At 44.0% G+C, this 144179-nt stretch overlaps 2 protein-coding genes and 1 long non-coding RNA gene across 10 annotated transcripts; 2 read left to right on the plus strand and 1 right to left on the minus strand.

The window, feature by feature from the left end:
• The first annotated feature begins 51283 nt into the window (after positions 1-51283).
• On the plus strand, positions 51284-99511 carry apobec2a (apolipoprotein B mRNA editing enzyme, catalytic polypeptide-like 2a). Of its 5 annotated transcripts, none has more exons than XM_063043712.1 (4): positions 51284-51336; positions 69852-69940; positions 81568-82106; positions 98049-99511. In XM_063043712.1, exons 2-3 carry the CDS (start codon positions 69879-69881, stop codon positions 82100-82102), a joined length of 597 nt encoding a protein of 198 aa, XP_062899782.1. In that variant the 5' UTR covers positions 51284-51336; positions 69852-69878; the 3' UTR covers positions 82103-82106; positions 98049-99511. The 5 variants fall into 5 exon arrangements, 3 of the variants coding, with proteins under 3 accessions (XP_062899782.1, XP_062899780.1, XP_062899781.1); XR_010017400.1 differs by lacking the exons at positions 51284-51336; positions 69852-69940 and adding exons at positions 61993-62233; positions 87753-87807 and having other exon boundaries at positions 98049-99498; XM_063043711.1 differs by lacking the exon at positions 51284-51336 and adding an exon at positions 62081-62233 and having other exon boundaries at positions 98049-99497.
• Positions 99512-102263: 2752 nt separating this feature from the next.
• On the minus strand, positions 102264-115304 carry LOC134344243 (ADP-ribose glycohydrolase OARD1-like). Of its 4 annotated transcripts, none has more exons than XM_063043716.1 (6): positions 114695-114744; positions 112708-112757; positions 111296-111449; positions 106573-106631; positions 103633-103745; positions 102264-103362 (listed from the first exon to the last, which is right to left on the minus strand). In XM_063043716.1, the coding sequence occupies exons 2-6, from the start codon at positions 112738-112740 to the stop codon at positions 103161-103163; spliced, it is 561 nt and encodes a 186-aa protein (XP_062899786.1). In that variant the 5' UTR covers positions 112741-112757; positions 114695-114744; the 3' UTR covers positions 102264-103160. The 4 variants fall into 4 exon arrangements, with proteins under 4 accessions (XP_062899786.1, XP_062899785.1, XP_062899784.1 ...); XM_063043715.1 differs by lacking the exon at positions 114695-114744 and adding an exon at positions 115013-115304 and having other exon boundaries at positions 102265-103362; XM_063043714.1 differs by having other exon boundaries at positions 102267-103362; positions 112708-112760; positions 114695-114832.
• A 4384-nt stretch (positions 115305-119688) lies between these two features.
• On the plus strand, positions 119689-124763 carry LOC134343528 (uncharacterized). Its single transcript, XR_010017250.1, has 3 exons — positions 119689-120011; positions 123255-123392; positions 123557-124763. It is a non-coding gene; the product is annotated as an uncharacterized LOC134343528 (long non-coding RNA).
• Positions 124764-144179: the final 19416 nt, after the last annotated feature.

Consider the following 144179-nt stretch of genomic DNA (forward strand, 5'->3'; position numbering starts at 1 on the left):
CCATTCCTGCCCCTTCACCATCCAGGTCTCTGTAATGGCCACAACATGATAGCTCCAAGTGCTGATCCATGCTTTAAGATCACCCGCTTTGTTCATAATATTTCTTGCATTAAAATAGACACATCTCAAACTATTGGTCTGAGCACATCCCTTCTCTCTCACCTGCTTATCCTCCCTCTCTCACTGTCTTCAAGCTTTCTCTATTTGTGAGCCAACCGCCTCTTCCTCCATACCTTCAGTTTGGTCCCACCCCCCAGCAATCCTAGTTTAAACTCTCCCCAATAGCCTTGGCAAACTTCCCCGCCAGGATATTGGTCCCCTTCTGATTAAAGTGCAACCTATCGTTTTTGTGCAGGTGACGCCTGTCCCAAAAGAGGTCCTAATGATTAAGAAATCTGAATCCCTGCCCCCTGCTTCAATCCCTCAGCCACGCATTTATCCTCCACCTCATTCTATTCCTATACTCACTGTCGTGTGGCACAGACAGTAATCCCGAGATTACTACCTTTGAGGTCCTGTTTCTCAACTTCCTTCCTAACTCCCTGTAGTCTGTTTTCAGGACCTCCTCCCTTTTCCTAGCTTTGTCATTGGTACCAATATGTACCACGACCTCTGGCTGTTCTCCTTCCCACTTCAGGATATCATGGACGCGATCAGAAGCTATCACTGCTGCCATCCTCTTCCTTTTCCTTCCCTTCTGAGTCACAGGGCCAGACTCTGTACCAGAGGTGTGGCCACTGTTGCTTCCCCCAAGTAGGCCGTTCCCCCCCAACAGTACTCAAACAGGGGTACTTATTGTTAAGGGGGACAGCCACAGGGGTACTCTCTACCATCTGACTCTTGCCCTTTGCTCTCCTGACTGTTATCCACTTACCTGTCTCCCAAGGCCCTGGTGTGACTACCTGCCTGTAGCTCCTCACTCTCTCTGACGAGATGAAGGTCATTGAGCTGCATCTCCAGTTCCCTAAGGAGCTGCAGCTCGACGCACCTGACACAGATGTGGCCGTCCGGGAGGCTGGGAGTCTCCCACTCTTCCCACATCCGACACCAAGCTCAGAACACTGACCTCACACACATACTTCCTGTCTGTGTTCTAGACAAGCAACCTACCTTGTCTCGACGTGTTATCGCTGAAGCCCCGTTGAGCCAAAGCCCTCCTACTCTGTCTACCTCTACTCTGTAGCCCACTCTCTAAATCTGTCTCCTTTTAAACTCTTCTCGCTGTTCTATCTGGCTGACATCCACGCACTTGCACAGTCGTGCCCCGATCAAACTGTTGAAGAAGTATATGTGGAGATAAACTGTAATTTGCACAGGACGCTGTGGTTTAGACCATAAGACCATAAGACAAAGGAGCAGAAGTCAGCTATTCAGCCCATCGAGTCTGCTCCACTATTTTATCATGAGCTGATCCATTCTCCCATTTAGTCCCACTCCCCCGCCTTCTCACCATAACCTTTGATGCCCTGGTTATTCAGATACCTATCAATCTCTGCCTTAAATACACCCAATGACTTGGCCTCCACTGCTGCCGTGGCAACAAATTCCACAGATTCACCACCCTCTGGCTGAAAAAATTTCTTCGCATCTCTCTTCTGAATGGGTGCCCTTCAATCCTTAAGTCATGCCCTCTCGTACTAGACTCCCCCACCACGGGAAACAACTTTGCCACATCCACTCCTCTCCACATCCATGCCTCTCAACATTCGAAATGTTTCTATGAGGTCCCCCCTCATTCTTCTAAACTCCAAGGAGTACAGTCCAAGAACGGTCAAATATTCCTCATATGTTAACCCTCTCATTCCCGGAACCATTGTAGTGAATCTTCTCTGAACCCTCTCCAACATCAGCACATCCTTTCTTAAATAAGGAGCCCAAAACTGCACACAGTACTCCAAGTGAGGTCGTACCAGCGCCTTATAGAGCCTCAACATCACATCCTTGCTCCTATACTCTATTCCTCTGGAAATGAATGCCAACATTGCATTCGCCTTCTTCACTACCAACTCAACCTGGAGGTTAACCTTAAGGGTATCCTGCATGAGGACTCCCAAGTCCCATTGCATCTCAGAACTTTGAATTTTCTCCCCATTTAAATAATAGTCTGCCCATTTATTTCTCCTACCAAAGTGCATAACTATACACTTTCCAACATTGTATTTCATTTGCCACTTCTTTGCTCATTCTTCCAATCTATCCAAGTCTCTCTGCAGACTTTCTGTTTCCTCAGCACTACCGGCCCCTCCACCTAGCTTTGTATCATCAGCAAACTCAGCCACAAAGCCATCTATTCCACAATCTAAATCATTGATGTACAAAGTAAAAAGAAGCGGACCCAACACGGACCCCTGTAGAACACCACTGGTAATCGGCAGCCAACCAGAATAGGATCCCTTTATTCCCACTCTCTGTTTCCTGCCAATCAGCCAACGCTCTACCCACATATGTAACTTTCCTGTAATTCCATGGGCTCTTACCTTGTTAAGTAGCCTCATGTGTGGCACCTTGTCAAAGGCCTTCTGAAAATCTAAATACAAAACATCCACTGCATCTCCCTTGTCTAGCCTACTTGTAATTTCCTTAAAAAATTGTAATAGGTTTGTCAGGCAGGATTTTCCTTTAAGGAAACCATGTTGAGTTCTGCCTATCTTGTCATATGCCTCCAGGTACTCTGTAACCTCATCCTTGACAATCGACTCCAACAACTTTCCAACCACCGATCTCAAGCTAACAGGTCTATAATTTCCTTTTTGCTTCCTTGCCCCCTTCTTAAATAGCAGAGTGACATTTGCAATCTTCCAGTCCTCCGGAACCATGCCAGAATCTATTGACCTTTGAAAGATCATTGCTAATGCCTCCGCAATCTCCACAGCTACTTCCTTCAGAACATGCGGGTGCATTCCATCTGCTCTGGGAGATTTATCTACCCTTAGACTATTCAGCTTCCTGAGTATTTTCTCTGTGGTAATTGTGACTGTGTACACTTCTCTTCCTTGACACTCCTGAGTGTCTGGTATACTGCTGATGTCTTCCTCAGTGAAGACTGATGCAAAATATTCATTCAGTTCCTCTGCCATCTCCTTATCTCCCATCACAATTTCTCCAGTATCACTTTCTATCGGTCCTATATCTACTCTCACCTGTCTTTTACTCTTTATATACTTGTAAAAGCTTTTAGTATCCTCTTTGATATTATTTGCTAGCTTCCTTTCATAGTTCATCTTTTCCCTCTTAATGACCTTCTTAGTTTCCTTTTGTAAGGTTTTAAAAACTTCCCGATCCTCTGTCTTCCCACTAACTTTTGCTTCCTTGTATGCCCTCTCCTTTGCTTTAACTTTGGCTTTGACTTCTCTTGTCAGTCATGGTTGCATCCTTTTTCCATTAGAAAATTTCTTCTTTTTTGGAATATATCTGTCTTGTACCTTCCTCACCTCTCGCATAAACTTCAGCCACTGCTGCTCTGCTGTCCTTCCCGCTAGTGTCTCTTTCCAGTCAACTTTGGCCAGCTCCTCTCTTATGCCACTGTAATTTCCGTTACTCCACTGAAATACCGACACATCGGATTTCGGCTTCTCATTTTCAAATTTCACAGTGAACTCAATCATGTTCTGATCACTGTATCCTAAGGGTTCCTTCACCTCAATCTCTCCAATCACCTCTGGTTCATTACACAATACCCAATCCAGTACAGCCGATCCCCTAGTGGGCTCAACAACAAGCTGTTCTAAAAAGCCATCTCGCAGACATTCTACAAATTCTCTCTCTTGAGATCCAGTGCCAGCCTAATTTTCCCAATCCACTCGCATGTTAAAATCTCCCACAATTATCATAAAACTGCCCTTCTGACAAGCCTTTTCTATTTCCTGTTGTAATTTGTAGTCCACATCACAGCAGCTGTTAGGAGGCCTGTATATAACTGCCATCAGGGTCCTTTAACCCCTGCGATTTCTTAGCTCAACCCATAAAGATTCTGCACCTTCCGATCCTATGTCACCTCTTTCTAATGATTTAATATCATTTCTTACCAATAAAGCCACGCCTCCCCCTCTGCCTACCTTCCTATCCTTCCGATACACCGTGTATCCTTGGACGTTCAGCTCCCAGAGACATGCATCCTTTAGTCAGGTCTCAGTGATGGCCACAATGTCATACCTGCCAATCTATAGCTGTACGACAAGGTCATCCACCTTATTCCTTATGCTGCGTGCATTTAAGTATAACACCTTAAGACCAGTATTTGGTACTTTGTGCTTTGATTTCACTGCAACTTTATTGCACTGCAACTCACCCTAGTGGCTACAAATTTGCCTCATCCCCTGCCTGTCCTTCCTGACATCTTTACTGCTCACTATCTGAGATTTTTTTCTGTTTTCCCCCTCCTCTGCCCTATCATTCCGGTTCCCATCCCCCTGCCAAATTAGGTTAAACCCTCCCTAACAGCTCTATTAAACCTTCCCACCAGGATATTGGTCCCCTTCAGGTTCAGGTGTAACCCGTCCTTTTTGAACAGGTCATACTTCCCCCAGAAGAGATCCCAATGATCCAAGAATCTGAAACCCTGCCCCCCCCGCACCCGTCTCTCAGTCACATATTCATCTGCCTGATCCACTATTCTTGCCTTCGCTAGCACGTGGCATAGGTTGCAATCCTGAGATTACTACCCTGGAGGTCCTGTTTCTCAACTTCCTTCCTAACTCCCAGAAATCTCTCTTCAGGACCTCCTCCTTTGTCCTATCTGTATCATTGGTACCAACATGTACCAAGACAGCTGGCTGCTCGCCCTCTCCCTTCAGAATATTCTGGACCTGATCCAAGACATCCCATACCCTGGCACCTGGGAGGCAACACACCATGCAGGTATTTCTCGCAGGCTCACAGAATCTCCTGTCTGTTCCCCTGACTATGGAATCCCCTATGTCTACCGCATTCCCCTTCTCCCTCCTGCGCAACAGCACCAGGCTCAGTGCCAGTGACCCAGTCACAGTGGGCGTCCCCTGTCAGGTCATCCCCCTCAACAGCATCCAAAACGAGATACTTGTTGCTGAGGGGGGCAGCCACAGAGATGCTCCCCACTATGTGGGCATTTTCCTTCCTTCTCCAGTCACCCAGTTTTCTGACCCCTGTAGCCTCGGGATGACTACCTCCCTGTAGCTCCCGTCTATCATCTCTTCACTTTCCCTAATAAGCAGTAGGTCATCAAGCTGCAGCTCCAGATCCCTAACACGGTCTCTGAGGAGCTGCATCTCGGTGCACCTGGCGCAGATGTGGCCATCAGGGAGGCTGGAGGTCTCCCAGGATTCCCACATCTGACACTCTGAACAAAGCACTAACCTGACAGACATGCTACCTAATTCTACAGGAATGAAACAAGGAAAAATAAGTCTACTCACCCAAATACCTCGCCAAACACATGAACTTTTTAAACCGTTAGTTCGTACCATTAGCTGTGCGAGCCCTGATGTTCTTCTGTCTGTCCAGGCCGAATCGCCAAGGGGAAGAAAAAGAGTTGGTGCCTCGCTCTCGCCTCTTCCCGTTACCGCCTAAGTGCATTGAACCAAAGCCCTACACTCTGCTGCCACTCACTCCGCTGCCCGCTGTATAGTTTAAACTGTTTAATCTGTTAATGGTTTATAGCCGGACAATATTTACTGTCAGAACAGGCCCTGTACTCCTGGGAGGTATCTGTGTCTACGAAATGTTTTAATAAATTATAATGGTAATGTATAACTGTTCTCCTCTCCATTGTTTCTGTTTTATACAACAGTGGCTGGCTGTAGTCCACATGATGAACTGGACAGAAAGTCACATAAAATGAAGATCCCAATCAGCTGGTAATATTCAATTCCAGTGTCATAGAACATAGAAATCTACAGCTTATTACAGGCCCTTCGGCCCACAGTGCTGTGCTGACCATATAACCTACTCTAGAAACTGCCTAGAATTACTCTACCACTTGGCCCTCTATTTTTCTAAGCTCCATGGACCTATCTAGGAGTCTCTTAAAAGACCCTATTGTATCCGCTTCTACCACTGTTGCTGGCAGTGCATTCCACGCACCCACCACTCTGAGTGAAAAACTTACCCCTGACATCCCCCTTGTACATATCTCCAAGCACCTTAAAACTGTGGTCCCTCATGTTAGCCATTTCAGCCCTGGGGAGAAAACCTCTGGTTATCCACATGATCGATACACCTCATCATCTTATACATCTCCATCAGGTCACCCCTCATCCTCCGTCGCTCCAAGGAGAAAAAGCCAAGTTCACAGAAGCTATTCTCATAAGGTACACTCTCTAATCCAGGCAATATCCTTGTAAATTTCCTCAGCACTCTCTCCATAGTATCTACATCCTTCCTGTAGTGAGGTGACCAGAACTGAACACAGTACTCCAAGTGGGATCTAACTAAGATCTTGTATAGCTGTAACATTACCTCATGGTTGATGAATGCCAACACACCATACACCTTGTTAAACATGCTGTCAACCTGTGCAGCTGACTTGAGTGTCCTATAGACATGGACCCCAAGATCCCTCTCATCCTCCATACTGCCTTTAATACTACATTCTGTCTTCAAAGTTGACCTGTCAAACTGAACCACTTCACACTTATCTGGGTTGAACTCCATCTGCCACTTCTCAACCCAGTTCTGCATCCTATCACTATAACCACTGACAATCCTGCAGACTATCCACAACACTCCCAACTTTTGTGTCATCAGCAAACTTACCAACCCACCCTTCTACTCCTTTATCCAGGTCATTTATAAAAATCACAAAGAAGAGGGGTCCCAGAACAGATCCCTGAGGCACACCACTGGTCACAGTACACTGTCATTTTTATCTGTGATCCACAAAAAAGGCTAACATCTGGAATACATCCGAGCAGTTATCAAGCTAAATCCAGATGAAAATTGATATGGACTTGTGGGAAGAGATCAAAGACAATAAACACTATTGACTCAGTTTTAAACTGTATTTAATATCTCTTTGCTGATCTCTTGCAAAAACAACTCATTGTTTCATCTTCTGACTCGACACATTACTTCCAGATTCATTAGTTTCTGATAATGCCAGGATGCTGTTTATTGACTGCACCTCAGTGTTTAACACAATCATTCCTACAGTTCTGATCAAAAAGCCAAAGCCAACAGTATTGTGAAGGACCCCACACACCCCTCATACAAACTCTTTTCCCTCCTGCCATCTAGCAAAAGGTACCAAAGCATTCGGGCTCTCACGACCAGACTGTGCAACAGTTTCTTCCCCCAAACCATCAGATTCCTCAATACCCAGAGTCTAGATTGACATCCGCTTGTCCTCTACTGTGCCTATTGTCTTGTTTATTAATTATTGTACTGCCCTGCACTGTTTTGGGCACTTTATGTAGTCCTGTGTAATAATAGGTATCCGTTAGTCTCATGAGACCATGGATTTGTGCCTTGGAAGGTTTTCAGAGTGCAGGCCTGGGCAAGGTTGTATGGAAGACCGGCAGTTGCCCATGCTGCAAGTCTCCCCTCTCCACACCACTGATGTTGTCCAAGGGAAGGGCACTAGGGCCGATCTAGCTTGGCACCAGTGTCATAGCAGAGCAATGTGTGGTTAAGTGCCTTGCTCAAGGACGCAACACGTTGCCTCAGCCAAGGCTCGAATTAGCAACCTTCAGATCACTAGACCAGTGCCTTAACTACTTGGCTACGCGCCAACACATGTCCTGTGTAGGTCTGTAGTCTAGTGTAGTTTTTGTGTTGTCTTACATAGCCTAGTGTAGCCTTGTGTTGTCTCACTTAGTCTAGTGATGTTTTGTGTTGTTTCATGTAGCACCATGGTCCTGGAGGAACGTTGTTTCATTTTTGCTGTCTACTGTACCAGCAGTTTATGGTTGAAATGACAATAAAAAGCGACTTGACTTGACTTGACTTGACTTGAAAAGCTACAGAGCCTGGGCCTGTGTACCTCCCTCTGCAACTGGACCCTCGACTTCCCAACCAGAAGACCACAATCTGTGTGGATTGGAAATAACATCTCCACCTCGCTGACAATCGACACTAGCACACGTCTTAGCCCACTGCTCTACTCTCTCTACACCCTTGACTGTGTGGCTAGGCACAGCTCAAATGCCATCTGTAAACCTGCTGACGATACAATCATCATTGGCAGGATCTCAGATGGAGATGAGAGGGCATACAGGAGCGAGATATACCAGCTAGTGGGGTGGTGTCACAGCAACAACCTTGCACTCAGTGTCAGTAAGACCAAAGAACTGATTGTGGACTTCAGAAAGGGTAAGATGAGAGAGCACATACCAGTCCTCAGAGAGGGATCAGAAGCGGAAAGAGTGAGCACTTTCAGGTTTCTGGGTGTCAACATCTCTGAGGATCTATCTTGCGCCCAACATATTGATGCAGCTACAAAGAAGGCATAACTGTGGCTATATTTCACTAGGAGTTTGAAGAGGTTTGGTGTGTCACCAAAAACACTCACAATTTTCTACAGCTGTGCTGCGGACAGCATTCGAACTGGCTGCATCACAGGTCTGGTATGAGGGGAGGGTGCAGTGCACAAGATCGAAGTAAATTACAGAGTTGTAAACTCAGTCAGCTCCATCATGGGCTCTAGCCTCTGTAGTATCGAACACATCTTCAAGGAGCAGTGCCTCAGGAAAGTGGCATCCATTATTAAGGACCCCATCACCCAAGTCATGCCCCCTTCTCACGTTACCATCAGGAAGGAGGTACAGAAGCCTGAAGACACACACTCAATGATGCAGGAACCTCTTCTTCCCCTTTGGTGTCCATTTTCTGAATGGACATTGAACACACGAACATTATCTCACTTTCTAGTTTTATTTTTGCACAGTGATATTAAACCTGTTTCTGATTCAGATAATGAGTGCCTGCCAACGTGCTTTAGGGATTTCAGAATTAAGCCATTGACCTCCAACCGTCTCTGGAGAATGGGACTAGGACTGCTGTTTGCCACTATTTTATTAATGCTACTGCACATTGTATTTCATGACTGGACAGAAGTGCTGCAGCTTTCCACTAATAGAATTTGAAAAGCATTTCCATCGGTTGTCACAAGGACATGTAAAATTATGTTCAGCAGCATGTCCCTTGTTTTCATTTCTGAATCCACTGACCAGTTCCCTCTCATTTGCTTGCAGTTTCTTGAAGGAGACTTTTGTTTTGCTCCTAATCATTTTAAGTCTAGGCTTCAGTCCGTGGACTGAAAATCTATTTATGGTTGATTATGTGGACTCCGCTGAGGACAGTGTCAAGCAATTGTTGCCACCATAACATTAGTAAGCAACACACACAAAATGCTGGAGGAGCTCGGCAGGTCAGGCAGCACCTCTGGAAATGAATAAACAGTTGACATTTCAGGCCGAGATCCTTCTTCAGGGCTGGAATGGAAGGGGGAAAATGCCAGATGTTCAGAAATGTACAGTCTTACAGAGGAAATATGCAAAGTATTCCTTAAAAGGTATTTGAAAATAGCATTGTAATGAAGTAACCACAACTTTCACCATGTTACTTAAAAGGAACATTTTATCTTTCCTTGTCTTTGTATGGACTGTTTCGGCCTGTGGAATGGATCACACTCAGTCATTTTCAGATGCGAGAACATTGGTGGTGGAGTGAAGTAGGTTTGCTCAGGTTCTGAAACAAAAGCGGAAAGTTGAGTGTATTTTCATTTCTGAGTTTGTTGAATTTTTGTTTCACAGGCAATGGTATTTTGAGAATTTTGATGACACATTTAGCAAGGTTATTTGTGGACTAATCCATGACATGATTGTGTTGTGGTGATGACAATCTCACACAGAGATTCTTGCTTTTCTTGTGGTCATTCTATCCTGTGGAAGCTGCATTGGTCCGAATCTCAGTTTCATGCCTTTCTCTGCATTTGCCTTTGTCCTGCCTCTTTGGCTTGTAGATGTTGATAATTTATCTTTCAGGGTATCTCTGTACACATAAACTGAAGCCGGTAGCTTTCCTATCAATGAATATGGTCTCACTCCATAGTTCTGTAAGATACAGTAAAGTTCTTGTTTCCGTGATTTTCTTTGTCACAAGATCTTTACCATATATACACATGTGAAAACTAAGCGTACTGTAAACTGTTGAAGAACTCACTGTTATCCCTCCTCAGTGCTAGCAAATCATCTAACGGTGCAGCGACATAGTACATTTTGTAGATTCTGACCTGACATTTTCTCCGGTGGGGTTCTTAATATAGTCATCACCTGTTACAAATATACATGATGGAGAGCACTTGGTAAACACACTCCTTACACACGCACACTCACGCGCACACTCAAACCTTGCCTTGTCATTCTGTTGTTGCACTGAGTGGATACACTTCACTGTCTTCCTCGGTATATTCTCATCATGGGGCCTAAACCAAGCTGATGCACTTGGGTTGTCTTTATGGTGCCTTTGCTGCTATACATGATGGAACACTCCATTTCTTTAGCAACGGGGATGTGTAAGCCTGTAAACATTGTTTGTATACTGTATCTAAGGTCGATAGTTCTGTTGATTTTGTAATATGATTCTAACTACACTGTGGGCTACATCAGATTCTTTGTTGGTAATTAAACATGAATTAAAGGGACTCTTAACCCTCAATATGAGAGACAGATAGGGGCTGTCAAGAGTTCACATTGGACAAGAATAGTACAGACTATTATTATGTTTTCTGGCAGATTTTGTAAATATTGGTAGTTTTCTTTTCACTAATTTTTGTAAGTTTGATTTTTGATGCACCTAATAAACACTCTTGCACTGATGTGCTAAGTGACTCCAGCCATTTTTTCCTTTGGTCATTACCCACATACCTAACTATCAACTCTAATGTTAACACATGCACTCTTGGGTGCTTCCACTATCTTGAAGCCTGACATTGTGGTTGCTTGGCATATCAAACACTTGTCCCATTCCTGGGATCCACAGTTTTTCCCTTAACAGATGTTTCTTGATGTTGTTGTGAATATTGTCCATATTGCATTCCTGTAGTGACTCATGACAAAGCAGTTATCTTGGAGCACAAGTTTTATGAATCAGGTTTATTATCACTGGCATATGTCATGAAATTTGATGTTTTGCAACAACAGTACAGTTCAATTCATAAAAAATTACTATAAATTACTATAAGAAATATTAGACCATAAGACATAGGAGCAGAATTAGGCCATTTGGCTCATCATGTCTGCTCTACCATTCCATCATGGCTGATTTATTATCCCTCTCAACCCCATTCTCCTGCTTTCTCCCCTTAACCTTTGATGCCCTGACTAATTAAGAATCTATCTACTGCCAATTTAAATATACCCAATGACTTGGCCACCACAGCCATCCATGGCAATGAATTCCACAGATTCGCCACTCTCTGGCTAAAGAAATTCTCCCTCATCTGCATTCTAAATGGATGTCCCTCTATTCTGAAGCTGTCCCTCTGTTCCTAGACACATATATAGAAGTAAAATGCTGAGGTAGGGTCTGGCATACATTGTCAGAAATCTGATGGTGGAGGGGAAGGAGCTGTTCCTGAAGCATTGAGTGTGTGTCTTCGGGCTCCTGTCCCTCCCCTTCATGGTAGCAATGAGAAGAGGGCATGCTCTGGGTGGTGGAGGTCTGTTAATGATGGATGCCTTAATGATGAATGAACATGGTAAGTTGAATTTGGAGATTGTTGTGAACTGTGCGTTCAAATTCTAGTCTATATAGTGTAAATCACAGGAGGGCGCTGTTTCCATTTCTGTGATTGATGCTGTACCCACGGCAAAGAGTGACATTGTGTTTCATTGCAGCATCATTGATCTAGGCAGGGTATTAATGCTCACAATGTCTCTGCAATGTGGGAGGAAACTGGAACAGCCAATTAGCCTGTTTTTCAAATAGACTGTCTGTAGAGGTACGATTGAGAGCATCCTGACTGGCTGCATCACTGCCTGGTATGGGAACTCTACTTCCCTCAACACTGGACTCTGCAGAGAGTGGTGCGGACAGCCCAGCGCATCTGTAGATGTGAACTTCCCACTTTTCAGGACATTTACAGAGACAGGTGTGTAAAAAGGTCCCAAAGGATCATTGGGGACCCGCGTCAACCCAACCACAAACTGTTCCAACTGTTACCATCTGGGAAACGGTACCGCAGCATAAAAGCCAAGACCAACAGGCTCTGGAACAGCTTCTTCCACCAGGCCATCAGACATATTAATTCATTCTGGCACAACTGTATTTCTATGTTATATTGACTATCCTGTTGTACATACTATTTATTATAAATTACTACAAGTTGCACATTGGACATTTGGATGGAGATGTAATGAAAGGATTTATACTCCTCATGTATATGAAGAATGTAATTAATAAAGTCAATTCAATTCAATTCCCGCCTTCCCCTTTGTATCCCTTCATGCCCTGACTAATCAAGAACCTATCAACCGCTACCTTAAATATATACAAAATCTTGGCCTCCACAGCCGCCTGTGGCAATGAATTCTACAGATTCACAATCCTCCGACTAAAGAAATTCCTCATCTCATTATTCTCAAAGGATCTCTGGTCAACAAATTAAACAGGCAGTTAGCTAAGGTCAGGCTGTGTTAATGGAGAAAATGAGTCAATATGACAGGGATAATTTGAAGCAGAAATGGTCAGTTCTGATGCAAAGTAAGTAAGTTGAAAATTTAACAGGCTTTCTACCTATCAACGTCTGTGCAGTGAAACCAGAGCACCCCGAGGAAACCGACACAGTCACTGGGATGCAAACTCCACCCAGACAGTACCGACAGATCACTGCAACTCCACCAGCTGCACAGCTGCCCTTGCTAAGGAATGTCATTTACAATGAAACGTTCTCCCAACTGTCAAACCCTATATAAAAAACTTTGCCGAGTTAGAGATGGGCAACATTATTACCAGTCACTGTTGAGTTTTGTCCCCCTTCAATAGAGGATCCTTGGTGAGAATTTCTGTTCTTTTTACTTGCCTTACTGCTGGGGATATAACACTGGACCACAAATGTTCAGAAGTGTTACTTCATCAGAATTTTTTTTTTTGTTTATGATAGGCCACTTGAAGCTGAACACACATATAATTTCAGATTACTTCCATTGATGGATTCCAGTTGCCCAGATATTGTTTCTCCATGACCACAATGTCAGTGGCTGACAAGAGAAATTAGGGATAGTATCAATTCCAAAGAAGTAGCATACAAATTAGCCAGAGAAAGTGGCTCACCTGAGGACTGGGAGAAATTCAGAGTTCAGCAGAGGAGGACAAAGAGCTTAATTAGGAAGGGGAAAAAAGATTATGAGAGAAAACTGGCAGAGAACATAAAAACGGACTGTAAAAGCTTTTATAGATATGTAAAAAGGAAAAGACTGATAAAGACAAATGTAGGTCCCCTGCAAACAGAAACAGGTGAATTGATTATGGGGAGCAAGGACATGGCAGACCAATTGAATAATTACTTTGGTTCTGTCTTCACTAAGGAGGACATAAATAATCTTCCAGAAATAGTAAGGGACAGAGGGTCCAGTGAGATGGAGGAACTGAGCGAAATACATGTTAGTAGGGAAGTGGTGTTAGGTAAATTGAAGGGATTGAAGGCAGATAAATCCCCAGGGCCAGATGGTCTGCATCCCAGAGTGCTTAAGGAAGTAGCCCAAGAAATAGTGGATGCATTAGTGATAATTTTTCAAAACTCGTTAGATTCTGGACTAGTTCCTGAGGATTGGAGGATGGCTAATGTAACCCCACTTTTTAAAAAAGGAGGGAGAGAGAAACCGGGGAATTATAGGCCGGTTAGCCTAACGTCGGTGGTGGGGAAACTGCTGGAGTCAGTTATCAAGGATGTGATAACAGCACATTTGGAAAGCGGTGAAATGATCGGACAAAGTCAGCATGGATTTGTGAAAGGAAAATCATGTCTGACGAATCTCATAGAATTTTTTGAGGATGTAACTAGTAGAGTGGATAGAGGAGAACCAGTGGATGTGGTATATTTGGATTTTCAAAAGGCTTTTGACAAGGTCCCACACAGGAGATTAGTGTGCAAACTTAAAGCGCACGGTATTGGGGGTAAGGTATTGGTGTGGGTGGAGAATTGGTTAGCAGACAGGAAGCAAAGAGTGGGAATAAACGGGACCTTTTCAGAATGGCAGGCGGTGACTAATGGGGTACCGCAAGGCTCAGTGCTGGGACCCCAGTTGTTTACAATATATATTAATGACTTGGATGAGGGAATTAAATGCAGCATCTCCAAGTTTGCGGATGACACGAAGCTGGGTGGCAGTGTTAGCAGTGAGGAGGATGCTAAGAGGATGCAGGGTGACTTGGATAGGTTGGGTGAGTGGGCAAACTCATGGCAGATGCAATTTAATGTGGATAAATGTGAAGTTATCCACTTTGGTGGCAAAAATAGGAAAACAGATTATTATCTGAATGGTGGCCGATTAGGAAAAGGGGAGGTGCAACGAGACCTGGGTGTCATTATACACCAGTCATTGAAAGTGGGCATGCAGGTACAGCAGGCGGTGAAAAAGGCGAACGGTATGCTGGCATTTATAGCGAGAGGATTCGAGTACAGGAGCAGGGAGGTACTACTGCAGTTGTACAAGGCCTTGGTGAGACCACACCTGGAGTATTGTGTGCAGTTTTGGTCCCCTAATCTGAGGAAAGACATCTTTGCCATAGAGGGAGTACAAAGAAGGTTCACCAGATTGATTCCTGGGATGGCAGGTCTTTCATATGAAGAAAGACTGGATGAACTGGGCTTGTACTCGTTGGAATTTAGAAGATTGAGGGGGGATCTGATTGAAACGTATAAGATCCTAAAGGGATTGGACAGGCTAGATGCAGAAAGATTGTTCCCGATGTTGGGGAGGTCCAGAACGAGGGGTCACAGTTTGAGGATAGAGGGGAAGCCTTTTAGGACCGAGATTAGGAAAAACTTCTTCACACAGAGAGTGGTGAATCTGTGGAATTCTCTGCCACAGCAAACTGTTGAGGCCAGTTCATTAGCTATGTTTAAAAGGAAGTTAGATATGGCCCTTGTGGCTACAGGGGTCAGGGGGTATGGAGGGAAGGCTGGGTTCTGAGTTGGATGATCAGCCATGATCATAATAAATGGCGGTGCAGGCTCGAAGGGCCGAATGGCCTACTCCTGCACCTATTTTCTATGTTTCTATGTTTCTATGAAACCTTTAACCATGCTCGTCACTGACAGAGCCTAGAATTGTAGGGAAGAAGTCTAAATGGGAATGTAGAAAATGAATCTTTAGAGACATATTGCACTTCATGGTTTTGTATGCTTAAAGCATGTTGTCAACCAGCTGCACATAGTTTGGTGCTCTGTAGTTGCCAAGGAAGTTTTCCACAACATCCATAGAAACCATAGAAACTACAGCACAGAAACAGGCCCTTTGGCCCTTCTTGGCTGTGCCGAACCATTTTTTGCCTAGTCCCGCTGACCTGCACACGGACCATATCCCTCCATACACCTCCCATCCATGTATCTGTCCAATTTATTCTTAAATGTTAAAAAAGAACCCACATTTACCACCTCGTCTGGCAGCTCATTCCATACTCCCACCACTCTCTGTGTGAAGAAGCCCCCGCTAATTTTCCCTTTAAACTTTTCCCCCCTCACCCTTAACCCATGTCCTCTGGTTTTTTTCTCCCCTTGCCTCAGTGGAAAAAGCCTGCTTGCATTCACTCTATCTATACCCATCATAATTTTATATACCTCTATCAAATCATTCTTCTACGCTCCAGGGAATAAAGTCGTAACCTATTCAAACTTTCTCTGTAACTGAGTTTCTCAAGTCCCGGCAACATCCTTGTAAACCTTCTCTGCACTCTTTCAACCTTATTTATATCCTTCCTGTAATTTGGTGACCAAAACTGAACACAATACCCCAGATTCGGCCTCACCAATGCCTTATACAACCTCATCATAACATTCCAACTCTTATACTCAATACTTCGATTAATAAAGACCAATGTACCAAAAGCTCTCTTTACGACCCTATCTACCCGTGATGCCACTTTTAGGGTATTTTGTATCTGTATTCCCAGATCCCTCTGTTCCACTGCACTCCTCAGTGCCTTACCATTAACCCTGTATGTTCTACGTTGGTTTGTCCTTCCAACGTGCAATACCTCACACTTGTCAGCAGTAAATTTCATCTGCCATTTTTCAGCCCATTTTTCCAGCTGGTCCAAGTCCCTCTGCAGGCTCTGAAAACCTTCCTCACTGTCTACTATACCTCCAATCTTTGTATCATCAGCAAACTTGCTGATCCAATTTACCACATTATCATCCAGATCATTGATATAGATGACAAGTAACAATGGACCCAGCACTGATCCCTGTGGCACACCACTAGTCACAGCCCTCCACTCAGAGAAGCAATTCTCTACCACCACTCTCTGGCTTCTTCCATCGAGCCAATGTCTAATCCAATTTACCACCTCTCCATGTATACCTAGCGACTGAATTTTCCTAACTAACCTCCCATGCGGGACCTTGTCAAAGGCCTTACTGAAGTCCATGTAGACAATATCCACTGCCTTCCCTTCATCCACTTTCCTGGTAACCTCCTCGAAAAACTCCAACAGATTGGTCAAACATGACCTACCACGCACAAAGCCATGTTGACTCTCCCTAATAAGCTCCTGTCTATCCAAATGCTTGTAGATTCTGTCTCTTAGTACTCCCTCCAATAACTTACCTACTACTGACGTTAAACTCACCGGCCTATAATTTCCCGGATTACTTTTCGATCCTTTTTTAAACAACGGAACAACATGAGCCACTCTCCAATCCTCCGGCACTTCACCTGTAGATAGCGACATTTTAAATATTTCTGCCAGGGCCCCCGCAACTTCAACACTAGTCTCCTTCAAGGTCCGAGGGAACACTCTGTCAGGTCCCGGGGATTTATCCACTTTAATTTTCCTCAAGACAGCATTCCTTGAGTACCTTCCATGAGATTTTCTACATTCCCACTTGAAATTCTTTGAATTGCCTGTCGTTGGTGACCTGTTTGATTTCAGGACCAACAAAAATTGATTCCTTAATTTTGGCATCAGTTGTTCTGAGAAACATCTGTCTCAAATATCAAAATCCTTCATGGAAACTTATAGTTTTTCTAAAACCTGTCCTGCCAAGTAGCATCTGCTCTGGCTAAGCATGTCCAGGCACGCCAGGACAAGATGGGAAACTTTTCAGGTTGCATTGTGGGCACCAATTTAATTGACTTGAATTATGAATTGAAATTACAAATATAGGCAATTTTTAAAAAATGATGCGTGATTGGGAAATTTCGTGGTGATTTTCATGATCTGCATCCCAAAATCCATAAGATACACCCAGAAGTATTCAGGAAGCAAAATCTTTGTTGTCTCGTGTAATGGATCCTCTACTAGTGAGGAACTTTAAGGGGATAAGCTTATAGATGTAAATAAAAAGAGCAGAGATGGGAGATAAGTCAAATACTTTTCCCATATTAGGGATATCAAAACAAGAGGGCATGGTTTAAAGTGCGAGGAATGAGGTTTAAAAGAGTTTTGAACTCAGGTGGGTGGTGCGGTAGAGATACATTTCTACCAAAGGAGGTGTAAGGTGCTCCCTCCCTCTGCTAGCCTGCAGGTCACCCTTGGGCAAGGCGTAGGATCTGCTAAGCACCCCGATGAGGGTCATGTGAACCCATGGAAGCAGGTGGTGAATGATCGTATGTGTAGCTGGTGCATATCACAAGTCCTGGTTATACAACCACTGACACCAGGTGTATGATCTCTGAAGAGTATTGATAATGACTGGGGTCACCTGTCTTATAAAGACACTGTGAACCAGATCCCCAGCTATGGGTAAATAGCCCCACTGCCTTGTGTTCAGCCTTGGGAGAGATGAAGGCTATGGTTCCACTCAACGTATGATAGCCTTTTTGACTTTATTGGCTAAGAGAGCCATTTTATTGAAGTGGAAGGATTCTAATCCACCTACGGTCTTTTATTGGCTTTCCTCCATTATATCCTGTTTAAGTTTAGAGAAAATAAGAAGACGGATTTTTGATACATCCTTTAAATTTGAGCAAATCTGGTGACCTTTTATTCAATATTTTCATTTAATTTGATTTAGTACTCTTCCAATTTTTTTTCGAAGTTTTAGATTTGATCAGAACGTCTTTCTTTTTTTTGGTCGTATCCTCAGAGTGGATTGCACAGTCTCCTTTTTCTTTGTTTCTTTTTTTCTTGTATAGTGTAATGGGCTTTTTTTCTTCATTTAAAATTCAAAGCTTTTTCTTTCCTCCTTATGAACTGATAAGAGGAGAATTGCTATTTTCTTTTTTTATTATATATTATATGCTAGCTTAACACTATGTATGTTTTTGATAATGTCTATCTCAATCTCGGTTAGTATTGTTATTGATATATATATTTGAGATAATTCTCCTCTTGTTTGCATTTATGTTCCTTTTAAATCAATAAAAAGATTAATTAAGAAAGAGATGAAGGCTACAGGAGTAAACACAGACAGCAAATCCGGAGTGGAGACTCTGAGGCAGCTGGACGTCACTGAACATCCTCCTGGCAGCTCCTGCAGCCGAGCTGGTGCCAAACATATTGTTTCATAAGCTTTCCTTTGGACTATACTGGTGAGTCCAAGAGGGGGTCTTGATGATTGGGCATCTCAGGATCTCCACATCTTCCACCCAGGCTTGTGAAGATCATCATCACTCATTGTCCTTCGAGACAGATAGATGCTAACTAATGGATATAATCCATAAATTTTCTGAATAATAAACATAGCACAACCTTTACTTTGAAAAATTTTAGAGCTTCAACATATTGTGTTTCAAGTTGGTGATACCATTTATTGGAGCGGCAAAGTGAAAGATCTGCTTGCATTTATATGTTCTGATGTTGATACTGTAACTATTAGATTAGATTAGATTGTGAGGACACACAATCCACTTTTATTGTCATTTAGTAATGCATGCATTAAGAAATGATACAATGTTCCTCCAGAATGATATCACAGAAACACAAGACAAGCCAAGTCTAAAAAAACTGACAAAAACCACATAATTAGCGCAAAGCAATACTGTAATTTGATAAAGAGCAGACCATGGGCACGGTGAAAAAAAGTCTCAAAGTCTTTTAAAAGTCCCATCATCTCACACAGGCAGTAGAAGGAAGAAAAACTCTCCCTGCCATGAGCTTCCAGCGCCGCAAACTTGCCGATGCAGCACCCTGGAAGCACCCGGCCACCGCCGACTCTTGAGTCCGTCCGAAAACTTCAAGCCTCTGACCAGCCCTCCAACACCGAACACCAAGCACCATCTCTGCCGAGCGCTTCGACTCCGTCCCAGCAACAGGTAATAGGCAAAGCTGTGGATTTGAGGCCTCTCCCTCTAGAGATTCTCGATCGCACAGTAGCAGCGGCAGCGAAAAGGGCATTTCAGAAGTTTCTCCAGATGTTCCTTCGTGCTTCTCACGTCTGTCTCCATCAAATCAGGATTGTGCATGGTACCTACTTACAAATACGATATAATTTCGGTGCGGCCACATACGCTGCATCATGCCACCATCTTCTCCTCCCCTCCCATTAATCAATTAATCAATCAGTCAAGCAACACACATCAAATTTGCTGGTGAACACAGCAGGCCAGGCAGCATCTCCAGGAAGAGGTACAGTCAACGTTTCGGGCCGAGACCCTTCGTCAGGACTAACTAAAGGAAGAGATAGTAAGAGATTTGAAAGTGGGAGGGGGAGGGGTTGATCCAAAATGATAGGGGAAGACAGGAGGGGGAGGGATGGAGCCAAGAGCTGGACAGGTGATTGGCAAAAGCGATATGAGAGGATCATGGGACAGGAGGCCCAGGCAGAAGGAAAAGGGGGAGGGGGGAAAAACCCAGAGGATGGGCAAGGCAGACAAAGCATAGGTGTTCAGCAAAACGATCTCCCAGTCTGCATCGGGTCTCGCCAATATATAGAAGGCCACATCGGGAGCACCGGACACAGTATAAACACCTACGCTCTGTCCGCCAGAGAAACCAGGATCTCCCAGTGGCCACACATTTTAATTCCACATCCCATTCCCATTCTGATAATGTCTATTCACGGCCTCCTCTACTGTAAAGATGAAGCCACACTCAGGTTGGAGGAGCAACACCTTATATTCTGTCTGGGTAGCCTCCAACCTGATGGCATGAACATCGACTTCTCTAACTTCCGCTAATGCCCCACCTCCCCCTCATACCCCATCCGTTATTTATTTATATACACATATTCTTTCTCTCTCTCTCTTTCCTTTTTCTCCCTCTGTCCCTCTGACTATACCCCTTGCCCATCCTCTGGGTTTCCCCCTCAAACTTTTCCTTCTGCCTGGGCCTCCTGTCCCATGATCCTCTCATATCTCTTTTGCCAATCACCTGTCCTGCTCTTAGCTCCATCCGTCCCCCTCTTGTCTTCTCCTATCATTTTGGATCTCCCCCTCCCCCTCCCACTGTCAAATCTCTTACTAGCTCTTCCTTCAGTTAGTCCTGAAGAAGGGTCTTGGCCCGAAATGTCGACTGTACCTCTTCCTAGAGATGCTGCCTGGCCTGCTGCGTTCACCAGCGACTTTGATGTGTGTTGCTTGAATTTCCAGCATCTGCAGAATTCCTCATGTTTACGTAAATCAATCAGTCAACATGTGTCTAATCTCTTGGATAGTAGTTTTCCTGATGATGAGTTAAGAGAACGGCAAGCTTTTGACACTTGCTATTGCAAACGCAACCTATTTTGACTTCGGAGAAGAGAATGTTGTATGACTGACAAAAAAAAAAATACAATGAAGGTTTGGCCTCAAAAATATCACAGCAATAATGTGATTTCAAATTTTTGTTTCTGAGAAAGATAAGACTGATTCAATTAAGACATTCATTGATATGTTGAACTGTATGCTCAGAAATGAAGAATTTAAAGAACTGTCAACTATTGTTGACATCATTGGAACACTTCAAGCATCGAGTACCCACTGTGAACATGGATTCCATCTTATGAGTTCCACTGACGGCAAATCTGGAAACAGACTAGAAATGGAAAATTTGGATGATCTAATTCGGATGGTCTTTCAGTCAACCCTGCACTCCTTGGGTTGACATCTTCTGGATAGATCATGGAACCATATATTTCACTTCCTTTATGACTCTTATCCTTGTTCTTTGTCTCGGATGTGATTCTGGAACTGTTGAAGCCTATGATTTACTGTATGGAAATCAATTAAGTGTTCCAGCGCTCTGCATTCTCCAAGAGGATTCCAGAGGCTGCGTGCGTGAACCTCAAGTCAGGCAGGCTGCAGGATGGCTGTGGGACATGAGCCGATGTTTGACTCCGTTTTGCTGATTAAAGCTTCCATTGCACCTTAAATGACGAGGGAGTTTGAAGCATTGAGGTGAGTATGGATGGTGAGTGCTGGCTGCCTGCCTGTTGATCATTGACGATCACTCTGCTATGTTTTCTGAGAGAGGAGAGTTGTCCGCTGTGCCTGGAGAATGTTACCCAGGTCTTTTGTGTTTTGGATGTGGACTTGGACTATAGACTTTTTTTTCTAGTCTTACTGTTTTTTGTATTCGGTATTTTCCTCCAGACCTTTCATGTTTTTTTTGTGTGGGATGATTTGAGGGGTCGATGAGCCTATTCCATTTTGTTCATTTTTTGTGCAGGGAGGGGATATTTTGAAGTTGATGATCGTGCTACCTTTCTTTTCTTTCTTGGTTTCATGGCTACCTAGAGAATTGAAGAATTTCAGAGTTATATATTTTGATAATAAAGAGACCTTTGAACAATTTTTAATGAGAATTAAAATGTATCTTTCATCTGGATGCAAAATTAATCTGGATAGTGTTTATAGACAATGGATTTGTAATAAAGACAGATGAGAAAAGGTTTATGAAAGCTTTTCTTTGTTGTACTTTTTTCATTATAACCTTCAATTAATAAATAAAATCAAAAGTATATGATTCTTAAATTTTCATTCTGAAAACACTTAAAGTGCCACACAGTTTTCAGGCCATGTAAAAATTTCCAGCTCAGAGCAATGGTTGGTCTACACAGCTATAAAAAACTTTAGAGGGAATGTTGGATATTGCTCCTACTACTAAGGGTGGGATATATTATTTGCTATTGAGTTAATTAGGGATATTAACCAGGCATAGGGACTCTTGTGAATATGTTGTAAAAATTTTGAAGGATCATTTATCAGGCACTTTCGAAGGAGTTCACGGTATTACGTACCCCATAACTGGGTTACCAAACCAGCAGAAATGGAACACTCGTTGGTGTCTGGATTACTAGGAACTAATAAAGTTTTATTAAAGAACTAAGTAATACAGTACTCTAATTGTAAGGATATAAATTTGACAGGTTAGCAATGATAATACACACATATACACAGAACTAGGGTAATAGGAATCAACCAAGCTCTATCGCAGTCTAGGGGTAAAATGATCAGTCTTTAGTGACACAGAGCTCAGTTCAGTTTAGTACAGTTCGCAGTAATCACTATTGTGGTACCATTGGAGAGGGGGTGGGGGGATGCAATTTGGTTCAGGCAGACCTTTGATGTCTTCTATCCCGCCGTGGTCACCGATTGTGAGCCCTCCGTTCCAGATACGATCGTTCTTCCGCGGTGAACCCGGCACCTAGGCGAGGGCGGACATACACACCAGGTTCCCACCGATCGTACTTTACACGCTGTGAGCCTATGGTCGGTTCCCGCGAACCGGACCTCCAAACTCACACCACTTGTGGGGGCACACCGCTCTTTCCAGGGTCTCGTTGTCTCGTGGTCTCGTGGTGTCCCGTGCCTTAGCAAACCTGCTCTTTTTATCCCCCTGCTGGGGTATCACCTGTCCATCAAACTTCAAACAGTTCAGGTTCAAAGCAACCGGTCTGCCAATATTCTGAATTGTGTTTCTTTTCCGTTAATCCCTCTCTCCTCTCTTATTAGCATTTTGAATGTTTCTCCATTGTCTCTCTTATCTCTCTCATTAGCATCAATCGTCCGATAGCTTGGTTTGGCGTCACACCCCTACCCTTCAAAGGATTTTTACCGGGGTAAAAATCATGGGCATGAATGCACATTATTAGATACACACTAATATACAGGGTCATCAGCTATTCAGCTAATACAGAGAGCTTTAAGTTTCAACACCTTGACAGTCATCAATCATATTGTCCGTTCCTTTTATTTGTTTTATTTTAATATCAAATTCCTGTAAGACCAGGCTCCAACTTAGTAACCTTTTGTTTTCATCCTTCATAGTGGCCAAAAACACTAATGGGTTGTGATCAGTGTAAATTATCAGTGGTTTCCGTGCCGGACAAATATAAACCTCAAAATGTTGCAATGCTAGTACAATTGCCAGTAATTCCTTCTCCACAGTGGAATAATTTCTCTAATGCACATTAAATTTCTTAGAAAAATAAGCGACTGGGTGGTCAAACTCCTCTTTGTCTGTCTGCAACAGCACCGCCCCGGCTGCTTAGTCGCTAGCATCTGTTGCTAGGGAGAAGGGTTTTGAAAAGACAGGTGCATTCAGCATAGGATGGTGACACAGAATCGCCTTCAGACTCTCGAAGGCCTGTTGACAAAGGTCGTTCCACGCAAACTTCGCATTCTTTGGCAAGAGCTTAGTTAGAGGGAGGGTAATATCTGCAAAGTTTTTGCAAAACTTCCTATAGTATCCCACCATCCCCAAGAACCTTCTCAGGGCTCTCTTGTTTGTTGGGATGGGGACTTCAGAGATAGCCTGCACCTTAGCCTGCATCGGTGCCAGCTGCCCCTGTCCTACTACAAATCCCATATAAGTGACCTACGCGTGGCCGAATTCACTTTTTGCGAGGTTCACTGTCAGGTTGGCTTCAGACAGCTGCTTAAACAGTTTCTCTACCGCCACAATGTGCACCTCCCATGTGTCACCCCAGACGACTAAATCATCAATATACGCTTCTGCGTTCTTTAGCCCTTTTGTCACTGAATTAATCATCCTATAGGGATGTTGCTTACTAGGCTGACCTGATGTGAGAACAACATCATGTACCGTCCCTTTGCATCGCCTCGGGACATCCGGACATACGTCTGCTTGCCGGTTAATTAGCTTTATCAACAGCTCGCTCTGTTTGGGGGTTAAGTGAGAGACCTTATCAGCAAAGTTGGCCAAAACAATAGAGTTCTCCCATCTGGCGGCACCATATTTATCGTTTCAAGATGGGTTTTCCCCTTATCAGTTGGCACCCCAGCCTCATTAAATTTCGTGATAACACTGACTAGGTCTGCTTTCTTATCGTGGTAAGCTGTTAACATATTAATAGGCTCTAACTGTGTCGGCTCACATCTACAATACTCAATAATATCCTCCCTCATGCTCGGCCAGTAAAACTCTTTCATAATTCTATCGACTCTCTTCCTCACCCCAAAATGTCCACCGAGGGGGTATCTTGTGGGCCAGGTTAAAAATCTCGTCCTCATAAATTTTCGGCACTACCACCTGGTGTATCACCCCCCACCCCCCACTCCACATCTGCAGGCACGGTACTTGGTCTCCACTTCCTCATCAGTACTCCCTCCTTCACATAAAAGCCCACTGGCTCCCTTTTTATTTCTGCTTTGAGGAGAGCTGTCTCCATCAAAACCATCAGCTCCTCGTCTCGTTCCTGTGCCTGTATAAATTCCTTCCTCGCTAATGATAAATCTACCTCAACTCCCTCACTTCCTTCCGCTCCACTATGCTCCTTCTTCTCACTTCCTAACCCCTCCTGGTACAAGGCTGGTAAAAACGTCTCAGCTAAATCTACATTCGCTTCGGCAGCCTTTCTGAACATGCGCCGAGTCACTGCGCAAACGGGATAAACCTGTGTGTCTATGGGCGGGTCCTCAGTCCTGGCAGGTTTGCTTGTCGGTTTTACTGCTGAGAACACATCTCCGCCTGCAAGGTCATTACCGAGTAAGACCTCCACGTCTTCCATCAGTAATTCGGACCTCACCCCTATCGTGACCGGTCCGGAGACCAAATCGCTTTTTAGGTGTATCTGGTGCAAAGGTACTGCTTCAGTCCCTTTCCCAATGCCTTTTATCACACTGACCTCCCCAGTCTCGGTCTCTGCACTAAAGTCTAACACACTCCTTAAGATCAATGACTGACAAGCCCCAGTTTCTCTCCAGATCCGTGCTGGAACTGGGTTTGACCCCTCCTTCACCGACACCAATCCGGCCGAAATAAACTTCTCGCGCCCTTCCTGAACTCTATCAGACCTCTTCTCCCCTAGCGGTTTGTTTGCTGGCTCAATACAGCCAGTCGGAGTTGTCGTTTTTCCTTTCCCCGTCTCCTTCTTTGGGGCAAAGATCCTGGACGCAAAGTGAACGGCTTTCCCACAATTATAGTATACGAAACCAGGAGACTTCCTACCAAACTGCTCCCGGTCTTCCTTATCCTTCTCACTAGTCCCCGGCTTACTTTCTGGTTTTTCCGGCGGACTCTCTCCGCCCTCTTGACTACCCTTCTGGTAGCTTTTACTCGGGGTAAGCTTCGCTTTGTGTGTTAATGCATACTCATCCGCTAACTTAGCAGTTGCGGCTAAGGTTTCTGCCTCTTTCTCATCTAGATAGGGCCTCATACCTTCAGGGACACGACCTTTAAACTGCTCAATCAGTATTAGCTGTAGCAGTCTGTCATAATCCCCACTGACCCCTTTCGAAGCGCACCAACGCTCACAATACATCTGCATCTCAGGGGCAAACTCTAAATACGTGCGGCTCCACTGCTTCCTCACATTCTGGAACCTCTGCCGGTATGCCTCCAGGACCAACTCATAAATCCTGAGTATGGCCTCTTTCACCACATCATACCTCTGGGCATCTTCTGCTGACAATGCTGAGTAAGCTTGCTGAGCCTTCTCTTTAAGTACGCTCTGAAACAAAACAGCCCACTTATCCCTCGGTCAGTCCTGACTTGCAGCGACTTTTTCAAAATGTAGAAAGTACCGATCAACATCGGCCTCCTCAAATGGGGGAACCAACCTAACCTCCTGGGTCGCCCTGAACCCTCCACCTTGGTTTGGCATGGGCCCCTGCGCTAGTGTCATCCTTAACTTCTCCAGCTCAAATTTCCTGTCCTTCTGCTTCTCTCTCTCTTCTCGTTCCAGCTGCTTTACCCAGAACTCGTGCTCGAGTCTCAATTTTTCCATCTGCCGCTGTACTGCTTCTCCACCAGGCTTGCCCATAGATACCACCTCCAGCTCCCCTTGGGGAAACACACCTTTAGATACATAATGCTCAACGATAGCTCTGTGCATCTCCGCTCTCCTCATTGTCGACTTCCCCTTAAAAAGATTCAACCGTTTGGCAACAGTTGCCAATTCTGATTTCCTGGCATCTTCTAATGCCTCCAAGGTTGGCACTTTTAGAAATTCCTCAGTCTCCATTTCTGCTGTTTGCCCGTTCTTTCTTTCGGGAATTTTAACCCAATCAATTTACCCAGTCCCAAATTTGGCGTTCAAAATCCCGGACGAGATCCCCACTTATGTTAAGTACCTCGTAACTGGGTTGCCAAACCAGCAGAAATGGAACGCTCATTGGAGTCTAGATTACTAGGAACTAATAAAGTTTTATTAAAGAAATAAGTAATACAGTACTCTAATCATAAGGATATAAATGTGACAGGTTAGCAATGATAATACACACATATACACAGAACTAGAGTAATAGGAATCAACCAAGCTCTATCGCAGTCTCAGGGTAAAATGATCAGTCTTAAGTGACGCAGAGTTCAGTTCAGTTTAGTGCAGTTCTCAGTAATCACTGTTGTGGTACTATTGGAGAGAGAGAGAGAGAGAGAGGGGGGGGATACAATTTGGTTCAGGCAGACCTTTGATGTCTTCTATCCCGCTGTGGTCACCGACTGTGACCCCTCCGTTCCGGATACGATCGTTCTTCCGCGGTGAACCCGGCACCCAGGCGAGGGCGGACATACACACCAGGTTCCCACCAATCGTACCTTTACACCCTGTGAGCCTATGGTCGGTTCCCGCGAACTGGACCTGCAAACTCTCACCACATGTGGGGGCACACCACTCTTTCCAGGGTCTCGTTGTCTCGTGGTCTCGTGGTGTCCCGTGCCTTAGCAAACCTGCTCTTTTTATCCCCCTGATCGGGTATCGCCTGTCCATCAAACTTCAAACAGTTCAGGTTCAAAGCAACCGGTCTGTCAATATTCTGAATTGTGTTTTTTTTCTGTTAATCCCTCTCTCTTCTCTTATTAGCATTTTGAATGTTTCTCCATTGTCTCTCTTATCTCCCTCATTAGCATCAATCGTCTGTTAGCTTGGTTTCGCGTCACAATCATTAAGTACTCGGAATGTGCAGCCATGTACCAGAAGAAATGCTTGGTGCCAGCTTAAAGTCCGCAACAAGAAGATTCAGACCTTCTTAGACTGGGATGATTGGTTGTGTTGACCTTAAGGCAAATTGAAGGGAGAGAGCAGAACAGCCATGGCATGGGAAGGCTGACGAAAAGGCCACAGAATCCACAGCCTCCCGCAACTTCCTGTCGTCTATCAAGCAGGGCTTAGACGACGGCAAGCGGGAGAGTCTGGATCAGCCACTGACCCTGGACGAGTTGACAGGCTCCATCCCTTCCTTTGGGTCGGGTAAGACTCCCGGAGGCGACGGCTTACCGGCTGAGTTGTACTCGGCTCTGTGGAACTGGATGGGCCCAGACCTGCTGGAAGTGTACAATGCTATGCTTCTGGCCGGCAGTATGTCAGAGTCCATGAGGAAGGGCATCATCACCCTCATCTACAAGCAGAAAGGCGAAAGGGAGGACATTAGAAATTGGAGGCCCATATCTCTCCTGAACGTGGATTACAAGATCCTGTCCAAGGCTATCGCCAACAGGGTCAAGTCTGCTCTCAGACAGGTGATTCACCCGGACCAAACCTGTGCTGTACCGGGCAGGAAGATCTCAGACAGCCTGGCGCTGCTGAGGGACACCATCGCCTACGTGCAGGACAGCGGAGTGAACGCCTGCCTAGTCAGCTTGGACCAGGAGAAAGCCTTCGACAGGATATCGCACACGTACATGGTGGACGTGCTCTCTAAAATGGGATTTGGGGAGGGAATCCGGAATTGGATCAGACTGCTCTACACAGACATCCGTAGTGCAGTCCAGGTCAACGGGTGGGAAACAGAAAGCTTCCCCATCAGGTCTGGAGTCAGGCAGGGCTGTCCCCTCTCCCCTGTCTTGTTTGTCGGCTGCATGGAACCTTTTGCGGAAGCCATCAGGAGGGATGAGGGCATAAGAGGGGTGACGCTGCCAGGCAGTGGAGGGACCCAAGTGAAAACCTCCCTGTACATGGACGACGTCACCGTCTTCTGCTCTGATCCGAGGTCAGTTCACAGGTTGATTGGCATCTGCGAACAGTTCGAGCTATCGGCGGGGGCCAGGGTCAACCGCACGAAGAGCGAAGCCATGCTCTTCGGCAACTGGCCCGACTGATCCACCGTCCCCTTCACCATCAGGTCTGACCACGTGAAGATGTTGGGGATCTGGTTCGGAGGGGCTGAGGCGTGCAAGAAGAACTGGCGGGAGCGGACTGCCAAGGTGAAACAGAAACTGGGACTGTGAGGAGGGCGCTCCCTGTCGATAACGGGCAAGAACCTGGTCATCAGGTGTGAGGTGCTCTCAGGGCTGCTGTACTTGGCACAGGTGTGGCCCGTCCCCCTCTGCTGCAGCTCGGAAATCACCCGAGCTGTCTTCAGGTTCGTCTGGGAATCCAAGATGGAGTGGGTGAGACGGACCGTCATGCACAAGTCCCTGGACAACGGGGGCAAGAACGTCCCCAATATCGCCCTCACCCTGATGGCCAGCTTCGTATGTGGCTGCATCAGGTTGTGTGTAGAACCCAGGTATGTGGGCACCAAGCACCACTATGTGCCCAGGTTCTACCTGTCGCCCTGGCTACGAAGGATGGGTCTGGACCCACTCCCGCGCAACGCCCCAGTCAGCTGGTCGTTGCCGGCATACCTGTCCGACGTAGCAAAGTTCTTCCAGGAGAACGCCTTTGACCACAGGGCCATCAGGCAGTGGTCGGCACGTAGTGGCCTGCAGGCACTGCAGGTGAAGGACGTGATGGACACAGTGGGGTGGTTCCCTGAGCAGACTGTCCAGTTCATCTGGCAAAATGCCTCATCGCCAGATCTCATCAACAGGCACCGAGACCTCGCCTGGCTGGCAGTGAGAGGGGCCCTCCCAGTCAGAGCCCTCCTGTACGCCCAGAACGTCGTCTCCGCACCCCACTGCCCACGGGAGGACTGCAGTGAGGAGGAGTCTGTGACCCACCTCTTTGCACACTGCCAGTTCGCAAAGAGGGTGTGGAGGAGGATGGACAGGCTAGTGTCACGTTTCATCCCCAGCAGCTGCGTAACAGAGGACTCTCTGATTTACGGACTGTTCCCGGGGACGCACAGGGAGACCAACATCCGGTGCTGCTGGCAGATCATCAACTCGGTGAAAGACGCTCTTTGGTCGGCCCGAAACTTGATGATCTACCAGCACATGGAGATGTCCGTGGGAGAATGCTGCCGACTGGCACATTCTCGGTTGCAGGAGTACGTGCTGAGGGACGCACTGAAACTCGGTGCAGCCACCGCAAGGGCCCGGTAGGGAAGGACCACAGTATAGGTTTCTCCACCCGTGGGAGTGGGAGGGGTCGGAGGGCAGGGAGTATACCCCTCAACAATGGTGTGGTAAGGTGAACAACTGGAGTGCCACATGGGTGGCCATAAGTACGGATATGGACTGACTATAATAGAAACGTATGTAAGAGATGAAAAGTTATTGAATGGTTTATTGTATACATTTATTTTTGAATGAAGTATATTTTGAAATCTTAAAAAATTTGTTTGTTTATGTTTATTTAAAGTTCTTCAGGTTCTTTGAGGCCCACTGCTCATCACTCCCCTGATTTAACCATGGCCTAGTCACAGGACAGTTTACAATGACCAATTAACCTACTAATTGGTAGGTCTTTGGACCGTGAGAGGAAACCGGAGAGCCCAGAGGAAACCCATGCGGTCACAGGGAAAACATCCATACTCCTTGCAGATAGCAGCAGGAAATAAACCCAGGCTGTTGGTACTGTAAAGCGCCGTGCTAACCACGACACTGCCGTGCCACCTCGTGTGCTGGAAACATCAAGGAGGAAGGCACCATTTGAGATAAGAAAAGGTAACAATGAATGTCAAAATCCAGGGATTTGTAGGGCTGACTTATGAGCATCTGACATGTGTTCATGTGTTTACTTGCTACAGGCCAGGACTGGTTCAGATATTTCAAAGCCGAGTGGAGAGATGGGTGACAGGCACTGGTAAATACTCAGAATCAGGTTTCATATCACTGGTATACACCGTGAAATTTGTTGTTATGCAGTGACAATACATTGCAGTACATAATAATAAAAAATGTGAATTACAGTAAGAAGAATATATATAAAAATGTTAAATTAAATAAGTAGTGCAAAAAGAGCAAATAAAAGTAGTGAGGTACTGTTCATGCTTTCAATGTCCATTCACAAATCTGACGGCAGAAGGGAAGAAACTGTTGCTAAATCGCTAAGTGTGGTCTTCAGTACCTCCTCCTTGGTGGTAGCAATGAGAAGAGGGCATGTCCTGGGTGATGGGGGTCGCCTATTTGAGGCATTGCTCCATGAAGGTGTGCTGGATTCTGGAGACACTAGTGCTCGTGATAATGCTGACTGAGTTTACAACTGTCGGCAGCTTATTTCGATCTTCTGCAGTTCTCCCCGCCCCCCCATGCTAGATGGTGATGTGATGCAGCCAGTTAGAGTGCTCTCCACAGCACATCTGTAGAAATTTGCAAGGTCTTTGATGACATACTAAATCTCCTCAAGCTCCTAATGAAATATTGCCACTGTTGTGCTTTCTTTGCAACTGCATTGATATGTTGATCCCATGATAGATGCTCAGAGATGGTGACACCCAGGAACCTGCAATAGCTCACCCTCTCCACTTCTGACCCCTCCATGAGGACAGGTGTGTGTTCCCCCGTCTTACCCTTTCAGGAGTGCACAATCAATTCCTTGGTCTTACTGACAATGAGTGCAAGGTTGTTGCTGTGACAGCACTCAACCAGCTGATCTATCTTGCTCTTGCATGCATTCTTGTCACCACCTGAAATTCTGCCAACTCCTCATCTTTTTTTCTCCAGTCCTGCTGAAGGGTCTCAGCCCGAAACGTCGACTGTACTCTTTTCCATAGATGCTGCCTGTCCTGCTGAGTACCTCCAGAATTTTGTGTGTTCTGCCAACAACAGTTGCGTCCAAGAATACAGAGCAAGCCAGTTCTGATCTTGGGTTTTAATCCATTTTGGTGCCCCATACCTTTTTCACTTTCTCCTATTTCTTTGTATCTGTACCATCTCCTTGTCTAGACGTTAAAAGGCTCAAACATTGACTGATTCCAGTTTTTTCTCCAGAAAAAAAATCCAGTGTGTTTCCAGCTTATATTTGGTTTAGTTGTCACATTTCCAGCTGCATTATTTTCTGGCCCAACATATCACGCCTGCTGGTGAACTCAGATTTCTCCAGACTCTGCTCCCTTGGAGATCCCTGCTGATTCATTCTCAGCTGTTGCATAAAAATTCTTAGACACAGAGCAACTGTAGGCCAATAAAAGCACAACATATCCTGGTGTCTAGCAACCAGCTACAAAGAAACATGGGAGCGACAGAGGAGATGGTTATTTTTAGGAGGGGAGTTTGATGATAAATAGTTCAACATCGTGCACCCCTGCTGCTTGCCATTTCAATGTAAATAGATAACCTGTTCCATTCCATTTAATCGTGTTGAGTCTGAGACAAATTGTAGGATTTGCTCCTTGGTGACAGGATGATTCACCATGCTGAAACTTAGCAAAAGGTCAGAGTAAGGGTGTGTGGAAAAGTGTAGTGGAACATCTTGTCTGCCGTTATAAGCCAATGTGACAGTAATTGACATCAAAGTTGCTGGTGAACGCAGCAGGCCAGGCAGCATCTATAGGAAGAGGCACAGTCGACGTTTCAGGCCGAGACCCTTCCTGACGAAGGGTCTCGGCCTGAAACGTCGACTGCGCCTCTTCCTATAGATGCTGCCTGGCCTGCTGCGTTCACCAGCAACTTTGATGTGTGTTGCTTGAATTTCCAGCATCTGCAGAATTCCTGTTGTTTGTGACAGTAATTGATGCAGGTATCTCGAAAATGCTCTGTCAGTTGGAAGTTACTTGTAACCACAGTGAGGCAAATTGTCTGGTGCACAGTGTGTGGGAAATTGTTTGAATTTAGTTTGAGGTCCAGAGAATCTAATAAATATATTTAATTTACATCTGGCAATTGTTTCCAGCAGATTGGCTGGTGACATTAGAAGTCGCTCTGGAGTTTAGGAGATGGGACGGATGTGAATGGCCAGTATGGCTTTGTGCACAGAATTCCCATTGGTACTTTGTAAATTAACAGGTTCCCCCTTTACTCATTTGGCTGGCTGGTGGGCTGTGTAGATATATCTGTTGGAATTCCATTTGCTTGCTCAAAGATGATTTTTTTCTCAGCAGGTGGCAATCAGAGTGATAGAAAATAGGAAAATAGGTGCAGGAGTAGGCCATTCGGCCCTTCGAGCCTGCACCGCCATTTATTATAATCATGGCTGATCATCCAACTCAGAACCCCGCCCCAGCCTTCCCTCCATACCCCCTGATCCCCGTAGCCACAAGGGCCATATCTAACTCCCTTTTAAATATAGCCAATGAACTGGCCTCAACTGTTTCCTGTGGCAGAGAATTCCACAGATTCACCACTTTCTGTGTGAAGAAGTTTTTCCTAATCTCGGTCCTAAAAGGCTTCCCCTTTATCCTCAAACTGTGACCCCTTGTTCTGGACTTCCCCAACATCGGGAACAATCTTCCTGCATCTAGCCTGTCCAATCCCTTTAGGATTTTATATGTTTCAATCAGATCCCCCCTCAATCTTCTAAATTCCAATGAGTACAAGCCCAGTTCATCCAGTCTTTCTTCATGTGAAAGTCCTGCCATCCCAGGAATCAATCTGGTGAACCTTCTTTGTACTCCCTCTATGGCAAGGATGTCTTTCCTCAGATTAGGGGACCAAAACTGCACACAATACTCCAGGTGTGGTCTCACCAAGGCCTTGTACAACTGCAGTAGTACCTCCCTGCTCCTGTACTCGAATCCTCTCGCTATAAATGCCAGCATACCATTCGTCTTTTTCACCGCCTGCTGTACCTGCATGCCCACTTTCAATGACTGGTGTATAATGACACCCAGGTCTCGTTGCACCTCCCCTTTTCCTAATCGGCCACCATTCAGATAATAATCTGTTTTCCTATTTTTGCCACCAAAGTGGATAACTTCACATTTATCCACATTAAATTGCATCTGCCATGAATTTGCCCACTCACCCAACCTATCCAAGTCACTCTGCATCCTCTTAGCATCCTCCTCACAGCTAACACTGCCACCCAGCTTCGTGTCATCTGCAAACTTGGAGATGCTGCATTTAATTCCCTCATCCAAGTCATTAATATATATTGTAAACAACTGGGGTCCCAGCACTGAGCCTTGCGGTACCCCACTAGTCACTGCCTGCCATTCTGAAAAGGTCCCGTTTATTCCCACTCTTTGCTTTCCTGTCTGCTAACCAATTCTCCATCCACATCAATACCTTACCCCCAATACCGTGTGCTTTAAGTTTGCACACTAATCTCCTGTGTGGGACCTTGTCAAAAGCCTTTTGAAAATCCAAATATACCACATCCACTGGTTCTCCCCTATCCACTCTACTGGTTACATCCTCAAAAAATTCTATGAGATTCGTCAGACATGATTTTCCTTTCACATATCCATGCTGACTTTGTCTGATGGTTTCACCGCTTTCCAAATGTGCTGTTATCACATCTTTGATCACTGACTCCAGCAGTTTCCCCACCACCGACGTTAGGCTAACCGGTCTACAATTCCCCAGTTTCTCTCTCCCTCCTTTTTTAAAAAGTGGGGTTACATTAGCCATCCTCCAATCCTCAGGAACTAGTCCAGAATCTAACGAGTTTTGAAAAATTATCACTAATGCATCTACTATTTCTTGTGCTACTTCCTTAAGCACTCTAGGATGCAGACCATCTGGCCCTAGGGATTCATCTGCCTTCAATCCCTTCAATTTACCTAACACCACTTCCCTACTAACATGTATTTTGCTCAGTTCCTCCATCTCACTGGACCCTCTGTCCCCTACTATTTCTGGAAGATTATTTATGTCCTCCTTAGTGAAGACAGAACCAAAGTAATTATTCAATTGGTCTGCCATGTCCTTGCTCCCCATAATCAATTCACCTGTTTCTGTCTGTAGGGGCCCTACATTTGTCTTTACCAGTCTTTTCCTTTTTACATATCTATAAAAGCTTTTACAGTCAGTTTTTATGTTCCCTGCCAGTTTTCTCTCATAATCTTTTTTCCCCTTCCTAATTAAGCCCTTTGTCCTCCTCTGCTGAACTCTGAATTTCTCCCAGTCCTCAGGTGAGCCACTTTCTCTGGCTAATTTGTATGTTTCTTATGTGTGTGACACATCGGGAGGATTAAAAGGAGTCTGGGTGCTCTTTGGCTTCTTCCTGTGTGGGCAGCAATCAGCACGAGAGGTTGTACATTGCTGACGCAGCATGAGAGATCAGCTGTGAGGTTTAGGAAGAGCTCGGGTGCTCTTTGGCTTTATTTTTGGCAGGTGGCAATCAGTACGAGGGGTCATTTGTCGGCAAAGCAACACAAGGTTTAAAAAGAGCTCAGGTGTTTTTGTTTTTTTTCTTGGTGGGCAGCAATCAGCATTGAGCCAATGAAAAGAAAAGAAGTGTAAGCAGAGTGGCCATTGTTGGAATGGGGCACTGCTAGAGTGGTCCAGCTTTGGCTAAACAGGTTTAGGCAAGAACAGGTGGAGGCTCTAAGCAAGTAAGAACATTTCTAGTAAGTTTTTTTTTCTACTGGTACATAGCTAGTGCAATGAGAATGGGTCTGGGGATAGTGTGATGTGGAAAATTTGGGAGACCTCCAGTCTCCCTGTTAACTACATCTGCACAAAGCTGCTCAGAGATCATGTTAAGAAATTGGAACTTCAACTCAATGACTTTCGATTTGTGTGGGAGAATGAGGAGGAGATGCCCCTGGGAACAGGAATAGCCAGCCAGTGCAGACTAGCCTTGTGCTATTCCCCTCAATAAAAGATATACTGCTTTGGCTACTGTCGAGGGCGGCAGGATGACCTACCAGGGGAAGCCGTAGTGACCAGGTCCCTGGCACTGAATCTGAGTCTGTGACTCAGAAGGGAAAGGGGAAGAAGACAAGTGCAGTAGTGATGGAGGATTCCATAGTCAGAGGAGCAGAAAGCTGATTCTGTGGATGTGAAAGAGATACCCGGATGGTATGTTGCCTCCCAGGTGCCAGGGTCAGGGTAGCTCAGATTGAGTCCACTGTATTCTAAAAGAAGAGGGTGAACTGCCGAAGTTGTGGTACTGTGAGGCTGAGGAACTGGTGCAGGAGGCAGGGGTTCAGACTTATGGACCATTGGGATCTCTTCAGGGGATGGTATGACCTCCACCAAAAGGACAGGTTATACCTGAACCTGAACGAGACCAATATCCTTGCAGGCAGGTTTGCTAGAGCTGTTGGAGAGGATTTAAATGAGTTTGGCAGGGGAATAGGAACTGGAGTGATGGGGCTTAGAATGGGGCAGTTTGTATGCAAGTGGAAGCACTGTGGAGTGAGACTGTGAGGAAGGACAGGCAGACCTTAGGTGATGAATACAGAAATGAAGGCTTATATTTGAATGCACACTGTTTATGATCGAGTGGTCGGTGGCTAAACCGGCTCCCCCACCAGACTCAGTCTGGTGAGGAGGGTGTGAGGACACCCAGCGGGACTGAAAAACAAGACCTGACAAAGGGCAGATGAGCTCCTTGTGAGCCAACGGCCATCTTCCGTGGAAGAGATTAAAGCCTCACCACGTATCTCCCTCTTATGAATCGTATGCTATGCACTTAGTTAGAAGAGATATGCGTTGTGCAGATGAACCTAGGCCCCTTGCGAGCAATTCTGCTGTACATAGCCACAAGGAAAAAGATAACGACCTTGGGAATTGTAGGCCTGTTGGGAATGAAGGCGGCACACCAAATCCAAAAGGACGTGTGGCATTGGCTAATGACAGACTGAAAACTAGGGAAGTATCTTACAGATAGGGACATGGAATGTTTGAACAATGTATCAAGCGGGGAAGCTAGATAATGCAATTCTTGAGATATCTCAAATGAAGCTGGATATTATGGGAGTAAGCGAAGTCCATTGGACAGAGGCTGGAACAGTTGACAAGAATGATTTTGCGATGATATACTCTGGAGGAGAGAGCCATGCCAATGGTGTTGGAATTATTGTGAAGAAGAAAATCTACAATGCAATGGATGGGTTTTGGCCCATATCTGATAGAGTCATAATGGTAAAATTAAAAGAAAAACCTTTCGATGTTAGGATAGTCCAAGTGTATGCACCAACAGGTGAGCATGAGGATGAAGAGGCGGAACGGTTTTATGAGGATGTAGAATCTGCTTTAAAAAATGCAAAGAGCTCTGATGTACTTTTCATTATGGGAGACCTGAATGCTAGAGTAGGCAACGTAAGATACAAGGGTATCTTTGGTCAGTATGGCTTTGATGAGAGAAATGAAAGAGGGGAAAGATTTATACAATTTTGTGAACAGTATGAGCTGATGGTAGCAAACACATGGTTCAAATTACCCAAACGAGAATTATACACCTGTAAGAAGCCTGGGGATACTGGAAGGAGACAAATTGACTATATTGCAGTGAGGAAATGCTTCAGGAGAAGTATTAGGATGGCCAAGACCTATCCAGGTGCCGATATAGGTTCAGATCACAACCCGGTGGTTGTTATGGTGAAGATTGCACTAAAGACAAAGATTAAGGCTGCAACCAAGAAAACCAGGCTGGATATGGACCTACTGAAGAAGAGCGAGTATAGTGAAAGATTTTATGCAGCAGTACAAAATAGGTTTAAAGGACTGAGAGTAGAAGACATGGAGCAGACACCAGATAACATGGGGTCAAACCTGAAGGACTGTATGCAAATGGCAGCTGAAGAATGTCTCCCCAAAAGAAGGAGTGTAGCTAAACAAGCCTGGATGACGGATCACGTTCTGAAGCTCATGGAAGAGAGAAGGAAGCACAAGAAGGACACATCTAGGTACAAGGAATTGGACCAACAAATAAGAGCAGAATGTGCAAAAGCTAAAAAACAATGGTGTATCAAACGGTGTGAAAAGGTAGAGACCATGGACATGTTGCATCATTCAAGGGATATGCACAGGGAGATTGCAGAGATGACCAACAGGAACAAGAGACAACCAAGGACTGGCATTATTCAAGACAAGGACGGGAACATACGCTTTGAGAAAGACAAGGTGGAAAGTAGATGGATGGAATACATTAGGGAATTGTACTACGATGTGAGAAATGATCCAGTGAGTGAGAAGAACACGGAAGGTCCGGAAATTTTGGTAGTGGAAGTAAGAGCAGCCGTTGGAAAGTTAAAAACTGGTAAAGCTTATGGTGTAGATGGTATTACAGCCGAAATGTTGAAATGTCTTGACGACTCGGAGGTTGAGGAGATCATGAGGCTTTGCAATACAATCTACTCAACAGGAAAGTGGCCAACAGATTTTGTGCTGTTGGAGTTTGTCATGATCCCAAAGAAAAGTAAGAGCTCGAAATACTCAGACTTTAGAACTATAAGTCTTATAAGTCATGCCTCCAAGATATTGTTATTAATACTTCTAAGCAGAATAAAAAAGACAGTTCTTAATGAAATTAATGAATGCCAGAGCGAATTTATACTGGGTAAGGGTACCCGTGAAAGGATTTTCAATTAGCGAATGATTGTCGAACGAGGTCTAGAAAAAAAAAGACATTTACATGTGCTTCCTGGATTACGAAAAAGCTTTTGACAGAGTCAATCATGAACAGCTGGTCAATTGCCTGAACTCATTGGGGCTGGATGGGAAAGATGTTCGACTGATTGCGAGTCTGTAATGGCATCAGAAGGCAGTAATAAGAACTAGCGGTGGGAATTCACCTGATGTTGAGACCAAAAAGGGATTCACCAGGGCTGCATTATCTCCCCTTTATTATTTAACATTTACTCAGAGGTAATATTCAGGGTGTTGAACGATGAAGCTGGTGTCCAAATTGGTGGAGTGACGGTGAACAACTTGAGGTATGCAGATGATTCAGTGTTGTTAGCCGAGACTGAGGACGAGTTACTCAGAATAGTAGATAAGATAAATGCTGAAGGAGAACGATTTGGAATGAAAATAAATGCTGCAAAACGAAGATGGTGGTAGTATCACGGAGGAAAGAAGTCCCCCAAAATCAGTAACAAAATTAACGGTGTTCACATAGATCAAGTCAAGAAGTTTGTGTACTTAGGACAGATGGTCACAGAGGATGGGGAATGTTATACAGAAGTTAGACGAAGAATTGAGATTGCAAGATCAACGTTCTGGAGCCTGAGTGACATGCTGTGTGGCAAGAGGTTGGACTTTGGGCTGCGTTGTAGAATTTGGAAATGCTACGTCTCGAGCAGTCTGTTGTATGGAGTCAAATCGTGGACCTTGTGCGAGGAAGCGCATCAACAACAATGCGGTGTTTAAGGAGAATGCAGAAAATTAGATGGGTGAGGAAGGTCAGTAATATGGAAGTGTTGAAGAGAGTGAGGAGAGAAAAGGAGTTGCTGAAGAATATGTAGAAAAGGAAGCTGGAATATGCCGGGCACTTGTTCAGAGGTGGTGGACTGCAGAAATTGTTATTGGAAGGGATGATAGAAGGAAAGAGGGAAAGAGGAAGGCAGCGAACCACTTGGTACGATAATGTGAGGCAATGGACTGGGTTGAGTAATGCTGAGGCCAGAAAAAGAGCGCAAGATCGAAGAAGATGGAGGTGCATAGCCACCAACCCCGGATTCGGGACGGCACCCACTGACTGACTGACTGACACAGTATACGGAATAAGGTAGATGATCTTGTAGTGCAGTTAGACATCGGCAGGTATAAAGTTGTGAGCATCTGTTTATAGCTGAGAGGTCATCGTCCAAAGATAGGCAATGTATTGTATCGAGAGGGCAGACAGGTAGGCAGAGGGGGTGGCATGGTGCCATTGGTAAAAAATAAACCAAATCCTCGGTAAGAGGAGACATAGGATCAGAAGGTGTAGAATCCTTGTAAGTAGAGTTAAGAAACTGCAAGGATAAAAGATTCCTGATGGGAGTTATATACAGACCTCCAAACAGTAGCCAGGATGTGGGATAGAAATTACAATAGGAAATAAAAGAAAAGCATGTAAGGCTGGGCGGTGAGTCCACTAGAAGAATGGGAATTCTAGATTGGATGTTATTAATAACCGAATTAGATTAGAAAGCTTAAGGTAAAGGAACCCTTAGGAGTTAGTGATGATAATATGATAGAATTCTCCCTGCAGTTTGAAAAGGCAAGACTAAAATCAAATGTATTGGTATTACGATGGAATAAAAGGAATTAAAGAGGCATAAAAGAAGAGCTGGCCAAAGTTGACTGGAAGGGACGCTAACAGTGATTTCAGCAGAACAGCAATGCTGGTGTTTCTGGGGGGTGATTTGGAAGGTGTAGGAAAGATACATCCCAAAGATGAAGAAGTACTCCAAGGAGAGGATGAAGGAACTGAAGCTGACAAGAGAAGTCAAAGACAGCATAAAACAGGGGTTCCCAAACTTTTTAATGTCATGAATCCTTACCATTAACCGGGGGGTCTGTAGACTCCAGGTTTGGAACCTCTGGCATAAAAGCAAAAGAGAGGACATAAAATATTGCAAAAAATAATGAAAGGGAGGGGACTGGTGAGCTTTTAAAAGCCAACAGAAGACAACTAAAGACAATAAAGAGAGAAGAGAGGAAATATGAAGGTAGGCTAGCCAATTATATAAAAGAGAATACAAAAAATATATTCAGATGTATAAGCAGTAAAAGAGGAGAGACTGGATATCGGATCAGTGAAATATGATACTGGAGAGATAGTAATGGGGGGACAAAGAAATGGGGGAGGAGCTTACTAGCGATTTTGCATCGGTCTTCACTGTGGAAGACACTAGCAGAATGCTAGAATTGCAAGAGTGTCAGGGGGCAGAAGTGAGCGTCATTGCTATTACAAAGGAGAAGGTACTTGAGAAGCTGAAAAGTCTGAAGGTAGATACATCACTTGGATACATCCCAGAGTTCTGAAAGAAGTATCTGAAGAGATTCTGGAATGGTTCGTGAGGACTGGAAAACTGCAAATATCACTCCACTCTTTAAAAAGGGAGGGAGGCAGAAAAAATGAAATTATAGGCCAGTTAGTTTGACTTAAGAAGTTGGGAAGATGTTGGAGTCAATGGTTAAGGATGAGGCTTTGGGGTACTTGGAGGCACATAACAAATCAGGCCAAAGTCAGCATGGTTTTCTAAAGGGGAAATCTTAGCTGACAAATCTGCTGGAATTCTTTGAGGAAATAACAAGCAGGCTAGACAATAGAGAGTCTGTGGATGTTGTTTGTTTGGATTTTTGGAAGATGCCAAGTGTGAGGCTGCTTAACAAAGTAAGAGCCCATGGCATTACAGGAAAGATACCTGGATGGATAGAAGATTGGTTGATTGGCAGGAGGCAAAGAGTGGGAATAAAGGGGGCCTTTTCTGGTTGGCTGCCAATGACTCGTAGTGTGCGGCAGGGGTCAGTTTCGGGACCGCTTATTTTCATGTTCTATGTCACTGATTTGGATGAAGGAATTGTTGGCTTTATGGCCAAATTTGCAGAAGATACATGGATTGATAGAAGGGCAGGTAGTGTTGAGGAAGCAGGGCGTCTGCAGAAGAACTTAGACAGAGTGGGAGAACGGGCAAAGAAGTGGCAGGTGGAACATGATGTAGGGGAGTGCATGGTCATACACTTGGGTAGAAGGAATAATGGTGTGGATTATTTTGTAACTACAGAGAAATTTTAAAAATCAGAGGTGCCGAGGGATTTTGTAGTCCTCATGCAGAATTCCCTAAAGGTTAATTTGCAAGTTCATTCATTACAAAAGGAGTAGAATGTTAGCATTCATTACAAGAGGAGTAGAATACTAAAGCAAAGGTGTAATGCTAAAGCTTTATAAGGCACTGGTGAGGCCTCATTTGGAGTATTGTGAATAGTTTTGGGCCCCTTATCAAAGAAAGGACGTGCTGGCATTGGAAAGGATCCCAGAGGATGTTCATGAGGATGATCCTGGGAATGAAGGGGTTAACATATGAAGAGTGTTTGACAGCTCAGGGCCTGTACATGCTGGAGTTTATCTATCAACTATTGAAAGGACTGGATAGAATGGATGTGCAGAGGATTTTTCCGATAGTGGGGGAGTTTTGGGCCAAAGGGCACAGCCTCAGAATGGAGGAACATCCATTCAGAACAGAGATGAGGGAAAATGTCTTCAGAGGCTGGTGAATCTGCAGAATTCTTTGCCACAGCCAGCTGTGCAGGCCAAGTCATTGAGTATATTTAAAGCAGTGGTTGATAGTTCCTTGAATAGTTAGGGTGTCAGGAGTTACAGGGAGAAAGCAGGGGAATGGGGTTGAGAGTGATAATAATGAAATGACAGAGCAGATTCGATGGTCTGAATGGCCTAATTCTGCTCCTAGGTCTTATTATTGTTTTGGACTATTGGAAGAATTGTGATGCCCAGCTAAAGAAAAGATTGAACCTGAGGTGGACCTGGCCTGTTTGGTACAGTCTCGACTACCTGAAGTCTCGACTGGTAGGGAAGTATTAAGTATTATACTACATGCCCCGATGGTATGGTTAGCATTGTTGATGAATCCACAAAATTACTGGGACACACCTGTCCTTCCACCTTCCCTATCCTGACAGCCACCTCTCTGTGAATGCAGATCTTGATGGTGAAGTCTGTCTCTGCTTTTTAGGTGTCAATTGAGTGCAAAGTTATTTAAAGGTCAAGGTTATGGACATGGCTTAATCTCATGCTCCATGAAGAAGCAATGATCCCTGCGGTTCTACGTGTGTTACAATGGGGCGTTGAGGGCGGACCCAAGTGCAGGACACAGACAAGGAGGTAACATTAACAGAAGTGTGTTGTTTAATAGTTGCCAGGAAAGCCAGGGAGCGAGGATAGAATGCCTACGCAGACGAGGATGCGGGACAACAAACAGGAGGAGCTCAGACATGGAGCCTGGACTTGGATTTGGACTCGGATACAGAGCCTGAACTTGGACTAGGACTTGGACCCAGAGCCTGGACTTGGACTTGGACTTGTACCTGGAGCCTGGACTTGGTCTCGGACTTGGACCCGGAGCCTGGACTTGGACATGGACTTGGACACGGAGCCTGGACTTGAACTTGGACTCGGACACAGAGAGACAGAATACCCAACTCAGAGTAGCAGCAAACGGCCGGACCTACTCAGCTGGAAACGAGATGACTAAACCAAACAAACAACAGATAGTTCGAATCTTGACACAGAGTAGCTCCAGAAGCGCAAATGGCTGGCAATCACTCAGCTTGACACGAAGAGACAGAATTCCCAACCCGGAGCAGTGGCGAATGGCCGGACCCACTCAGCTGGAAACAAGACGACTAAACCAAAGAACGACTGACAATACGAACCTTGACATGGAGTAGCTCATGAAGCGGCAAACGGCTGGCAATCCCTTAGCTGGACACGAAGGGACAGAATTCTCAACTCAGAGTAGCGGCAACTGGCCGGACCTACTCAGCTTGAAACGAGACAACAAAAACCAAACAATAACAGTCCATTTGTATCTTGGCTCGGAGTAGCGGCAATCAGCAAGCAAATCTCAGCTGTACATGAAAACAACAGAATTCACATCTTGACTCGGAGTAGCGGCAAAGCGGTCGGCAACTCAGCTGGACACGAAAACGACGAATTCATTAAGCAGCCACAGGCATCGAGGCAACTAAAGTCCACAATTCTCAGTGGGTCCAGGAGGAGCATAGCCGCACTGGCTACGGTGACAGACCAGCAGCGAGTAGACGTAGGCTGGAGTCTTTACGCTGCCGGTTCAAATGAGGATCAGGTGCCCTACCTAATCAAGGAGCCCAGTGGAACACGGGTAAAAGGAAAAGAACTGAAATGAGGAGTCAACAGACCAGACCGTGACAATGTGCTTCTTAGGCCTCCAAGACTCTGAAAGGTTACCTCCAATTGTGTCTCTATAAAATCCTCCAAATTCACCGGAAGGATAAATGAACCAATGTCAGGATCATTTCCCAGTCCAACATCTCCAGGCCAGCCTCGTTCAGTATTTCCACTTCCCTCCCCCATCTGCCTGTCACCTCTCTTCACCTGGATCCACCAGCTTGGCAGCTGCTGCACCACCTCTTTCCCTCACCTCTTTACAAAGGCTATCTCTCTTCTGCCTTTCAGTCCTGATGAAGAATATCCCCTGAACCTTCAGCTGACCCTTCCTCTCCACAGATGCTGCAGGAACCACTGAGTTCCTCCTGTTGCTTCCTTTAGCTCCAAACTCTTTTTGCACCAGATTTCCAAAGCCGACATTTCATATCAACAGGTTTCAATAGGTACATTTAATGTCAGAGAAATGCATAAAATATACATCCTGAAATTCTTTTTCTTCGTAAACATCCACAAAAACAGAGCCCCAAAGAATGAATGACAGTTAAAATGTTAGAACCCCAAAGCTCTCCTCCCCAGATTCCCTGTCCCATGCACAACCAGTAGCAAGGCAATGACCACCCCCACCCTCACCAGCAAAAAAGCACCACCACCCTCCACCGAGCACTCAATCATGCAGAAAAGCATCAATAAAGACACAGACTTGCAGTACCCCAAAAACTACTCAATCTCTCGTCATTCGACATACCATAGGCTCTCTCTCTCTCTCTCTCTCCCTAATAAGGGAAAAGAGGCATCCCTGTTTCACAGTGAGAGGGGAGACATAACAGACAACTCGCTGATCAAACTTTGCTTTGGAAGAAATTACCAGGGAGACAGGAAAAGATGTAAGGATATATTTTAAAAATCTTCACTGACTTCTGGGAATCCCTGGACCAAAACCATGCGAAGTGGAAGAGCAGCGTTCAGGATGGTGTTGAGAACTGGGAGCACACAGAAGCCCTCTGTTAATTGGCTGAAGGAGTGCGTCAGTCTCACAAACCACCCACCTGTCCTCTCAGGTTCCTGTTGTCCCATCTGTGGAGAGTTTCCAGTTTCCACATTGACCTCATATCAGCCTCCTCAGAACCCACAGAACTGGAGTGGAAGCAAGTCACCCTCAGCTCTGAGTATCTCCCGAGATGATAGTGCGGCCATGCTCTCTTTCACCTATCCAGACTTTGCGTTGCATTTCAACCATTAAAGTTTCCCAACCTAGGGTCCACTGGCTCCTTGGTTAATGGTGTTGTCCCATGGCATAGAAAAGGTTGGGAACCCATTGCTTCTTCTCCATCTCAGCTGCAATAAAATGATCTGTGCCCTTGTGAAAACTTCTATGGCAAACTACAAAGACCATCCTTGATAAACTATAAAAATGGCTGACTTTCAACAAAATGCACAACTGTTAACACCCCACAGTTCCCTTGTCAACTTAATGGCATTGAGGAAAGTGTATAAAAAGTGAATCCTGTTACAGAGGAAGTTTTATTTAAGGACAGTTGATAACATATACATGTAAAGTTTGAGGTGATCTGTGGGTCAACTGGAAACTGGCTGAGGTGAAGAGGATGTTAGAATACCGGCGGCAGTGAGCTGATGCGGCATCGATGTCACCACCTCACGGGCTGCTGACATTTTTGTTAAGTGGTTTATCCTTGGGCTTCAACAGAGTGTGCCCAGCCTAATAAACTGTGTAGTGAACCATCAGTAACCAGCGACTTAGTGCACATATGTGAAATTCCTCCGAACATTAGTCACTGTCCCTGAAGTCTCTGCTGCCACAGACAAGGTTCCTCTCAGGGAGTCTGATTTTCATGTTGGAACCCGATGAACTTCCTTGCTTGTTGAAGGGCCTCTAAAAAAGGATTTCTTCTGCAAATTTGCCCTTCTAACTCTTTGTGGGCTTCAATGGAATGGATAGCAGTGGAAGGTCTCTGTCGGATCGCCATTTATTTTCTGATCCATAGGGTTATCCCAGCGGTCAAAAATAGCCAGTGGTCTTAATTCCAAGATTACATTTTATTTTAGAGTACAAACAAACAAACAAACACTAAACAAAGTAAACAAAGAGCTGAGAAACATAGAAACATAGAAACATAGAAAATAGGTGCAGGAGTAGGCCATTCAGCACTTCGAGCCTGCACCGCCATTTATTACGATCATGGCTGATCATCCAACTCAGAACCCCGCCCCAGCCTTCCCTCCATACCCCCTGACCCCTGTAGCCACAAGGGCCATAGCTAACTCCCTCTTAAACATAGCCAATGAACTGGCCTCAACAGTTTGCTGTGGCAGAGAATTCCACAGATTCACCACTCTCTGTGTGAAGAAGTTTTTCCTAATCTCGGTCCTAAAAGGCTTCCCCCCTATCCTCAAACTGTGGCCCCTCGTTTTGGACTTCCCCAACATCGGGAACAATCTTCCTGCATCTAGCCTGTCCAATCCCTTTAGGATCTTATACGTTTCAATCAGATCCCCCCTCAATCTTCTAAATTCCAATGAGTACAAGCCCAGTTCATCCAGTCTTTCTTCATATGAAAGTCCTGCCATCCCAGGAATCAATCTGGTGAACCTTCTTTGTACTCCCTCTATGGCATTTTCTAGGACATCAGTGATCATGATCTTTCCACGACCATGATTGTTCTTGGTAAAGTTTTCTACAGAAGTGGTTTGCCATTGCTGCCTTCTGGGCAGTGTCTTTACAAGATGGGTGACCCCAGCCATTATCAATACTCTTCAGAGACTGTCTGCCTGATATCAGTGGTCACATAACCAGGACTTGTGACCTGCACCAGCTGCTCATACGACCATCCACTATCAGCTTCCATGGCTTCATGTGACCCTGATCAGGGGGCTAAGCAGGTGCTACACCTCACCCAAGAATGACCTGCAGGCTAGCAGAGGGAAGGAGCACTTTACACCTCCTTTGGTAGAAACATATCCCCACTCCACCTCTCATGTCTGACAAGTATATCATTTGAGGTTTGCTGTTATATGGCAGCATTGCAGTGGAAAGCATGCAATTTCTATACATTAATAGGGCAAAAGAAGAAATTATTTATTGAGATACAGTGCAGAATAGGCTCTTCTGGCCCTTTGAGTCACACCATCCAGCAATCCCCCGACTTAACCCTGGCATAACCATGCAACAATTTGCAATGACCAATTAACCTACCAACAGGTACATCTTTGGACTGTGGGAGGAAACCGGGGCACCCGGAGGAAACCCACGTAGTCACAGGGTGAATGTACACAATCCGTACAGGCAGCAGTGGGAGTTGAATCCGGGTTGCCTGTACTGTAAAGCGTTGGGCTAACCACTACACTACAATCAGGTATTATTGTTCATGAGTTTATAGACTGTTCAAACATCTCCTGATTATTTTTTGGTTTGGGTAGATGTTCTCCAAGAAACGCTGTTGCATAATGCAATATTTATTAGTGATATGCAAAAAGGGTCATTGGGAAAATGATCTGCCTGCTTAAACTTTGAACCACCATTCTCCTCTGGCAAATGGTGAGGACTCCATCTTTACTGTGAAGCTAAACCTCCTTCAGGATCCTGACTGTGGCTTCTTGGCAACTGAAACAGGCAAAGAAACGGGGTGTATTTAAGTTCAAAGCTATGTCTCAGCAAAGCTTTCTGACCGGCCCAACTCTGAACTTTGTGACAACAACCCTCCTGCACTGAGTCTTCAACTTTATTCTCGCACTTAATCACGACCATGAACATCTGATTGAAACCTCCAAACCCACCCTACCCTTTTGCCACACTTTCATAAGCAAGCACTTTACAAAAGAGGTTAACAGATCACAGGTCAGTTTTCTTCCTTTCTGACCCCAGAGTCTTTCACGATCTTTGAGCTAATTTGATCCTTCATCAGCTAGAGTCAGTGTTAAAAATGAGACCGTGTGTTAGCAAAGGTTCAGTGGTCTTTGCACGGGACTGGTCAAATCTTTGCCCTAGTTGGAATGCTTGGTTAAACTTGCCAAAGTGAACTCACATTTCAGTGATTAAGCAGATCAAACATGATCCTTGATTAAGTTTCACTGGCAATGAAGTTTACTGTCCAAGTCTGTCTCTGCTCTGCCAGCTGTGGTACAGGGTTTCTAAAATTGGAATTGGGTCATTAGCTTAAAATAGGAAAGGAAATACTGGGGGAACTCAATAGGTCAGACAGCATCATTTCAGCTGAAACAGTTAGCAGGCCTTTTGCACGGATTTCTCAAGATTTCTAGCATCTGCAGAATCTTTTGTGTCTATGATATTTTGTCAGATGGTAAAGAAGGAAGTTCAGCGATGGAGCAGGTCACCATTATCAAAGGTAATGGGCAGTCTGCTGATATCTCCTTTACATTAAAAACTCAGTGAACCAATGAAACAGCTTTTACTTCCTGCTCCATATTAATCTGATCTGGATGTGGCAGCTTGTTGTAATGTGAACTAAGTCACCAGAGAGACACTGAAGCTAACGGATACAGAAGTGTTTTATTCAACAGAAACACGCAGCAGGCGTCATACTGAGACCCTCTTGGGAGGAAGAGGCTTCCCAGCACAATATTACGTGACATTCTTTTTATATGCTAAAGGTAACAACAGGACAATTCTATAGTTACAATGTATCTACAATGCTTCCTTTAAATTACATATAGTTTTCACACACCTCCTTCTTTGCACTCACACTCCAGACACCCAAATGAATGTTAATCAGCATTGTTTGGTTTGCCATCAACTGGTGTCCACAGCTCCAGGAAACTATTGCTCCAGGCTGTATTTTAAATTCAATCTACAATCTATGTTCATGTCTGAAGATTGGTTGACGGTGAAATTAATACTTGCTATATACTCTAGCTCCAGAATATGCCCGAACACAGCCCAGCACACTAGGGGTTCCACACCTTGAAGACCAACAACAAGGTCTGGGTGGAGATTGGACCTGCTGGTATAATGAAGAGGAGCCTATCACCGAAAAGCAACTGAGAAATTTAATCTTCCACTCGGACACCTCTCCAGGTGCCTGACCATGATGATAATTCTCACCTGGTCCAGGTGCCGTCTTATTCCATGAAGACTGCGCCTAGTGGACTGGAGAGGAACTGCAGCCAGGACTGTTCTGAACTGAAAAGGCTGGCTGCACTCCAAACAGTCAATAAAACTCCATCGTATCAGCTGCAAACACAGGCAACCACTCCCCAAATGCACAGCTCATTAGCTATCAAAGCTGTCACAGTATATTGAATGTATGCAATATCTGACACATTTGCAAACTTTCAAAGGTGTCTGGGGAAGTATTAAACCACCAAACAAATGTTTAATTAACTGTATAAAATTAGATAAATCAGAAAAAAAGGTCTAGTCATTCTTCAGGCAGGACCCATTCTACCGACTTACTCCAATGAAACCAGCATTTTCCGCGTAGGATAACCTGGGAGAGGATTGCTGAGGAAGTCTGTGGAACTTCAAGTGTCCCAGGAGCAGCAGCACTTGACTGGAATCCTGAACTTCTGCTCAGTTATCAGATTATTATCTGGATCTGCCATATGTATATCAATATATCAGTCTGATGTTAAAGCTTTACTAAAGTGTATGTGCACAGAGCAACAGGATGAGAATAAGACATTGGACAAAATATTTGCTCACACAGCTTCTAAAAACAGTGCCGTGTGGTTGAAATTCGAGTTAAGCCAGGCGAGAGCAGTTAGTATACATTGAGAAATTAATTTCAACACATTTTGGCAGTATTATTCTTTTATTAGTATTATTTTCCAGGTATCAAAATATCCTCAGCGATGCCAGTTAAAGTGTGGTAGTTGCCCATCATGTCCGATGATGACAGAAACCTGTTCTGCAAACAACAGGAATTCTGCAGATGCTGGAAATTCAAGCAACACACATCAAAGTTGCTGGTGAACGCAGCAGGCCAGGCAGCATCTCTAGGAAGAGGTACAGTCGATGTTTCAGGCCGAGACCCTTCGTCAGGACTAACTGAAGGAAGAGTGAGTAAGGGATTTGAAAGTTGGAGGGGGAGGGGGAGATCCAAAATGATAGAAGAAGACAGGAGGGGGAGGGATGGAGCCAAGAGCTGGACAGGTGATAGGCAAAAGGGGATACGAGAGGATCATGGGACAGGAGGTCCGGGAAGAAAGACAAGGGGGGGGGGACCCAGAGGATGGGCAAAAGGTATATTCAGAGGGACAGAGGGAGAAAAAGGAGAGTGAGAGAAAGAATGTGTGCATAAAAATAAGTAACAGATGGGGTACGAGGGGGAGGTGGGGCCTTAGCGGAAGTTAGAGAAGTCGATGTTCATGCCATCAGGTTAGAGGCTACCCAGACGGAATATAAGGAGTTGTTCCTCCAACCTGAGTGTGGCTTCATCTTTACAGTAGAGGAGGCCGTGGATAGACATGTCAGAATGGGAATGGGATGTGGAATTAAAATGTGTGGCCACCGGGAGATCCTGCTTTCTCTGGCGGACAGAGCGTAGATGTTCAGCAAAGCGGTCTCCCAGTCTGCGTCGGGTCTCGCCAATATATAAAAGGCCACATCGGGAGCACTGGACGCAGTATATCACCCCATCGACTCACAGGTGAAGTTTTGCCTCACCTGGAAGGACTGTTTGGGGCCCCGAATGGTGGTAAGGGAGGAAGTGTAAGGGCATGTGTAGCACTTGTTCCGCTTACACGGATAAGTGCCAGGAGGGAGATCAGTGGGGAGGGATGGGGGGGACGAATGGACAAGGGAGTTGCGTAGGGAGCGATCTTCCACCACCTCCAACGGGATCCCACCACTAAGCACATCTTTCCCTCCCCCGCCTCTCTGCATTCTGCAGGGATCGCTCCCTACGCAACTTACACTTCCTCCCTTACCACCGTTCAGGGCCCCAAACAGTCCTTCCAGGTGAGGCAACACTTCACCTGTGAGTCGACTGGGGTGATATACTGCGTCCGGTGCTCCCAATGTGGCCTTTTATATATTGGCGAGACCCGACGCAGACTGGGAGACCGCTTTGCTGAACATCTACGCTCTGTCCGCCAGAGAAAGCAGGATCTCCCGGTGGCCACACATTTTAATTCCACATCCCATTCCCATTCTGACATGTCTATCCACGGCCTCCTCTACTGTAAAGATGAAGCCACACTCAGGTTGGAGGAACAACACCTTATATTCCGTCTGGGTAGCCTCTAACCTGATGGCATGAACATCGACTTCTCTAACTTCCGCTAAGGTCCCACCTCCCCCTCGTACCCCATCTGTTACTTAGTTTTATGCACACATTCTTTCTCTCACTCTCCTTTTTCTCCCTCTGTCCCTCTGAATATACCTTTTGCCCGTCCTCTGGGTCCCCCCCCCTTGTCTTTCTTCCCGGACCTCCTGTCCCATGATCCTCTCGTATCCCCTTTTGCCTATCACCTGTCCAGCTCTTGGCTCTATCCCTCCCCCTCCTGTCTTCTCCTATCATTTTGGATCTCCCCCTCCCCCTCCAACTTTCAAATCCCTTACTCACTCTTCCTTCAGTTAGTCCTGACGAAGGGTCTCGGCCTGAAACGTCGACTGCACCTCTTCCTAGAGATGCTGCCTGGCCTGCTGCGTTCACCAGCAACTTTGATGTGAGAAACCTGTGCTGCACAGTTTTTAAAGTGGAAAAGCAGTTGAACTGGAGCATTCCGCTCTCCTCACTTCAGAAGTCCGGGTCCAGTAGTCCGAACAAACATCACAAACTAGGATCTTCCTTGGTTGCAGTGGATGACCATGATGTCTTCTGTTCCTTGTTATGCGCTTCACTCTCCAGGGAGCATTGCAGAGCCGCCTTCCTGCATTGGAGCTCACTGTAGATCCAGTCCACCCAGTCTGCCAGAGCTGGCTTTGCACCGGGGTACGACACTGCCAGCTACCCCTACCTGGTCTATCCCATCTGTCGAAGCAGTGTGCTGGGGTGTGGCCGCTGTCGCACGCAAACAGCTACTTGGAGCCACAGGTGAGGGCTGGTATCCGGTAGGGACCAAAGGTGAGTGAGCTGCCCCAGAAAGGACACGACGAGCCCCTTCACCAGAGGTTTACCCTTGCCTGGACGCCCCATACACCCCACAGTTGTAGTACCATACGGAAAATTCACCTGTAGTGAGATTTTCAATCTTGCTTGTCTGAAGTACGGTTCTTAGTCACAGAATAACCAATTACATATCTCCAGCTGTTTAATGATCAACTCTCAGACCACAAATTTTATAGACATAGAACATAGAACATAGAACAGTACAGCACAGAACAAGCCCTTTGGCCCACAATGTAGTGCTGACCCTTAAACCCTGCCTCCCATATAACCCCCACCTTAAATTCCTCCATATACCTGTCGAGTAGTCTCTTAAATTTCACTAGTGTATCTGCCTCCACCACTGACTCAGGCAGTGCATTCCACACACCAACCACTCTCTGAGTAAAAAACCTTCCTCTAATATCCCCCTTGAACTTCCCACCCCTTACCTTAAAGCTATGTCCTCTTGTATTGAGCAGTGGTGCCCTGGGGAAGAGGCACTGGCTGTCCACTCTATCTATTCCTTTTAATATCTTGTATACCTCGATCACGTCTCTTCTCATCCTCCTCCTCTCCAGAGAATAAAGCCCTAGCTCCCTTAATCTCTGATCATAATCCATACTCTCTAAACCAGGCAGCATCCTGGTAAATCTCCTCTGTACCCTTTCCAATGCTTCCACGTCCTTCCTATAGTGAGGTGATCAGATCTGGACACAGTACTCCAAGTGTGGCCTAACCAGAGTTTTGCAGAGCTGAAACATTACCCCACGACTCTTAAACTCTATCCCTCGACTTATGAAAGCTACACTCCATAAGCTTTCTTAACTACCCTATCCACCTGTGAGGCAACTTTCAGGGATCTGTAGACATGTACCCCCAGATCCCTCTGCTCCTCCACACTACCAAGTATCCTGCCATTTACTTTGTACTCTGCCTTGTAGTTTGTCCTTCCAAAGTGTATCACCTCACACTTCTCCGGGTTGAACTCAATCTGCCACTTCTCAGCCCACTTCTGCATCCTATTAATGTCCCTCTGCAATCTATGACAATCCTCTACACTATCTACAACGCCGCCAACCTTTGTGTCGTCTGCAAACTTGCCAACCCACCCTTCTACTCCAACATCCAGGTTGTTAATAAAAATCACGAAAAGTAGAGATCCCAGACCTAATCCTTGTGGGACACCACTAGTCACAATCCTCCAATCCAAATGTACTCCCTCCACCACAACCCTCTGCTTTCTGCAGGCAAGCCAATTCTGAATCCACCTGGCCAAACTCCCCTGGATCCCATGCCTTCTGACATTCTGAATAAGCCTACCATGTGGAACTTTGTCAAATGCCTTACTAAAATCCATGTAGATCACATCTACTGCACTACCCTCATCTATATGCCTGGTCACCTCCTCAAAGAACTCTGTCAGGCTTGTTAGACATGATCTGCTCTTCATAAAGCCATGTTGACTGTCCCTGATCAGACCATGATTCTCTAAATGCCCATAGATCCTATCTCTAAGAATCTTTTCCAACAGCTTTCCCACCACATTGGTAAGGCTTACTGGTCTATAATCACACGGACTATCCCTACTACCTTTTTTGAACAAGGGGACAACATTCGCCTCCCTCCAATCCTCCGGTACCATTCCCGTGGACAATGAGGACATAAAGATCCTAGCCAGAGGCTCAGCAATCTCTTACCTCGCCTCGTGGAGCTGCCTGGGGAATATTCCGTCAGGCGCCGGGGACTTATCCGCCCTAATGTATCTTAACAACTCTAACACTTCCTCTCCCTTAAAATCAACATGCTCCAGAACATCAACCTTCTTCATATTGTCCTCACCGTCATCAAGGTCCCTCTCATTGGTGAATACCGAAGAGAAGCATTCATTGAGGACCTCGCTCACTTCCACAGCCTCCAGGCACATCTTCCCAGTGTTATCTCTAATCGGTCCTATCTTCACTCCTGTCATCCTTTTGTTCTTCACATAATTGAAGAATGCCTTGAAGTTTTCTTTTACCCTTCTTGCCCTTCTCAGCCCTTTCTTAAGCTCCTTTCTTGCTGCCCTATATTCCTCAATAGACCCATCTGATCCTTGCTTCCTAAACCTTTTGTATGCTGCCTTCTTCCACCTGACTAAATTCTTCACCTCACTTGTCACCCATGGTTCCTTCACTCTACCATTCCTTATCTTCCTCACCAGGACAAATTTATCCCTGACATCCTGAAAGAGATCTCTAAACATCGACCACATGTCCATAGCACATTTCCCTGCAAAAACATCATCCCAATTCACACCCGCAAGTTCTAGCCTTATAGCCTCATAATTTGCCCTTCCCCGATTAAAAATTTTCCTGTCCTCTCTGATTCTATCCTTTTCCATGATAGTGTTAAAGGCCAGGGTGGTCACTGTCTCCCAGATGCTCACCCACTGAGAGATATCTGACCTGACCCGGTTCATTACCTAGTACTAGATCTAGTATGGCATTCCCCCAGTCGGCCTGTCAACATACTGTGACAGGAATCTGTCCTGGACACACTTAACAAACTCTGCCCCATCTAAACCCTTGGAACTAATCAGGTACCAATCAATGTTAGGGAAGTTAAAGTCACCCATGATAACAACACTGTTATTTTTGCACCTTTCCAAAATCTGCCTCCCAATCTGCTCCTTGGTATCTCTGCTGCTACCAGAGGGCCTATAGAATACTCCCAAAAGAGTAACTGCTGCCTTTCTGTTCCTGACTTCCACCCATACTGACTCAAAAGAGGATCCTGCTACATTACCCACCCTTTCTGCAGTTGTAATAGTGTCCCTGACCAGTAATGCCACCCCTCCTCCCCTTTCTCCCCCCTCTCTATCCCTTTTAAAGCACTGAAATCCAGGAATATTGAGAATCCATTCCTGCCCTGGTTCCAGCCAAGTCTCTGTAATGGCCACTACATCATAATTCCATGTATGTATCCAAGCTCTCAGTTCATCACCTTTGTTCCTGATGCTTCTTGCATTGAAGTACACACACTTTAGCCCTTCTACCTTACTACCTTTACACCCTTTATTCTGTTTCTCTTTCCTCAAAGCCTCTTTATATGTTAGATCTGGCTTTATTCCATGCACTATTCTTACAGTTCTCGCATGACCTTTATCCTCCTCCACCTCACTATCTGCTCTGACACTCTGGTTCCACTCTCCCTGCAAATCCACTTTAAACCCCCCGGAGCAGCACCAGCAAACCTTCCCGCAAGGATGTTAGTCCCCCTCCAGTTCCCTGGAACAAGGTCCAATTGTTCAGAAACATGAAGCCCTCCCTCCTGCACCAGCTCCTTAGCCACGTATTTAGCTGCATTATCTTCCTATTTCTAGCCTCACTAGCACGTGGCATGGGTAGCAATCCTGAGATTGCAACCCTGGAGGTCCTGTCCTTCAACTTTGCACATAACTCCTTAAATTCTGTTTGCAGGACCTCCTCCTCCTTTCTATCCACGTCATTGGTCCCTACATGGACCACGACATCTGGCTGCTCACCCTCCCTCTTGAGAATACTGAGAACTCGATCCGAGATATCACGAACCCTGGCACCAGGGAGGCAACAGACCATCCGGGATTCTCGATCACTTCCACAGAACCTCTTATCTTTCCCCCTAACTATCGAATCCCCTATCACTACTGCTTTCTTCTTTTCCCTCCTTCCCTTCTGAGCTGAGGGTCCAGTCTCGGTGCCAGAGACGCAACCACTGCAACTAGTCCCTGGTAGATCATCGCCACCAACAGGAACCAAAATGGTATACTTATTATTGATGGGAATGGCCACAGGGGTGCTCTGCTCATTCTGTCTATTCCCCTTCCCTCTCCTGACAGTCACCCAGCTACCTGATTATTCAGATTATTATCTGAATGGTGGCCGATTAGGAAAAGGGGAGGTGCAACGAGACCTGGGTGTCATTATACACCAGTCATTGAAAGTGGGCATGCAGGTACAGCAGGCGGTGAAAAAGGCGAATGGTATGCTGGCATTTATAGCGAGAGGATTCGAGTACAGGAGCAGGGAGGTACTACTGCAGTTGTACAAGGCCTTGGTGAGACCACACCTGGAGTATTGTGTGCAGTTTTGGTCCCCTAATCTGAGGAAAGACATCTTTGCCATAGAGGGAGTACAAAGAAGGTTCACCAGATTGATTCCTGGGATGGCAGGACTTTCATATGAAGAAAGACTGGATGAACTGGGCTTGTACTCGTTGGAATTTAGAAGATTGAGGGGGGATCTGATTGAAACGTATAAGATCCTAAAGGGATTGGACAGGCTAGATGCAGGAAGATTGTCCCTGATGTTGGGGAAGTCCAGAACGAGGGGTCACAGTTTGAGGATAGAGGGGATGCCTTTTAGGACCGAGATTAGGAAAAACTTCTTCACACAGAGAGTGGTAAATCTGTGGAATTCTCTGCCACAGCAAACTGTTGAGGCCAGTTCATTGGCTATGTTTAAGAGGGAGTTAGCTATGGCCCTTGTGGCTACAGGGGTCAGGGGGTATGGAGGGAAGGCTGGGGCGGGGTTCTGAGTTGGATGATCAGCCATGATCATAATAAATGGCGATGCAGGCTCGAAGGGCCGAATGGCCTACTCCTGCACCTATTTTCTATGTTTTCTATGTTACCTGCCTCCTGACTTTTAGGGGTGACTATCTCCCTGAAACTCCTGTCTATTTCTGCCTCTGCCTCACCAATGATCCGAAGTTCATCCAGCTCCAGCTCCAGTTCCCTAACACGGTTTGTCAGGAGCTGCAGCTGGATGCACCTTTTACAGGTGTAGTCATCAGGGACAATTGTGCTGTCCCTGACTTCCCACATACAGCATACGGAGCACTCGACTGCCCTAACTGCTGCCTCCATTACCTACTCCTAAGTTAATTAGATTAATTAAAGGAGCTTACCCGACCTTACCTCACTGGGAGCAGGCTCGTCCTCAGCCTCTGCTCACCGAAGCCCCTCGAGACAAAGCCTTCCTACTCTGTCTCCCACTACTCCATCAGCCGCTGCAATGTCACCCGCTCCGTTAATCTGCTCACTTTTTAAATTCTCTCGCTGTTCTCACAGGCCGACCTTCATGTGCCTGCGCAGTCATGCTCCATTCAAACTGCCGAAGAAATGACCTTCCCCTTCTCAATCAGCTCACTTTTTAAACTCTCCCGTTGTCTGACAGGCTGACCTTCACGCGGTTGCGCAATCGTGCCCCATTCAAACTGGCGAAGAAATTATCCTCCCTGAGACCTGTGACCTCACCCTCCCCTTCCCCACCCCAAAACCCCGACCTCAAATATAACTTCAAACACGAGAAAGTCTTCAGATACTGGAAATCCAAAGCAGCACACACAAAATGCTGGAAGAACTCAGCAGGTCAGGCAGCATCTGTGGAAATGAATAAACAGTCAATGTTTCAGGCCGAGACCCTTCTTCAGGACTGGAAAGGAAGGGGGAAGATGACAGAATAAAAAGTTGAGGGGAGGGGAAGGAGGACAAGCTCGATGATGATAGGTGAAGCCAGGTGGGTGGGAAAAATGGAAGGCTGGAGAGGAAGGAATCTGATAAGAGAGGAGAGAAGAGATAGGAGAAAGGGAAGGAGGAGGGGACCCGGGGGAGGTGATAAGCAGGTGAGAAGAGGTCAGAGTGGGAAATCAAAGAAGAGAAGAAGGGGAGAGGAAAACTCATTTACCGGAAGGAGAAATGGATATTCATGCCATCGGGTTGGATGCTATCGAAACAGAATATAAGGTGCAGCTCCTCCACCCTGAGGGTGGCCCCATTTTGACACAAGAGGAGGCCATGGACCAATATGTCAGAACAGGACTGGGAATGGGAATTAAAATGTTTGGCCACCGGGAAGTTCTGCTTTTGGCAGATGAGGCGGAAGTGCTCGATATACCTCATATGTTTGATGCTTCATATGCGTGAGACTTCATGTGTGCTTGGAGCACCTTGTACTGGTCAGGCATGGGGTCATTTCCAGATGCTGTTGTTGATCTCTGGCAAGTCGCACACTCACTGAGCGGTGGAGTCACCCATAGTTCATAATCAAGGAGAGGAGACTTCATACACTCTCCTTTCAGACTAGACTCAACCAGAATTGGTCAAAGTTCATGCTTTCACGGGCAAGGCTTATGCTCTTTCAGAGAATTCCCTCCTTTCAGGAGTAGTTGACTATAGGCCTGCTCACTCTCATTGGCCCATGTTGTGGCCCACGTCTCTCTGAGTTTATGATGTATATAACAGACCAGGATTAAAATTAAGGTGGGTGGGTTAGTTAGTTTGCAGATGATACCAAGCTTGATGGAGTTGTGGATAGTGTAGAAGACTGGCAAAGAATACAACGTGATATAGATCAGTGGAAGATATGGGCAGAGAAATGGGGTTTAACGCAGATAAATGTGAGGTGTTGCGCCTTGGTAGGGCAAAACCATTCACAGTGTTGCTGAGCAGAGAGATGTTGGGGCTCAGGTTCATCGCTCCATGAAAGTGGTTACACAGGTCGATAAGGTGGTTAAGGCTTATGGAATGCTTGCTTTTATTAGTTGAGGCACTGAGTTCAAAAGTCAAGAAGTTATGTTGCAATTTTATACAATTCTGGTTAATTCTGGCCACATCTGGAGGCTTGCATACTGTTCCGGTCGCCCCACTATAGGAGAGGTGTTGAGGCTTTGGAGAGGGTGCAGTGAAGTTTACCAGGATGCTGCCTGGTTTAGAGGGCATGTGCTATCATGAGAGGCTGGACAAAGTTGGGTTGTTTTCCCCGGAGTGGTAGAGGGCTGATGGGAGATCTGATAGAGGTTTATATGATTCTGAGAAGCATAGACAGAGTAGAGGGGCAGTATCTTTTCCCAGGGTCGAAATGTCTAATACCAAAGAGCATACATTGAAGATGAGAGAGGGCAAGTTCAAAGGGGGTGTGAGGGGTTAACTTTTTACTCAGAGAGTAGTGGATGCCTGGAATGTGCAGCCTAGGGTGGTGAGTAGAAGCAAATACATTACAGGGCATATGGAGGCCAAGTGGGAGGGGACGGTTAGATTGATCTCAGAGCAGGTTAAGTGGTTGGAACAACATCTTGGGCCAAAGGGCCTGTACCATGTTGTAATGTTGTAAAAGAGACGATTCCTTGTCATAGTCATAGTCATAGTCATACTTTATTGATCCCGGGGGAAATCGCTTTTCATTACAGTTGCACCTTAAATAATTAAATAGTGATAAAATCATAAATAATTAAATAGTAATATGTAAATTATGCCAGGAAATAAGTCCAGGACCTGCCTATTGGCTCATATTGGCTCAATATGCACATGAATATGAGGAAGCTGGAGGAATATGGACATTGTGTAGGCAGGAGGGGTTATTTTTTGTCTTTTTTTTAATTTACTTTTTAGCTGGTTCGGAACAACACTGTGGGTCAAAGGGTCTGGGTTCTATATTTGTATCTATGTTCTACCACCACCCCTGACAGGGTATTCCATGCACCCACCACTCTCTGTGTCAGAAACTTACCTCTGACATCCCCTCTGTACTTTCCTCTCATCATCTTAAAATTATGCCCACTTGTATTAGCCATTCCCATGTTAAGAAAATGTCTCTGGCTGTTCACTCAACCTATGTCTTTTATCATCTTGTACACCTCTATCAAGTCGCTTCTCATCCTCCTTCATCCCAGAGAGAAATCTGTAGCTCGCTCAACCATTCCTCATAAGACATGCTCTCTAATCTAGGCATCATCCTGGTCAATCTCCTGCGTTCTCTCTCTAAAGGCTTCTACATCCATTCAACAATGAGGTGACCAGATCGGAACACTATATTCCAAGTGTGATCTAACCAGGATTTTACAGAGCTGCAACATTACCTCAATCTCCTGACTAATGAAGGCCAACACACCATACACCTTCTTGACAACCCTACAAACTAACATGGCAACTTTGAGGATCTATGGACATGGATGCAAAGATTCCCCTGTTCCTCCACACTGTTAAGGATCCTGCCATTAACCCTGTATTCTGCCTTTAAATTCAACCTTCCAGAGTAAACCACGTCTCACGTTTCTCATCTGCCACTTCTCAGCCCAGCTCTGCATCATATCAGTCCTCCATTGTAACTTTTAGCCACCTTCTGCAGTATCCATGATTCCACCAACCTTTCTGTCATTTGCAAACTGAACAACCCATGCTTCCACTTCTCCGTCTAGGTCACAAGTAATCACAAAGAGCAGGGTCTCAGAACAGATCCTTGTGGAACACCATTGGTCACCGATCTCCAGGCAGAAAACTCTCAGTCTACAACCCACGCTGCCTTCTGTAGACAAACCAATTCTGTATCTACATGGCCAAGTTTCCCTGGATCCCATGCCTTCTGACTTATGGAATGAGCCTACCATGGGGAACCTCAACAAACACCTTACTAAAATCCATATACACCACATCCACTGCTCTACCTTTGTCAATGTGCTTTGTCACATCCTCAAAGAATTCAATCAGGCTCGGGAGACATGGCCTGACCCTTACAAAGCCATGCTAACGCTCCCTAATTAGACTATGCTTCTCCAAATGCTCGTAAAACCTGTCTTTAAGAATCTTCTCCAATAATTTGCCCACCACTGAAGTAAGACTCACTGATCTATAATTCTCAGGGTTATCCAGACTCCCATTCTCGAACAAACAAATAACATTTACCACTCTCCAATCACCTAGTACTAGTCCAGTCATCATCATAGCTTGTCACACCAGATAGCCAGCCACTCTAGTGTTGTTGAGTAGTTCAGTGTCAACTAAATCAGGTGAGAGTGGGCAGTTATGCAGAACGTGTTCAACGTTCTGCACCCTTTCGCCACACTCACAGGATTCGCTGGTCTTTAAACCCCACTTCACCATATTGTCTCCCGTCCTACAAACTCCCACTCTCGCTCTGTTGAGTGTCCAGTGACCAGTGAGAATGCAAAGATCATCACCAACAGTGCAGCCATCTCTTCCCTCGCTTCCCGTAGTAACCTGGGATATATATTTTCCAAGTCCTGGGAATTTATCTATCTTAATTTTTTTCAAAAGTTCCTGCACATCTCGTTTCTCAATGCTGCCATCTTCTAGAACTTCAAATTATATTCCCGAATGACAGAAATATTTCAAAACAGCTTGAAGATTTTAAATTCAGGGATAGGTTGTATTTTTGTTAGCTATTTTGTGGGTAGGACCTTGTTCTGGCTGCTCCAGATGACGGGATTAACATGTACATCTTGCCAGTGTACTGGGCCTCATGATTAGCAGTGGGGGTTATCACTTTTCAACGAGTTGATAGACAGATAAACAATTTTCCAGTAGGTCAGCAGTGGATGTGGATGTCTTGATGATGGCAGGAATTTCTGGCACAACAACCCTGGGAGGTTGCACATTGAATATTTACTGACTTCCCTGACGTGCTTGTTGCTTTCCACAGTGGATCCTGAGAATGAAACTCCCTCCTCAAAGTAGCTGCAGTTAATAAACTCTCCTTTAATGGTGGCTCTTCTTACGTTTTATAAAGGATAGGAAACACATAAAGTGAAGGCCCTAGATACAAGATCACACTTCCTTGTCCAAGGCAGCTAACTGTGACAGAAAAATAATGCAGAAAGGAAAATGGCAGATGATGAGTTTCAATATTGGCTTTCTGTGAACCTCTGGGTCTGATGGTCTAATGAACAGAGGGGAGTGCCGTGCACATTTGGACATCACTTCAGGGGTTTTCACTGCGACCCAGTGGGAGACGTGTGGGTTGTTAGATTGATTTTCTCATTGTAAACATGCTCCTAGGATGTAGTTGTGTAGATGAACCTTGGAGGGGAGGTGGGGTAGATAGAGGAGGGGATTAATGAGTGTGCGGGGAGAATTAAACACATGGGATTGATGTAAATAGTAGCTGATGTTTGTATTGAACTCAATGGGTCTAGAAAAGCTTTACTCTAGTACTGCACCATTGAATATGGAGCATAATGTGATAATGACCATTTCTGAGTTGCTTTGATTCCCGGTGGAAAATTCAGACAAGTACTTTCAAGTGACAGTCACACTAGTGATAGACACACTTACGTGTCAGATTCCTTGTCACATGCACTATTTCTGACTTTTTGATATCTTGAAGTCTTTGCTGGAGAAATTGGACATTTTGGGAGCTCCTGGAGTCGCATCCAAACAGCTTCAGGAAAGCATGGGGGAAATTAAAGCAAAGATACATTGTTTCAGAAAGAAATCTTTCATCAGCCTCATTTTCCTTTTTTTGCATTTAGTTAAAAAGACAGATGCGTTGGGAAGATGTGCAGGGTAGCACAACGCTCTTCAGTACAAGCAACCCAGGTTCGATTCCCGCCACACTCCGAAGACATACTGTTTTCAGGTTAACTGGTCTCTGTAAAGTGTCCCGTGATTACACCGGGATTAAATTGGGGGATTGCTGGGCAGGGCAGCTCGAAGGGTGGGAAGGGCCCACTCTGCTCTGTACCTCAGTAAACAAATAAATAAATAACGGTAACGTGAGGATTAAGAAGAGCCATCTGTGATTGACGGGACAAATAGTGGTGTCCTAGCTACAGTTTATTTTGAGCTGGAAGTCCTCTCTACCCTTGCTCCCTTATTTGGTGGGTGAGGCATTTTAACGCTGCAGGGATTTCTCTCCTGCTCAGTGAAGAGCTTGCTGTCAGACAGTGCACATCCCACTGGCCTGTACTGTCTAAACATGGCCGAAAACAAGACTGAAGCAGCAAATGAGGAAGTTGACAGTAAGGACAAAGTAGAGGGCAAAGAAAATGCTGAAGTCGTCGACCTGGGGCCTTTTGAAATCGTCATCGGGTGAGTGTCAAGCTGCTTTCCACAAAGTGGTGGCATGTTAGTGAGGAAGGAAAACGTAGATATAAATTTGACAAAAATGTCTCTAAAGTTGACTATCTAATTTTTCCATGCTGATAAAGGGATTAATACAATATTTATCAGACATAGATTCACACAGGGCAAGAAACCTTCCACTGAGTCTGCACTAATCATCAAGCACTAATCCCATTTCATCCTCTCCACATTCCTGACAAACCCCCTCAGATCTGCTCACTCATCAACATGCCGGGGACGATCTACAGAGGCAAATTAATATACCAACATGCATGTCTTAGAGCAGTGCAAGGAAACCGGAGAACTCTCAGGAAACCCATCGCCATGAGGAGGACTTGCGGGCTCTATCTATATAGCACCTGAAATCAGCATTGAACCTGGGCCACTGGGGAGCTGTAAGACACAGCAAGCAGTTTTACCACTGTGTCGTTCCATCTATGCTCCACAAAACTCATCACAAGAAAAATACCTGATCTAAGATGAAGAAGCTACAGGGAAAGTTAATCAGTCACGAGCAAAAAGCAGAATCTATTTCAGAGAGTGATACGTGTAATTAAATGGAGTATGACAAGCTCATGTTAAAAAACATTGCAGTCATCGTATTCAGTGGCCTGGTTAGTGGACAGTCCAACTTGTCTTCTACTTCAGCACAGATAGTAACTGAATTAAAACAACTTAATACTTTCATTCACTGATGACAGCAGCCTCAAAGTACTGTATCTTCATATGTCTATGAGTTCAAACTTCTGGACGCTATTATTTTTTGTCTCAGTAGGCGAAGATTGGTTTATTGAGTATGCACAGCCAGCACACAGCTTTCCCTTCCAGAAGCTCTTATAAGGAAATTTTGGACATGCTGCCTCATAACTTAACAGTCTGTGATGGACATCACATCTGCAGTGTTCTCATAGATGTTGCCAATTAGAGATTCATGGCAGGACATATATTCTGGAAAAATTGCCTTCATAGAATATATCTAATAAATAAATCTGTAGCGTTGCATTTGTGCAAAGTGTGTACAAATATGAGTATATCTGAGTGTGTGTATATATATATATATAGAGAGGGATAGATAGATAGATAGACAGCTATAGATAGATAGTGTATAATATATATTTTCCACAAAATAATAAATCCTATCGTAAGAACTTCAGGGTATTTATGATAAGTGTGATTATAACTATATAAAGATGAAAAGGCTATTTGTGTGTAATCCAATACATGTTTAATTAGATATAAATGTACGCACCAAGAACAGAGGTTCTTCCCTGCTTTTTCACAAACTTAATAAATCTAGAAAATCAGCAATACAGTCTTCAGCTGACTTGCAGATTTTGAGCAAGATTCTTCATCTACTAAATAGGCCAGTTTTTGACTTACTTCTAAAGTAAAACACAATGAAGATGGTGGAAATTTGAAAGGAAAAGACTTTTGTACCTCAGTTTCAGCAATGTGTTTTTTTCCTTCCTCTGTAAATCATTCATCTCCTATTTACATTACAGACAGATTAACTACATCAGCAAACCTTTACCACCCCCTCTCAGCCTGCAGCAAAACCAACTGTGCATTCGGTCACTGCCTTCTCACAAACATTCTCTTTGTTCTCTCCACACCTCCAATTTAAACGGTTTTAAACTTTTCCACGCTTTGATAAAGGGTTCATCAAATATTAACTTTATTTCTCTCTCCACAAAGGCTGCATAATCTGCTGTGCACTTTTTGAAATGTTCTCTTTTAATCAACAATTATCCCTGTTATTTATCAGGATTAATGTCTTCTTTAATTTACTTCCACAGGGATAGCGACAAAATTTGTAGATAAACAAGGATGCATAGATTCAGTTGCTAGGGGTGTGAGTAGGGTGCTAAGTGGTCTATGAAATTTCAGAACGTTCTGGAATTACTAAAATGCATTCAATGTGATTATAACTAATTAGATTAGATTATGAGGACACTCTGTCCTCGCTAATTGTTATTTAGTAATGCATGCATTGAGAAATGATACAATGTTCCTCCAGTATGATATCATAGAAACACAAGACAGACCAAGACTAAAACTGCCAAAAATCATATAATTATAACATATAGTTACAACAGTGCAAAGCAATACCGTAATTTGATAAAGACCAGATCGTGGGCAGGGTAAAAAAAGTCTCAAAGTCCCGATAACCCCATCATCTCACGCAGATGGTAGAAGGGAGAAACTCTCCCTGCCATGAACCTCCAAGCACCGCAAACTTGCCGATGCAGCACTCTGGAAGCACCTGGCCGCAGCGGACTCTGAGTCCGTCCGAAAGCTTTGAGCCTCCGACCAGCTCTCCAACACCGAGCACCGAGCACCATCTCTGCCGAGCGCTTCAACCCGGACCCAGCCACCAAGCAACAGGCAAAGCCGAGGATTTGGGGCCTTCCCCTCCGGAGATTCTCAATTGCACAGTAGCAGCGGCAGCGAAACAGGCATTTCAGAAGTTTCTCCAGATCTTCCTCTGTGCTTCTCTTTGTCCGTCTCTATCAAATCAGGATTGTGCACGGTGTCCTACTTGACAGATAACAGATATTCATTCCAGAGTGGCCGCTGCACGTTGCGTCAAGCCATCATCTTCTTTTCTCTTCAATTATAGTTGAAGGATTGTTTCCATGTGTTTATAATAAGGCAGGAAATTTAATGAACACTGGAAATTTTGGTTACCTGATGAGTTAAAAACACTGGTTGCTCATGTTAGTGAAATTAATTGAATTGACCTTATTCCATACATCTTTCACATACATGAGGAGTAAAAATCTTTAGTTACGTCTCCGTCTAAATATGCACTGTGCAATCATAGTAATTTATAATAATTTATAATAAATAGAACAGTCAATGGAACATAGAAATGCACTCATATCAGCATGAGTTAATCAGTTTGATGGCCTGGTGGAAGAAGCTGTCCCGGAGACTGTTAGTCCTGGTATTTATGCTGCGGTACCGTTTCCCGGATGGTAGCAGCTGGAATAGATTATGGTTGGGGTGACTCGGGTCCCCAATGATCCTACAGGCCCTTTTTACACACCTGTCTTTGTAAATGTCCTGAATCATGGGAACATATATGTCATGTGGGTCTTATTGTTAGTGAACTAAGCCTGGGATAATATTCCAGAAAGAATAATCTTCAGATGTATTAGTGGGTTCAGTCTTTTTCTTTAATAATAATAAACATATTTTATTGAGAGAGATCTCACACACAAAAAATAATCACAGCTCAGTGACCATTAACTTTTCAGATTTACACAAGCAGCCAGTCCAGAGTGTGATGTCCATGCAGTTTATAAGATTGTTATTTCAACCCTTTTCACTGTCATTCATCACTTCCACCATGAACTGTGAACGGCAGTACTGCTGGACAGAAAAGGCAAACCAAGAGCACTTTACTCGTCCCATATGAACGTGTTAATGGTAAATGGAAACATGAAGTAAAACTGCAGATGCTGGAAATATGAAACATAATACAAAATGCTAGAAACAATCAGCACGTCAGGCAGCATCGCCAGAAAGTCACTTTGTTTATGTTAAAGACAAATCTTTTTAATTAAGTTGATTGAGCTCTTTGGCAAGGAGGTCTAAGGTAGTGAGGTTGATGCTTATTACTATTTGAAAGTACTTGATAAAATGTCACACAGGAGGCTGAAGATGACTGCAGAATTAAGGGAAAGGTGACTGAATGGATTCCGATTTGGTCTAGATCAGGGGTTCCCAACCATTTTATGCCACAGAATTGTGAACCCCAGGCTAGGAGCCCCTGATCTAGATGGTCAAAAGCAAATGTAGAGACACAACAGTTAATCAACACACATAAAAGTTGCCTGTGAACGCAGCAGGCCAAGCAGCATCTCTAGGAAGAGGTGCAGTCGACGTTTCAGGCTGAGACCCTTCGTCAGGAATGGTCTCGGCCTGAGCCGTCGACTGCACCTCTTCCTAGAGATGCTGCTTGGCCTGCTGCGTTCACCAGCAACTTTTCTGTGTGTTGCTTGAATTTCCAGCATCTGCAGAATTCCTGTTGTTTGCATTTTTAAACACAACAGTTAATACTGGCCAAGTAATCCAGAGGCTTGGATTAACTATCATGGTAGGCTGTGGATTTACTTCAGCTAATAATCTTGAATTTCCAAGTTTAAAGTTCAAAGTATATTTTATTATCCAAGTAAATATATGTCACCATATTCACTTTCCTGTGCGCATTCTCAATAAATCTATGGAATAGTAACTATAGCAGGATCAATGAAAGACCAACCAGAGTGCAGAAGACAACAAACTGTGCAAATGTAAATATAAATAAATAGCAATAAATAACAAGAACATGAGCTAACAAGATACAGAGAACTTAGAAACATAGAAACATAGAAAATAGGTGCAGGAGTAGGCCATTCGGCCCTTCGAGCCTGCACCGCCATTTATTATGATCATGGCTGATCATCCAACTCAGTACCCCGCCCCAGCCTTCCCTCCATACCCCCTGATCCCTGTAGCCACAAGGGCCATATCTAACTCCCTCTTAAATATAGCCAATGAACTGGCCTCAACTGTTTCCTGTGGCAGAGAATTCCACAGATTCACCACACTCTGTGTGAAGAAGTTTTTCCTAATCTCGGTCCTAAAAGGCTTCCCCTTTATCCTCAAACTGTGACCCCTTGTTCTGGACTTCCCCAACATTGGGAACAATCTTCCTGCATCAAGTCTGTCCAATCCCTTTAGGATTTTATACGTTTCAATCAGATCCCCCCTCAATCTTCTAAATTCCAACGAGTACAAGCCCAGTTCATCCAGACTTTCTTCATATGAAAGTCCTGCCATCCCAGGAATCAATCTGGTGAACCTTCTTTGTACTCCCTCTATGGCAAGGATGTCTTTCCTCAGATTAGGGGACCAAAACTCACACAATACTCCAGGTGTGGTCTCACCAAGGCCTTGTACAACTGCAGTAGTACCTCCCTGCTCCTGTACTCGAATCCTCTCGCTATAAATGCCAGCATACCATTCGCCTTTTTCACCGCCTGCTATACCTGCATGCCCACTTTCAATGACTGGTGTATAATGACACCCAGGTCTCGTTGCACCTCCCCTTTTCTTAATCGGCCACCATTCAGATAGTAATCTGCTTTCCTATTTTTGCCACCAAAGTGGATAACTTCACATTTATCCACATTAAATTGCATCTGCCATGAATTTGCCCACTCACCCAACCTATCCAAGTCACTCTGCATCCTCTTAGCATCCTCCTCACAGCTAATACTGCCACCCAGCTTCGTGTCATCCGCAAACTTGGAGATGCTGCATTTAATTCCCTCATCCAAGTCATTAATATATATTGTAAACAACTGGGGTCCCAGCACTGAGTCTTGCGGTACCCCACTAGTCACCGCCTGCCATTCTGAAAAGGTCCCGTTTATTCCCACTCTTTGCTTCCTGTCTGCTAACCAATTCTCCATCCACATCAATACCTTACCCCCAGTACCGTGTGCTTTAAGTTTGCACAGTAATCTCCTGTGTGGGACCTTGTCAAAAGCCTTTTGAAAATCCAAATATACCACATCCACTGGTTCTCCCCTATCCACTCTACTGGTTACATCCTCAAAAAATTCTATGAGATTCGTCAGACATGATTTTCCTTTCACAAATCCATGCTGACTCTGTCCGATGATTTCACCGCTTTCCAAATGTGCTGTTATCACATCTTTGATAACTGACTCCAGCAGTTTCCCCACCACCGACGTTAGGCTAACCGGTCTATAATTCCCTGGTTTCTCTCTCCCTCCTTTTTTAAAAAGTGGGGTTACATTAGCCACCCTCCAATCCTCAGGAACCAGTCCAGAATCTAATGAGTTTTGAAAAATTATCACTAATGCATCCACTATTTCTTGGGCTACTTCCTTAAGCACTCTAGGATGCAGACCATCTGGCCCTGGGGATTTATCTGCCTTCAATCCTTTCAATTTACCTAACACCACTTCCCTACTAACAAGTATTTCGCTCAGTTCCTCCATCTCACTGGACCCTCTGTCCCCTACTATTTCTGGAAGATTATTTATGTCCTCCTTAGTGAAGACAGAACCAAAGTAATTATTCAATTGGTCTGCCATGTCCTTGCTCCCCATAATCAATTCACCTGTTTCTGTCTGTAGGGGACCTACATTTGTCTTTACCAGTCTTTTCCTTTTTACATATCTATAAAAGCTTTTACAGTCCGTTTTTATGTTCCCTGCCAGTTTTCTCTCATAATCTTTTTTCCCCTTCCTAATTAAGCCCTTTGTCCTCCTCTGCTGAACTCTGAATTTCTCCCAGTCCTCAGGTGAGCCACTTTCTCTGGCTAATTTGTATGCTTCTTCTTTGGAATTGATACTATCCCTAATTTCTCTTGTCAGCCACAGGTGCACTACCTTCCTTGATTTATTCTTTTGCCAGACTGGGATGAACAATTGTTGTAGTTCATCCATGCAACCTTTAAATGCTTGCCATTGCATATCCACCGTCAATCCTTTAAGTGTCATTTGCCAGTCTATCTTAGCTAATTCACGTCTCATACCTTCAAAGTTACCCCTCTTTAAGTTCAGAACCTTTGTTTCTGAATTAACTATGTCACTCTCCATCTTAATGAAGAATTCCACCATATTATGGTCACTCTTACCCAAGGGGCCTCTCACGACAAGATTGCTAATTAACCCTTCCTCATTGCTCAAAACCCAGTCCAGAATAGCCTGCTCTCTAGTTGGTTCCTCGACATGTTGGTTCAAAAAACCATCCCGTATACATTCCAAGAAATCCTCTTCCTCAGCACCTTTACCAATTTGTTTCACCCAACCTACATGTAGATTGAAGTCACCCATTATAACTGCTGTTCCTTTATTGCACACATTTCTAATTTCCTGTTTAATACCATCTCTGACCTCACTACTACTGTTAGGTGGCCTGTACACAACTCCCACCAGCGTCTTCTGCCCCTTAGTGTTACGCAGCTCTACCCATATCGATTCCACATCTTCCCGGCTTATGTCCTTCCTTTCTATTGCGATAATCTCTTCTTTAACCAGCAACGCCACCCCACCTCCCCTTCCTTCATGTCTATCCCTCCTGAATATTGAATATCCCTGAACGTTGAGCTCCCATCCTTGGTCACCCTGGAGCCATGTCTCTGTGATCCCAACTATATCATAATCATTAATAACAATCTGCACTTTCAATTCATCCACCTTGTTACGAATGCTCCTTGCATTGACACACAAAGCCTTCAGGCGCTCTTTTACAACTCTCTTAGCCCTTATACAATTATGTTGAAAAGTGGCCCTTTTTAATGCTTGCCCTGGATTTGTTGGCCTGCCACTTTTACTTTTCTCCTTAGTACTTTTTGTTTCTACCCCCACTTTACACCCCTCTGTCTCTCTGCACTGGTTCCCATCCCCCTGTTGTGAACTAACCTCCTCACGCCTAGCCACTTTAATTTGATTCCCACCCCCCAAACATTCTAGTTTAAAGTCACCTCAGTAGCCCTCGCTAATCTCCCTGCCAGGATATTGGTCCCCCTAGGATTCAAGTGTAACCCGTCCTTTTTGTACAGGTCACGCCTGCGCCAAAAGTGGTCCCAATGATCCAAAAACTTGAAAAAGTGAGATCACTGGTTGTGGGAACATCTCAATGGATGAACAAGTGAGTGGAGTTATCACCTTTTTTCAAGAGCCTGGTGGTTGTGGGGTAGTAAATGTTCTCGAACATGGTGGTGTGAGCCCTGAGGCTCCTGTAACTTCTACCTGATGGCAGCAGTGAACAAAGAGTCTGGCCTCGGTGGTGAGGATCTTTGATGATGGGTGCTGGTTCCCTACAACAGCTTTTCATGCAGATGTGCTCAATAGTTGGGAGAGCTTTTCCCATGATGGACTGAGCTGAATCCATGACTTTTTGTAGGATTTTCTGTTCAAGGACATCAATGGTTGGCATGGATTTGATGGGCTGAAGGGTCTGTTTCTATGATGCAGCACTCTGAAACTTTGTGTGTAAAACTGATGGAAGGCAACTTCATTAACTGTTCTAAACATGCAATGAAACTGTTGAGAATGGGAAAGTTACAAGTTAAGTGGAGACGGTGGGGATGTTGGACTAAACATGACTGCTTTAAAAACTCAATATGGGCATGCTTCCTTCTGTAAGATTTCTGAGCGTTGTGTCCTTCAGTGTTGCTTGATGTAAGTGTATAGATATTGGATTGTGAAGGGCTTCGCAGTGCTGCTCAATTCAACAAGCATAAAATAAGATGAGAGAGGATGCGTTGGAACTGAAACCAGTGTAGTATGCCTAAACAATGGAAGCTACAACAGGATGAAGGAGGTGTTGGATAGGGTAAGCTGAGAACATAGGAAATATGGTGGGACGGTTGAGGAACAATGGGAGACTTTCACGGTGCTCAACCAAAGTATATTGCAGTTAAAAGCAAGGACAGTAAGGGTGGGGAGAGCCAGCCTTGGATAACTAAGGAAATAAAGGAAGGTATCAAACTAAAAGCTCGTGCATACATGATCGCCAAGAGTAGTGGGAAACTGGAAGACTGGGAAAACTTTAAAAAACAACAAAGAACCACAAATTGGGCAATAAAGAAAGGAAAGACAGATTAAGAAAATAACCTAGCACAAACTATAAAAATGGATAGTAAAAGTCTTTATAATTATATAAAGTGGAAAAGGATGTCAAAGTGAATATAGGTCCCTTGGAGGACGAGAAGGAGGAATTGATATTGGGTAATGAGGAAATGGCTAAGGCTTTGGATGACTATTCTGTGTCGGTCTCCATAGTGGAAGGACATGATTAATATGCCAAAAAGAGATGATATGGATGCAATGGGAGGTGAGGGCCTCAATACCATAACTATCACTGAAGAGGTAGTGCTGAGCAAACTAGTGGGCCTAAAGATAGACAAGTCCCCTGGTCCTGATGGAATGCATCCCAGGGTACTGAAAGAAATGGCAGAAGTTATAGTTGAGGCTTTGGTGATAATTTACCAAAATTCTCTGGACTCTGGGCAGGTCCCAGCAGAGAAGGTAGATGTTACACCACTGTTCAAAAAAAGATGTAGGCAAAAAGCAGGTAACTATATGCTTGGTTGTTTAATATCTGTAGTTGGAAAAATGCTTGAAGCTATCAGTAAAGAAGAAATAGCGAGGTATCTGGAAAGAAATAGATCCATCAGGCAGACACAGCATGGACTCAGCAAAGGTAGGTCCTGTTTGACAAACTTACCGGAGTTCTTTGAAGATATAACAAGTGCAGTGGATAGTGAGGAATTGATGGACGTTACTTACTTGTATTTCCAGAAAGCTTTTGATAAGGTGCAACATAAAAGACATCGATAAGATAAGGATGCATAGAGTTGGGGATGATGTATTTGCATGGAGAGAGGATTAGTTAACTAATAGAAAGCAGGGAGTTCGGATACATGGGGTTTTTCTCTGGTTGGCAATCAGTAGTGAGCGGTGTTCCGCAGGGGTCTGTGTGGGGCCCACAACTGTTTACAATATACATTAACGATCTGGAAGAGGAGATCGAGTGTAGTGTTTCTAAGTTTGCTGATGACACTAAAAATTGAGTGGAAAAGCAGATTGTGCAGAGGATACGGAGAGTCTGCAGAGAGATATAGATAGGTTTAGTGAGTGGGCAAGGGTCTGGCAGATGAAGTACAATGTTGGTAAATGCAAGGTCATTCACTTTGGAAGGAAAAATGGAAGAGCAGATTATTATAGAATCTGCTGTGCAGAGGGACGTGGGAGTGCTTATGCATGAATCACAAAAGGTTGGTTTGCAGGTGCAGGCTACCAAGAAGGCAAATGGAATGTTGGCCTTCATTGCGAGAGGGATCGAATTTAAGAGCAGGGAGGTTATGCTGCAGCTGTACAGGGTACTGGTGAGGCCGCACCTGGAGTACTTTGTGCGGTTCTTGAAGAAGGATATACTGGCTTTGGAAGTGGCGCAGAGGAGGTTCACCAGGTTGATTCCAGATATAAGGGGACTAGATCATGAGGAGAGATTGAGTTGCCTGGGACTGTACTCACTGGAATTCAGAAGGATGAGAGAAGATCTTATAGAAACAGATAAAATTATGAAAGGGATAGATAAGATAGAAGCAGGAAAGATGTTTCCACTGGTAGGTAAGACTAGAACTAGGGGACATAGAAACCATAGAAAAACTACAGCACAGAAACAGGCCTTTTGGCCCTTCTTGGCTGTGCCGAATAGATTTGGGGGAGTAAATTTAGGACAGAGATGAGGAGGAGTGGAGGCTACCTCAGTAAATATATTTAAGACAAGATTGGATAGAATTTTGTATAGCAGGTGAATTAAGGGTTATGTGGAAAAGGCAGGTAGGTGGAGATGAATCCATGGTCAGATCAGCCATGATCCTATTGAATGGTGGAGCAGGCTCGACAGGCCAGATGGCCTACTCCTGCTCCTATTTCTTATGTTATTATAATTGAAAATTGGGGATTTGCAACACTTTGATTCTGTCAAGCACCTTTTATACATCTTATAACAAACAACAATTAACTCAGAGTGGATTATTCATATGCATGTTTATTTTACTTGCCACAAGGGAAGGATCACAACACAAGAGCTGGTAGTAGCTTCAAAAACATACAGTGTAGTCTTTCATTTATAGACAAGTGTTATCTACCCGTGCCAGGTCAAGGAGAGGGTGCATTCTGTTAATCTAATTAATCAGTGTACTTGGCATTCTTCCGGTAACTGAATACACTTATCTTTCTGCAGTTTGTCATTTACTCAAGGTCCGTCAGCATGATGTCGCACGAACTCTAATAGCAAAGCACTCTGGTCCAATACAGGTTCCATTTTGTCAAAGACAAAACTGCCATCTTGTTACTTCAAGTAAATTATATTTTCATCTAATACACTAATACACCAATACATGCACATTGGCACTCAATGACATGCTCCCTATCCTTGTACATTCCCCTCATTTCCTTTGGAGTATGCATGACCTGCACCAGCCATGGTCACTCTTGTGACAGCAGGACTTCACCACAGCTGTGACATTACTCGGCAGCTATGCAACTATTCCAGATCTGTGCATCTGCTCCAGGCTTGTGAATTTATTCAAAACACAATCCTGGCTTCAGTTCAAAGTTCAAATAAATTTATTATTAAAGTACATATGTGTCACGATATAAAACCATGAGATTGATTTTCTTGTGGGTATTCACAGTAAATCCATAATAGAATAATATCGATAATAGAATCAATGAAAGACCGCACCAACGTGGGTGTTCGACCAGAGTGCATAGACAACAAACTGTGCAAATACAAAAAAAAGAAGAAATAACAAACAAACAAACAAATAAATAAATAAATATCGAGACCATGCGATGAAGTGCCTTGAAAGTGAATCCATAGGTTGTGCAAACAGATCAGTGATGGAGCAAGTGAAGTTGAGTGAAGTTATCCCTTTGGTTCAAGAGCTTGATGGTTGGGGGTGATAACTGTTCCTGAACCTCGTGATGTGAGTCCTAAGGTTCCTGTACCTTCTTCCTGATGGCTGCAGGAAACATAAAGTTGTGGTGGTAGGGGATTTTAATTTTCCATATATTGATTGGGACTCCCATACTGTTAGGGGTCTAGATGGTTTAGAGTTTGTAAAATGTGTTCAGGAAAGTTTTCTAAATCAATATATAGAGGGACCAACTAGAGGGGATGCAATATTGGATCTCCTGTTAGGAAATGAGCTAGGACAAGTGACGGAAGTCTGTGTAGGGGAGCACTTTGGTTCCAGTGATCATAACACCATTAGTTTCAACTTGATCATGGACAAGGATAGATCTGGTCCTAGGATTGAGGTTCTGAACTGGAAGAAGGCCAAATTTGAAGAAATGAGAAAGGATCTAAAAAGCGTGGATTGGGACAGGTTGCTCTCTGGCAAAGATGTGATCGGTAGGTGGGAAGCCTTCAAAGGAGAAATTTTGAGAGTGCAGAGTTTGTATGTTCCTGTCAGGATTAAAGGCAAATTGAATAGAAATAAGGAACCTTGGTTCTCAAGGGATATTGCAACTCTGATAAAGAAAGAGTTGTATAACATGTATAGGAAACAGGGAGTAAATGAAGTGCTTGAGGAGTACAAGAAGTGCAAGAAAATACTTAAGAAAGAAATCAGGAGGGCTAAAAGAAGACATGAGGTTGCCTTGGCAGTCAAAGTGAAGGATAATCCAAAGAGCTTTTACAGGTATATTAAGAGCAAAAGGATTGTAAGGGATAAAATTGGTCCTCTTGAAGATCAGAGTGGTCGGCTATGTGCGGAACCAAAGGAAATGGGGGAGATCTTAAATAGGTTTTTTGCGCCTGTATTTACTAAGAAAACTGGCATGAAGTCTATGGAATTAAGGGAAACAAGTAGTGAGATCATGGAAACTGTACAGATTGAAAAGGAGGAGGTGCTTGCTGTCTTGAGGAAAATTAAAGTGGATAAATCCCCGGGACCTGACAGGGTGTTCCCTCGGACCTTGAAGGAGATTAGTGTTGAGATTGCAGGGGCCCTGGCAGAAATATTTAAAATGTCGCTGTCTACAGGTGAGGTGCCGGAGGATTGGAGAGTGGCTCATGTTGTTCAGTTGTTTAAAAAAGGATCGAAAAGTAATCTGGGAAATTATAGGCCGGTAAGTTTAACGTCGGTAGTAGGTAAGTTATTGGAGGGAGTACTAAGGGACAGAATCTACAAGCATTTGGATAGACAGGGACTTACTGGGAGAGTCAACATGGCTTTGTGCCTGGTAGGTCATGTTTGACCAATCTATTGGAGTTTTTCGAGGAGATTACCAGGAAAGTGGATGAAGGGAAGGCAGTGGATATTGTCTACATAGACTTAAGTAAGGCATTTGACAAGGTCCCGCATGGGAGGTTAGTTAGGAAAATTCAGTCGCTAGGTATACATGGAGAGGTGGTAAATTGGATTAGACATTGGCTCAATGGAAGAAGCCAAAGAGTGGTAGTAGAGAATTGCTTCTCCGAGTGGAGGCCTGTGACTGGTGGTGTGTCACATGGATCAGTGCTGGGTCCATTGTTATTTGTCATCTATATCAATGATCTGGATGATAATGTGGTAAATTGGATCAGCAAATTTGCTGATGATACAAAGATTGGAGGTGTAGTAGACAGTGAGGAAGGTTTTCAGAGCCTGCAGAGGGACTTGGACCAGCTGGAAAAATGGGCTGAAAAATGGCAGATGGGGTTTAATACAGACAAGTGTGAGATATTGCACGTTGCAAGGACAAACCAAGGCAGAACATACAGGGTTAATGGTAAGGCATTGAGGAGTGCAGTAGAACAGAGGGATCTGGGAATACAGATACAAAATTCCCTAAAAGTGGCGCCACAGGTAGATAGGGTTGTAAAGAGAGCTTTTGGTACATTGGCCTTTATTAATCAAAGTATTGAGTATAAGAGCTGGAATGTTATGATGAGGTTGTGTAAGGCATTGGTGAGGCCGAATCTGGAGTATTGTGTTCAGTTTTGGTCACCAAATTACAGGAAGGATATAAATAAAGTTGAAAGAGTGCAGAGAAGGTTTACAAGGATGTTGCCGGGACTTGAGAAACTGAGTTACAGAGAAAGGTTGAATAGGTTAGGACTTTATTCCCTGGAGCGTAGAAGAATGAGGGGAGATTTGATAGAGGTATATAAAATTATGATGGGTATAGACAGAGTGAATGCAAGCAGGCTTTTTCCACTGAGGCAAGGAGAGAAAAAAAACAGAGGACATGGGTTTAGGGTGAGGGGGGAAAAGTTTAAAGGGAACATTGGGGGGGCTTCTTCACACAGAGAGTGGTGGGAGTATGGAATGAGCTGCCAGACGAGGTGGTAAATGCGGGTTCTTTTTTAACATTTGAGAATAAATTGGACAGATACATGGATGGGAGGTGTATAGAAACATAGAAACATAGAAAATAGGTGTAGGAGTAGGCCATTCGGCCCTTCGAGCCTGTATCGCCATTTATTATGATCATGGCTGATCATCCAACTCAGAACCCCGCCCCAGCCTTCCCTCCATACCCCCTGACCCCCGTAGCCACAAGGGCCATATCTAACTCCCTCTTAAATATAGCCAATGAACTGGCCTCAACTGTTTCCTGTGGCAGAGAATTCCACAGATTCATCACTCTCTGTGTGAAGAAGTTTTTCCTAATCTCGGTCCTAAAAGGCTTCCCCTCTATCCTCAAACTGTGGCCCCTCGTTCTGGACTTCCCCAACATCGGGAACAACCTTCCTGCATCTAGCCTGTCCAATCCCTTTAGGATCTTATACGTTTCAATCAGATCCCCCCTCAATCTTCTAAATTCCAACGAGTACAAGCCCAGTTCATCCAGTCTTTCTTCATATGAAAGTCCTGCCATCCCAGGAATCAATCTGGTGAACCTTCTTTGTACTCCCTCTATGGCAAGGATGTCTTTCCTCATATTAGGGGACCAAAACTACACACAATACTCCAGGTGTGGTCTCACCAAGGCCTTGTACAACTGCAGTAGTACCTCCCTGCTCCTATACTCGAATCCTCTCGCTATAAATGCCAGCATACCATTCGCCTTTTTCACCACCTGCTGTACCTGCATGCCCACTTTCAATGACTGGTGTATAATGACACCCAGGTCTCGTTGCACCTCCCCTTTTCCTAATCGGCCACCATTCAGATAATAATCTGTTTTCCTATTTTTGCCACCAAAGTGGATAATTTCACATTTATCCACATTAAATTGCATCTGCCATGAATTTGCCCACTCACCAAACCTATCCAAGTCACCCTGCATCCTCTTAGCATCCTCCTCACAGCTAACACTGCCACCCAGCTTCGTGTCATCCGCAAACTTGGAGATGCTGCATTTAATTCCCTCATCCAAGTCATTAATATATATTGTAAACAACTGGGGTCCCAGCACTGAGCCTTGCGGTACCCCACTAGTCACCGCCTGCCATTCTGAAAAGGTCCCGTTTTTTCCCACTCTTTGCTTCCTGTCTGCTAACCAATTCTCCACCCACACCAATACCTTACCCCCAATACCGTGTGCCTTAAGTTTGCACACTAATCTCCTGTGTGGGACCTTGTCAAAAGCCTTTTGAAAATCCAAATATACCACATCCACTGGTTCTCCCCTATCCACTCTACTAATTACATACTAGTATGGAGGGATATGGGCCGTGTGCAGGTCAGTGGGACTAGGCAGTAAATGGTTCAGCACAGCCAAGAAGGGCCAAAAGGCCTGTTTCTGTGCTGTAGTTTTTCTATGGTTTCTATGGTTTTCTAAGAGAGTATGTCCTGGGTGATGGGGGTCCCTGATGATGGAAGGCCCTTCGAAACAGTTTGCTATCTTGCGTGTTCCTTAGACCTTCTCCCCACTACCCACAATGTACCCTACCCGTCCCTATTTTCCCCACCATGAACCTAATAACGTGGCCAAACATGACACAATTCTTCCTCGCCATCGATCTGCCACTAGCATCCCTTCCACTTAGCAACCTTGGGCTGAACCTTTCCCGCTGACAGACACTTGCCCCCTATCTTTCAAGTGCTTCATCCTTCCCTCAACCCACGCATCCTCTCTTCCTTGACTGCCGGGGCCCCGAGCTGACCTCAGAATTCCTTGGTCCAGTACAGTGTGTGTAAGGGGAGATCCTTTATCATGCAGGATTCATTCAGAGTGTGCAAGTTCTTTGATTACCTGAGGTCTGGAGGTGGAGGTGGGAGGGAGGGTAGCCGTTGAACAAAATAACTACTGAGCCACGAGAGCCCAGCTGGTGTGACTTTTCAGTGCTGATCAAAATCTCGGGTGGGAGCAATTCGGCCGGATGAATTCCTCGCTTGGAACCTGCATTGTGTGAGGGCGAACAATTGCATGGACAAATGTTCAGCAAGGCCTTTGTCAAAGACCCAGCTGGGAGGCTGGTCCACAAGGTTCAGTCACATGGCACTTAGGATGTTGTAGTAATTTATACTCAGCATTGGCTTAGCAGGAGAAGCTTGAGCATGATAGTAGGTAGTTGCCTCTCTGACCAGAGGCCTGTGACTAATGATGTGCTGCAGGGACTGGTGCTAGGTCCATTGTTCAGTTAGTCATCTATATCAATGATCTGGATGATAAAGTGGTAAACTGGATCAGCAAGTTTGCGTTTGACACCAAGATTGGGGGTGTAGTGGACAGCGAGGAAGGCTGCCATGGCTTGCAGCGGGATCTAGATCAACTGGAAAAATGGCAGATGGAATTTAATGCAGACAAGTGTGAGGTTTCTCAATTTGGGAGGACAAACCAAAGAAGGACTTATACAGTGAATAATAGAGCACTAAAGACTGTGGTAGAGTAAAGGAATCTGGAAACTCAGATCTGTAATTCCTCAGAAGTGACATCACAGGTAGACAGGGCCATAAAAAGAGCTTTGGGTACATTTCTCTTCATAGATCAGAGCACTGAGTACAGAAGTTGGGATGTTGCGTTGAAGCTGTATAAGACATCAATGAGGCAAAATCTGGAGTATTGTGTGCAGTTTATGGTCACCTACCAATGAGATTGACAGAATACAGAAAAATTTACAAGAATGCTACCAGAACTGATAACCAGAGTTATAGGGAAAAGTTGAATAGGTTAAGAGTTTGTTCCTGGAATGTAGGAGAATGAGAGGAGATTTGATAGAGATATACAAAGTTACCTTTGGAACGTACAAGGTTGAGGGGGTGCTTGATAGAGGTATGTGGGCATGTGGCCAAATGGTTAAGGCATTGGATTAGCTACCTGAAGGTTGTGAGTTCGAGCCCCAGCCGAGGGAAACTGTTGTGTCCTTAGGCAAGGCACTTAATCACACATTGCTCTGCAACAACACTGGTGCCAAGCTGTATGGGTCCTAATGCCTTTCCCTTGGACAACATTGGTGTCGTGGAGAGGGGAGAATTGCAGCATGGGCAACTGCTGGTCTTCCATACAACCTTGCCCAGAGTGGCGACTTTCCAGGCGCAGATCCATGGTCTCGCAAGACTAACGGATGATAGAGGTATTTAAAATTATGATGGGGATAGATAGAGTTGATGTGGATAGGCTTTTTCCATTGAGAGTGGGGGAGATTCAAACAAGAGGACACGAGTTGAGAGTTAAAGGGCAAAAGTTTAAGGGTAACATGAGGGGGAGCGTCTTTACTGAGAGAGTGGTAGCTGTATGGAATGAGCTTCCAGCAGAAGTGGTTGAAGCAGGTTCAATGTTGTTGTTTAAAGTTAAAATTGGACAGGTATATGGACAAGAAAGGAATGGAGGGTTATGGGCTGAGTGCAGGTCGGTGGGACTAGGTGAGAGTAAGAGTTCAGCATGGACTAGAAGGGCTGAGATGGCCTGTTTCCATGCTGTAATTGTTATATGGTTACGAGGGGTCTGGGTAGGGTAAATGCAAGCGGGCTTTATCCACTGACCAGAACTATAGGTCATAGATTAAGGGTCAAAGGTGAAATATTTAAGTGGAACTTGAGAGGGGAGCATCTTTACTCAAAGGGTGGTGTGAGTGAGGAATAAGCTGGCAGGAGAAGTCGTGGATGGGTCTGATTGGAACATTTCAGAGAAGCTTGGATCAGTACATTGATGGGAGGAGTATGAAGGACTGTGGCCATATGCAAGTTGATAGGACTAGACAGAGTAATGGTTCAGCACAGACTAGATGGGCCAAAGGGTCTGTTTTTATCCTGGAGTGCTCCATGATTCTATGACTGACAGACCAGGCAGGTTGTCTCTTTAAAATGGCCTTTCTTTCCTCTGTGAGTGGCTGGCAATATTACTCCCAGTTTACTGCCACCTCCTCCTGCTGAGATAAAGAGAGTTAAAAATACACTTGAAATTCCATTTCAATGAGCCACTGCAGTGAGCAGAGAAGAACTGGCCACAGACATCACTGGAAAATAATGTGGGGGTAGATCTGCAAAAGCGCATCACCCTTGAACTGTCAGTGACACCGGAATTGTTGGGCATATCTCACAATTCTCTGATCAGAGCTGGGATAGTGGGATAAAGCCTTTAATCTCAGAGCTGCTGTTTCTGCCACCGTACACAATATATACTCTGAACGCATACAAGGGGAGATATTGATACATTTAAAAATGTCATTTACATAGAATTATTTATTTGTATATCGCAAAATATGCCAGTTATAAATTACATTAAAGTGCTCTCCTTCTTCTTGGGCCATTAGCTCCCAGTGGATCAGCGGCTATTGATGAGCTCTGATCTCCATCGCCCTCTGAAGTCGATGGTATGGTTGGAGATCATCAATGTTTCTGCAATCCATTATATCCACTGTACAGGGCTCTGGCCTGTACAGCTTCACCAGAGCCCTGTTGGCCGTCCTTACCTGTTTCCACCTCTCGTGATGGGGGTTGAACTTTGAGAGGCGTATGCACTGTTATGTAAGGAGACACTGTTGTCATCAAGCATATTTTTTGTAGTCCCATCTCATAAGCAACACTTGGACAGGCCATAAATCAGCTTGTGTGGTGATGTTGGCTGTTGCATCAACATATTCCAGAACTTGGGTTTTACCTGGAAAATTTACTTTTGCTGATTCAGGGCTATTTTCTCTTCAGAAGATTCACTGTAGAGAAACGACTAGAGAAATTAAGAGGGACTTCTGCCGTGGACTCAGTGGCTGAAGAGCTGTTTCTGCATAATATTGCCTTCTCCGTAACTTAAAAAAGAAAAGTCCCCGGCTTGATTGGACAATGTCTCAGTGACTGCAGAAGTAACAGATGCATCAATAAGTGATCTTTGGAAAGTCCTCAGGTTCTGGACCAATTCCAGCAGATTGAAACATGTCAAATATACCTGCTAGTTAAAGGGAGAATGGAAATAAATATTGAAATGTGAACCAGTTAGCCTGACACCCGTTCTCGGCAAGATGTTTTAACTCATCTTTACAATCAGGTTCAAAAATCATTTATAAACTCTAAGTGTGACTAGGCAGAATCAGCAAGGTTTTGAGAGGGGTAAATCAGGTTTGAAGAACCTATTAAGAAATTTTAACAAGTTATCTGGTACGGTAGAGAAGGCAAATCATTCCTAAAATGGGCTTTTAGAAAGACATTTGACAAGCTTATTCCATCAAAGGGGCACTGAGGTTTTGATTGAGATAAGGGTTTAGTTAAAAGATAGAAAATAGAATGGGTCCTCTACTTGTTGGTAAGCACTCACTATGTAAAATTGTTTATGGTTGAGGCAAAAGTCCTATTGTTTTCTTGGCAATAACATCTGCTCTTTTTTAAATTCCAGACAGCAAATACCTTCTATTTTCTTCAAGTTCCAGTTCAAAAACGTAGAATACAGCTCGGGAAGGAATAAGACATTTTTGTGCTATTCAGTGGAACAGCAAGGTGCAGATTGCCAGAAGATGCAAGGATACGTGGAGGACGAGCACACAAGTACGCATGCAGAAGAGGCCTTCTTTGCAGAGGTCTTCAAGGAATGCAATGGCAGTTTGAAGTACTCCATCACTTGGCACGTCTCCTCCAGCCCTTGTGCAGCCTGCGCTTCCAAAATTGCAGAATTCCTGAAGAAGAGTCCCAACGTCCGCCTCACCATCTTCATGGCTCGCTTGTTCATGTGGGAAGAGCCTGAGATCCAACAAGGTCTTCAGCTGCTGAAAGCTGCTGGTTGCCGATTGAAGATCATGAAGGCTCCCGAGTATAACTACTGCTGGAGCACTTACGTTGAAAATGAAGGGGAATCTTTTGTACCCTGGGAAGACCTACAGCCCAGCAGCTTGGCATATGAAGGGATTCTAAATGAAATTCTACAACGTGCCTAGAAGGGTGAGGCATTCTGACGTGTCCCCAAATTTGGTGGTTCCCACTGCCTGATGTTTTTATTGCCTCATTGTATGTTTGCTGTGAGCACTTATTAGTTTTTATTGATTTACACATGGGAAGGAAAGGTAAGAGTGACAGTGTCAATATTGAAAGTTTGGTTAACTCTTTATTGATTTATGCCAATAAAATTAGGGGTTCGAGGGAATGAGTCTTGGGATAACAATTCTGTCTCTGAGTCAGATAGGGAAGGATTTGGAAGTTTCTATGAGTGAAGACCAGAGCTCTAAATATAATTCATATTAATTGGGTGTTGGTGATCATCCCATCTGTGTCTACAGCTTGTTGGGAGTCCATGGCATTCTCCAAAATGAAAGGCAGCAACCTGGTGCAAAGGTAGTCATAGTTGTGGGGGTGGTGTTTGCTTTGTAATCTGTCAGACTATAAGTAAATCTGCAAGACCTTTCAAGAACTAATGCAATGTTACAAAAAAAAAGGGAACAGAGATATTCTTTTGGTTCATGACAATGATCAATAAATGTTTCACCAAACAGCCAACGTTAAATGGCTAGTTAGAAGCAGTTATGATGGGAAACATCTTGCAGTGTTTTGGAATAGTGCAGTGATGTGCATGTCATGTTTCATATCCCAAACTCCCGATCATGGTTTGTGTCAACAGACAGGCAGACCAGGACACCTCTCAGAATTGTACCACGAGGGTAACAGACACATAAGCAAATGATAACTACAGGAATTAACAATGGATGATTGGAGAGCTTACAAGCATAATTTCCCTAGTATACAATGTGAAATTGCATTAAGACTGACAGATGAGGGGTAATTGGAATAGGGTGAAACAAATTAATCACTATTTTAAGATTATACTGGTTATTTATTTTCATAAGCTATAATTTTGTCATTGTTCATAGATAGAAAATTTAGACTTGTAATAAAAATAGAAAACACTGGAAATACTCAGATCAAGTGCTATGTATCAAGGGAAAGTGTTCACATCAAAGAGCATACCCTTATAGTCAATTACTGTTGATAAATCTTTTAATAAAGTATTGACTTGAGATGCAATACTGATGTCTATAGCACTGCCACTGGTGGGATGCTCCACACTATGCCATGGCATAGTTGTAATGTGTATGTCAAAATTTAAAATGGAGAAAAGGAATGTTAAAAGTGTGACGAAAACAGCAAGTGTTACAACAGGAAGTTAGATGCTTTGGAAAGCAATGTGGATAAACTTTAGATTTTTAGTGCATTTTATGGAGATTAGGAAAGACAGTCATACCACAGAACCATAGAAACTACAGCACAGAAACAGGCCTTTTGGCCCTTCTTGGCTGTGCCGAACCATTTTCTGCATAGTTCCACTGACCTGCACACGGACCATATCCCTCCATACACCTCCCATCCATGTATCTGTCCAATTTATTCTCAAATGTTAAAAAAGAACCCGCATTTACCACCTCGTCTGGCAGCTCATTCCATACTCCCACCACTCTCTGTGTGAAGAAGCCCCCCCTAATGTTCCCTTTAAACTTTTCCCCCCTCATCCTAAACCCATGTCCTCTGTTTTTTTTCTCTCCTTGCCTCAGTGGAAAAAGCCTGCTTGCATTCACTCTATCCATACCCATCATAATTTTATATACCTCTATCAAATCTTCCCTCATTCTTCTACGCTCCAGGGAATAAAGTCCTAACCTATTCAACCTTTCTCTGTAACTGAGTTTCTCAAGTCCCGGCAACATCCTTGTAAACCTTCTCTGCACTCTTTCAACTTTATTTATATCCTTCCTGTAATTTGGTGACCAAAACTGAACACAATACTCCAGATTCGGCCTCACCAATGCCTTATACAACCTCATCATAACATTCCAGCTCTTATACTCAATACTTTGATTAATAAAGGCCAATGTACCAAAAGCTCTCTTTACGACCCTATCTACCTGTGATGACACTTTTAGGGAATTTTGTATCTGTATTCCCAGATCCCTCTGTTCCACTGCCCTCCTCAGTGCCTTACCATTAACCCTGTATGTTCTACCTTGGTTTGTCCTTCCAACGTGCAATACCTCACACTTGTCAGTATTAAACTCCATCTGCCATTTTTCGGCCCATTTTTCCAGCTGGTCCAAGTCCGTCTGCAGGCTCTGAAAACCTTCCTCACTGTCTACTACACCTCCAATCTTTGTATCATCAACAAACTTGCTGATCCAATTTACCACATTATCATCCAGATCATTGATATAGATGACAAATAACAATGGACCCAGCACTGATCCCTGTGGCACACCACTAGTCACAGCCCTCCACTCAGAGAAGCAATTCTCTACCACCACTCTCTGGCTTCTTCCATCGAGCCAATGTCTAATCCAATTTACCACCTCTCCATGTATACCTAGCGACTGAATTTTCCTAACTAACCTCCCATGCGGGACCTTGTCAAAGGCCTTACTGAAGTCCATGTAGACAATATCCACTGCCTTCCCTTCATCCACTTTCCTGGTAACCTCCTCGAAAAACTCCAACAGATTGGTCAAACATGACCTACCATGCACAAAGCCATGTTGACTCTCTCTAAGAAGCCCCTGTCTATCCAAATGCTTGTAGATTCTGTCTCTTAGTACTCCCTCCAATAATTTCCCTATTACTGACGTTAAACTCACCGGCCTATAATTTCCCGGATTACCTTTCGATCCTTTTTTAAACAACGGAACAACATGAGCCACTCTCCAATCCTCCGGCACTTCACCCGTAGACAGCGACATTTTAAATATTTCTGCCAGAGCCCCCGCAATTTCAACACTAGTCTCCTTCAAGGTCCGAGGGAACACTCTGTCAGGTCCCGGGGATTTATCCACTTTAATTTTCCTCAAGACAGCAAGCACCTCCTCCTTTTCAATCTGTACAGTTTCCATGGTCTCACTACTTGATTCCCTCAATTCCATAGATTTCATGCCAGCTTCCTTAGTAAATACAGACGCAGAAAACCTATTTAAGATCTCCCCCATTTCCTTTGGTTCCGCACAAAGCCAACCACTCTGATCTTCAAGAGGACCAATTTTATCCCTTACAATCCTTTTGCTCTTAATATACTTGTAAAAGCTCATTGGATTATCCTCCACTTTGACTACCAAGGCAACCTCATGTCTTCTTTTTGCCCTCCTGATTTCTTTCTTAAGTATTTTCTTGCACTTCTTATACTCCTCAAGCACCTGATTTACCCCCTGTTTCCTATACATTTCATACAACTCCCTCTTCTTCTTTATCGGAGTTGCAATATTCCTTGAGAACCAAGGTTCCTTATTCCTATTCAATTTGCCTTTAATCCTGACAGGAACATACAACCTCTGTACTCTCAAAATGTCCCCTTTGAAGGCTTCCCACCTACCAATCACATCTTTGCCAGAGAACAACCTGTCCCAGTCCACGCTTTTTAGATCCTTTCTCACTTCTTCAAATTTGGCCTTCTTACAGTTCAGAACCTCAACCCTAGGACCAGATCTATCCTTGTCCATGATCAAATTGAAACTAATGGTGTTATGATCACTGGAACCAAAGTGCTCCCCTACACAGACTTCTGTCACTTGCCCTAATTCATTTCCTAACAGGAGATTCAATATTGCATCGCCTCTAGTTGGTCCCTCTATATACTGATTTAGAAAACTTTCCTGAACAAATTTTACAAACTCTGAACCATCTAGACCCCTAACAGTATGGGAGTCCCAATCAATGTATGGAAAATTACAATCCCCTACCACCACAACTTTATGTTTCCTGCAGTTGCCTGCTATCTCTCAGCAGATTTGCTCTTCCAAGTCTCATTGACTATTGGGTGGTCTGTAATACAATCCCACTAATGTGGCCATACCTTTCCTGTTTCTCAGCTCCACCCATAAGGACTCAGTAGACAAGCCCTCTAATCTGTCCTGCCTGAGCACTGCTGTAATATTTTCCCTAACAAGGAATGCTACTCTCCCACCTTTCATTCCTCTGCCTCGATCACAGCTGAAACATCAGAACCCTGGAATATTAAGCTGCCAGTCCTGCCCCTCCTGTAGCCAAGTTTCACTAATTGCTACAACATCATAGTTCCACGTGTCAATCCACGCCCTCAACTCATCCGCCTTCCCCGCAATACTCCTAGCATTGAAATATATACACCTCAGAAGATTTTTACCACCACTCACAACCTTTCTATCAGCGGATTTGCTTAAACTTTCAATATCATTTATTTTCACCCCAGCCACACTGTCAGCTCTGGCACTCTGGTTCCCATCCCCCTGCAAATCTAGTTTAAAGCCTCCCCAAAAGCACTAACAAACCTCCCTGAAAGGATATTGGTCCCCCTGTGGTTCAAGTGTAACCCGTCTCTCTTGTACAGGCCCCACCTACCCCAGAAGAGGTCCCAATGATCCTGAAATCTGAAACCCTGCCCCCTACACCAGTTCCTCAGCCACTTGTTCCTACTCCAGAGCATCCTATTCCTACCCTCACTGGCACCTAGTACAGGTAGCAATCCTGAGATTACCACCCTCGAGGTCCTGCATTTCAACTTCCTACCAAGCTCTCTATACTCACTCTCCAGGACCTCCTCACTCTTCCTTGCTATGTCATTGGTACCGATGTGCACCACGACATCTGGCTGGTCACCCTCCCACTTCAGAATGTCATGCAATCGATCAGAGACATCCTTGACCCTGGCACCTGGGAGGCAACAAACCATCCTGGATTCTCTGTCACGACCACAGAACCTCCTATCTGCACCTCTAACTATCGAGTCCCCTATCACTACCGCTCTCCTCTTTTTCCCCCCTCCCTTCTGCACTGCAGAGCCAGACTCAGTGCCAGAGATCCGGCTACTGCAGCTAGTCCCAGGTAAGTCATCCCCCCCAACAGTATCCAATACAGTATACTTGTTGTTGTGGGGAATAGCCACAGGGGAACCCTGCTCTGTCTGCCATTTCCTCTTCCCTCGCCTGACAGTGACCCAATTTCCTGTCCTCTGCTCCTTTGGCGTAACTACCTCCCTGTAGCTACAATCTATAATCTCCTCATTCTCCCGAATGATCCGCAGGTCATCCAGCTCCTGCTCCAGTTCCCTAACGCGGTTTGTTAGGAGCTGCAGCTGGATGCACTTCTTGCAGGTGTCGTTGTCAGGGACTCCGGAGGGCTCCCTGACTTCCCACATCCTGCAAGAGGAGCATTCCAACATCCTGCCTGGCATTCTCTCTACTCTAAACAATCTGGACAAAAACTTACCGGAACCTACGCTGGCCTCTGTCTGTTCTTGCTGAAGCCTGTTTGAGCCAAAGCCGCCCCACTCTGACTCAGTCCACTCTGACGATGGCTGCTACAACGATGGCTCCTGTATATGGTGGTCTGCTTTTTAAACCTTTGCGCGCTACGTCACGCGCCTGCGCAGTGCAGACCCTTCTCCCCGAGCAGTGTTTAAAAAAAAACGACTTTTTCGACCCAAAATTCTTCCGCTCACTTCTTCAGCTACTTGCTTCGACTGAAACAAGAACCGTTGAAATTTTCCCTTTTTAAACCTTTTACAGATTTGTCCTGCTCAGGTTCAAAACGGCTTTGAGTTGCATATGCCAGGGTGCAGTAGTGACGTATGCATTTATATTACAGGTGTAAATGTGATGGATTAAAGGCATCATCGGCGAGCAGACTAAAGAACATTAAAGTATGTTAACTTAAGTGTGATTTTTTTTTCTAACAGGCTGACACCCCCCAGTGTGCATAATTTTGCAGGGATATTATAATTTAATAACAGCATCAGAGATGTTCATAACGATATTGAGAAGAGCGTCCTGATACTCTGCTCAGTGAGGTGGGTGCTCAATAACTTATATGGGCGGGAACTAGGAGAAAGCAGTTCTTCTGCTGACATAAATATAGAAACATAGAAACATAGAAAATAGGTGCAGGAGTAGGCCATTCGGCCCTTCGAGCCTGCACCGCCATTTATTATGATCATGGCTGATCCTCCAACTCAGAACCCCGCCCCAGCCTTCCCTCCATACCCCCTGATCCCTGTAGCCACAAGGGCCATATCTAACTCCCTCTTAAATATAGACAATGAACTGGCCTCAACTGTTTCCTGTGGCAGACAATTCCACAGATTCACCACTCTCTGTGTGAAGAAGTTTTTCCTAATCTCGGTCCTAAAAGGCTTCCCCTCTATCCTCAAACTGTGACCCCTCGTTCTGGACTTCCCCAACATCGGGAACAATCTTCCTGCATCTAGCCTGTCCAATCCCTTCAGGATTTTATACGTTTCAATCAGATCCCCCCTCAATCTTCTAAATTCCAACAAGTACAAGCCTAGTTCATCGAGTCTTTCTTCATATGAAAGTCCTGCCATCCCAGGAATCAATCTGGTGAACCTTCTTTGTACTCCCTCTATGGCAAGGATGTCTTTCCTCAGATTAGGGGACCAAAACTGCACACAATATTCCAGGTGTGGTCTCACCAAGGCCTTGTACAACTGCAGTAGTACCTCCTTGCTCCTGTACTCGAATCCTCTCGCTATAAATGCCAGCACACCATTCGCCTTTTTCACCACCTGCTGTACCTGCATGCCCACTTTCAATGACTGGTGTATAATGACACCCAGGTCTTGTTGCATCTCCCCTTTTCCTAATCGGCCACTGTTCAGATAATAATCTGTTTTCCTATTTTTGCCACCAAAGTGGATAACTTCACATTTATCCACATTAAATTGCATCTGCCATGAATTTGCCCACTCACCTAACCTATCCAAGTCACCCTGCATCCTCTTAGCATCCTTCTCACAGCTAACACTGCCGCCCAGCTTCGTGTCATCCGCAAACTTGGAGATACTACATTTAATTCCCTCATCCAAGTCATTAATATATATTGTAAACAACTGGGGTCCCAGCACTGAGCCTTGCGGTACCCCACTAGTCACTGCCTGCCATTCTGAAAAGGTCCCGTTTATTCCCATCCTTTGCTTCCTGTTTGCCAACCAATTCTCTATCCACATCAATACCTTACCCCCAATACCGTGTGCTTTAAGTTTGCACACTAATCTCCTGTGTGGGACCTTGTCAAAAGCCTTTTGAAAATCCAAATATACCACATCCACTGGTTCTCCTCTATCCACTCTACTAGTTACATCCTCAAAAAATTCTATGAGATTCATCAGACATGATTTTCCTTTCACAAATCCATGCTGACTTTGTCCGATGATTTCACCGCTTTCCAAATGTGCTGTTATCACATCTTTGATAACTGACTCCAGCAGTTTCCCCACCACCGACGTTAGGCTAACCGGTCTATAATTCCCTGGTTTCTCTCTCCCTCCTTTTTTAAAAAGTGGGGTTACATTAGCCACTCTCCAATCCTCAGGAACTAGTCCAGAATCTAACGAGGTTTGAAAAATTATCACTAATGCATCCACTATTTCTTGGGCTACTTCCTTAAGCAGTCTGGGATGCAGACCATCTGGCCCTGGGGATTTATCTGCCTTTAATCCCTTCAATTTACCTAACACCACTTCCCTACTAACATGTATTTTGCTCAGTTCCTCCATCTCACTGGACCCTCTGTCCCCTACTATTTCTGGAAGATTATTTATGTCCTCCTTAGTGAAGACAGAACCAAAGTAATTATTCAATTGGTCTGCCATGTCCTTGCTCCCCATAATCAATTCACCTGTTTCTGTCTGCAGGGGACCTACATTTGTCTTTATCAGTCTTTTCCTTTTTACATATCTATAAAAGCTTTTACAGTCCGTTTTTATGTTTCCTGCCAGTTTTCTCTCATAATCTTTTTCCCCCTTCCTAATTAAGCCCTTTGTCCTCCTCTGCTGAACTCTGAATTTCTCCCAGTCCTCAGGTGAGCCACTTTTTCTGGCTAATTTGTATGCTTCTTCTTTGGAATTGATACTATCCTTAATTTCTCTTGTCAGCCACGGGTGCACTACCTTCCTTGATTTATTCTTTTGCCAAACTGGGATGAACAATTGTTGTAGTTCATCCATGCAATCTTTAAATGCTTGCCATTGCATATCCACCGTCAATCCTTTAAGTGTCATTTGCCAGTCTATCTTAGCTAATTCACGACTCATACTTTCAAAGTTACCCCTCTTTAAGTTCAGAACCTTTGTTTCTGAATTAACTATGTCACTCTCCATCTTAATGAAGAATTCCACCATATTATGGTCACTCTTACCCAAGTGGTCTCTCACGACAAGATTGCTAATTAACCCTTCCTCATTGCTCAAAACCCGGTCTAGAATAGCTTGCTCTCTAGTTGGTTCCTCGACATGTTGGTTCAAAAAACCATCCCACATACATTCCAAGAAATCCTCTTCCTCAGCACCTTTACCAATTTGGTTCACCCAATCTACATGTATATTGAAGTCACCCATTATGACTGCTGTTCCTTTATTGCACACATTTCTAATTTCCCGTTTAATACCTTCTCCGACCTCACTACTACTGTTAGGTGGCCTGTACACAGCTCCCACCAGCGTTTTCTGCCCCTTAGTGTTATGCAGCTCTACCCATATCGATTCCACATCTTCCCGGCTTATGTCCTTCCTTTCTATTGCATTAATCTCATCTTTAACCAGCAACGCCACCCCACCTCCTTTTCTTTCATGTCTATCCCTCCTGAATATTGAATATCCCTGAACATTGAGCTCCCATCCTTGGTCACCCTGGAGCCATGTCTCTGTGATCCCAACTATATCATAATCATTAATAACAATCTGCACTTTCAATTCATCCACCTTGTTACGAATGCTCCTTGCATTGACACACAAAGCCTTCAGGCACTCTTTTACAACTCTCTTAGCCCTTATACAATTATGTTGAAAAGTGGCCCTTTTTGATGCTTGCCCTGAATTTGTCAGCCTGCCACTTTTACTTTTCTCCTTAGTACTTTTTGCTTCTACCCTCATTGTACACCCCTCTGTCTCTGTGCACTGGTTCCCATCCCCCTGTTGTGAACTAACCTCCTCTCGCCTAGCCTCTTTAATTTGATTCCCACCCCCCAACCATTCTAGTTTAAAGTCACCTCAGTAGCCCTCGCTAATCTCCCTGCCAGGATATTGGGCCCCCTAGGATTCAAGTGTAACCCGTCCTTTTTGTACAGATCACGCCTGCGCCAAAAGAGGTCCCAATGATCCAAAAACTTGAATCCCTGCCCCCTGCTCCAATCCCTCAGCCACGCATTTATCCTCCACCTCATCGCATTCCTACTCTCACTGTCGCGTGGCACAGGCAGTAATCCCGAGATTACTACCTTTGCAGTCCTTTTTCTCAACTCCCTTCCTAGCTCCCTATATTCTCCTTTCAGGACCTCATCCCTTTTCCTACCTATGTCATTGGTACCTGTATGTACCACGACCTCTGGCTCCTCACCCTCCCACTTCAGGATATCTTAAACACGATGAGAAATATCCCGGACCCTGGCACCAGGGAGGCAAACTACCATCCGGGTCTCTGGACTGCGTCCACAGAATCACCTATCTGTCCCCCTTACTATCGAGTCCCCTATCACAACTGCCCTCCTCTTCCTTGCCCTACCCTTCTGAGCTACAGGGCCGGACTCTGTGCCGGAGGCACGGCCACTGTCGCTTCCCCCGGGTAAGCTGTCCCCTGCAACAGTACTCAAACAGGAGTACCTATTGTCAAGGGGCACAGCCACCGGGGTACTCTCTAAAAAGTTACTGAATATTACACAGTGGCCATATTTCACAAAAATACTTTTAAAAAATGCACTAACCAATTGGGCAGCTGTAACAACTCTTGAAATTCTGACAAAAAAAATGTCTTTGGTGCTCTAGTTTCACGCTAGGTAAGTTGTGCAAACAGAAAATATTGGCATGGTGAGTTTACAACCCAAACATCTCCCCCCATATGAAAACTTTATGAATAACGATTCTAAATTATTATATCAGGCCAGCTAGTGAAAGTCCATGAATTTGACCTTGTAAAACTCTCCGTCTATGTTCAACTGCACTTTGAATACACCATACGTTTTCCTCAAATAATCAGCTGTTAATTATTTTATGTATGTTTTCATTCTTGAAATATGGAAGTTCTTTTTGAAATTTGCTTACATTCACTCATTAAAATGTATTTGCTAAAGCCGGTGAGTTCACTTTCACCGGCATTTAATGTTTGCCATTTCTCGAAAGGCATCTGGTTTTCCTGCTGCATATTTTGAATGCAACCAAATATTTTGAATTTCCTCAACACTTTCAATAGTATTCACGACAATTTTGGTAAAAATTGAGCTTAATGCGAAAACTGGCTTGATCCTACCCGCTCCCACTATCTGTAAACACCAATCTTCCAGCAAGGACTCTGCCACTTGACTGAGATCACCTACTTGTCCAGTGCCAATCATCTTGTTCCTGTTTTGCTGAACTTTATTTAAATCAGGGGTTCCCAGCCTGGGGACCACGGACCCCTTGGTTAATGGTAAGGCTCCGTGACATAGAAAAGTTTGGAAACCCCTTATCGAAAGAGAGAATAATAATATAGATTTATAAAGGATTAGCAATGACAAGAGAGCTTAATTCTGGTTTTAAAGATGTGAATAAATTATATAGGAGCATCTACAGTTGGTACTTTTGTATGGATTTTGGGAAGATCATTTGATAAAATTGCTCACAGCAACCATTACAACAAACCCCACAGGACTGAGGGTGAATTATTGACTTAAGCGAAGACTGAAGATTATCTGGAAGAATGCAACCAGTCATGTCTTTGGGGGAATCTTTATTATGGTCTCAACTATTAACATATTTAGTAACAGGTTGTGCAATTTGCTGATGACAAATGCAAGCAGGCTTTTTCCACTGAGGTTGGGTGAGAATACAACTGGAGGTGATAGGTTAAGAGGGAAAGGTGAAAATTTTAAGGGGAAACTACTTCACTCAGAGGGTCTTGGGAGTGTGAAATGAGCTGCCAACTCTGTTTCAACATTTGAGAGAAGTTTGGATAAGATACATGGTTTGTAGGGGTATGGAGGGCTAGGGGCCTGGTGTAGGTCGATGGGAACAGGCAGTTTAAATGGTTCGGCAGAAATGAGATGGGCCGAAGAGCCTGTTTCTGTACTGTACTTTTCTCTGACTCTATGATATATGCTCTTGCTGGAAGCATTAAAACGTGGTATTAAAGGATTTACTAAACAGGTAAACTGTGGCAAATAAATTTTCATGCAAGCAACTTCAAAGTTATTCACACTCAGTGTAAGTGTGCCCTGAATATTGATTGGTGGGTTACTTTCTCCGCTCTAAGAACCTTGGGTTCCTTTTAAATTAATGATGACTATGTCATAGACATGGGAAATAATCAAAAAGCCCAATGGACTGCTATCTTGCCATACAGAATCTTCAGGACAATGTGAGCTTTAAGTTCAGGATATATTCATTGAAAGCATACTTTGATCCGATGTCTCAATTACAAGATTTCACACAAAGATTTATTTAAAAAAAGATTCAGGAATGACGTGATTCTATTATTCCTGATATTAAATGAAACTGACAGGAAAGCAACAAATAATTGTTTATTACTTTAGGGTTTTAGATTAGAGACGGGCTGAAAATGTGAGACTTCAAAAATGTATCTCTCACAGAATTGATATTTCCCTGCTATATCTGCTGGCAATAAAAATTCATAACTGCCATGTTTTAGGATATAAAAAGTATACAGGAATGTGGGTACATGTAATTTGGAGGTGCTATGAGAAGGGACTGAGTACACGGCCCAGTTCATTGAATGCAAGCTCATTATTCGATTGGGTGAATTGAAGTTTTGTACTCAGGATATTCACCAAACAGAACAAAGGAGAAACTTTTAATACTCATGCGTAAAAACACAGAACCTGTTGGAAATACACAAGCGTTATCATGATTTACAATGGATAAAGGATAATAATTTGAAGCAAGACCATCTGAGCGAGGTATGTGATGGTCTGTCCCGCGGCATCACAGTCTGACGTGCTGGAACTCGACGCCAGCAGCTTTCAGCTGTTCCTTTCACGTAGACTTCTCACCACATCAGAAGCAGCTATTTCTGTTTCACCTTAACTCTGGAAGATCTGCAGCCCTTTTGGTCCAAGGTTAAGGCTGTGCCTGACGGTTTGAAGTTGTGTATCTGTATTTTAAGAAGGTTTTAAATTCAATTCTTTAATATTTGTTCTGGTAATGCATAGTAAAGTTGAACCACTCGTCTCATCGCGTCAAGTTAAGTCAGAGAATATACAGTACGTAGATCAAACTTCAGAATCAATGCCAGGCAACGAGAAGCAGCCTGTAATTGGTTATTATTTCAAAATCTTTAACTTGGAAAATTAGGAATAAAACATTACATTCTATCATTATTTTAGATTGGATTCATAGAACACGGCAGCACAGAAACAGGCCATTTGGCCCATCTAGTCCGTGCTCAACCATTGGATAGCTATTGATACTAAAGGAAATTACAGTGTCACAGTAGCATTACAAGTGCACAGATATACAAATGCAAGAGAAGCAAGAAAGAATTAAAAAAATAGGTTTCCTCGAATAGTCTAACAGGAGGGGGGTCATCACTTCCCCGGCTATAGGCTGACTCATTATAGAGCCTAATGGCTGAGGGTAAGAATGGCCTCATATAGCTCTCTTTGGAGCAACACAATAGCTTTCGTCGTTGGGTCGCATCTGGAATTTCCAGTTGGCGGACGATTTCCCTCCACGCTGCTCTGACATATTGGGAAATCATGTTCGTGGCAAGTTACAGCAGCGGTTTGCCTTTGCCTTCTGCCGGGTGGGTTTAAGGAGATCACCACCTCTTGCAGTGGATGACCAGGAAGTCTTAAGTCCCTTGTCGTGCTCTTAACGCTCCACAGACGCCTGCCGGCCTGCCTTCTTGACCGTTGGACCATTAATCGAACTTTTCCACTCAATCTGCCATGGCCAGACTTCACACGCTGGGATAGGCAGATCCCCTACCTCACCGAGGGTCGAGGACCCGTCGGCTACCCTCACCTAGTTTGGCCCGTCTGCCGAGACGGTTTACCGGGGTGCGGCCGCTGCGTGTGTTACAGCTACTTGGAGCCACAGGTGAGAGCTGAGCGCCGGGTGGGGACCAAAGGTGGACGAGCTGCCCTGAAAAAGGGCACGGCAGGCCCCCCACCAGAGGTGCTACCCCTCCCTAGACACCCCATACACCCCACAATTGTTTTAGTCTATTACTAAAAGTGCTCCTCTGTTCAGCCGATGTGGCATCCAGAGGGTGAGAAACATTGCCCAGAATTGCCATTATTTTCTGTAGGGTATTTTGTTCTGCCACAGGCTCCAGTGTGAACAGTTTGATTTCCATAACAGAGCCAGCCTTCCTAATCAGTTTATTGAGCCTGTTGGTATCACCCACGTTGATGCCATTGCCCCAGTACACCACCACATAGACCATTGTACTGGCGATAACAGACCGGTAGAACATGTGAAGGAGAAGCCTGCAGACTCCAAAGGACCTCAGGAAGAAGAGGCGACTCTGTCCCTTCTCGTACACAGCTTCTGTGTTGGTGCTCCACTCAAGCCTGTCGTCCAGGTGCACCCCCACATATTTGTAGGTTTTCATCGCATCCACGTCCTCACCATCAATAATAACAGGGAGCAATGCAGGCTTAGCCTTCCTAAAGTCCATCTCCATCTCCTTTGTCTTACTGATGTGGAGCTGCAGCTGATCCAGCTTGTACCATTTGACAAAGTCCTCCACCAGGGCCCTGTATTCATCCTCCCTTTATAAACCCAACTATTGCTGAGTCATCAGAGGATTTCTGCAGATGACATGACTCAGTGTTGTATCTAAAGTCCGAGGTATACAGGGTAAACAGGAAGGGAGCCAACACAGTCCCCAGTGCTGCTTATAGCCATGTCTGACACACAGCTCTGAAGCTGTACAAACTGCGGTCTGCCAATCTAGTAGTCCCTTATCCGGGATTCAATGGAAATGCCATCCTGCATTGAACGGAGCTTTTCCCCAGCAATGAGGGCTGTATGGTATTGAAAGCACTTGAGAAATCAAAAAACATGATCCTCACAGTGCTGCCCTGCTTATCCAGATGGGACTAAGCTCGGTTCAGCAGGTAGTTGACAGCGTTATCAACTCTAATGTGCTCCTGGTTGGCAAAGCGCAGGGGATCGAGGGCAGATCTGGAAAAGGGTTAAAGGTGAGCTAGGACCAGTCTCTCTGGAGTCTTCAAGATGTGTGAGGTCAGGGCCAGTAGACAGTAGTAATTTAAGATATTTAGTTGGCCCTTCTTGGGTGCTGCGTCCACACATGATGTTTCCACACAGTCAGGACCCTTTCCAGGCTGAGACTCAGACTGAAAATGCCTAGTCCCATCCTGACCGTAACCCTGACTAGTAATGCTACCCATCTTCCTTTAATCCCTCCCGCTCTGTCACACCTAAAACTCCAGAACCCCGGAATACTGAGCTGCCAGTCCTACCCTTCCTGCAACCAAGCCTCACTAACTGATACAATGTCATAATTCCACATGCTAATCCATACCCCAAGTTTATTTGCCTTTCCTACAATACTCCTTGCATTAAAATATACACAGCTCAGAACATTAGTCCCACCATGCTCCTGACTTTGTATTAAAGGCTTAGTAACATTGTTCTCTACAACCACTTCACACTCTGTTCTGGCTTCCTGGTTCCCATTGCCCTGCAACTTTAGCTTAAACCCTCTCCATCCCCACCCCCTGGCCTGCAGCACTAGTAAATCTTTCCGCTAGGAATTAGACCCACTCCAGTTCGTTATCAGTCGCTACTTCAAACAGTGACTCACTCCTGACGAGATTTAGTTTGCAAATGGTTCCCACCCTGTAAGATGTCTCTCTCTCTACTTCAAACATTCTTTAAACTAAAATAAATTCCTAATATAAATTCGTTTTTTTTTCTTGCTCATTGTACAAATGTTACATGGATTAATGATATATCATAAAGTAGATATAAAGTCTATTATTACATTTCACCTTTTGTTAGTGCACTAAAGCATATTTGCATTTAGCGCTAGCATCAAATAAGGTCTCCCTCTATCTCAAAGTAGGTCAAACTCCACTTGGAGCAGAGTTACGTTGGTTTTCATCTACGCCAGGACCGTGTGTTGCTAATGAGGCAAGGCTCAATCCACCATGGATAATGGGCACTAGTCCATTAATACAGACAGAGGCAACAAGAGATGCTGCAAGGCTATAGAGAGCTGCTCGATATAGTGGATGAAACAGCTTCCCGTGGAGTTAACTGATAATTCCTTATTTTGGTTTATATCATTTTATGGCATATGTGAGTCTTGTATACCTTCACAAAGCAAATCAGCTGTCTCAGTATTTATTGGGAAGACAGCCCAGAAAAATGACATACCTCTCCATAATCCAGTCAGTACTATGAGCGTGGAAACTTTTCTAATTATGCAGTGGGAAAGAGCTGACTGCGGTTGGCACCAATTCTAATCTTTCTAATCCATATGTGGCTGTCTGGCCAGGAATATTCCATGTGTGTGGTTCTGTAACTAGACGTTAATCTGCTGTTAAACATAGCTCTGCAATGTATCATGGAAGCCTGAAGGCCAAACATTGTGTTTCAGAAACTTCAGCACATACAGGATTTTCTTCTTCAGTGAGATCCTGGGTAAGTTCCTGCAATGCCAGCTTTGCTGTCTGTTTAGTAATTAAGGCCGTTTGCTTTCTCAGGTGACCACAAATTAACCTGTGGCAAGTTCAAGGAGCAGCAGTGGATTTGGAGTCCTTACCAACATTCAGCAGCATGCCAATAATCACTAAAACATATTCAGTACAAAGAACACACTGAAGCCAAAAATAACCTGCTGAACTTTATATGTAACAGCTAATGGACAATATTGTTAAATAATTGTACACTTCTCTTTATTGTAGAATATTGCGTGCTGTTAAAGCCAAACACTTCAATAACTCCACACAACACAGCGAGCATCAGTGAAGAAGCTAAGGTTATTTATTCACTCGGACAGAACTGAAAGGAATTTGCTTTTACTTCTGGAAATGCATCAAGTTTCTTGAACACGTACTTAATGTCTTGAACTCGAGTTCTTTGGTAGCAGTTACTGTGAAATGTCCCAATCGAAATGAAGCTCCAAGCTACTTACTATGGTTTTAAATACTGGACTGCCTGAAGCCTGCAAGAAGGTTTCATGTTAATAAAATGCAATACTTTGTGTAGAGAATACCAGTGTCATGTAGGACACGTCAGTGTGCCCTATTCAGTATTCACTGCTGCTTTATGCTTTACAATAAAACACTGTGTACCCTTTAGCTGTTTAGTTCTTTCATTTCAGGTCTGTCAGCATCTCATCTCCTACCTCACACCATTTACAACTGAAACTTCTGGATTCACCTTCAGGGTTTCTGGTAGTTTTTTTATTTCTATCCCAAGACTTATCTATCACAAGATGTTTAATCATGAAAATTATCATAAACAAATTGATTAACTTTTAAACAGCTCTTCAAATAACTGGAACACAACACATACTGATATGCAGCAATTTACTGACAAATCAGTTTATTTTAAGTGGCACATCCAGGTGTTATCTTGTGCACCAATTGACCAATTTATGAAAGGGTCACTTCTACCACGTATATTGCTGCTAAAAGCAATGTAGATCTGTTATGGAAAGACAGCTGTAAGAATCATTCTCACTTGAACATGCTCACAGTCAATCATACCACACTTCACTCCAAGTGCAAGTCAACTATCAAACACCTGTTTACACCAAGCATGTTTTATTCCTTTTAAACTCCCAACAACTCTGCCTAAATTCTACTACTCCACCACACACTAATGGAAATTTTCATTTCTTTGTTATATTCTGTGTCGCATGACGTGGGTAATCATGGTCTTGCCAAGAACAATCATGGTCATGGAAAATTTTGCTACAGAAGTGGTCTCACGGATAAAGGAGGTTACATTAAAGCAGAGGGGAGGTTGCCAGTGTGATTCCTGCTGATAGTGGAAAGGGGCATGTGGGATCACATTAAATCTGGTGGAAGTGATGAAGAATGATGTGCTGGATGCCGAGGCTGATGGGGTATACAGACCGAGAGAACTCTACCCCTATTGTATGTTAGGGAGGCTAAGAATGGGTGGGGGGAATGGAAGAGAGGCGTGGCATCCCAGCAAAGGACAGAGTGGGAGATGTAATCTAGGTCACTATGGGAGTCAATAAGTTTGTAGTAAATGCTTTGGATAGTTTGTCTCAAGATGGAGACAGATCAGGAAAGGAGAGGCATCTGAAAAGTCCCAGTAATCTTGAGGACAGGTGCAAGTTAACAGAGAAGTTGATGAAATTAATGAGTTCTGCACAGCTGCTGAAGCAGAACCAATTCTTGAACTAATTGTAGTGTTTAAAGTTGAAGTGAAGCCAGAGCAGATTTGGAAAAGCGATTGCTCGGTGTAGCCAATGCAAGGCAGTCATATCTAGGCCTATTGCGTTGATTTGGAGAAAGCGATAGTAATCAAAGAAGAATTTGTTCTGGATAAACAAATTCTGCCAGACATAGGCAAGCGTTAAGAGGGGAACTGATTAAATCCACGTTTAAAAAGGTAACTGGAGTTCTTCAGGTCCTCCCATCTGGGTAGGGAATTGTGCAGGGAGTGGAATTCCATAGTGAAGGCAAGGCAGTGAGGGGAGGGGGAGGGAATTGAAAGTTGGTAAAATGGTAGACGTCGTGCAGAGTGCGCAGATTCCGGTGGAACTGAAAGGCGAGAGGGCGCGAGAGGGGGAGAGGGCAGGAGAGGGGGAGAGAGAGACAGAGAGAGCGACCGACCAAGGTGACAGTTTACGTAACTTTATATAAGCTAGATCAGAATCAGAATCTGGCTTATTATCACCGGCATGTGACGTGAAATTGTTAACTTAGCAGCAGCAGTTCAATGTAATAAATAATCTAGTAGAGAGAAAATAATAATAATAAATAAAACATAATACTAAATAAACAAGTAAATCAATTACGTATATTGAATAGATTTTTAAAATTGTGCAAAAAAACAGAAATACTGTATATTAAAAAAAAGTGAGGTAGTGTCCAAAGCTTCAATGTCCATTTAGGAATCGGATGGCAGAGGGGAAGAAGCTGTTCCTGAACCACAGAGTGTGTGCCTTCAGGCTTCTGTACCTCCTGCCTGATGGTAACAGTGAGAAAAGGACATGCCCTGGGTGTTGGAGGTCCTTAATAATGGACGATGCCTTTCTGAGACACTGCTCCCTGAAGATGTCCTGGGTACTTTGTAGGCTAGTGCCCAAGATGGAGCTGACTAGATTTACAACCTTCTGCAGCTTCTTTCGGTCCTGTGCAGTAGCCCCTCCATACCAGACAGTTTTGCAGCCTGTCAGAATGCTCTCCACAGTACAACTATAGAAGTTTTTGAGTGTATTTGTTGACATGCCAAATCTCTTCAAACTCCTAATATCACTGTCCCATCAGCAATAGTGTCAGTTCAATATCTGCATATACATCAAAGCTTATATTGTCCAGAAAGACACAAATTGGAGCAGCCCATCTTATAATTTGTTTTTAAACCAGATTATTTCAGGGATTACTCTCTTTGTGATCCCGTGTCCATTCTTACCTCCCCACTGATCTCTCTGCAGGAACTTATCCCTGCAAGCAAAAGTGATACACAGGCCCACTTTCCTCCATTCAGGGCCCCGCACAATCTTTGCAGGTAGGCAACACTTTACCTGTGAATCTGCTGGGCTTGTCCATTGTGTCCAGTGCTCCCGATGCAGCCTCCTTCACATTGGTGAGACCCAACGAAAACTGGGGGACCGCTTTGTCGAGTACCTTCGCTCCATCTGCTAAAAACAGGATTTCCTGGTGGCCAACCATTTTAATTCCAATCTCCATTTTGACACAAGGCCATAAGACATTGGAGCAGAATTAGGGCATTCAGCTCATCAAGTCCGCTGCATGATTTGATCATGGCTGATCCATCTTTCTCTCAATGCAATTCTCCTGCCTTCTCCCCATTACCTTTAACACCCTGACTAATTAAGAATATATCAACCTCCATCTTAAATACAATCAACAATCGGGCAACCACCCGTGGCAACTAATTCCACAGATTCACCACCCTCTGGCTAAAGAAATTCCTCATCTCCATTCTGAATGTACGTCCTTCTGTTTTCAGGCTGTGTCCTCCAGTACTAGTCTCCTCATCATAGGGAACACCCTCTTCGCATCTACTTTATCGAAGCCTTCTCCCAAGTCCCTTTGCAACTTGGATTTTTGAATTTTCTCCCTGTGTAGAAAATAGACTACTTTCAAGACACGGCATGCTCTACTATTCTTAGGTTGGAGGAGCAAAACCTCATTTTCCATGTGGCTAGCCTCCAAACTGATGGCATGAATATTAATTTTTTTAAGCTCCCCGCCCCCTTCAATTCCCTATTCTGGTTTCCCTTTCACCCCTTCTCTTCTCTTTACCTAACTCTTCCCCCTGGTCCCCTCTCCTTCTCTTTCTCTCATAGCTCACTCTTCTCTCCCATCAGATTCCTCCGCTAGCCCTTCACCTTTTCCACCTATCACCTCCCAGCTTCTTAATTCAAACACCCCCCACACCCTCCTAGCTTCACCTATCACTTTCTACCTTCCTCCAACCATCCCCCCCCACCCAATTTATTCTGGATTCTTCCCCCTTCCTTTCCTGTCCTGATGAAGGTTTTCAGCCCAAAACGACAACTGCTTATTCTTCTCCATAGATACTGCCTGAGCTGCTGAGTTCCTCCAGAATTTTGTGTGTGTTATTCAGTGCTCAGGCATGCTTCCTATAGAGGGAAATGAAGAGTCTGTGTTGGGTCAAAACCTAGAAACAGTGCAGATGTTGCCTGACCCACTGAATTTCTCCAGAATTTTGCATGTGTACATAATGAATTGTACAACTGCACTGGAGCCTACGGAATTTTCACATTTTCAGAAAGACTTGAATTGGATTTGTTTCAGGCACTCAAACACTCCTACTGGGTGCTTTAATTGTACATTTCACCCAAACAATTCTTAAAGCCTAAGCAAGCTTCTACACACAACCAGATGGATAACTTTCACAATGTTTTGTTAAAGCTCCCCATGATACAACTAGTTTATGATCAAATGTTTCCCACCTCACTAGCAGGATGTAAAATAGCCACTGGGTCTTAGAATTATTACTTCAGCGCATTCAGTCGACATCAGGTCTCTGCTGACCCATTCAGCCAATCACATTCCCTGCTTTCCCACATCTGTTTATAAGCTGATTTCATTCAGGTGCTATTCCAATTTCCTTTTGAAATCATTGATTGCCCATAGTTATAGGTGGCAAGCTATCAGCTCTTGCTAAACAAAGTTCTACCTCACATTCCAAACTAATCTTTTTACTGAAACAACCCCAGATTCTCCAACAAAATTTGTAGCTCTCTTCCTGGAAGCATCTTCACAAATCTGATCAGTGTGCAAAGGCTTCAGTTTCTTAAGTTTATGATGACCAGAACAGTATGCATACTTTATAAAACATTCAACACAACTTTCATAGTTTTGTACTTTTTACATGGTACCTAAGATCATTACACTTTACCATCTATTCTTAATATAATCAAAGATCTACACAAATGAACCTCCAGGTTTCTTGGTTCCAGTCCACTTTCAGGTTGTGCCTTCAAGTCTATGTTGCTTCTCCCCATCTACTGGAGCAAAAGGCCAAACTTCACATTTTCTCCTTTGTTAAAAGTCCATGTTCACTTTCTATAATATGAAATCTAGGAAACACTCAACATCCATTCCCTAACAGCATCAGTAACACTTAAGCACAGAATCCAAGCCGAAGTGATTTCATCTCAATACCAGCATTCTGAAATTCCCACAGGATGAAGATGTTTCATTTAATCGAAAACTCCCAGAAACTATTCCCACTTTTAGATGAGTATACCAACCAGGTTCAATCAATTACAAGTCCTAGTTTTCAGTTCTTGCTGCTTCCTGTTCCTTTGGACCACATCTTTAAACACAAACTACTTGGCAACTACTTGGTTTTTGATGGCAATCCGAAGAGTTACTCATCTGATCACGTTTCCACTCAAAGCAGCAAGCCACAGAGCTGCTCAGCGAGTACACAGTGATAACAATGTCAGTGCTCTTAAAAACATCATGAATTATCTGAGCAACTTTATTCCAGCTGAGTTTGTCCAATCCACATCCAATCCTGTAAAGAAAGACAATTAGAAGAAAAGTAGTCCATACTAGTGATTTTTGGCTTCAAATGATAGTCTATGTAAAAAAGTCAGTATAACCCCATACTTTCAAATGCTGCAACAAAGATCCTGCCTTTAGATAGCTGAACATTTAAAAAAAATAAATCTCACGTTCATACATAACAATTTCATATTAATATGCAACGCCCAGCTTGCATTATATTTCTCCCCCACCCCCATTAATGTTTTGCTCATTTATCTAGACCAGGGTGTTCTATTACCTGGGCATTGAGATGCGTGTGACTTGACTTTTGATACAGTGTCTCTTCATGGCCTCCAGGCTGCTCTGTAGACTTTCATAAGTTGGCTTTTGAAAGGCTTTCTTTTTAGTAATCTGTGCAATAATAATCCCACTTAATATTAACCAATTACTCTTTGGATTAATAGAGAGTGAAACATTAAACTGGTTATTTGTTCAAGGTAAAGGCAAGGCACTGTCTCAACTAAATAGCATATAAATAGTTTGGAAATGTAATAACAAAAATCAATTTGATTACTGAAGCATATTCTAACATCGGATTTCTTAAAATATTTCTCTCAAACTCTGAATTCTCAAATCAGAAATGAAGATCAACTCTTGCAGCCATCCTTGTGCTTCTTGGTAATGGGAGGAGGCTTTGGAAGTGCATCAGAATGGTGTTGGTGAGCAACACCATACATACCACAGCCAGTGCGTGCACCGAGGAAGGTACTGTTTTAAAAACAGCTGCTGTTCACTTTCACCTCGGATGGAGAGATTCTCAGCCAGGCAGGTAAAGTCACTCATTCTGGCAAGAGGAGAGTATTCCACATTGTCCGTAAGTTGTGCCTTCTAGGTGAAGGGACGGCTTTGGGATGGCACTTGAATCACTGACCGCATGATATTCAAAGAGCAGTTGTGGCATTTGCTTTGGGTCATTGCTCTGGGGCATTGATAGGGGACTTCAGGATGGCAATGCTTTGAATGACAAGTGATTTTACTACTTCATCCCACGTGTGAATTGAATCTTGATTATCTTTCACATAGACAACGGACAGCAACACTGGAACTGGAAATGCAATTGGACATTGTGCAATTAACACTCTTTCTAACACTCACAACACGCTGGAGGAACTCAGCTGGTCGGGCAGCGTCCTTTCTACATCTGATCTAATGATGGCAGGGATGTCACTGATAAAGCTCTAGTTTGATGGTTGAGCCTATAGAAGAATTTCTGCAGCAAGGCTAATCACAGTCTAATTAGACTGAGAAATCTAGCTAGCTTCTCCAAAGCCATCCCTCAACTTCCCAGAAACTAGCCAGCTGAATTTTGGAGAAAAATTACCAATGCTTCCCACTTATTCCCCTTATAGTGCATTCCACACACTAACTACTTGCTCTACAAAATACTTCTCATATCACTTTTGGTTCCTGTGCCAATTCCTTCTGTCTTGTTTGCTGACTCCCTTCTGCCAATGGGAATTGTTTCTCTTAATGTCATGCCCATTACCTGACACTATCTTGCTGGAGAAACTCAGCAGATCAGTCCACAACAGTCAATGCCAACCTTCAGGGTGTCGACTGAAAACTTTTGACTGATTATTCCTCTCCTTAGATGCTGCCTGACCTGCTGAGTTCCTCCAGCATTTTCTGTGTTGTCTGGATTTCTAGTATCTGCAGAATCCCTTGTGTGTCTATGACACTATCAATCTCCTTTTGAAAGTTAAAGAAGCACATTCACATGTTACTTTAGCCAAAAAAAAATCAAGTCAGTTGTCTAAACAAATTAACTCTGACTTCCCTTTATTAATCCAAACTTTGAGTGACTGCCTATTTTGTTTGTTATTCCTATAGCTATTTTTAAACAAAGGTGTAAAATTTGCTGTCTTATAATCCTCTAGCACCATCGTTGAACCAAATCATTTGGCATCAAATTTCTTTCCCTACTTCCTTTAGAAATCTCCGATGTTTCCCTTGCAGACCTGTATTTATCCACTAAATTAGTGACAGCGCGGGCCTTCTCCAGGTCCTTCCATTCTCTCCCGCGTCATAGTTTAACTGGCCACTACTAGAAGATGCTCCTTATATACAAATGAAATACAGAACTGAAGAACTAACAAATCAATTACAAAGTAAATTGGTGCCCAGAGGAAATGGGACTGCTGTGAATTGGCTTAAAATAGGTAGGTTGAATGACTTGTCTTACAAGGATATGGAAAAGGAAACATTTCAAAAGTACAATCTGGGTGGGCTTCATTGTCCACACCACGGCAGGAAAAAATAAAAATACAGAATACTGTGCCATTAAAATTGTTCATATAATATACTGGCACAAGCCCCAAATGAAGCCTGTTATACCAGATAGAACTTGGACACAAAAATATACCAAACGCAAATTGGCACTAAGTGAACATTAAAACTAGGATTTGTTATTTAAAGACAATCAGATCACAAATGTTTCATTACCAAACACTGAAATGTTACCGTCAACCAGTGAGCTTCAGTCACTTGAGTTTAGTCATAAGCAAATAATAGAGACGCATTTTGGAAGTTTGTCAAACCAGAAAACAATGCTATTATTATGTCTGGTATCGCGCAAAACAATTTATTGCCTTGAAAAATTCTGGGAGGCAGGGGCAGCAGGCGCAAACCTCATGGCGGGCAGGCTGCAGGATGGGGCGCGAGCCGATGTCCGACTCCATTTCACTGATTAAGGCTTCCATTGTGCGCCGATTAAAGTGACAAGAGAGATTGAAACATTGAATCTGGTGCAGAGGGTGAGTACCAGCTGCCCGTCTTTTGGTCACTCTGCTACCGGAGAGGGGAGAGCCACCCGCTGTGCCCAGAGAGTGTTGCCCAGGTTTTCTGTGTTTTGGATGTGGACTTGGACTAGAGACTTCTTCCAGTCTAATACATTTTTATATTCTGCATTTTTTCCCCGATCTTCCTCATTTTTTTTGTACAGGGAGGGGGATTTGGGGGAGGCGGTTAACATGCCAGTTCCATTTATGCTTCTTTTATTTTGTGCCGGCTGGGGAGATTTGAGGGGGTTGATGACCGTGCCACCTTTCTTTTTCATTCCTGGCTTCATGGCTACCCAGAGAAGAAGAATTTCAGAATTGTAAACTTAATAATAAATGAACCTTTGAATCAAAATTTTAAAAATACTTCATATAGTGAGCAATCATAGTGTTTGATTTACCAGATAGTAAATGTATCTTTGGTTTCTCTTCAGCACTGCCACTTCTCCAGTTTTCTTCTCTGTGAAGCAAAGAAAAGTTGGTCATTTTAGTAACGGGTTTATCAAGAACACAAGAAAAAGCAGAATTAGACCAACTTGGTCCTTTTTGCCAAGTCTACCATTCAACAACGTGATGGCTAACCTTTCACCTCAGCGCTACTTTCCTGCACCAACTCCATAGTAGTGGAAAATCTGGCACTGATCAATCTCAAATGATGGACTAGGCCTTCATAGATTTCTTGGGTGGTGAATTCCAAGATTTGTTATCCATTGGCGGAAAAAAACAACTTGTATTTGGCTAATTCCTTGCTGTCTGAATCTGACACCCCAGGAAGTAGAAATATCAACTCTACATCCAATCCCATCTGGAATTTCCTCTCATTCTAAAGTACAGGCCTGCTCAACTTAACCTTTCCTCATGTGAAACATACCATCACAGAAAACAACCTGGTCTACCTTTATTGCACTCTTGTACAAAGATGGCCAAGATAAAAACCAACCATAAAGTGTAAGAATTTCAGTCAGAAAATATTAAGATTTGGAGTAGAGATAGGCCATTTATCCCTTCCAGCATTATTTAAGGATATTGTACAAAAGGATTGGCTTTCAGTCCCCTCAGCCACTCAATACAATGGCTGATCTTCTACCACACACTATTTTAATACCACATCTCCACATCCTTCAATTCCTCTAACATCCAAAAACCAAACTGACACTAGTTTTGAAAACAATCACAGAGCTTATTGAGCCAATAGGAAGAGTCAGTCAACAATTTCCTTCCCTCTGAGTGAAGAAATTTCTCATTGAGTCTTGAAAATGCCCCCCTCCCAAGACTAATCATCCCCCTCAGGATTACCCAGCTAGGTGAAACATCCTACATCCACTCTTGTGCCCTTTAATATTAGATGCTTCAGAAAGGACATTCAAGTGGCACCCGTCAAGACTCACAATCCTGGGCCCTGTTTGGCAAATATTTGCTGTGCTTTAACAACCTTCCCTTCGAAGATATGCCAGCTCGTGGAGTGGTGTCGCAGCGACAACCTGGCACTCAACGTCAGTAAGACGAAAGAGCTGATTGTGGACTTCAGGAAGGGTAAGACGAAGGAGCACACACCAATCCTCATAGAGGGGTCAGAAGTGCAGAGAATAAGCAGTTTCAAGTACCTGGGTGTCAAGATCTCTGAGGATCTAACCTGCTCCCAATATATTGATGCAGCTACCAAGAAGGCAAGACAGTGACTATACTTCATTAGGAGTTTGAAGAGATTTAGTATGTCAACAAAAACACTCAAAAACTTCTACAGATGTACCGCGGAGAGCATTCTGACAGGCTGCATCACTGTCTGGTATGGGGGGGGGGGGGGCTACTACACAGGACCGAAAGAAGCTGCAGAGGGTCATAAATGTAGTCGGCTCCATCTTGGGTACTAGCCTACAAAGTACCCAGGACACCTTCAAGGAGCAGTGTCTCAGAAAGGCAGTGTCCATTATTAAGGACCTCCAACACCCAGGACATGCCCTTTTCTCACTGTTACCATCAGGTAGGAAGTACAGAAGCCTGAAGGCACACACTCAGTGATTCAGGAACAGCTTCTTCTCCTCTGCCATCCGATTCTTAAATGGACATTGAACTCTTGGACATCACCTCACTTTTTCAATATATATTATTTCTGTTTTTGCATAATGTTTAATCTCTGATATATATATATACCCACTGTAATTGATTTATTTAGTTTTCTTCCATATTATGTATATTGCATTGAACTGAATTTTTGAATGAATTGAATTTTGAATTGACTTTATAACTTGTATCCTTCATATACATGAGGAGTAAATATCTGTACATCTCCATCTAAATGTGCAATTTAGAGTAATTTGTAATAAATAGTATGTACAACAGGACAGTCACCATAACACAGAAATACAATTGTATCAGCGTGAATTAATCAGTCTGATGGCCTAGTGGAAGAAGCTGTCCTGGAGCCTGTTGGTCCTGGCTTTTAGGCTGCGATACCGTATTCTGGATGGGAGGAGCTGGAATAGATTGTGGTTGGGGTGACTCGGGTCCCCAATGATCCTTCTGGCCCTTTTCACACACCTGTCTTTATAAAATGGTCCTGAATAGCCGGAAGTTCACATCTACAGATGCGCTGGGCTGTCTGCACCACTCTCTGCAGAGTCCTGTGATTGAGGGAAGTACAGTTCCCATACCAGGCAGTGATGTAGCCAGTCAGGATGCTCTCAATTGTGCCCCTGTGGAAAGTTCTTAGAATTTGGGGACCCATACCAAACTTCTTCAACCGTCTGAGGTGTAAAAGGCGCAGTTGTGCCTTTTTCATCACACAGCCAGTTTGTACAGACAACCTGAGATCCTCGGTGATGTTTATACCAGGGAACTTAAATTTGTTCACCCTCTCAACTCCAGATCCATTGACGTCAATAGGGGTTAGCCTGTCTCCATTCCTCCTGTAGTCCACAACCAGCTCCTCTTTTTTTGAGACATTGAGGGAGAGGTTGCTTTCTTGACACCACCGTGTCAGAGAGATGATTTCTTCCGTCGGCTGCCTCGTTATTATTTGAGACAAGGCCAATCAATGTAGTGTCATCGGCAAATTTAATTAACAGATTGGAACTGTGGGTGGCAACACAGTCATGGGTATACAGAGAGTAAAGCAGGGGGCTTAGGACACAGCCCTGAGGGGCACCTCTGTTGAGGGTCAGAGGGGCAGAGGTGAGGGAGTCCACTCTTACCACATGCCAGCGATCTGACAGGAAGTCCAGGATCCAACTGCACAAGGCAGGGTCAAGGCCAAGGTCTCTGAGCTTCTTGTCAAGCCCAGAGGGAACTATAGTGTTGAATGCTGAACTGTAGTCCAAGAACAGCATTCTCACATAAGCATCCCTCTTCTCCAGGTGTGCAAGGACAATATGTAGAGCTGTGGCTAACATGTTGTCTGTTGATTGGTTGTGTCAGTAGGTGAACTGTTGGGGTCCAGTTTGGGTGGTAGCAAGCTGCAGATGTAGTCCTTGACCAGCCTCTCAAAGCATTTGCTAAGTATTCAGGTGAGTGCGACAGGACGCCAGTCGTTCAGACATGTTGCCTTGGTCTTTTTAGGTACAGGGACAACGTTGGATGTTTTGAAGCAGGAGGACACTCTACACTGGCAGAAGGAGAGATTAAAACTGACTGTAAACACACCTGTCAGTTGTGCCGTACACATCCTGAGTACCCGCTCTGGGATGCCGTCCAGTCCCGCAGCCTTGCGACTGCCCACTCATTGGAATCTGCTGCTAAGTTAACAAATTTCACCACACATGCCAGTGATAATAAGCCTGATTCTGATTCTTTGGGAATGGCAACAATACTGTACTGACTACTCTAGTCTCAGCCCTATAGAAATTAGCCCTTTTTTTCCCCAATTCCTTTTATCTAAAGGATTTATCATTACTCACAGAAGCAGGGTCAGCGGCAATTTTATTATAAAATTCCGTGCAGATACGTCACAATAGATTTAACAATAATCAGATGAAGAACTACCACTAACCCTGAATAAATCCTGAGCAAGCAATCCCTTATTCTGAAAAGGGACCTCTGTTACGTAACGGGCAACAATGAATATTAATCGAGACAGGTTTTATAAAAACAACCAAACATTTATTAAACACGTATAAGCGATAGGGGGAAAAAAAAGAGGAAAACTTTAACCGGAGGTTAACAGGTATGCAGCCGTTCACCAACTCCACTCGGCTCTGGTTCTTAAAGCGATACAATCAGATATAGTTCTTAAAGCGATAACTTCAAAAGTCCAACAGTTTTACACATTCAATCGGGAGAGACTTCTCTGGAGAACGATTTCTTCACCGACGCACCTTTACTGCTGGTTCTGTCCACAGGATTCCAGATGCCAAAAATAAACAGTTTAAATCAACTGACCTTAAATTCCTTTTAGAGAGACAGAGCCTTTGCATGAACGCATTGCGCTATTGCAAGAGTTATCTCAATGCAGCTTCTCTTCAACGAAGACTCAGTAAGGTCGATCCTTTATTAAACTGCCAACCGATGCCGACTTCTCTCGATCCTTCACTTCGATGAATTCTTCACTCTCCCTTCAAAACTGTCGGAATTGAGTAAATTGGCACTTCCAGCCACGAATTTCCAGTCCAAGTAATATGGAATCTTCCAACAGAACGTACAACCGTTTTAAAAATGAAACTGCGTCACGAAAACAAACGCAACAGAAACGGAGATACAACACGTTCTACCTGGAAATCTACAAACTCAAAAACCCACTGCGTCACCTGGGTCGACCCTTATATAGTCACGGGGCACATGTCATCACGTGACCTCATGACAGTGGGAAAATCACATCAGGTGACCTCCAAAAGACCATTACAGCATTCTCACCAAAAAAAAACAGATCTCCTTGAGCATGTAACACCTCTAGTACAATACTCGATAACCTGTAAATCTGTGAAACTTTTTCTTTAAAAAAAAAGATTTTAATCTAATATAAAATGTTTCCCTTGACGTCCACATACACACACAGGAGAATATAGCACAGGCCAGCAACGAAAGAACTTAAGCAAATATTTCACCAGTCACAAGAATATTTGGTTTAAGTTTTAGTGAAAAACCAAGATGTACGTTCTATCAGTGAACAATAACTTCACTTCAATCTCTTACTCTGGCTCCGTAGCTCTGCGATGGATTGGAACTTATTTCTGAATGCAACTGCTATCCCTGCTCCCATACGGCAGTCCTCACTGATGCAGTGTGCCAGTGATTCTTCTGCTGGACACCGGAACAGATCACCAGTCACGTACGAGACAGCAAAGCCCTATGACGGCAAAGAAAATCAGTTACAGAAATTTAACAGCTGGCTCACCGTCCCCAGTATCTTATTCCACCCATGCTCAGAATTCCCCATTGATATAGTTATTTTCACCATCGAAAGCATACCTAATATGCACCCCGTGGGGAGGACATACAGGTGACGCCAGAATTGAACTCAACTCCGATGCCCCCCGCTGTAAGAGCATTGCACTAAGCATTACCCCATCATGATGCCCACAGGATGGTGTAAACGACTGCTTGATATTTGGCACAGACTTGCTGGACCAAAAACCTGTTCCAGTGCTGTCCACCGGACACAAAGAGGCAAACGCACGTGAGCATTCAATTCAAGAGGACTTAAATGTATAGGCAAGGAAATAATACTGACACTTTATAAGGCATTGGTTGGACTGCACTTGGTGAGGCTCCACTTGGAGTACTGAGAGCAATTTTTGGCCCTTTATCTAAGAAAGGATGTACTGACATTGGAGAAGGTCAAGAAGAGGTTCATGAGAATGGTCCCTGGAGTGAAAGGGTTACATATCAGGAGTGTATGATGGTTCCTAGTCTGTAGTCGCTGGAGTTCAGCAGAATCGGGGAGGGAGCGGGATCTCATTGAAAGCTATCGAATGTTGAAAGGGCTGGATAGAGTGGATGTAGGAAGGATGTTTCCCAGGGTGGGTGAATCTAGGACCAGAGGGCACAGCCTCAGAATAGAGAGACATCCACTTAGAATACAGATGGTGAATATTTTAGTCAGAGGATGGTGAATCTGTGGAATTCATTGCCACAGATGGATGTGGAGGCCAAGTCATTGGGTATATTTGTATATTTAAAGCAGAGGGTTGAGAGGTTCAGGATTAGTTAAAGAATCAAAAAGTTAGAGGGAGAAGGTGGGAGAATGGGATTGAGAAAGGTAACAAATCAGCCATTACTGAATGCCAGAGCAGACTTGATGGGCCAAATGGTCTAATTCTGCTATATTTTATGGATATTATTAGAGACGATAATAATTCAGTCAGAGATGGCCTTAAGGACCCTTTTAAAAAAAAAGGTAATTTCCAGGACGTTCAGGGCGTGAGCAACTGCTGAAGATATGGCCAAAGCAAAAACTGATGGGTCAGAACTGGAGAAGCAGTAGCCCTGACATTATATCAGGCAAACATCATTAGTCTTACATTATGATGAACTTCTTTTGGTTCCTTAATAAAGTAAGATGCAGCTTATTTTTAGGCAGATTATGATTACATTCACATACTCACATTGCGCTTTGGTGCTTTCTCAGTATAATCCATCCTTTTGGTTATCCTACCTGCTGAAGATAACAGGAGTGTTTATTTAACTACACAATTCTCCTGATCCTGCCTGATTCTGGTTAATTATCTACTCTACTGCTTCTAGAACGGCTGAAACACAATATTCTCCAACACCGGCTCTTCAGCTGTTTAGGTGCTCAAACTTCCCTCCCTCGAACTCTCCTCACCCTCCCCACTTTGTAAAGAAAAGATCACAAGACATAGGAGCAGAACTAGGCCATTCAGTCCATCCAGCCTGTCCCACCATTCAACCAAGCTTGACCGACTATCCCATTCTCCCACATTCTCTCTGCAATCCTTGATGCCCTTACTAATCCAGAATCTATCAGCCTCTGCTTTAAATATACCTGATGACTTGTCCTCCACAGCTGTCTGTGGCAACAAATTCCACAAATTCACCAACCTCTGGCTAAAGAACTTCATGTGTTCTAAATGAACATGTATTTTAAAAAATTTTTTTCGTTAACTTTGCTTTGCTAACCTGTCAAATTTCAATTATTATATTCCTGCAAACCCCATTAGCATATTAAATATATATATATTTTTAATTGAGACACAGCCCAGAATAGCCCTTCCAGCCCCTCGAGCTGCACCACCCAACAACCCTTAATTTCACTTAGCCAATTAACCTACCAACCGTTCAGTTTTTGGACTGTGGTAGGAAACTGAAGCACCCAGAGGAAACCCATGAGGTCACGGGGCAAATGTATAAACTCCTTACAGGCAACAGCCGGCTGTAAACCCGGGTCACCGGTACTGTAAAGCACTGTGCAAACCACTATGCTCATGTGCTTAAATGCTTTGCAAACAACTGTGGGATATTATTGAAACCTTCAATAAAGTATATCCTCATCCAATATGGGAAAGGCTTAAAAAACATTCTTACAAACTCCTACACAAAACTTTATTACAAGGCAAGCTACTGATCTAGGCATTTTGGACAGGCAAATACCACATATGACATCTTTCTTTGCTGGATTTAGTGGATAACATTAATTAAGACAGCAAACTTTGGTTGCTTTGTGGTGCTGCAGAGAAAAAGCTGAAGCTGAGTGTTTTGAAACTCATATAGAGCAAAGAATACCTGCCACAAATTGATCTTATGAAATCATAGGCACCAAGATCCTCCACAGCAGGCTCGGGCTGGCCCTGGGAAGGAGAATGCAGCAGAACCGCGATGATGGGGACAGAGAAGGTACATGGAAGGGCACCCATTTGAAACAGATACCCAATGAAAAACTTGGAGCCAGGATCTTTTATCAGGGAACCTACTAAAACTTAAAGATTCATTTTCCTTAAGAACAACATTTTTAAAAAGCATTTAAACAAGGTTTCAGATAAGGCCATTCCATTGGTTCCTACGTCAATCTATTCCTGCAATTTTTTAATGCCTGTTCCCAAACCACCCCCCCCCCCACCCCGACCTCAATGAGAATACTCGGACAGCTCATGCCCTACAGCCAGCTCCTGGAATATCAACATGGAGCATTTATTGACGTTAAAGGGGTAACGTAGTTTTGGCTACAAACGAGATTCTATCAAGGTATATATTAACTGCTACACAAAAATAAAAAAAGGAAGCGTGCCCACCAAATGAACAATAACTCTTACAGAACAGCCACTAACAGACAATCCACTGTAGTGAGGGGCAGAAAGCCCGCCGGATCGCGGTTGGAATAACGCCAGGGGACAATTAAAGACGCCGCGCTGTTCACAAGGGTCCAACACACACACAATGCTGGAGGAACTCAGCAGGCCAGGCAGAAACTATGGAAAGAGTAAACAGTCGACGTTTAGGGTGGAGAACCTTATACTGGGAAGGAAGGGGAGCAGGCGGGCTCTTTTCTTGATGCTGCCTGGCCTGCCGAGTTCCTCCAGCATTTTGTCTGCGTTGCTTTGGATTTCTACCGTCTGCAGACTTTCTCGTGTTTACCAAGGTGGACTCCCGAGCCTTCTGCCCCTGGAGACGGGGAGGGGGCCGTATAGTTGCACCGCACGTTGCTCCGGGCTTCAAGAGTGTGGGCAAGAGGTATTGTGACCCAGCCCGACAGCTACGACGGGTTTCCGCGTCGCCCCCGACTCCGAGCGATGATAATCTTGCTGGAGAGGTCGGGGAGTTGACTGTACGGAACCTGCCGGTACTGCGGCGGCTTGAGGTGCGGAGATCCCAGCCCTTCCTGCCAATATAAAACCGTCGCCCTAGCCCAGCCTCCCCGCCGCCCTGCCGAAGCGGTAAACGGAAGAGAAATACCAGAGATGGCGCAGTCAGACTGCAAACCGAATGAAAATTGAAGGACTGGAAGGACCCTGGGAAGGAGTCGGTGTTGTGTGTCTGCGTCCTGACCCGCTTGTCCTTCCTACCGCGGCGTTTTCTGTTTTCGTTCAAAATGCACCAGGTGGAAGCTGTACCGAGATTTCTCAGCAACAGAAAGTGTGGCAGCAATGCGGAATTTCCTGTGCCTGAGATGACGTTCGAGCCGCTGAATTGTGTTGTTCCTCTAGAGTCGGGCTGCGTCACTTTCGAGGCAGTATTACAATCATTCTTAAAAATTAAAGTAATTTTATCAAATACACTAGCTCTGACCACTGCACAGCCAACTGTCTCGTTCTGTTCGCCGTTTCAATAACTTTTGATTATTTTTACAAATATTAATTGCTACGGAAGGAATAAATCTGCCAGGCGTTACGTTTACGCGGGTAAAAATGTGCCAGCTTTCGTTTGAAAAATAAACGTTGGGACGAGCGTGAAAGGAATGGTTAACTACATCTCCTCTTGAAGCTATTGTTTCCAAAAAGTAATAGGGTTGACCTGAAAGTGGGACATTCATTTTTAGTTTAAAGTATGTACAACAATGAATTTTCCCGCAAGACTCTGTGAAACGAGTGCCAGTTTTATATAAGTAAAAACTGGGTTATTCTCAAGCCTTCAGCCTTGAGCAAACCATGTTTGATGTACCATCCGATGCAAAACCAATGCAATTTGCAAGACTCTGGCCACATCTTTTGATTTCCTCGTCAATCAAATTGAATATTTTCTCCTGTAGCCTCTTGCACCGGAATTAAACCGAGAAATCCAGTTACAATTTCCTTTGTCCTATCACTTAAAAATCGAACTAAAATGCACAAGTGTTTTTGTGTTGTAATGTCAGTAGATTCATCTATAATGATGGCATATTTCTTGTTCTGAAAGTCATCAATGAGATTAGCTTTCAGTGCAGGCGAAATGATGTTCTTGATTAAGCATGCACATTTAGTTTTATGTAACTTTATGTGCTCCCATGCTCACATGATTTCCCATGCTATCATGATTTCACTCAGGTGGTCAACTGTATGCATCACACAATGGCAGGTCATGCTTACAGCAACTTGCAGCTCTACTGCCTTAACTTTATCTGTAGGAACAGTACAGGAGGATTGGAGGGAGGCGAATGTTGTCCCCTTGTTCAAAAAAGGTAGTAGGGATAGTCTGGGTAATTATAGACCAGTGAGCCTTATGTCTGCGGTGGGATAGCTGTTGGAAAAGATTCTTAGAGATAGGATCTATGGGCATTTAGAGAAACATCGTCTGATCAGGGATAGTCAGCATGGCTTTGTGAAGGGCAGATCGTGTCTAACAAGCCTGATAGAGTTCTTTCAGGAGGTGACCAGGCATATAGATGAGGGTAGTGCAGTGGATGTGATCTAGATGGATTTTAGTAAGGCATTTGACAATGTTCCACACCGTAGGCTTATTCAGAAAGTCAGAAGGCATGGGATCCAGGGGAGTTTGGCCAGGTGGATTCAGAATTGGCTTGCCTGCAGAAAGCAGAGGGTTGTGATGGAGGGAAGACATTTGGATTGGAGGGTTGTGACTAGTGGTGTCCCACAAGGATCGCTTCTGGGGCCTCTACTTTTCGTGATTTTTATTAACGATCTGGATGTGGGGGTATAAGGGTGGGTTGGCAAGTTGGTGGTGTTGTGGATACGTAGAGGATTGTTGAAGATTGCAGAGAGATATTGATAGGATGCAGAAGTGGGCTGAGAAGTGGCAGATGGAGTTCAACCCGGAGAAGTGTGAGGTGAATTCCAAAAGATGCTGGAATTTCAAGCAACACACACAAAAATGCTGGTGGACGCAGCAGGCCAGGCAGCATCTATAGGAAGAGGTACAGTCGATGTTTCGGGCCGAGACCCTTCGTCAGGACTAACTGAAATTAGAGCTAGTAAGAGATTTGAAAGTGGGAGGGGGAGGGGGAGATCTGAAATGATAGGGGAAGACAGGAGGGGGAAGGATGGAGCCAAGAGCTGGAAAGTAAATTGGCAAAAGGGATGTGAGAGGATCATGGGATGGGAGACCTAGGGAGAAAGAAAGGGGGAGGGGGGAAGCCCAGAGGATGGGCAAGGAGTATAGTGAGAGGGACAGAGGGAGAAAAAGGAGAGAGAGGGAGAGAAAAAAATTAATAATAATAATAATAATAAATAAATATCGGATACGAAGGGGAGGTGGGGCATTAACGGAAGTTAGAGAAGTCAATGTTCGTGCCATCAGGTTGGAGGCTATTCAGACGAAATATAAGGTGTTGTTCCTCCAACCTGTGTGTGGCTTCATCTTTACAGTAGAGGAGGCCGTGGATAGACATATCAGAATGGGAATGGGACATGGAATTAAAATGTGTGGCTACCGGGAGATCCTGTTTTCTCTGGCGGACATAGCGTAGGTGTTCAGCGAAACCGTCTCCCAGCCTGCGTCGGGTCTCACCAATATATAGAAGGCCACATCGGGAGCACTGGACTCAGTATATCACCCCAGTCGACTCACAAGTGAAGTGTCACCTCACCTGGAAGGTCTGGGGTCCTGAATGGTGGTGAGGGAGGAAGTGTAAGGGCATGTGTAGCACTTGTTCCGCTTAAAAGGATAAGTGCCGGGAGGGAGGTCGGTGGGAAGGGATGGGGGGGACAAATGGGCAAGGAAGTCGCGTAGGGACCAATCCCTGCGGAAAGCGGGGGGGGGTGGGGCGGAGGGAAAGATGTGCTTAGTGGTGGATCCCGTTGGAGATGGCGGAAGTTACGTTGAATTATATGTTGGACCCGAAGGCTGGTGGGGTGGTAGGTGAGGACAAGGGGAACCCTATTCCTAGTGGGGTGGCGGGAGGATGGAGTGAGAGCGGATGTGTGTGAAATGGGAGAGATGCGTTTGAGAGCAGAGTTGATGGTGGAGGAAGGGAAGCCCCTTTATTTAAAAAAGGACATCTCCTTCGTCCTGGAATGAAAAGCCTCACCCTGAGAGCAGATGTGGTGGAGACGGAGGAATTGCGAGAAGGGGATGGCATTTTTGCAAGAGACAGAGTGAGAAGAGGAATAGTCCAGATAGCTGTGAGAGTCCATTGGCTTATAGTAGACATCAGTAGATAAGCTGTCTCCAGAGATAGAGACAGAAATATCAAGAAAGGGGAGGGAGGTGTTGGAAATGGACCAGGTAAACTTGAGGGCAGGGTGAAAGTTGGAGGCAAAGTTAATTAAGTCAACGAGCTCAGCAACTGTGCAGGAAGCAGCGCCAATGCCGTCGTCGATGTAGCAAAGGAAAAGTGGGGGACAGATACCAGTATAGGTTTGGAACATAGATTGTTCCACAAAGCCAACAAAAAGGCAGGCATAGCTTGGAACCATTCGGGTCCCCATGGCTACATCCTTAGTTTGGAGGAAGTGGGAGGAGGCAAAGGAGAAATTATTAAGATTAAGGATTAATTCCGCTAGACGGAGCAGAGTGGTGGTAGAGGGGAACTGGTTAGCTCTGGAATCCAAAAAATAAGTGGAGAGCTTTGAGACATTCCTGGTGGGGGATGGAGGTATATAGGGACTGGACATCCATGGTGAAAATAAATCCATGGTGGGGGCCAGGGAACTTAAAATCATTGAAAAAATTCAGAGCGTGAGAAGTGTCACAAACATAGGTAGGAAGGGATTGAACAAGGGGGGATAAAACAGTGTCGAGGTAAAGTGTGAGGTGGTACACTTTGGAAGGACAAACTCCAAGGCAGAGTACAAAGTAAATGGTAGGATATTTGGTAGTGTGGAGGAGCAGAGGGATCTGGAGATACATGTCCACAGATCACTGAAAGTTGCCTCACAGGTAGATAGAGTAATTAAGAAAGCTTATGGGGTGTCGCGAGGTAATGATGCAGCTCTATAAAACTCTGATTAGGCCGCACTTGGAGTACTGTGTCCAGTTCTGGTCGCCTCACTATAGGAAGGATGTGGAAGCATTGGAAAGGGTACAGAGGAGATTTACCAGGATGCTGCCTGGTTTAGAGAGTATGCATTATGATCAGAGATTAAGGGAGCTAGGGCTTTCCTCTTTGGAGAGAAGGAGGATGAGAGGAGACATGATAGAGGTACACAAGATATTAAGGGGAATAGATAGAGTGTACAGCTCATGCCTCTTCCCCAGGGCACCACTGCTCAATACAAGAGGGCATGGCTTTAAGGTAAGGGGTGGGAAGTTCAAGGGGGATATTAGAGGAAGGTTTTTTACTAGAGAGTGATTGGTGCATGGAACGCACTGCCTGAGTCAGTGGTGGAGGCAGATTAATGAGTGAAATTTAAGAGGCTACTAGACAGGTATATGGAGGAATTTAAGGTGGGGGGGGTTATATGGGAGGCAGGGTTTGAGGGTCGGCACAACACTGTGGGCCGAAGGGCCTGTACTGTGCTGTACTATTCTATGTTCTATATTATCTTGTCTAGGAGTCTTTGTTACATTAAGTTCCGTATGGCCTTTTGATGGCTTTCTCCGTTTGTGTTTCTCCGATTTTGCATGATTTGAAAGGTTGCTAGTTCTTGGTACAATAGTGCAGTGGCACAATTTACATTAAACTGCCTCCGATCCATCAGCAGTCTTTTGGACCCATACAAATGTTTCTTCCCATTTGCTATTGTACTTACGATTGCTATCGTAAGAAGCTTTCCATTTCTTTGACGAGATAGCCATGGGTGTTGATAATAAATGATTTATAAAAACAGCCGAAGGCGTCACAGTTTCACCACAAAACGTTATTACTTATAGAAAGTACACTTTACGGTCGATTTGTACGATCATAAATCACATCCAAAACACTTCGGAGGTCCGAGACAGACTGGACGCGGACGTGACCGTGTGGCCGACTTGCCGGCTGGCGCCTCCTTGCCCAGACTCTTGGCGGCAGAAATATTGCCAAATGTAACTGACCAAAAAATGCATTCTTCTTAAAGGAAAATGTTTTAGAAAAAGAATGGTATGTAATTTTCGTGCAGATAATTTTAGCGTGTAAAAAAGCCAGGAAAAAGCTAAATGAATTTTCTGACGCTAACCAAATCGGGAAAAAGCCAGATTTCTGGAATTTGGCGCCGAAAAAGCCAATCTGGTAATCCTGTAAAAAGACTTGAATTGTTAGTTATCGAAATGGTTGTAAATCGGAACGTGTGGGAACGCCTCTCACAAGATGCCGGAGGAACTCAGCATCTACGGGAAAGAGTAAACAGTTGAAATTTCGGGCGGACACAAGGGTCTCGGTCTGAAACGCCGAGACATAGATGCTGCCGGGCCCGCTGAGTTCCCCCAGCATTTTGTGAGTGTTACTTGAATTTCCAGCATCTGCAGATTTTCTCTTGTTTGCGATCCTTTAACTCTAAACGTTTTGTGGACTTTGGGGAAAAATGTAAACATTAACAAGTAAATCCTTCTTAAAGTTACAGTATATGTATTGTGGCGAGCTTTTGGTCCATAATGACAGACAAGGAAGCTCTTATAACTCAACAACCATTTTATTCTGATAAACTCCAAACGGAGCGGGCACTATGACCCGGAGCGTGAACACAAAATACTCTGCAGATGCAGAACCCAACCAGTCTCACCAGACGAGGGTGGTGTCCAGCACACCTCGGTTATAGTCAGGGTGACCCACAGATAGACAAGTAAATATCCCAAGCTATCATGTAACAATAAATCAACTGGAACTTCCCACCATAATCCCACAAAAGCATTTTAACACAAGAACAATAAACAGTACAGGTCAGTAGAAATGGAGGGGCGGCTGTCGATAACGCCCCTCCCCAGAGCGACACAGAGTGAGGGCATGCGTTTAAGATTGTGTAATATTTGATGTATCATTAAACTGTTTGATTTTCTTTAGTGAAAAGCTGTATTTGCTTTGTTAAACAGAAAAGTGCAAAGCCCATGGAAACCACAAAAGTAAAAATAAATTAAATGTTATATAATCAGACAGCACAGAAACAATCTCCTTGGGCCTGCATGTTGACGGGTAGTCTAATCCCGCTTTCAGACCACATCCTGCCATGGCTTTCCTATCCACATTCCTGACCAAATAATTTTTAAAATATTGTAATGGGATCTGCGTCCACCACCCCCTCTGGCAGTTCATTCGGACATTTCTTCATCCACTAGGTGAAAAACTTAACCTCTGCTATCTCCTTTAAATCTCTCTTCACTCATTCTAAATCTATGTCCTCTAGTTCTCAACTCTCCTGCCTTGGGGGGAAAATAAGATTCCTTCTATTTATCTTCTCTCATGATTTATCAACCTCTGTAAGATTACCCCTCTGCCTCCTACATTCCTGTGAGAATAAAATATTTTCCAAACAGGGAGCAAATTCAGAAATCAGAGATGCAATGGAACTTGGGACTCCTTGTGCAGGACTCCATAACGGTTAACGTGCAGGCTCAGTCAGTAGTAAGAAAGACAAATACAATGTTAGTGTTCATTTCAAGAGGACTAGAATATAAAAACAAGAAATTAATGCTGTGGCTTTATGAGGCATTGGTCAGACCACATTTTGAGCCCCATATTTAAAAAAGGGTGTGAAGGCATTGGAGAGTGTTGTGGGAGGTTTACGAGAATAATCCCAGGTGTGAAATGGCTAATGAATGAGGTGTGTTTGAAGGCTCTGGGAGGGAGGATCTAATTGAAGCCTACCGAATATTGAAAGGCCTAGGTAGAATAGAGATGGAGAGGGTGTTTCCAATTGTGGGAGAGTTTAGGAACAGAAGGCACATCCTCAGAATAGGACGATGTCCATTTAGAACAGGGATGGAATTTCTTCAGCCAGAGGGTGGTTATCGGTGGAATTCATCGCCACAGATGGCTGTCGAGGCCGGATCATTGGGTATATTCGATGCTTAAGCAGTAAGGGTATCTGAGATTATGAGGAGAAGGCAGGAGAATGGGATTAAGAGGAAAAGTAATTCAGCCATGATCAAATGACAGTGCTGATGGGCCAAATGGCCTTAATTTGCTATCTCACTAAACTCCTGAGTGCTTTGTTTCCCAAGTCCCCGTCCAGGTCTCCTGTTTATGTTGTTCCTTTGGACCATGTAATGCCTGTATTACTGGCAAAATGATGTTTTAAAATGAAATCTTTTCTAAACCAAGATGGAATTCTGAAGTACTAGTTTGGGGAATGTCTACGTATTAATCACCAGCCCATGAGGATAATGAAATAAGTCTTCGAAGACTTGGGATTCTTAGTAAAGAGCAAGGAAAATACAGTCCTGGGTTAAAAACTGTAAATTGTTTTCCTATGTACACTAGAGTTTCTCAGCCTCTGTTGTTGTTTGATTGCTCTTGTAAGCTTGGCATTACACAATTAGTTTGCCCACAGGATTGCTTTAGGCTGTGGACTCATAGCACTAAGAGATGGCAACGAAGAACAATCTACTCAGCCTCATCCCCTGTAGCCTAGCGAATAATTCCTTCAAATACCAATCCAATTCCTTTCGGAAAAACCAGACTGATCCCACCAGCTTCAGTGCAGCAGGCTCCTGATTATTAGGGTTCTCTGCTTTACACAGGGGTTCTTGCAACCCATGCTTCTTATCCTTATCGCTTTAAAGTTGTGGGTGATTCTTTAATTACGGTAAATTAAATCTATCCTGGCATAGATTGTCAAGAAAAAAAAAGTTTTAAAAGCAGTTTTAAAAGTTATGTACTAGTAACTCTAAACTTTTTTTCCAGTATGTTTCATAAATAATATCTTCTTAGTTTTTGAGTTAAACACTTGAATGCCAGAATTTCACTATTTTGGGCTTGTCTCCTACCCAGACTCTATAATTTTGTCTTCAAATAAAGTAACAGCAAGTATGAAATTCATGAAACTTTTAGTTTGTATTTTCTCACAAGAACTTTTAAAACACATATCAAATTCATGTGGGTTTTTTAATACAATTTATACATTTTTATGACAAAGAACCACTGTCCCCAATATTTTTGTCATTACCAACATGCAGCACATTTTAGAGACCAATCAAGTTTTTTTGAAGCAACTGCTTATGTAGTTGTCATAAAAATGAGAAGTGACAGGGGAGCATGTAGCTGTCTGGGCAGTAGACTAACATTTTAAAAACACAAACACTGACATTTTGATGTCCAGAAATGTGAGTAATTGAAATATTTATACCTACTGATCTGAGTGTATGTTTATTATGTGTCATTACCAAACAAATTACTATTTGCAAACAACAGGAATTCTGCAGATGCTGGAAATTCAAGCAACACACATCAAAGTTGCTGGTGAACGCAGCAGGCCAGGCAGCATTTCTAGGAAGAGGTGCAGTCGACGTTTCAGGCCGAGACCCTTCGTCAGGACTAACTGAAGGAAGAGTGAGTAAGAGATTACTATTTGAGTGTTTTAACTGAGAAATAATTAATTTCACTTTATGTCTGTATACTTAAATTTACAAGCTAGCAATCAAGTCGAGTTAGCAAGTGCAAGACTAAGCCAGCTTTTTCTTTAAAACATGAGAAATGTCGTTACCATCACACAGCTGGCGGTGAAGTTATCAAGATGGCCCAAGAATCATCAGCAGACCAATCAAAAAAAAACAGAGACACTATTAAAGTAGATCCAGTGAAATATCAGCAGTACTTTGAAAGAGAAAGAAGAATACAAAAAAAAGGGAAACAGGAAAACTTAAGATCATCTCACATTTACCAAAGCACAAACAGAGATGGAAGAGACGACAGTGGAGAGTTAATCAAAGAAACAAAAGGGTTGCTGATAAGAAAGACAGGCAGTACAAGGTTTAACAGCAGAGAATACCCGGCCAGAATCTCCAGTACGCCTGCAACTAGAACACCATGACCTCATCTTCCTGATGCTTCACCTATGCACTAAAAGAGACTGTAAAAAAGTGCATTAAATTTCAAGTGTTGCTTTTTTCAGAATTGTTGAGATTTGTGTGATGTTCCATTTGTCTTACTGATTAAAAAAATGTGTGTAGAGAGTTTATTAAATGTTTCGTTGGTGTTAAAAAAGTGATCTCTCTTATGGACAATTGAAAAATAATGATTTCTATGGTCTGTTTGAAATTTGAGTTGCTGCTTATTCCAGACCTGGGGAGGGTTAGGCAGATGTTTTTGTAAGTATTACTGTTTTTTTTTAAAACAAGACTAGAGAATGTCTAGCTGGGCTGCCTACGTGCATGTTTCACGTGGATTTTTTAACAATGTTATCTAGCTGCCTATCTTAAAAACTGTGATCGCTGATGGAATTTTGATAAATAAGGACTGTAAGGATGTGTTTTTAATTGGAAGTGTTGCTTCTTCTAGTTGGACAGCTGTTCTTTCTGTCAGAGTTAATGTTAAACAAAAACCATTGTTTGCCAATGTTAAAAGTATTTTGTTATTACCATCGCAGTGCATATTTTAAACAGTTTTGTTTAGTACTATTGGTCTGAACTCATTTGCTGGAGTCAAGTGCTTTGATGTCAAAATCAGCATGCTGTCAGTGTTAAATTCCAATAGTCTAATTAATAAACAAGTGTTTCATTGTTTAGCCAAGGAAAATATTGATAAGCTTAAGAAAATTTGTCTTAAAATATAATCTGAATGTAAAAATGAGTCAATTGAAATTTATTAAAGGGCATTTTTTTATTTGCAGGATTGACTTTGAAATCTTGTTTTAGTCATTTCATTTTAAATTAAGTTCAGTGTTTTGATGGCGTGATGGTAATGACTTTCATCTGTGAAAATTCTGCAAAAATGCCTTAAATTCTAAAAGTTTTCTTAAAGATTGATCAATGCCAAGATCTGGTCTTCATTCCAGAGCCTAAAATAAATATTCTAACTTAAACAAAACAGAGTTTCATTAAATTTCATTTTTCAAAATTTCAAGTAGCCAAAAGTGTCCCTAAGTGCAGAATCACCCTTACGCGTGCTGTTCCCTGAACCCTCTGCAAATGGAAATGTCTTTTGCTTTAAGCTTATTGTAATCTATCAACCTACATCAAATCTGTAAGTCCAAAGGTTGCAGCGAAAATTTCCATCTCCTCCTCCTCACTCAGCTTCCTTATGATTTCAGTGGGTTATGAACTTACAAAACAAATACAAAAACAACTTTTGTTCTACAGCTGCATTTCATAACCTTGGCAAAATCAATTACCAAAGTTTTCAAAGGATTTTAATTAGTGGGAGCACAAACATAAGAGTTGAGTCCTTGGTTTTCCCTGTCTTTGTCTAATTTTCAACTTGGCAGGTGGTGTAATGACCTCAGAAAGTACTTGAAAACACTTTAATACTTCAAGTTCACAGATGAGATCAGACTCACAAATTAAAACCATTGTTTGTCAATGTTAACATTGACAATGGAGGAATTTTAACTTCCGTGTGTATACAGTAATTCATCAGCGTCTGAGAGAAGGATCAGTTAAATATGCTTACTTTCAGAATTTGACAGCTTCAGATTTAACATCAATGGGCTAGGGCAGTGTTTCCCAACCTTTTTTAGCTCAATACCCCCATAAAGCACTTTCATACTTACCAACGCCCCTCTTAGGCGCAATATACTTTCCGGCACTCCCATTGTGTAAAAACATGTCTATCATATGCTAACATGAGAAAAATGATTCTACTTTAAATTTTTACTTGTCTTTAAACCTAGCTTACACAGTACCTGTGCACCGTACAGTAGCTTTGATATCAACGTGATCCTTGAACTTGATGGTTTTTAGCAAGAATTGAAATATCTGGTTCAAGTTGTGACTGCAGAAGCTTGAAGTCCCCACATGTAACAATATCCAAGTGGTTTCTGTTTTTTGTGAGATTGTGGTTCACTGCACTGAAGCCTCTTTCAACAAGGTAAGTAGATGGAAGTGCAATGAAGAGCAGTTTGGCTCTTCTCCGAAGACCAGGAAACTTTGTATGACTGTGTAGCCACACATCACAAAAGCCAGCATTTTTGAAAAACATTTTTGCTTCTTCATCATTTGATAATTCTTCTTGTGAGCTCTCTTCCTGTTCTTCCACCTTGAAAAGAAATGGGTTAATTTCCCAGTCCAGATTTTCCAGATCATTCAAATCCTTCTTCATTGACTAGGGCTGTAAGTGGTACTCTTGCAAATCACCATCTGTGAAAGAGATGTCATACTTTCCATACACTGAAACTGTGGGAACACTCTTCTCCCAGTGATTTGTTCATGTATTTCCAATATTCCATTAAAAGTGGATGCTGCACTTTTTGCCCAGATTAAATTGAAATTCTCACCCTGCAGTTTCTTATTTGGAATGTTCATTTTGTTATATAGATTGGCTTGGTCTGCCTCATCTTCACATAAAAAATTCAATCTTGTCTCCCAAGCTCTTGTTGCCTTTGAGCAAAAATTCAACCACAGTGTAAAAAAGATCAAAGAAAAATTTTAAGCAGCAGCCTTTTGACAGCCAATGCACTCAGTGTGAAGAAGCAAGCTTCAAACTCTTCATCATTATCTTGGCATAACTGGCAAAATATTCAGCTATTTAATGGATGAGCTTAAATTTAGTTCATAGACGATATTACAAGAATCCTGCTTGGGAAAAAAAGACATTATCTGAGGTTCTTGTCTGTGAGATGTTGATGGTGAATTACACAATGGATTGCAAATGGACTTGGAATTTCTTTTTTCGTAAATGCCATTAAACCAGCATGATGACCTGTCACACATGGTGCTTCATCTGTTGCAGAAGAAATCATGTTCCTAATTGGAATACTTTTATCCTCAAGATACATTTTGAGCTCATCGTGGATTGATTCTCCATTGATATTTGTTTTTTTAAAACTTTTTACAAACGAGGATCTCTTCCTAAAGTTTTCCATTTCTGATAAACCGTACCTATGTCATTAGCAATGCCTCATTGTCTTCCACAGTTGACTCATCCAGTTTGTTGGCCAGAAAGAACTACAGTCTACAATCAGTGAATTCTAATGAACTAAGGACGGTAGAAACAGACAGGCCAGTTTCCTTTGCTCTTGCCAAGAGGGAGGAGATGGAGGCTGCCATTTTATGAAGAGACTGTGTTCTCCATTTTGTGAGCCAGTTGCTTAGATTGATCAGTGTTTTAAAGTGGACACAATGATGCCTCAGGTAATCTGCTGGACTAGAGATAATTTCCAAATGAGAAGATATTTGTGAGATGTTCATTGGTTGGATATAACATACAAGTTTGTGAACGTTGGTCTGTGTCTGGTCTGTGTGATTGAGAACAAAGAGCCAGAAATGACAATTGTCACTTGAATTGAATTGACTTTATTAAATTGAAATGACATTATTTCTTACATCCTTCACATACATGAGTAAAAACCTTTATGCTATGTCTCCATCTAAATGTGCCACGTGCAGTCATAGTAACATAATAAATAGAACAGTGAATGTAATATAGAGTACACTCAAATCAGTGTGAATTAAGCAGTCTGATGGCCTGGTGGAAGAAGCTGTCCAGGAGCCTGTTGGTCCTGGCTTTTAATCTGCAGTACCGTTTCCCGGATGGTAGCAGCTGGAATAGATTGTGGTTGGGGTGACTCGGGTCCCCAATGATCCTACAGGCCCTTTTTATACACCTGTCCTTGTAAATGTCCTGAATCATAGAAAGTTCACAACTGCAGATGTGCTGGGCTGTCTACACCACTCTCTGCAGAGTCCTGTGATTAAGGGAAGTGCAGTTCCCATACCAGACAGTGATGTAGCCTGTCAGGATGCTCTCAATTGTGCCCCTATGGAAAGTTCTTAAGATTTAGGGGCCTATACTAAACTTCAACCATCTGAGGTGAAAGAGGAGCTGCTGTGCCTTTTTCACCACACAGTGGTACGCACAAACCACGAGATCCTTGGTGAAGTTGATGCTGAGGAAAAGTGGGTCAGCCACAATAAAAAAAGTGGAGCACAGACTCAATGGGCCAAATGGCCTAATTCTGCTCTTGCATCTTATGGTCTTAGTTGTTGCGTGAATGAAGTCTCCGGAGAAAGTTATTGGTAGATACAAAGCAGCCTCCTTATTTGACAGAACAAGGTACAGCAGGCATCATATAGAGACGCTTTTGGTGGAAAGGTCTGTCGGCCCAATGAAGGGCTCGATATTTTATGTGCTCGACATCAAAGGACAACTTCATATTTACAATGTATGGATAATGCTTTCTTTGAAACCACATACAACCTTCACATCTCCTGATTCACATCCCCACCACGGACATCCAAATGAATTTTAATCAGCGTTGTCAGGACTGCGATTCACAGTTCTTATGAACCCATTGTTCAGAGCTGCACTCCAAATTAAATGCACAATACATTTTCAGCTGTGAAGACTGGGAGCCAAAGTCAATTGCTAAATGTGCATGTCCTAAACCCCCAAACCACTCTAACAGTCCCTCCTCGTGGCCTCCTAGACAAATATAAATTTGTACCAGAAAAGGCCAAAAAGCCAACCTAAAGGATCTACTCAAATAGGGCAGCAAAAATGCCCTGCCTCGGAATCCCCCCCCCCAATTATTTTGTGTGTCTCCACATCTATCCTATTATCCCTAATTGCTACCTACAAAATGCTAAGCAGAGAGTTTATTCCAGAAATTTGAACAACAGTCTTTAGAAATGTGGCTTTGTTCATATCCCTGTTGATTCTGCCCCTCTGGCCGATTGCGGCTTAATCACATTCCTTGTCTTCACCCCTTCATTCTCTGGTAGCTAAAATTCTTTCCAGGGGCACCAGCAAGGCAAGTGCGTTAGGCTCATAGGCCCTCTCATCGCTGTACGGGAAGGGGTTGGGGTGGTCTCCATTTGAATGACTGCAAGGACCCCTCCCTGGTAGCATGCTAATTCACAGGTTTCTGCCATGCTCTATGCAGCTTGCTACCACACAAACTGGACCCCCTACAATTCACCTACCAACACAACCAATCAACAGATGACGCAATAGCCACTGCTCTGTGTACCGTCCTTACACATCTGGAGAAGGATGCTTATGTGAGAATGCTGTTCTTCGACCACAGTTCAGCATTCAACACTATGATTCCCCATAGGCTCGACAAGAAGCTTAGAGACCTCAGCCTTGACCCTGTCTTTTGTAGCTGGATCCTGGACTTCCTGTGAGATTGCTGGCAGGTGATAAGAGTGGCTCCCTCACCTCCACCCCTCTGATTCGCAATACAGGAGCCCCTCAGGGCTGTGTACCAAGTCCCTTTCTTTACTCCCTGTATACCTATGACTGTATTGACACCCACAGCTCCAATTTGTTAATTAAATTTGCTGATGACACTACATTGATTGGCCTAATCTCAAACAATAATGAGGTGGCCTATAGTGGTGTCAAGAAAACAACCTCTCTCTCAATGTTGCAAAAACAAAGGAGGTGGTTGTGGATTACAGGAGGAATGGAGACAGGCTAACCCCTATTGACATCAATGGATCTGGGGTTGAGAGGGTAAATAGCTTTAAGTTCCTCGGCATCCACATCACCGAGGACCTCACGTGGTCTGTACACACCAGCTGTGTGGTGAAAAAGGTACAACAACACCTCTTTCACCTCAGGTGGTCTGAGGAAGTTTGATATGGGCCCCCAAATCCAAATAACTTTCTACAGGGACACAATTGAGAACATCCTGACTGGCTGCATCACCTCCTGGTATGGGAACTGTCCCTCCCAAAATCGCAGGACTCTACAGAGAGTGGTGCTGACAACCCAGCACATCTATAGATGTGAACTTCCCATGATTCAGGACATTTACAAAGACAGGCGAGTTAGAAAGGCCCGTAGGATCACTGGGGACCTGAGTCACCCCAACCACGATCTATTCCAGCTGCTACCATCCGGGAAACGGTACCACAGCATAAAAGCCAGGACCAACAGGCTCCGGGACAGCTTCTTCCACCAGGCCATCAGACTGATTAACTCACTGATTTGAGTGTATTGAGTGTATGTTACATTGACTGTTCTATTCATTATAAGTTACTAAGATTGCACATTGCACATTTAGACAGAAACGTAATGTAAAGATTTTTACTCCTCATAAGACCATGAGACAAAGGAGCAGAAGTAGGCCATTCGGCCCATCGAGTCTGCTCCGCCATTTTATCATGAGCTGATCCATTTTATCCTATTTAGTCCCACTGCCCTGCCTTCTCACCATAACCTTTGATGCCCTGGCTACTCAGATACCTATCAATCTCTTCCTTAAATACACCCAATGACTTGGCCTCCACTGCTGCCCATGGCAACAAATTCCATAGATTCACCACCCTCTGACTAAAAAAATTTCTTCGCATTTCTGTTCTGAAAGGGCGCCCTTCAATCCTGAAGTCATGCCCTCTCGTACTAGACTCCCCCATCATGGGAAACGACTTTGCCACATCCACTCTGTCCATGCCTTTTAACATTCGAAATGTTTCTATGAGGTCTCCCCTCATTCTTCTAAACTCGAAGGAATACAGTCCAAGAGTGGACAAACGTTCCTCATATGTTAACCCTCTCATTCCCGGAATCATTCTCGTGAATCTTCTCTGTACCCTCTCCAACGTCAACACATCCTTTCTTAAATAAGGAGACCAAAACTGCCCACAGTACTCATGTATGTGAAGAATGCAAGAAATAAAGTCAATTCAATTCTTCTGCCTTTGCGTTTCCTGCGGGTATGTTTTCATCAGCCGTGATCAGGTGTGCTGTTTATTTTTTTTAGATTATGAAGACACGTAGTCCACTTTTATTGTCATTTAGTAATGCATGCATTAAGAAATGATACAATATTTCCTCCGGTGTGATATCACAAAACACAGGACAGACCAAGACTGAAAAAAACTAACAAAACCACATAATTATAACCTATAGTTACAAAAGTGCAACAATACCATAACTTGATGAAGAAGGCCATGAGCACAGTAAAAAGTCCAAAGTCTCTCAAATGTCCCACATCTCACACAGACGGGAGAAGGAAGAAAAACTCTCCCTGCCATGCCCGACCATGGTCCGACTCTGAGTCATCCGAAAACTTCGAGCTCTGATCAGCTCTCCAACACCGAGTACTGAGCACCATCTCTATCTGAATGATTTGACCTCCATCTCAGTCACCAACAGCAGGCAAAGCCGGGGGTTTTGAGGCCTTCCCTCTGGAAGATTCCCGACCGCACAGTAACAACAACAGCGAACTGGCGTTTCAGAAATTTCTCCAGATGTTCCTCTGTGCTTTCACGTCTATCTCCATCAAATCAGAATTGTCCACGGCCCCTATTTAATGGATAAGATATCATTTTTCACCGGAGGGCTGTGTACGCGCGGCGCTCTGCTCTCTCTCCTCCTGCTTTTTCTTAGGTTCTCTGTAATTACATGGTTACTGGGTATACCTAATCCCCCACTCTGTCTGTGGGAGCAACAAGAGGGTGAGTCATATGCTTTAACCTGAGTCCAGTGTTTCCACTGGCTGCCTCACCGAGTCTGCACGCAGACACGAGTATCATTGGTTAAGAGTTCCGTCTGGGGGCAAACCCTGTCCTTTCTGGCAGCACCTTCACCATGACTTGGTCGCCGGGCTGTGGAAGGACCAGCTCCTTTTCCTCTGGCTCTCTCTGATCAGCAATGCACTGCTGTTGTTTTACTTGGTCCTTCAACACTAAGTTGTTTACAGAGGTCTTTCACACACTGTGTCATTCTATCCCTCCCTGTCAGCCCCAGGACTCCCAGCAACCCGTAATTACCCCATAAGGGAGTCGCATTGCTCTCCCCATCAATAATTCAGAGGGGCTGAGACCCAACGTGCACTTTGGGGTTGCACGCTGTGACGAAGGCCCGTTACTAACTACAGATGGCACATAGCACATTCAGTAAAACACTCATCCCCAGCAGTAATAGTGACTGGGTCTGAACCAGAGCTGCTGCATGGAGCTGTCTCATATACAGGCAGCAGCAACCTGTACAGGTGTGCTGATAGTGGAGGATACCATCTTTAATTGGATAATTGAGTTAATTAGCTTTTGGTTGGTCTAGGGGGAGGGGTTTAGCAGTTATAAGCCTCAGGTTACCAAAGCTTTGGGGTTAGTTTTCTTTTGTGTTTAGTCTGAGGGTGGCTATATATATGTTGTTTCTTTTTCCAGTTTTTGTCTTGTTTTGAGGTAAATAAAAGCACCTCAATCTAGTTTTGTGACTCAAGCCATCTGTTTGTTTTTCTTAAACAATTGACCCACAGTTTTTTGTGACATACACAATCATCAGGATTACGAGTAATACATCAACCCATGTCTTCCCCGTCTCACCTATAGCTTTGCCTAAGGCGTTTTGGATTGTTCTGCTCATCCTTTCTACCATTCCTGAAATCTGAGGGTTGTAGGGTACCTGGAACTGTTGTGGAATCCCTGGCAGTGGGCCCATTTCGTTCATCACTGTCCCCGTGAAATGTGCTCCCTGATGCGAGCCCACCTGAACTGGGGTTCCCCAGGTTGGGAGGAATTCCTGAACTAGAATCCGTTCAGTGGTGCTGTCACTTGCTGGGAAAGCCTGTACCCACCTGGTGAAGTGATCCATAATTACTTAACAATAGCTTCCCCCTCCCCAGCCCCACTTTTGGGTAGGGGCCCCGTGAAGTCCATTTGGATATTTTTCCAGGGCCCCCTTGGCTGTGGCTGATCTACCAGCTGTGGCTTTCTGCCCTTACCAGATTATGCCGGGCACAAGTGATACAACGGCGGCAGAATTTCTTAACATGGCGCTCATAAGAACATAACACAAGAAATAGGAGCAGAAGTCGGCCATCTGACCTGTCGAGCCTGCTCTGCCATTCAATAAAATCGTGGCTGATCTGGCCATGGACTCACCTCCACCTACCTGCCTTTTCCCCCATAATTCTTAATTCCCCTACTATGCAAAAATCTGTCCAACCTTTTCTTAAATGCATCTACTGAGGTAGCCCCCACTGCTTCACTGGGCAGAGAATTCCACCACTTCACCACTCTGGGAAAAGCAGTTCCTACTCATCTTTGTCCTAAACCTACTCCCCCAAATCTTAAGACCATGTGCCCTGGTTTTAGTACATCCCTGGCCACCAGCAGTCCTGCTGGAGGGTCATGATCATATTGTGCCTGCCCTGATCCATCACGCCATGATATACCTTCAGTAGTATCTAGCTAATACATGGTTCTGCCACCATGACTCCTTCCTCGCCGTGTGTCTGGCCCCCTCCCATCTGATCCCTCCTTTCTCCTCCATCTCTCCTTCTCTTCTGCATCCACCTCTTCACATAATTTTACTAAACTGGCTTCCTGCACACTTGCCGTTTCAATTGCCTCCTGTTCCTCTGCTGCCCTCTTCGCTGTAATATCTGTTGTGGAGTGGATGAAATCACTGGAGAGATGGAGTCACTGGTAGATACAAAGCAGCTTCTTTATTCCACACAACGAGCAGGTATCATACGGACGGAGACGCTTTCTGTAGAAAGGTCTGCTAGTCCAATGTGGCTCGATATTTATATGCTAAACACAAAGGCAATCACTACTTAAAAAGTTTTAGACAATGCTTCCTACTGAAGCTACATACAAAATATCACACCATTCTTTCCTTCCGACGTCAACATGTCTGGGTTGGTATCCACAGCCTTTAGTTAAGTTAAGTTAACTTTAGTAAGTTAAGTCTACAATACATTTATTTGGCATTTCCCGTGCTAACATAGAAGACAATTAATAATTATAATGTATAGATAATACTGTCTTCGAAACTGCAGCATCAGGTCAAACTACGGTGCCAGAAGCATCTGGTATTCTCACTTTTTTAGGAAGTGCATTGTTGTGGACTCAATCCACAGTACGTTGTCAAATAGAAGTCTGGTGGCCAAAGTGTAAACAAATCATCTACCCAAAAAAATACACTCTAACAATGTCTGCCTACTCATTGCCTTTCTGTTCTTTTCTGGTGAGCTTTTAGTTTAATTACTGCCACCTCGTCTCGCAGTATCTCTACGGAACTGGCTATCACCCCTAAATTACCTGCTTCAGCTTCAGAAGCAATTAGTAGATCATCTGCATATTGTAAGCGTTTCGACCGGAAGGGCGTTAAATTGAGCTTTTCCAAAGTCTGCGCCACAACTATGAAAGATGGCCGGACTGCTGTGCAATCCCTGGGGGAATCTGGCCCATGTATATTACTGCCCACCCAAGGTGAAGGCAAATCGGTCATGGGACTCAGGTGCTAAGGGGAGCCCCCAAAATCCATTAGCGATATCCAGGACTGGAAAAACTTCATGTTCCGGGAACAGGCCATTCAGGATTGGTGCAGGGCCTGGCAATATGGGATGCAATCTTAGCATGGTCTTAAGGGCAGTATAGTCTATTGTTAATGGATATGGTCCACTGGGCTTCTTTACTGGCCATATAGCCGAGTTAGTAGTTGCCGCAGTCTCTCTGAGTATCCCTGGGTGTTTTAGTTCCCTCACATTACCCTGAACAGCCGTCAGTGCGTCAGTTTTTATAGGGTACTGCTTATGGGATTTATACAGACCCTCCCCTATCTTAACTGGGTTTATCTTTACTTGACCACAATTCTGCTTGTGTCTACCCCACTCTGCTGGGAATTGCTGACTCCAGTCTCTAATAATTGGGGCAACTGCGACTATATTAGCCAGGTTGTGTATTCTATTGGTTGTACATGTTCGCTGCCCCTGACTTGTCTGTATTATTTCTCCCTTTCCCAAATCTATAATAGCCTCTGCTTCCCTTAGGACGTCTATTCCAAGGATAGTGCCCTCATTATTTGGACAGACCCAGGAATACACTGGAAGCTGCACTCCCCCGATTTCCAGTATTTACGACTCGCTTCTTTCTGCTGTCACTGTTTTCCCTCCCTACACCCCTGATATAAATAACCTGTCCGGTTGTTGGCAAGGGTAGGTCTGTTATCGATACCGATGCCCCTTTGTCCACTAACATATCAGACTGCTGTCCCCCTGACAATGCTGTTGTGTACATTGGCGGGTCACCAGCGCTGGCAGTGAGGACTGCTGCCACATCTTTTTCTGACCTAGGAGCCGTCTTTACTAGCTTTATGATCTGATCGACAGTCAGATTGGTCAGACATTGCGTGTCTGCTTTGACGTTTACCTGGTTTTCTTTCTTCTTTTTTGGACACTGCCTCCAACCGTGTCCCGATAGGCCGCATCTGTAGCATATCAACTCCTTTACCCTCCCACGTCTATTCCAGCAGTTCCTTGCTTCGTGCTCTGGTCACAAGCAAACAAAACAAACTCTCTGGGACATCACTACAGCTGCATCTACTAAAGTCATTTTGAGTTCTCTTGTACTTTCTTCGGTCTATCTCACTGGCCACGAAACTATCGCAGAGTAGGTCGACCTCTCCATATGTACACCCCCACTCTGGTGTCCCGAACCGTGGATAACCACCCATTGTTTCATCTCACTGAATTAATACGCAAAATTTCCTCTCTTACATAAACACACATGCACACACACTACTTTTATATCTATCAGTTCAGCGGTCTGTGTTTGTGATACTTCGTGTACCACCGACCTGAACAGATCCAAGTGTGAGTGCTAATTTTTAAAAATATTAACCCACTTAGACTACTAAGATCACTGACCACATGATGGGTCACGAAGGTATCCCAGTCCTGACACCAAATGTTGCGTGAATGAAATCGCCAGAGAAAATTACTAGTAGATAAAAATCTTTATTCAACAAAACAAGGTACCGCAGGCATCATATGGAGATGCTTTCGATGGAAAGGTCTGCTGGCCCAACGTGGGGCTTCATATTTTATGTGCCGAACATCAAAGGACAATTCCATATTTACAACGTATGGACAATGCTTTCTTTGAAACCACATACAACTTTCACACCTCCTGATTCATATCCACACCACAGCATCCAAGTGAATTTTACTCAGCATTGTCTGGTCTGGGATTCACAGCTTTTATGAACCCATTGTTCAGAACTGCACTGCAAATTAAATGCACAATATATCTTCAGATGTGAAGACTAGGAGCCAAGTCAACTGCTAAAGGTACATGTCCTAAACCCAAAAATCACTCTAACAGTCTTATAATCTCCATAGCAATCCTGTCCCTGTCCTCACAGACATTTCATTTGACCATCACCTTCCACCACCTTAGCAACATAAAATTAACTTGTTTTCTTCCCAGTCTGATAAGGATCTTTGATGTAAAACATTCACTTTGTTTCTGTTTCCACAGATCTGGTGACCATTTGAAGCACTTTCTGTTTTTTTTATATATTTGTTGAAATAAAAAGCTGTGTTTTGAGGTGTGTTTCTTTGCAAGTAGCACCATGCCATCCAGAACACTTGGCAGAGGATGTTGCTAAAAACCCTAATCTTCATTCAAATTTTGGGAAATGTTTGGATGGCTTCAGATCTTATATTTAAAAGTTAAAATTTGTTCATAATAGTAGAATACAAAGGAAGAAACAATGCAAAACTTTTATTCATGGTTAACATTCACAGTACATTCAGTAACATCACCTTGTTTGAGTCTGTCAGGACACTGGAGCAGAGATCCAATTTCAAACCCAGTACTATGCACACAATGATATTAATTGAGTAACACATCCCAAGGTGAAAATAAAGTCCAGACAGACACAATCTGGCAACAAACAGGTGAAAACACAGGTCTGAAATACACTGAGCAGGAAACAGAGAGGCAGATGATAGGTGGAGCACAATGAGACACAGGTGGCAGCAATACAGGTAATAATGAGAAACAGGTGAGAGACGGAGTACTCAGTAATACAGGGGCCGGAGTAGAGCAGGAACAGGGATAGGAGCACATGGCAATACAAAACCACAGACTGACAGCTAGGGGGAAAACACACAAAAAGACAGAGTTCAAGTAGAGGTACTGACAGAGTTTAAAAATTTTTTTTACATTCATGGTTGTTACATTCGGTATATTTTTCCCCAAATATAGACTTCATTCACAATAAAAATTACATGCAAAAGAAGAAACAGTGCAAAAACACTTTTGAATTCATGGTCAATACATTCAGTAGTGTGAACTTTGCAAACAAATACAGCACCATTGCCACTTCCGTGGCTCCCAGAGGTAATACTCCCTTCATTGTTCAAGGGGCTTCCCCACTCATATGGGGTAGTGTAAGGAGACTAGACTGTGGTCGTTCCCCACAGAGCCATAGTGTTGGCCATACTGAGCTTCAGTTCATCCCTCAATTCCTCCTGCAGCCTTAACTGTCCCAGTCTGCACCATTCCTTTATGGACATCTTGCTGTTTTGGAAGATCAACAATTTCTGGGCAATCCAAAGAGGGTCCTTCACCAAGCTGATGACCTACCAGCAGCACGAGATAGCAGTCTCGGTCTGCGCCCCCAGGAACCGCCCGTAGATCAGAGAGTCCTGTGTTATGTAGCTGCTGTGGATGAACCAGAACACAGACCTTTGCATCCATCTCCTCGCCCTCTTAGCAAATCCACAGCCTGCAAAGGGTGGGGTGGGGTAACTGTACCTTCCTAAGGCCAGCATACATTGGGGATGATATGCCATTTGTAGAGGAGGGCTCTGACTTGAAGGACACTTCTCACTGCTGTCCACATGAGATCTTGGTGCTTGCTGGTCAGATCTGGTGACGAGACATCCCAACGCACGATTTGGACTGCTTGCTGAACTAACAAACTGTCATAATCCACAATGAAGGTGGCCACCAGGTTGAGGGCAACATTTGGTACACTTCTGCCCCTGTTCTCAGGGACTTGTGCATTGTGACCTATCAGACTTTCTCCATCTTGGACCCCAGATAAGCTGGAAAACGTCTTGAGTGATTACCAAGGCAGAGCAACGAGGAATGGATACTAGCTTCCTAACTATAGACTCTGTACTTCTCATTGTCTCAGTAAAGCAGCCAGAATAATCAAAAACCCCATCCTGGACATCTTCTCTTCCGCCCTCTGCCATCGGGCAGAAGATACAAAAGCCTCAAAGCACGTACCATGAGACTGAAGGACAGCTTCTATCCCACGATCATTGGACTCTTGATCAGACCTCATGTGGAGGGTGTTTAAAGATCAATTGCACAGAGTACAGGAAAGGGATGTTCCTGTTAGACGGAAGAACAGGGATGGAAAAGTATGTGAACCTTGGATGTCCAGAGAGGCGATGAATTTAGTCAAGAAGAAAAAGGAAAAGTATATAAAGCTTTGGAAGTCAGGATCAAAGGAAGTACATGAGGAGTATAAAGAAGCCAGAAAATAACTGAAGAAGGGAATTCAGAAAGCCTGGCAGGGCCATGAAAAGCCCTTGGCAAGTAGAATTAAGGTGAATCCCAAGGCATTCTATACATATATCAAGAGCAAGAGGATAACTAGGGAGAGAGTGAGACCACTCAAGGACAAAGGAGGGAACATTTGTTTGGATGCGGAGAATGCGTGTGAGGTATTTAATGGGTACATTGCTTCAGTATTTACCAAGGAAAAGGATATGGAGGACCAGGAGATCAGTGTTGAGTGTATAAATACTTCAGGCCAAAGAGGAGGAGGTGTTGGGCCTTCTAATGAGTATTAAGGTGGATAAGTCCCCAGGGCCTGATGGGATTTACCCCAGTTATTGAAGGAGACAAAAGATGAGATTTCTGGGGCGTTGACCAGTATCTTTATGTCCTTCTCTAGCCACAGGTGAGGTCCAGTAGGACTGGTAAGTGTCTAATGTTGTTCCTATATTTAAGGACGGAACAAGGGAAATCCTGGGATCTCTAGACTGGTGATTCTCATGTCAGTTGTAGGGAAATTGTTGGAGAAATTTATTACGGATTAGATATATGAGCCTTTGGAAACCCCTGGCCTAATTAGGGAGAGGCAGCATGGCTTTGTGTGGGGGAAATTGTGTCTTACCAACTTGATTGAGTTTTTTGACAAGGTGGCGAGAGAGATTGATTACGATAGGGCAGTGGATGTTGTCTACATGGATTTTAATAAGGCATTTGACAAAGTCCCTCATGGGAGGCTAATCCTGCAGATTAAGCTGCATGGGATCCACAGACAACCGGCTATTTGGATTCAGAACTGGACTGCACGTAGAAGACCGAGGGCAGTGGTTGAAAGGACTTGTTCAAGCTGGAAGTCTGTAATTAGTGGTGTTCCACGGGGATCTGTGCTGGGACCTCTGCTGCTTATGATATATATAAATGACCCGGATGAAAATGTAGGTGGGTGGGTTAGTAAGTTTGCAGGAGATACCAAGATTGGTGGAGTTGTGGATAGTGTAGAAGACTGGCAAAAAATACAGCACAATATAGATCAGTTGCAGATATGGACAGAGAAATGGCAGTTGCAATTTAACCCAGATAAATGTGAGGTGTTGAACCTTGGTGGGGAAAATGCAAGGAGACAGAACACTGTTAAGGGCAAGGTCCTTAACAATGTTGCTCAGTAGAAAGATCATGGGATCCAAGTTTGTAGCTCCTTGAAAGTAGCCGCACAGGTTGATAAGCTGGTAAGAAGGCTTATGGAATGCTTGCTTTTATTAGTCAAGGCATTGAGTTCAAAATTCAAGAGGTTACGTTGCAACTTTTTAAAACTCTGGTTCGGCCACATCTGGAGTATTGCATACTGTTCTGGTCACCCCACTATCGGAAGGATGTTGAGGCTTTGGAGAGGCTGCAGAAGAGGTTTACAGGATGCTGCCTGGTTTAGAGAGCATGTGCTGTCACGAGAGGCTGGATAAACTTGGGTTCTTTTCTCTGGAGCAACAGAGGCTGAGGGGAGGTTTATAAGATCAAGAGAAGCATAGACAGAGCAGACGGGGAGTATTTGTTTCCCAGGGTTGAAATGTCTAATACCAGAGGGCATGCATTGAATGTGAGAGGGGGTGGGTTCAAGGGGGATGTGAGGGGCAAGTGTTGAACTCAGAGTTGTGGATGCCTGATATGGTGATAGAAGCAAACACATTGGATGTTTTTAAGAGAAGTTTGGAAAGGCACATGGATGTGAGGAAGATGGAGGAACATGGACGAGGTGTAGGTAGGAGAGATTATTGCTGGGATGTTTTTGATTTGCTTTTAGCCGGTTCAGCACAACATTGTGTACTTTCTCCTTGAAAATGGACCTACTTTGTCACAGAAAATGTGGTCAATGAGACAGCTCAACCTGCTCTTCTTGGGTACTTGTACGATCGTCACCCTTTTGAAGCAGGTGGGAGCATTGGCCTGCAGCAGTGAGAGATTGATAAACTCCCGCCAGTTGGTTGGCACAGGTTTCAGTGCCCTACCAGATACACATCAGAGCCTGATGCCTTGCAAAGCTTTACTCTCATGAAAGATGTTCTGTTGTCAGCCTCCCAGACAGAGATCACAGGGTCACCGCAGGTGTAGTTTTATTCTCCCTTTCAATGCCGTGCATAAAAGGTGTTGAGCTGATCTGGGACTGAAGAGTCACAGACACTTATTACGTTAGGTTTCACTGTGAAAATAATGGCCTGCAAACCCGATCAGAGCTGATGTCCACCCGATTCCGTATTTAACTTCAATCGGAATTGTTTCTTTTGCTCTTCTGTACGTTGTACCTGGACTTCCCATAATGATAGGGATTGCTTTGTGATTGGTGATAATGCTGCTCAGCTCCTCCAGTGCCCTGAGATGGAACGTACACTGCTTTGGCAGATAAATGCCTGTGCGCCATTGTGAAGCATACTCCAGTCCCTCTACATTTATTTTAGTTTTCAGAGACTATATGTTTGCCAGCAGGATAATCGGGAGTGGAGGTCCAAGGTCTCTGTGTTTCAATTGTACCTGCAAACTGGCCTGAGTTCCTCGCTTCCTTTCTCTTAAAGGGGAACTGCACTTTTGACCTGAGTCTGTTCTAATTCATTCTATGTTGTCAAAATTCCTGTCTACATCTGGAGTTTGGTGTTTCTTTGCTCGTTTCTAACATCTTTTTCTATAGGCATCCGATAGTTTCGTGAGACCATGGATTTGTGCCTTGGAAGGTTTTCAGAGCGCAGGCCTGGGCAAGGTTGTATGGAAGACCGTCAGTTGCCCATGCTGCAAGTCTCCCCTCTCCACGCCACCGATGTTGTCCAAGGGAAGGGCACTAGGGCTGATCCAGCTTGGCACCGGTGTTGTCGCACAGTGATGTGTGATTAAGTGCCTTGCTCAAGGACACAACACGCTGGCTCAGCTGAGGCTTGAGCTAGTGACCTTCAGATCACTAGACCGATGCTTTAACCACTTGGCCACGCACCAACTAACGCCCAGGACCAACAGATGACTTGTAGCCTCTGAATCTGTGAACTCATCTGCACACATTGACGCTATCCTTCCTCAGCTCCTCTCTATCTCTACAGCTCAAATAGTCTGTGAAAACAATGGGTTAGTAGGAATGAAACAAAGGAAGATTTCCATGGAGTTTGTAACAGCATCATGCCAAAAAGGCGACATCCATCATTAAGGACCCCCATCCCAGGACATGCCCACTTCTCATTGCTATCGTCAGGGAGGAGGCACAGGAGCCTGAAGACACACACTCAATGTTTCAGGACAGCTTCTTCCTCTCTGCCATCAGATTTCTGAATGCACTACTTCCTTAATTTAACTTTTTACATATATACTTATTACCGTAATTTACAGTTTTTATTGTTATGTATTGCAATGTACTGCTGTCACATAACAACAAATTCTCGATATATACCAGTGATATTAAACCTGATTCCGATTCTGAAATAGTGCATGCAGGTACAAAGAGGTTGAGGGTATATGAGCAAGCTGGGACGAAATGCCTCGAGTTTGCAAGGGTGGAGTGATGTAGGGTGAGGGAAGGTGAACAGGTTAAATACTGAAAGGTATGGTTGCAACTGTGTAGTGACAGAGGATGAGAAAAGTCAACTTGGCATTGAAGAGGGGACGGAATTCAAAACCTCTTTCCTGTTCGTTCCACACTGTGAGTGAAATCATCCTTTACCCAGTAGGGGGAGCTCTGATACTATTGTTTGTAACTATGGAACTCCAGCATTCTTGAGCAATGTGTTCACAAGAAGAAGTGAATAGATCATTCATTTCACCTCTTGCATCTAACTGAATGCTTTTGTTTTCATCTAGTACAACATGCATGTAATGAATGCAGCTGGGAGAGAGTCTTTCACTGCACCTGTGTGTACAGGTGTTGATGACAATAAACTCGATTGCTCTTGGCTTGAATCAAATCAGTGAGCCTTGAAGCTGTAGATTTTCTCAAGGGCTTTCGTGGGATGTCTTGGGGGAAGTGACAAAGCGTGGAACCTGCAGGAAAGCCTGATGACTGGGGAAGGGACTTCTTGAGGCACATTTTGTGGCCCAGGTCCGACTTGTGAAAGTTATTGGGTCCTTGCTGGTGCTCCTTGCTTTGTGAGAGGAATACCTCATGACCACTCCTTGAAGTCATAGAGTGCCTACAGCACAGAAACAGGCCTTTCGGCCTACCTTGTCCTTGCTGACCAACTCTTCTGTCGAGTTCTATCTACTTGGACCCAGATCATATCCCTCCAAACCTCTCTCATCCATGTACCTATCCAAGCATCACTTAAATATTATAACTGAACCCACATCTTCCACTTCCACTGGAAACTCATTCCACACTCGCACCACCATCTGAGTGAAGAAGTTTTCCCTCAGATTCCTGTTGAATGTTTCACCTTTCACCCTAAGCCTATGATATCTAGTTCTAGTCTCACTCAGCCTGAGGGGAAAAAGCATTCATGCATTTGCCTTATGTATACCACACATACTTTTGTTTACCTCTGTGAGTTCTTCCTTAATTATCTTGCACTCTGGGGAATATAGTCCTAACCTATTCAACCTTCCCCTATAACTCAGGTCCTCAAGTCCTGGCAACATTTTCCCTACACTTTTTCAATCTTATTTACATCTTTCCTACAGGTAGGTGACCAATACTGCAAATATCATAAACATAATAACATAATGGCTCTGTCTGTCCGAGCAGACAATGGATGCACCCGGTTTAGGACTCATTTGGGTGAGGAACAGCGTTGGCTGTGGCTGGATAAGCCGGTTCTTGAGCGGCAGTCCTTGGCACAGCTGCTGCACACGAAGGCTGATGGCTGCGGCTGGGTGCCTCTCCAGGGGGCAGACCTGGGCGATGAATATGGAGATCCTGGGCTGCCCAGACATCAAGATCCCCCTCTCGGCCTTGCGGATGTGGTCCAAAGGAATGCAAAGCAGTACATTTGGCATCAGATTGGCTGCAGGAGCTGCCAGGAGGTGACGTGATACGTCATCCAACCACCTTAGGGGCTCCACTCCAGATTTATGTAGGGTTTACTCCTTAGTCTTTTCTTCTCCCGAAGATACCCACAAGGCAGTGGGATCCGTAACCCTGGATAGAGGCCCGTACCGGGTACTGTCAGCCAGAGCCAGCTGAGCCCAGGACTCGTGTAAGGCAGGGTCATCACACCCTGTAGTAGTGTCATATGGAGCCACTACCCACTACCCAATGCTGCAAATAATACTCCAAATTGGGCCTCACCAGCATATTATATAATTGCAACCTTACATCACAGCTCCTGTAGTCAGTACATTGATTTGTGAAGTCCAATGTGTCAAAGGCACTCTTTATGACCCTATCTACCTGTAATAACACTTACAAGGAATTATAGATCTGTGCTCCTTATTCCACTTGTTCTGTGGCAAATTTTACCTTGGTTTGTCCTCCCAAAATGCAACACCTCATACTCGTCTGCTTTAAATTCCACCTGCATTTTTCAGTCCCTCTTCCCAGCTGGTCAAGAATCATCCTGTGAGCTTTGATAGCTTTCCTTGTAATCCACTGTGCCCCCAATTCCTAAACTTTGCCGATCCAGTTTACCACGTCATATAGATGACAAACGACAATGGACCCAGCACCAATCCGTGTGGCACACCACTAATCACACATCTCCAGTTAAACTTCTAGTTTCTTCCTCTCCGCCAATGCTGGATCCCCTTGACTACTTCACCCTGGATGCCAAGTGACCTAACCTTCAGGACTGGCTTCTGATGCAGGACTAGGTTAACTACCACGTAGACAATGCCCACTGCCTTTCCTTCATCAAACTTTGTGGTAAACTCCTTGAAAAACTCTTTAAGGTTATTCAGCCTCTTGTTTGGCTAATTTTAACATCTCTGCAGAGCCACTCCTGTGAATTCTTTGTCTGAACCTGACAGA

This window comes from Mobula hypostoma, chromosome 3, assembly GCF_963921235.1.
Source record: "Mobula hypostoma chromosome 3, sMobHyp1.1, whole genome shotgun sequence".
Classification (NCBI taxonomy): Eukaryota; Metazoa; Chordata; class Chondrichthyes; order Myliobatiformes; family Myliobatidae; genus Mobula; species Mobula hypostoma.

Coding starts and splice junctions, on each gene's coding strand:
- apobec2a (XM_063043710.1), top strand. CDS start 62,121: ATGGCCGAAAACAAGACTGAAGCAGCAAATGAGGAAGTTGACAGTAAG. Junction 62,234..81,567: donor CCTTTTGAAATCGTCATCGG/GTGAGTGTCAAG, acceptor TTTAAATTCCAG/ACAGCAAATACCTTCTATTT.
- LOC134344243 (XM_063043716.1), bottom strand. CDS start 112,740: ATGGATTATACTGAGAAAGCACCAAAGCGCAAT. Junction 103,746..106,572: donor AAAGATACATTTACTATCTG/GTAAATCAAACA, acceptor ATTATTGCACAG/ATTACTAAAAAGAAAGCCTT. Junction 103,363..103,632: donor ACACGCATCTCAATGCCCAG/GTAATAGAACAC, acceptor CTTTCTTTACAG/GATTGGATGTGGATTGGACA.